The following is a 144179-nucleotide window of genomic DNA, read 5'->3' on the forward strand; positions in this document are numbered from 1 at the left end:
ATATATGCGTTTTTATCTCATTCTTCTGGCATAATTTCTTTAAATAATTTTTGTATATTTTACCTAAATCTAAAAAAAAAGTGTGTGTCCCCCACGAAAAAAAAAAGAAAATGTTCTTCAAAAGGGTATTTTTAGACAGAAATAAAAATTCACTTTTTTCTACAGTCCTTTCTTTACCAATGATTACTACATTCTAAGGGTTTTCAACTATCCACCTATCATTATTTCATCTAATCTTTCAACTTGGTTTACGTAATTAAATAAAAAACAGAATTCACAGTATTGTTGCTTCATAATTATTAAAAAATGTGAAAAACACAGAAGGGTGCTATTCAATAAATTACTAAAAAAGAGAGGTAGATTGTATAAAACACAGTAATCCGATGTTGTAAATTAGATTATCAAAAAATTATTTTATACAACATATATTTTTCAGAAATTTTTTAAAAAATAAAAAAAACTATGTATAATTTCAGTAGCATCATCAAAAAAGTAAGTATTATTGGCATAGATCAATAAATTAGTCATATTTCACAAAAATAATAAACTTCAATTATTCAACTTAGCAAATAAAACTTAGTTTTAAAAATTCAAAAATTTGTCTCTTTCAACAAAAATAAAGTTAGCTGAATAAACTTTTATTTGCAAGAATTTTTAACTGAGAACAATTTAATCAATAACATAGCTGTTAGTAGTATACAAGATATGACAAAACTAATGGTTTCAACTATAAAGGGTAAAAGAATTTACCAAAGCAAAAAACTTTCAACAAAAAATGTGGGGTCAAAAACCAAAGGGAAAATATAGTAAACAAAATTTTCTATTCCAGATTGTCAAGAAATTTTGGATTGGTAATGGTTAGGAATATTTACTGGCAAAAGCTTATTTTTTCCAGGACATTGAAAAAAAATGAATAAAACCGAAATAAATTGAATGAAATGGGTGATAGTAAAAATAGCCAAATAAAATTGTTTAGCAATCTGTTCCTACATAAACATATTTGAATTTAAATAAATTACAATTTAATATAATAACAGGAAATGTAGTTTTTTTACATTCCTTTTTTAAAATAACTATACTTGTATTATTAAAGTTTCATGCTTAATGTTCTTTAAAGGAATTCCCAAGAGAAGATAGATTTCTTAAATGAGGTCCATTCTTCATAGACTTATAAAAATAGAAAATTTTAAGCTCATTTCTCGAAGCTTATTGAAAAAACAAAAAATTAAATTTTCTGCCAAATTTGCATTCAGTTTGTTTTGATTACGACGTTTCTGACCTTCTATTTCTGTTACATGAGTTCTTTAATCTTAAATTTTACTAAAATGCCTAAAGCATCTAGCTCACCCGTTGTTTAACCTCAAGGGACATTCTCACTGTTTAAGAAAAATACGCGAATGGTAGACAGAGATTTGAAGCATAACCTGGTAAATGAAATCCTTTAACTAGAAAGGCTAAAATAAAAGACTTGGGTATAGAGAAGTACTAAAAACGGAAGAGAAAATATGTATTGAAAGTTTTTCAGACTTGCCATCACAGTTTGGACTTTTTGGAGAGGGGGTTAGATAGTTTCCATGACACTGGTTGGGATCATAGGTTCGCGTGCTTTCTGACAGCCCTGTCAAAATACGGTGGTTTGGAGTATAGTAACGAGACTTTGCTGAAGCTAGAAGCTAGATGATTAAAGAAAATGACATAAATTATTACTTTTTATTTTTTAATAATAAAAATTAATTTTTTGATAATGCAATTAAATTGTAATTTATCTTTTCTTTGAAGAGGGAAATACCTTTGAAGAGTCACTCCATGACTTGTTTAGAACATTAATACAAAAAAATTCGAAAAATATAATTATTACAAAAAATGTAGAAAAACTATTGAAACTCAAAATCTAAAAATTGTGAACAGGATTCTGCTCACAATTTTCCCTGCATTCGAATGCAGTGAAAGACTTTTCTAAAAATAATAAAAAAGAGTGGTTTTAAACTATTATTCTTTTATTTAACTTTCTTTTATTTAACGTACTTTTACAAGCGTATTTAAAACTTTTCTTGCAACTTTAAGTTTCCAAACACTTACACTTTCTCTAAGGAAAAGTCAAAAGGGGTGTTTTAACTAAAATTAAAATTTCTGAAGAAAAAGAAAATGCAAATTTTTTAAGTATTACTTGCTTGTTAAAATCTTTAACATTTTTGAATCATACTTCGCGCTCCCTTAATTTTGAAAACATCTCTTTATTTTCTAAAAATATATTTTGATTCGAAAACTGGTTTTTTCATACTCATTACATCAAACTAAAAATTTTCATAATTTTTTTTATATCTACCCTAAAGATTGGCATCACTACAGAAAAAAAAAGCAACTAAAGCTTAATTCAAGACAAAAAATTTAAAAAAATGCTTTTTAAATAACATTTTGCAATTTATAAATGTTCAGGTTCTATTGATCTGATTGCTTTAACTCATTTTCGGTTAAAGCAAGGTGCGTAAAAACACCATTTCAATAAACATTTTTTTTATTAACACTGTGATGTATATTTTTCACTAATTTTATTCAATTCGACTTTTTGAAAATGTATAATTATTCCCTTTAAGATTGATCCTATGTTTTCATGACGGAAAAGAGTTCAGCGTTCAGTAAATAAAATAAAAATATAACAAATTTCATGAAAAAATAGCTAATGTTCAACTAATGGTTTGTCCATTGCTTTGGCCAATGGTGCATGCACGCAACTTTTTATTTTTTAAATAAAATTTATTATTCATAAAAGAAATTTTTTTTGTGCCATAATGAATGTATCTTAAGCATATTTCAATCTAAAAAAATACCACTTGCCACTCAATAATTTTCTAAAATCTCAGATTATTATTTGTGAAATTAGATCCATTAAAAAAGCCTAGAAAGAACTAGTTTTTCATTAATCAGTTTAAATGGTTCTTTATGGTTTAATTAGGCATTTTTTTCCTGTTATAAATTTTTCAGGTGTGATAGTGCGATATTTAATTTTTGTAACTGAGAACATAAAATTGTACACAGTAACTGAACAGTCAGCTTTAAATTCATAAATTATTGATTTCTACACATAAGACTTGGTAGACTGTTTAATTCTTCAATCCTTCAATTCTTAAATTTGAAAATTTTCTTACTTGAGAAGAAATTTCCTTTTTTATTACTAATTAATTTGAATTTTAGCGTACTATTTTTGGTAATATTTAAATAGTATGTGTTCTAGAATGCACTTCGGGGCAAATGCTAAGGAGGGATGATAATAGCAACGATGCCAACCACAAAAATGAGGAAAATGAGATAAAGTGTGTAATAAAAGAAAATTAAATAAAAGAGAACTTTTCTTGGATTTGTATTTCAATTCAGGTAAAAAATTTAAAACGAAATAAAAACTTGTAATATAATTGTTAAAAACAACAGACAAGAGAAAAATATCTAAAAAGGAAAGAAAGTCATCAAAGGCCGCTGGATTAAAAATCAGCTATTTGGTTTCACCCTAAGCTCCAGAATTTTTCTTGGGATATTCATCCTCTTTTAGATGCACCTTGATAATTTTTTTAAAAAATTTTTTCCGCACATGCGCTGTATAAAGCAACTACTTCAATTACTTTTATTTGGCGCAGTTATTATTATTATTTTTTTTAATTTTAAAGCAATAATTTCGTTATCAGTTTAAAATTGATTCAAACGCTTTGTTTAATTTTTTTTAAAATAAGCTATAGCAAAAGTGGCACTAGACCTAGTATATATTTCGGACATTTATCAAAGATCTAGTCATACGAGGTCTGGATAAGTGCCATTGCCCGGTATACCCTACACTGATGTTTTTTTACGGTCAAGTGCCACTGATCGGTATACCCTACACTGATGTTTTTTTAAGGTCAAGAGCCATTGGCCGGTATACCCTACACCAGGGATGGCGAACCAATGGCACGCGTGCCATTTATGGCACGTGATTCAATATTTTGGGCACGCCACAGATCACAAAGTTCACTATGAAGCATATTAACAATTAAATTAAAATTCACAAAAAATTAACAAGTTAACAATAAATAACTAGCAAAAAAAAATTAACAGCTCTGCTTAAACTAACATCTTATATCCCTAATATAAGTTACTTGTTATCTAATCTGCAACAATGGAAGTCACACTGATGTCACTTTAAGTTGAATTACGCCTATCACTGAGACATTGCAAAATGTCCTTTTTTTTCCTCAGTAAAAAAAGAGTTTTGAGTTGATAGTATTTAATATTATTATTTACCCAATAATCACGAAGTCAAAACCTATTGTCGGCACGTCTATGACCTCATTAAAGAATTTTTTAGAAAAAATGGCACGTTGGTGCATAAAGGTTCGCCATCCCTGCCCTACACTGACGTTTTTAAAGCTAAATATTCGCGGCGCAGGCATATGAATCATGGCGCAGTTGGTAAAGTTGTGTGGCAAGTTAGATTTGTTGTCCCGGGGGCCAGGGGATCGAAACCCTGCGAGGGTCGATATTCAAATTTTTTCTTTATATTATTTTTTTAAATATATTTTTGGATATTTTAACCTGAATCAAGTGTTCTGTATATAAAAAAAACTATTTTTTCTTTGGGAAATAGCGAATAATGGCTAATAATCGGAAAAATTTCGGATAAATTTTATTTATTTATTTATTTTAATTTATATCATTTTTTTATCTTCTTTTCAATATTTTAAAGCGAATAAAGTCTTCTATATGAGAAAAGAAGTATTTTTCTTTGTTAAAGAGCGAATAGAGGCTGAAAACGGGACACAAGTCATATCAGGAGGCAAGCACGCATCACACCCCGTAACTCCCTATAATATTAACCTATAAATTTCAAACTCCTCCCAAAATTATAATTTAATGTATCGAACATTTGAAAAGAAGGAATTTTTTATATACCAATTAGTGGGCCCACAATCTGCCAAAATAAGTTTTGTTTACTAACCGGGAGGAGGTGTTTTAAGCTAAATATTCGCGGGCAGGCATGTGAATCATGGCGCAGTTGGTAAAGCTGTGTGGCAAGTTAGATTTGTTGTCCCGGGGGCCATTGGTTCGAAACCCTGTTGCGTTCGACGTTCAAATTTTTTCTTTTCTATATATTATTTTTTTAAATATATTTTGTGATATTTTAACGTGAATCAAGTGTTCTGTATATAAAAAAAAAAACTATTTTTTCTTTGGGAAATAGCGTATAATAGCTAATAAACGGATAAATTTCGGATAAATTTTATTTATTTATTTATTTTAATTTATATTATTTTTGTAACTTCTTTTCAATATTTTAAAGCAAATAAAGTGTTCTATATGAGAGAAGAAATATTTTTCTTTGCTAAAGAGTGAATAAGGGCTGAAAAAGGGACAGAAGTCATATCAGGAGGCGACGCACACATCACACCCCGTAACTCCCTATAATATTAACTTATAAATTTCAAACTCCGCCCAAAATTAGAATTTAATATATCGAACAATTTTACCGAAGGATTTTTTTATATACCAATTAGTGGGCACACAATCTGCCAAAATAAGTTTTGTTTACTAACCGGGAGGAGGTGCTTTAAACTAAATATTCGCGCGGTTGGCAAGAGAAGCATGGCGCAGTTGGTGAAGCTGTGTGGCAAGTTCGATTTGTTGTCCCGGGGGCCATTAGTTCGAAACCCTGTTGCGGTCGAAATTCAAACTTTTTCTTTTCTTATATATTATTTTTTAAATATATTTTGTGATATTTTAACGTGAATCAAGTGTTCTGTACATAATAAAAAAACTATTTTTTCTTTGGGAAATAGCGTATAATAGCTAATAAACGGATAAATTTCGGATAAATTTTACTTATTTATTTATTTTAATTTATATTATTTTTTTTAACTTCTTTTCAATATTTTAAAGCAAATAAAGTGTTCTATATGAGAGAAGAAATATTTTTCTTTGCAAAAGAGTGAATAATGGCTGAAAAAGGGACAAAAGTCATATCAGGAGGCGACGCACGCCTCACACCCCGTAACTCCCTATAATATTAACCTATAAATTTCAAACTCCGCCCAAAATTAGAATTTAATATATAGAACAATTTTACCGAAGGATTTTTTTATATACCAATTAGTGGGCCCACAATCTGCCAAAATAAGTTTTGTTTACTAACCGGGAGGAGGAGTTTTAAACTAAATATTCGCAGGGTTGGCAAGAGAAGCATGGCGCAGTTGTTAAAGCTGTGTGGCAATTTAGATTTGTTGTCCCGGGGGCCATTGGTTCGAAACCCTGTTGCGGTCGACATTCCAATTTTTTCTTTTCTTATATATTATTTTTTTAAATATATTTTGTGATATTTTAACGTGAATCAAGTGTTCTGTACATAATAAAAAAACTATTTTTTCTTTGGGAAATAGTGTATAGTAGCTAATAAACGAATAAATTTCGGATAAATTTTATTTATTTATTTATTTTAATTTATATCATTTTTTTAACTTCTTTTCAATATTTTAAAGCAAATAAAGTGTTCTATATGAGAGAAGAAATATTTTTCTTTGCTAAAGACTGAATAATGGCTGAAAAAAGGACAAAAGTCACATCAGGAGGCGACGCACACATCACTCCCCGTAACTCCCTATAATATTAACTTATAAATTTCAAACTCCGCCCAAAATTAGAATTTAATATATAGAACAATTTTACCGAAGGATTTTTTTATATACCAATTAGTGGGCCCACAATCTGCCAAAATAAGTTTTGTTTACTAACCGGGAGGAGGTGTTTTAAACAAAATATTCGCGGGATTGGCAAGAGAAGCATGGCGCAGTTGATAAAGCTGTGTGGCAAGTTAGATTTGTTGTCCCGGGGGCCATTGGTTCGAAACCCTGTTGCGGTCGACATTCAAATTTTTCCTTTTCTTATATATTATTTTTTTAAATATATTTTGTGATATTTTAACGTGAATCAAGTGTTCCGTACATAATAAAAAAACTATTTTTTCTTTGGAGAATGGCGTATAGTAGCTAATAAACGGATAAATTTCGGATAAATTTTATTTATTTATTTATTTATTTTAATTTATATTATTTTTTTAACTTCTTTTCAATATTTTAAAGCAAATAAAGTGTTCTATATGAGAGAAGAAATATTTTTCTTTGCAAAAGAGTGAATAATGGCTGAAAAAAGGACAGAAGTCATATCAGGAGGCGACGCACACATCACACCCCGTAACTCCCTATAATATTAACTTATAAATTTCAAACTGCGCCCAAAATTAGAATTTAATATATAGAACAATTTCACCGAAGGATTTTTTTATATACCAATTAGTGGGCCCACAATCTGCCAAAATAAGTTTTGTTTACTAACCGGGAGGAGGTGTTTTAAACTAAATATTCGCGGGGTTGGCAAGAGAAGCATGGCGCAGTTGGTAAAGCCGTGTGGCAAGATCGATTTGTTGTCCCGGGGGCCATTAGTTCGAAACCCTGTTGCGGTCGACATTCAAATTTTTTCTTTTCTTAAATATTATTTTTTTAAATATATTTTGTGATATGTTAACGTGAATCAAGTGTTCTGTACATAATAAAAAAACTATTTTTTCTTTGGGAAATAGCGTATAGTAGCTAATAAACGAATAAATTTCGGATAAATTTTATTTATTTATTTATTTTAATATATATCATTTTTTTAACTTCTATTCAATATTTTAAAGCAAATAAAGTGTTTTATATGAGAGAAGAAATATTTTTCTTTGCTAAAGAGGGAATAATGGCTGATAAAAAGGACAGAAGTCATATCAGGAGATGACGCACACATCACACCCCGAAACTCCCTATAATATTAACTTATAAATTTCCAACTCCGCCCAAAATTAGAATTTAATATATAGAACAATTTCACCGAAGGATTTTTTTATATACCAATTAGTGGGCCAACAATCTGCCAAAATAAGTTTTGTTTACTATCCGGGAGGAGGTGTTTTAAACTAAATATTCGCGGGGTTGGCAAGAGAAGCATGGCGCAGTTGTTAAAGCTGTGTGGCAAGTTAGATTTGTTGTCCGGGGGCCATTGGTTCGAAACCCTGTTGCGGTCGACATTCCAATTTTTTCTTTTCTTATATAATATTTTTTTAAATATATTTTGTGATATTTTAACGTGAATCAAGTGTTCTGTACATAATAAAAAAACTATTTTTTCTTTGGGAAATAGCGTATAATAGCTAATAAACGGATAAATTTCGGCTAAATTTTATTTATTTATTTATTTTAATTTATATTATTTTTTTAACTTCTTTTCAATATTTTAAAGCAAATAAAGTGTTCTATATGAGAGAAGAATTATTTTTCTTTGCAAAAGAGTGAATAAAGGCAGAAAAAGGGACAGAAGTCATAGCAGGAGGCGACGCACACCTCACACCCCGTAACTCCCTATAATATTAACTTATAAATTTCAAACTCCGCCCAAAATTAGAATTTAATATATAGAACAATTTCACCGAAGGATTTTTTTATATACCAATTAGTGGGCCAACAATCTGCCAAAATAAGTTTTGTTTACTATCCGGGAGGAGGTGTTTTAAACTAAATATTCGCGGGGTTGGCAAGAGAAGCATGGCGCAGTTGTTAAAGCTGTGTGGCAAGTTAGATTTGTTGTCCGGGGGCCATTGGTTCGAAACCCTGTTGCGGTCGACATTCCAATTTTTTCTTTTCTTATATAATATTTTTTTAAATATATTTTGTGATATTTTAACGTGAATCAAGTGTTCTGTACATAATAAAAAAACTATTTTTTCTTTGGGAAATAGCGTATAATAGCTAATAAACGGATAAATTTCGGCTAAATTTTATTTATTTATTTATTTTAATTTATATTATTTTTTTAACTTCTTTTCAATATTTTAAAGCAAATAAAGTGTTCTATATGAGAGAAGAATTATTTTTCTTTGCAAAAGAGTGAATAAAGGCAGAAAAAGGGACAGAAGTCATAGCAGGAGGCGACGCACACCTCACACCCCGTAACTCCCTATAATATTAACTTATAAATTTCAAACTCCGCCCAAAATTAGAATTTAATATATAGAACAATTTTACCGAAGGATTTTTTTCTATACCAATTAGTGGGCCCACAATCTGCCAAAATAAGTTTTGTTTACTAACCGGGAGGAAGTGTTTTAAACTAAATATTCGCGGGGTTGGCAAGAGAAGCATGGCGCACTTGGTAAAGCTGTGTGGCAAGTTAGATTTGTTGTCCCGGGGGCCATTGGTTCGAAACCCTGTTGCGGTCGACATTCAAATTTTTTCTTTTCCTATATATTATTTTTTTAAATATATTTTGTGATATTTTATCGTGAATCAAGTGTTCTGTACATAATAAAAAAAACTATTTTTTCTTTGGGAAATAGCGTATAATAGCTAATAAACGGATAAATTTCGGATAAATTTTATTTATTTATTTATTTTAATTTATATTATTTTTTTAACTTCTTTTCAATATTTTAAAGCAAATAAAGTGTTCTATATGAGAGAAGAATTATTTTTCTTTGCAAAAGAGTGAATAATGGCTGAAAAAGGGACAGAAGTCATATCAGGAGGCGACGCACACCTCACACCCCGTAACTCCCTATAATATTAACTTATAAATTTCAAACTCCGCCCAAAATTAGAATTTAATTTATAGAACAATTTCACCGAAGGAATTTTTTATATACCAATTTGTGGGTCCACAATCTGCCAAAATAGGTTTTGTTTACTAACCGGGAGGAGGTGTTTTAAACTAAATATTCGCGGGGTTGGCAAGAGAAGCATGGCGCAGTTGGTAAAGCTGTGTGGCAAGTTAGATTTGTTGTCCCGGGGGCCAATGGTTCGAAGCCCTGTTGCGGTCGACTTTCAAATTTTTTCTTTTCTTATATATTATTTTTTTAAATATATTTTGTGATATTTTAACGCAAATCAAGTGTTCTGTACATAATAAAAAAATTTTTTTTTTCTTTGGGAAATAGCCTATAATAGCTAATAAACGGATAAATTTCGGATAAATTTTATTTATTTATTTATTTTAATTTATATTATTTTTTAAACTTCTTTTCAATATTTTAAAGCAAATAAAGTGTTCTATATGAGAGAAGAAATATTTTTCTTTGCTAAAGAGTGAATAATGGCTGAAAAAGGGACAGAAGTCATATCAGGAGGCGACGCACACATCACACCCCGTAACTCCCTATAACATTAACTTATAAATTTCAAACTCCGCCCAAAATTAGAATTTAATATATAGAACAATTTCACCAAAGGATTTTTTTATATACCAATTAGTGGGCCCACAATCTGCCAAAATAAGTTTTGTTTACTAACCGGGAGGAGGTGTTTTAAACTAAATATTCGCGGGGTTGGCAAGAGAAGCATGGCGCAGTTGTTAAAGCTGTGTGGCAAGTTAAATTTGTTGTTCCGGGGGCCATTGGTTCGAAACCCTGTTGCGGTCGACATTCCAATTTTTTCTTTTCCTATATATTATTTTTTTAAATATATTTTGTGATATTTTAACGTGAATAAAGTGTTCTGTACATAATAAAAAAACTATTTTTTCTTTGGGAAATAGCGTATAGTAGCTAATAAACGAATAAATTTCGGATAAATTTTATTTATTTATTTATTTTAATTTATATCATTTTTTTAACTTCTTTTCAATATTTTAAAGCAAATAAAGTGTTCTATATGAGAGAAGAAATATTTTTCTTTGCTAAAGAGTGAATAATGGCTGAAAAAAGGACAGAAGTCATATCAGGAGATGACGCAAACATCACACCCTGTAACTCCCTATAATATTAACTTATAAATTTCCAACTCCGCCCAAAATTAGAATTTAATATATAGAACAATTTCACCGAAGGATTTTTTTATATACCAATTAGTGGGCCAACAATCTGCCAAAATAAGTTTTGTTTACTATCCGGGAGGAGGTGTTTTAAACTAAATAATCGCGGGGTTGCCAAGAGAAGCATGGCGCAGTTGTTAAAGCTGTGTGGCAAGTTAAATTTGTTGTTCCGGGGGCCATTGGTTCGAAACCCTGTTGCGGTCGACATTCCAATTTTTTCTTTTCCTATATATTATTTTTTTAAATATATTTTGTGATATTTTAACGTGAATCAAGTGTTCTGTACATAATAAAAAAACTATTTTTTCTTTGGGAAATAGCGTATAGTAGCTAATAAACGAATAAATTTCGGATAAATTTTATTTATTTATTTATTTTAATTTATATCATTTTTTTAACTTCTTTTCAATATTTTAAAGCAAATAAAGTGTTCTATATGAGAGAAGAAATATTTTTCTTTGCTAAAGAGTGAATAATGGCTGAAAAAAGGACAGAAGTCATATCAGGAGATGACGCAAACATCACACCCTGTAACTCCCTATAATATTAACTTATAAATTTCCAACTCCGCCCAAAATTAGAATTTAATATATAGAACAATTTCACCGAAGGATTTTTTTATATACCAATTAGTGGGCCAACAATCTGCCAAAATAAGTTTTGTTTACTATCCGGGAGGAGGTGTTTTAAACTAAATAATCGCGGGGTTGCCAAGAGAAGCATGGCGCAGTTGTTAAAGCTGTGTGGCAAGTTAAATTTGTTGTTCCGGGGGCCATTGGTTCGAAACCCTGTTGCGGTCGACATTCCAATTTTTTCTTTTCCTATATATTATTTTTTTAAATATATTTTGTGATATTTTAACGTGAATCAAGTGTTCTGTACATAATAAAAAAACTATTTTTTCTTTGGGAAATAGCGTATAATAGCTAATAAACGGATAAATTTCGGATAAATTTTATTTATTTATTTATTTTAATTTATATTATTTTTTTAACTTCTTTTCAATATTTTAAAGCAAATAAAGTGTTCTATATGAGAGAAGAAATATTTTTCTTTGCTAAAGAGTGAATAATGGCTGAAAAAAGGACAGAAGTCATATCAGGAGATGACGCAAACATCACACCCCGTAACTCCCTATAATATTAACTTATAAATTTCAAACTCCGCCCAAAATTAGAATTTAATATATAGAACAATTTCACAGAAGGAATTTTTTATATACCAATTAGTGGGCCCACAATCTGCCAAAATAAGTTTTGTTTACTAACCGGGAGGAGGTGTTTTAAACTAAATATTCGCGGGGTTGGCAAGAGAAGCATGGCGCAGTTGGTAAAGCTGTGTGGCAAGTTAGATTTGTTGTCCCGGGGGCCATTGGTTCGAAACCCTGTTGCGGTCGACATTCAAATTTTTCCTTTTCTTATATATTATTTTTTTAAAAAAATTTTGTAATATTTTAACGTGAATCAAGTGTTCTGTTCATAATAAAAAAACTATTTTTTCTTTGGAGAATAGCATATAGTAGCAAATAAACGGATAAATTTCGGATAAATTTTATTTATTTATTTATTTTAATTTATATTATATTTTTAACTTCTTTTCAAGATTTTAAAGCAAATAAAGAGTTCTATATGAGAGAAGAAATATTTTTCTTTGCTAAAGAGTGAATAATGGCTGAAAAAAGGACAGAAGTCATATCAGGAGGCGACGCACATATCACACCCCGTAACTCCCTATAATATTAACTTATAAATTTTAAACTCCGCCCAAAGTTAGAATTTAATATATCGAACAATTTAACCGAAGGATTTTTTTATATACCAATTAGTGGGTCCGCAATCTGCCAAAATAGGTTTTGTTTACTAACCGGGAGGAGGTGTTTTAAACTAAATATTCGTGGGGTTGGCAAGAGAAGCATGGCGCAGTTGGTAAAGCTGTGTGGCAAGACAGATTTGTTGTCCCGGGGGCCATTGGTTCGAAACCCTATTGCGGTCGACATTCAAATTTTTTCTTTTCTTATATATTATTTTTTTAAATATATTATGTGATAATTTAACGGGAATCAAGTGTTCTGTACATAATAAAAAAACTATTTTTTCTTTGGGAAATAGCGTACAATAGCTAATAAACGGATACATTTCGGATAAATTTTATTTATTTATTTATTTTAATTTATATTATTTTTTTAACTTCTTTTCAATATTTTAAAGCAAATAAAGTGTTCTATATGAGAGAGGAAATATTTTTCTTTGCTAAAGAGTGAATAATGGCTGAAAAACGAACTTAAGTCATATCAGGACTCGACGCACACATCACACCCCGTAACTCCCTATAATTTTAACTTATAAATTTCAAACTCCGCCCAATATTAGAATTTAATATATAGAACAATTTCACCGAAGGATTTTTTTATATACCAATTAGTGGGCCAACAATCTGCCAAAATAAGTTTTGTTTACTATCCGGGAGGAGGTGTTTTAAACTAAATATTCGCGGGGTTGGCAAGAGAAGCATGGCGCAGTTGTTAAAGCTGTGTGGCAAGTTAAATTTGTTGTTCCGGGGGCCATTGGTTCGAAACCCTGTTGCGGTCGACATTCCAATTTTTTCTTTTCTTACATATTATTTTTTTAAATATATTTTGTGATATTTTAACGTGAATCAAGTGTTCTGTACATAATAAAAAAAACTATTTTTTCTTTGGGAAATAGCGTATAATAGCTAATAAACGGATAAATTTCGGATAAATTTTATTTATTTATTTATTTTAATTTATATTATTTTTTTAACTTCTTTTCAATATTTTAAAGCAAATAAAGTGTTCTATATGAGAGAAGAATTATTTTTCTTTGCAAAAGAGTGAATAATGGCTGAAAAAGGGACAGAAGTCATATCAGGAGGCGACGCACACCTCACACCCCGTAACTCCCTATAATATTAACTTATAAATTTCAAACTCCGCCCAAAATTAGAATTTAATATATAGAACAATTTCACCGAAGGATTTTTTTATATACCAATTAGTGGGCCCACAATCTGCCAAAATAAGTTTTGTTTACTAACCGGGAGGAGGTGTTTTAAACTAAATATTCGCGGGGTTGGCAAGAGATGCATGGCGCAGTTGGTAAATCTGTGTGGCAAGTTCGATTTGTTGTCCCGGGGGCCATTAGTTCGAAACCCTGTTGCGGTCGACATTCAAATTTTTTCTTTTCTTATATATTATTTTTTTAAATATATTTTGTGATATTTTAACGTGAATCAAGTGTTCTGTACATAATAAAGAAACTATTTTTTCTTTGGGAAATAGCGTACAATAGCTAATAAACGGATAAATTTCGGATAAATTTTATTTATTTATTTATTTTAATTTATATTATTTTTTTAACTTCTTTTCAATATTTTAAAGCAAATAAAGTGTTCTATATGAGAGAGGAAATATTTTTCTTTGCTAAAGAGTGAATAATGGCTGAAAAACGGACAGAAGTCATATCAGGACTCGACGCACACATCACACCCCGTAACTCCCTATAATTTTAACTTATAAATTTCAAACTCCGCCCAAAATTAGAATTTAATATATCGAACAATTTTACCGAAGGATTTTTTTATATACCAATTAGTGGGCCCAAAATCTGCCAAAATAAGTTTTGTTTACTAACCGGGAGGAGGTGTTTTAAACTAAATATTCGCGGGGTTGGCAAGAGAAGCATGGCGCAGTTGGTAAAGCTGCGTGGCAAGTTAGATTTGTTGTCCCGGGGGCCATTGGTTCGAAACCCTGTTGCGGTCGTCATTCAAATTTTTTCTTTTCTTATATATTATTTTTTTAAATATATTTTGTGATATTTTAACGTGAATCAAGTGTTCTGTACATAGTAAAAAAACTATTTTTTCTTTGGAGAATAGCGTATAGTAGCTAATAAACGGATAAATTTCGGATAAATTTTATTTATTTATTTATTTAAATTTATATTATATTTTTAACTTCTTTTCAATATTTTAAAGCAAATAAAGAGTTCTATATGAGAGAAGAAATATTTTTCTTTGCTAAAGAGGGAATAATGGCTGAAAAAAGGACAGAAGTCATATCAGGAGGCGACGCACACATCACACCCCGTAACTCCCTATAATATTAACTTTTAAATTTCAAACTCCGCCCAAAATTAGAATTTAATATATAGAACAATTTCACCGAAGGATTTTTTTATATACCAATTAGTGGGCCCACAATCTGCCAAAATAAGTTTTGTTTACTAACCGGGAGGAGGTGTTTTAAACTAAATATTCGCGGGGATGGCAAGAGAAGCATGGCGCAGTTGGTAAAGCTGTGTGGCAAGTTCGATTTGTTGTCCCGGGGGCCATTAGTTCGAAACCCTGTTGCGGTCGACATTCAAATTTTTTCTTTTCTTATATATTATTTTTTTAAATATATTTTGTGATATTTTAACGTGAATCAAGTGTTCTGTACATAATAAAAAAACTATTTTTTCTTTGGGAAATAGCGTATAGTAGCTAATAAACGAATAAATTTCGGATAAATTTTATTTATTTATTTATTTTAATTTATATCATTTTTTTAACTTCTTTTCAATATTTTAAAGCAAATAAAGTGTTCTATATGAGAGAAGAAATATTTTTCTTTGCTAAAGAGTGAATAATGGCTGAAAAAAGGACAGAAGTCATATCAGGAGATGACGCACACATCACACCCCGTAACTCCCTATAATATTAACTTATAAATTTCCAACTCCGCCCAAAATTAGAATTTAATATATAGAACAATTTCACAGAAGGATTTTTTTATATACCAATTAGTGGGCCCAAAATCTGCCAAAATAAGTTTTGTTTACTAACCGGGAGGAGGTGTTTTAAACTAAATATTCGCGGGGTTGGCAAGAGAAGCATGGCGCAGTTGGTAAAGCTGCGTGGCAAGTTAGATTTGTTGTCCCGGGGGCCATTGGTTCGAAACCCTGTTGCGGTCGTCATTCAAATTTTTTCTTTTCTTATATATTATTTTTTTAAATTTATTTTGTGATATTTTAACGTGAATCAAGTGTTCTGTACATAATAAAAAAACTATTTTTTCTTTGGGAAATAGCGTTTAATAGCTAATAAACGGATAAATTTCGGATAAATTTTATTTATTTATTTTAATTTATATTATTTTTTTAACTTCTTTTCAATATTTTAAAGCAAATAAAGTGTTCTATATGAGAGAAGAAATATTTTTCTTTGCTAAAGAGTGAATAATGGCTGAAAAAAGGACAGAAGTCATATCAGGAGATGACGCACACATCACACCCTGTAACTCCCTATAATATTAACTTATAAATTTCCAACTCCGCCCAAAATTAGAATTTAATATATAGAACAATTTCACCGAAGGATTTTTTTATATACCAATTAGTGGGCCAACAATCTGCCAAAATAAGTTTTGTTTACTATCCGGGAGGAGGTGTTTTAAACTAAATATTCGCGGGGTTGGCAAGAGAAGCATGGCGCAGTTGTTAAAGCTGTGTGGCAAGTTAAATTTGTTGTTCCGGGGGCCATTGGTTCGAAACCCTGTTGCGGTCGACATTCCAATTTTTTCTTTTCCTATATATTATTTTTTTAAATATATTTTGTGATATTTTAACGTGAATCAAGTGTTCTGTACATAATAAAAAAACTATTTTTTCTTTGGGAAATAGCGTATAATAGCTAATAAACGGATAAATTTCGGATAAATTTTATTTATTTATTTATTTTAATTTATATTATTTTTTTAACTTCTTTTCAATATTTTAAAGCAAATAAAGTGTTCTATATGAGAGAAGAAATATTTTTCTTTGCTAAAGAGTGAATAATGGCTGAAAAACGGACAGAAGTCATATCAGGACTCGACGCACACATCACACCCCGTAACTCCCTATAATATTAACTTATAAATTTCAAACTCCGCCCAAAATTAGAATTTAATATATCGAACAATTTTAAAGAAGGATTTTTTTATATACCAATTAGTGGGACCACAATCTGCCAAAATAAGTTTTGTTTACTAACCGGGAGGAGGTGTTTTAAACTAAATATTCGCGGGGATGGCAAGAGAAGCATGGCGCAGTTGGTAAAGCTGTGTGGCAAGTTCGATTTGTTGTCCCGGGGGCCATTAGTTCGAAACCCTGTTGCGGTCGACATTCAAATTTTTTCTTTTCTTATATATTATTTTTTTAAACATATTTTGTGATATTTTAACGTGAATCAAGTGTTCTGTACATAATAAAAAAACTATTTTTTCTTTGGGAAATAGCGTACAATAGCTAATAAACGGAAAAATTTCGGATAAATTTTATTTATTTATTTATTTTAATTTATATTATTTTTTTAACTTCTTTTCAATATTTTAAAGCAAATAAAGTGTTCTATATGAGAGAGGAAATATTTTTCTTTGCTAAAGAGTGAATAATGGCTGAAAAACGAACAGAAGTCATATCAGGACTCGACGCACACATCACACCCCGTAACTCCCTATAATTTTAACTTATAAATTTCAAACTCCGCCCAAAATTAGAATTTAATATATAGAACAATTTCACCGAAGGATTTTTTTATATACCAATTAGTGGGCCAACAATCTGCCAAAATAAGTTTTGTTTACTATCCGGGAGGAGGTGTTTTAAACTAAATATTCGCGGGGTTGGCAAGAGAAGCATGGCGCAGTTGTTAAAGCTGTGTGGCAAGTTAAATTTGTTGTTCCGGGGGCCATTGGTTCGAAACCCTGTTGCGGTCGACATTCCAATTTTTTCTTTTCTTACATATTATTTTTTTAAATATATTTTGTGATATTTTAACGTGAATCAAGTGTTCTGTACATAATAAAAAAACTATTTTTTCTTTGGGAAATAGCGTATAATAGCTAATAAACGGATAAATTTCGGATAAATTTTATTTATTTATTTATTTTAATTTATATTATTTTTTTAACTTCTTTTCAATATTTTAAAGCAAATAAAGTGTTCTATATGAGAGAAGAATTATTTTTCTTTGCAAAAGAGTGAATAATGGCTGAAAAAGGGACAGAAGTCATATCAGGAGGCGACGCACACCTCACACCCCGTAACTCCCTATAATATTAACTTATAAATTTCAAACTCCGCCCAAAATTAGAACTTAATATATAGAACAATTTCACCGAAGGATTTTTTTATATACCAATTAGTGGGCCCACAATCTGCCAAAATAAGTTTTGTTTACTAACCGGGAGGAGGTGTTTTAAACTAAATATTCGCGGGGTTGGCAAGAGATGCATGGCGCAGTTGGTAAATCTGTGTGGCAAGTTCGATTTGTTGTCCCGGGGGCCATTAGTTCGAAACCCTGTTGCGGTCGACATTCAAATTTTTTCTTTTCTTATATATTATTTTTTTAAATATATTTTGTGATATTTTAACGTGAATCAAGTGTTCTGTACATAATAAAGAAACTATTTTTTCTTTGGGAAATAGCGTACAATAGCTAATAAACGGATAAATTTCGGATAAATTTTATTTATTTATTTATTTTAATTTATATTATTTTTTTAACTTCTTTTCAATATTTTAAAGCAAATAAAGTGTTCTATATGAGAGAGGAAATATTTTTCTTTGCTAAAGAGTGAATAATGGCTGAAAAACGGACAGAAGTCATATCAGGACTCGACGCACACATCACACCCCGTAACTCCCTATAATTTTAACTTATAAATTTCAAACTCCGCCCAAAATTAGAATTTAATATATCGAACAATTTTACCGAAGGATTTTTTTATATACCAATTAGTGGGCCCAAAATCTGCCAAAATAAGTTTTGTTTACTAACCGGGAGGAGGTGTTTTAAACTAAATATTCGCGGGGTTGGCAAGAGAAGCATGGCGCAGTTGGTAAAGCTGCGTGGCAAGTTAGATTTGTTGTCCCGGGGGCCATTGGTTCGAAACCCTGTTGCGGTCGTCATTCAAATTTTTTCTTTTCTTATATATTATTTTTTTAAATATATTTTGTGATATTTTAACGTGAATCAAGTGTTCTGTACATAGTAAAAAAACTATTTTTTCTTTGGAGAATAGCGTATAGTAGCTAATAAACGGATAAATTTCGGATAAATTTTATTTATTTATTTATTTAAATTTATATTATATTTTTAACTTCTTTTCAATATTTTAAAGCAAATAAAGAGTTCTATATGAGAGAAGAAATATTTTTCTTTGCTAAAGAGGGAATAATGGCTGAAAAAAGGACAGAAGTCATATCAGGAGGCGACGCACACATCACACCCCGTAACTCCCTATAATATTAACTTTTAAATTTCAAACTCCGCCCAAAATTAGAATTTAATATATAGAACAATTTCACCGAAGGATTTTTTTATATACCAATTAGTGGGCCCACAATCTGCCAAAATAAGTTTTGTTTACTAACCGGGAGGAGGTGTTTTAAACTAAATATTCGCGGGGATGGCAAGAGAAGCATGGCGCAGTTGGTAAAGCTGTGTGGCAAGTTCGATTTGTTGTCCCGGGGGCCATTAGTTCGAAACCCTGTTGCGGTCGACATTCAAATTTTTTCTTTTCTTATATATTATTTTTTTAAATATATTTTGTGATATTTTAACGTGAATCAAGTGTTCTGTACATAATAAAAAAACTATTTTTTCTTTGGGAAATAGCGTATAGTAGCTAATAAACGAATAAATTTCGGATAAATTTTATTTATTTATTTATTTTAATTTATATCATTTTTTTAACTTCTTTTCAATATTTTAAAGCAAATAAAGTGTTCTATATGAGAGAAGAAATATTTTTCTTTGCTAAAGAGTGAATAATGGCTGAAAAAAGGACAGAAGTCATATCAGGAGATGACGCACACATCACACCCCGTAACTCCCTATAATATTAACTTATAAATTTCCAACTCCGCCCAAAATTAGAATTTAATATATAGAACAATTTCACCGAAGGATTTTTTTATATACCAATTAGTGGGCCCAAAATCTGCCAAAATAAGTTTTGTTTACTAACCGGGAGGAGGTGTTTTAAACTAAATATTCGCGGGGTTGGCAAGAGAAGCATGGCGCAGTTGTTAAAGCTGTGTGGCAAGTTAAATTTGTTGTTCCGGGGGCCATTGGTTCGAAACCCTGTTGCGGTCGACATTCCAATTTTTTCTTTTCCTATATATTATTTTTTTAAATATATTTTGTGATATTTTAACGTGAATCAAGTGTTCTGTACATAATAAAAAAACTATTTTTTCTTTGGGAAATAGCGTATAATAGCTAATAAACGGATAAATTTCGGATAAATTTTATTTATTTATTTATTTTAATTTATATTATTTTTTTAACTTCTTTTCAATATTTTAAAGCAAATAAAGTGTTCTATATGAGAGAAGAATTATTTTTCTTTGCGAAAGAGTGAATAATGGCTGAAAAAGGGACAGAAGTCATATCAGGAGGCGACGCACACCTCCCACCCCGTAACTCCCTATAAAATTAACTTATAAATTTCAAACTCCGCCCAAAATTAGAATTTAATATATAGAACAATTTCACCGAAGGATTTTTTTATATACCAATTAGTGGGCCCACAATCTGCCAAAATAAGTTTTGTTTACTAACCGGGAGGAGGTGTTTTAAACTAAATATTCGCGGGGTTGGCAAGACATGCATGGCGCAGTTGGTAAAGCTGTGTGGCAAGTTAGATTTGTTGTCCCGGGGGCCATGGGTTCGAAACCCTGTTGTGGTCGACATTCAAATTTTTCCTTTTCTTATATATTATTTTTTTAAATATATTTTGTGATATTTTAACGTGAATCAAGTGTTCTGTACATAGTAAAAAAACTATTTTTTCTTTGGAGAATAGCGTATAGTAGCTAATAAACGGATAAATTTCGGATAAATTTTATTTATTTATTTATTTAAATTTATATTATATTTTTAACTTCTTTTCAATATTTTAAAGCAAATAAAGAGTTCTATATGAGAGAAGAAATATTTTTCTTTGCTAAAGAGGGAATAATGGCTGAAAAAAGGACAGAAGTCATATCAGGAGGCGACGCACACATCACACCCCGTAACTCCCTATAATATTAACTTATAAATTTCAAACTCCGCCCAAAATTAGAATTTAATATATAGAACAATTTCACCGAAGGATTTTTTTATATACCAATTACTGGGCCCACAATCTGCCAAAATAAGTTTTGTTTACGAACCGGGAGGAGGTGTTTTAAACTAAATATTCGCGGGGATGGCAAGAGAAGCATGGCGCAGTTGGTAAAGCTGTGTGGCAAGTTCGATTTGTTGTCCCGGGGGCCATTAGTTCGAAACCCTGTTGCGGTCGACATTCAAATTTTTTCTTTTCTTATATATTATTTTTTTAAATATATTTTGTGATATTTTAACGTGAATCAAGTGTTCTGTACATAATAAAAAAACTATTTTTTCTTTGGGAAATAGCGTATAGTAGCTAATAAACGAATAAATTTCGGATAAATTTTATTTATTTATTTATTTTAATTTATATCATTTTTTTAACTTCTTTTCAATATTTTAAAGCAAATAAAGTGTTCTATATGAGAGAAGAAATATTTTTCTTTGCTAAAGAGTGAATAATGGCTGAAAAAAGGATAGAAGTCATATCAGGAGATGACGCACACATCACACCCCGTAACTCCCTATAATATTAACTTATAAATTTCCAACTCCGCCCAAAATTAGAATTTAATATATAGAACAATTTCACAGAAGGATTTTTTTATATACCAATTAGTGGGCCCAAAATCTGCCAAAATAAGTTTTGTTTACTAACCGGGAGGAGGTGTTTTAAACTAAATATTCGCGGGGTTGGCAAGAGAAGCATGGCGCAGTTGGTAAAGCTGCGTGGCAAGTTAGATTTGTTGTCCCGGGGGCCATTGGTTCGAAACCCTGTTGCGGTCGTCATTCAAATTTTTTCTTTTCTTATATATTATTTTTTTAAATTTATTTTGTGATATTTTAACGTGAATCAAGTGTTCTGTACATAATAAAAAAACTATTTTTTCTTTGGGAAATAGCGTTTAATAGCTAATAAACGGATAAATTTCGGATAAATTTTATTTATTTATTTTAATTTATATTATTTTTTTAACTTCTTTTCAATATTTTAAAGCAAATAAAGTGTTCTATATGAGAGAAGAAATATTTTTCTTTGCTAAAGAGTGAATAATGGCTGAAAAAAGGACAGAAGTCATATCAGGAGATGACGCACACATCACACCCTGTAACTCCCTATAATATTAACTTATAAATTTCCAACTCCGCCCAAAATTAGAATTTAATATATAGAACAATTTCACCGAAGGATTTTTTTATATACCAATTAGTGGGCCAACAATCTGCCAAAATAAGTTTTGTTTACTATCCGGGAGGAGGTGTTTTAAACTAAATATTCGCGGGGTTGGCAAGAGAAGCATGGCGCAGTTGTTAAAGCTGTGTGGCAAGTTAAATTTGTTGTTCCGGGGGCCATTGGTTCGAAACCCTGTTGCGGTCGACATTCCAATTTTTTCTTTTCCTATATATTATTTTTTTAAATATATTTTGTGATATTTTAACGTGAATCAAGTGTTCTGTACATAATAAAAAAACTATTTTTTCTTTGGGAAATAGCGTATAATAGCTAATAAACGGATAAATTTCGGATAAATTTTATTTATTTATTTATTTTAATTTATATTATTTTTTTAACTTCTTTTCAATATTTTAAAGCAAATCAAGTGTTCTATATGAGAGAAGAATTATTTTTCTTTGCAAAAGAGTGAATAATGGCTGAAAAAGGGACAGAAGTCATATCAGGAGGCGACGCACACCTCACACCCCGTAACTCCCTATAAAATTAACTTATAAATTTCAAACTCCGCCCAAAATTAGAATTTAATATATAGAACAATTTCACCGAAGGATTTTTTTATATACCAATTAGTGGGCCCAAAATCTGCCAAAATAAGTTTTGTTTACTAACCGGGAGGAGGTGTTTTAAACTAAATATTCGCGGGGTTGGCAAGAGAAGCATGGCGCAGTTGGTAAAGCTGCGTGGCAAGTTAGATTTGTTGTCCCGGGGGCCATTGGTTCGAAACCCTGTTGCGGTGCGTCATTCAAATTTTTTCTTTTCTTATATATTATTTTTTTAAATTTATTTTGTGATATTTTAACGTGAATCAATTGTTCTGTACATAATAAAAAAACTATTTTTTCTTTGGGAAATAGCGTATAATAGCTAATAAACGGATAAATTTCGGATAAATTTTATTTATTTATTTATTTTAATTTATATTATTTTTTTTAACTTCTTTTCAATATTTTAAAGCAAATAAAGAGTTCTATATGAGAGAAGAAATATTTTTCTTTGCTAAAGAGGGAATAATGGCTGAAAAAAGGACAGAAGTCATATCAGGAGGCGACGCACACATCACACCCCGTAACTCCCTATAATATTAACTTATAAATTTCAAACTCCGCCCAAAATTAGAATTTAATATATAGAACAATTTCACCGAAGGATTTTTTTATATACCAATTAATGGGCCCACAATCTGCCAAAATAAGTTTTGTTTACTAACCGGGAGGAGGTGTTTTAAACTAAATATTCGCGGGGATGGCAAGAGAAGCATGGCGCAGTTGGTAAAGCTGTGTGGCAAGTTCGATTTGTTGTCCCGGGGGCCATTAGTTCGAAACCCTGTTGCGGTCGACATTCAAATTTTTTCTTTTCTTATATATTATTTTTTTAAATATATTTTGTGATATTTTAACGTGAATCAAGTGTTCTGTACATAATAAAAAAACTATTTTTTCTTTGGGAAATAGCGTATAGTAGCTAATAAACGAATAAATTTCGGATAAATTTTATTTATTTATTTATTTTAATTTATATGATTTTTTTAACTTCTTTTCAATATTTTAAAGCAAATAAAGTGTTCTATATGAGAGAAGAAATATTTTTCTTTGCTAAAGAGTGAATAATGGCTGAAAAAAGGACAGAAGTCATATCAGGAGATGACGCACACATCACACCCCGTAACTCCCTATAATATTAACTTATAAATTTCCAACTCCGCCCAAAATTAGAATTTAATATATAGAACAATTTCACCGAAGGATTTTTTTATATACCAATTAGTGGGCCAGCAATCTGCCAAAATAAGTTTTGTTTACTATCCGGGAGGAGGTGTTTTAAACTAAATATTCGCGGGGTTGGCAAGAGAAGCATGGCGCAGTTGTTAAAGCTGTGTGGCAAGTTAAATTTGTTGTTCCGGGGGCCATTGGTTCGAAACCCTGTTGCGGTCGACATTCCAATTTTTTCTTTTCCTATATATTATTTTTTTAAATATATTTTGTGATATTTTTACGTGAATCAAGTGTTCAGTACATAATAAAAAAACTATTTTTTCTTTGGGAAATAGCGTATAATAGCTAATAAACGGATAAATTTCGGATAAATTTTATTTATTTATTTATTTTAATTTATATTATTTTTTTAACTTCTTTTCAATATTTTAAAGCAAATAAAGTGTTCTATATGAGAGAAGAATTATTTTTCTTTGCAAAAGAGTGAATAATGGCTGAAAAAGGGACAGAAGTCATATCAGGAGGCGACGCACACCTCACACCCCGTAACTCCCTATAATATAAACTTATAAATTTCAAACTCCGCCCAAAATTAGAATTTAATATATAGAACAATTTCACCGAAGGAATTTTTTATATACCAATTAGTGGGCCCACAATCTGCCAAAATAAGATTTGTTTACTAACCGGGAGGAGGTGTTTTAAACTAAATATTCGCGGGGTTGGCTAGAGAAGCATGGCGCAGTTGGTAAAGCTGTGTGGCAAGTTAGATTTGTTGTCCCGGGGGCCATTGGTTCGAAACCCTGTTGCGGTCGACATTCAAATTTTCCTTTTCTTATATATTATTTTTTTAAATATATTTTGTGATATTTTAACGTGAATCAAGTGTTCAGTACATAATAAAAAAACTATTTTTTCTTTGGAGAATAGCGTATAGTAGCTAATAAACGGATAAATTTCGGATAAATTTTATTTATTTATTTATTTTAATTTATATTATATTTTTAACTTCTTTTCAATATTTTAAAGCAAATAAAGAGTTCTATATGAGAGAAGAAATATTTTTCTTTGCTAAAGAGTGAATAATGGCTGAAAAAAGGACAGAAGTCATATCAGGAGGCGACGCACACATCACACCCCGTAACTCCCTATAATATTAACTTATAAATTTCAAACTCCGCCCAAAATTAGAATTTAATATATAGAACAATTTCACCGAAGGATTTTTTTATATACCAATTAGTGGGCCCACAATCTGCCAAAATAAGTTTTGTTTACTAACCGGGAGGAGGTGTTTTAAACTAAATATTCGCGGGGATGGCAAGAGAAGCATGGCGCAGTTGGTAAAGCTGTGTGGCAAGTTCGATTTGTTGTCCCGGGGGCCATTAGTTCGAAACCCTGTTGCGGTCGACATTCAAATTTTTTTTTCTTATATATTATTTTTTTAAATATATTTTGTGATATTTTAACGTGAATCAAGTGTTCTGTACATAATAAAAAAACTATTTTTTCTTTGGGAAATAGCGTATAGTAGCTAATAAACGAATAAATTTCGGATAAATTTTATTTATTTATTTATTTTAATTTATATCATTTTTTTAACTTCTTTTCAATATTTTAAAGCAAATAAAGTGTTCTATATGAGAGAAGAAATATTTTTCTTTGCTAAAGAGTGAATAATGGCTGAAAAAAGGACAGAAGTCATATCAGGAGATGACGCACACATCACACCCCGTAACTCCCTATAATATTAACTTATAAATTTCCAACTCCGCCCAAAATTAGAATTTAATATATAGAACAATTTCACCGAAGGATTTTTTTATATACCAATTAGTGGGCCCAAAATCTGCCAAAATAAGTTTTGTTTACTAACCGGGAGGAGGTGTTTTAAACTAAATATTCGCGGGGTTGGCAAGAGAAGCATGGCGCAGTTGTTAAAGCTGTGTGGCAAGTTAAATTTGTTGTTCCGGGGGCCATTGGTTCGAAACCCTGTTGCGGTCGACATTCCAATTTTTTCTTTTCCTATATATTATTTTTTTAAATATATTTTGTGATATTTTAACGTAAATCAAGTGTTCTGTACATAATAAAAAAACTATTTTTTCTTTGGGAAATAGCGTATAATAGCTAATAAACGGATAAATTTCGGATAAATTTTATTTATTTATTTATTTTAATTTATATTATTTTTTTAACTTCTTTTCAATATTTTAAAGCAAATAAAGTGTTCTATATGAGAGAAGAATTATTTTTCTTTGCGAAAGAGTGAATAATGGCTGAAAAAGGGACAGAAGTCATATCAGGAGGCGACGCACACCTCACACCCCGTAACTCCCTATAATATTAACTTATAAATTTCAAACTCCGCCCAAAATTAGAATTTAATATATAGAACAATTTCACCGAAGGATTTTTTTATATACCAATTAGTGGGCCCACAATCTGCCAAAATAAGTTTTGTTTACTAACCGGGAGGAGGTGTTTTAAACTAAATATTCGCGGGGTTGGCAAGAGATGCATGGCGCAGTTGGTAAAGCTGTGTGGCAAGTTAGATTTGTTGTCCCGGGGGCCATGGGTTCGAAACCCTGTTGTGGTCGACATTCAAATTTTTCCTTTTCTTATATATTATTTTTTTAAATATATTTTGTGATATTTTAACGTGAATCAAGTGTTCTGTACATAGTAAAAAAACTATTTTTTCTTTGGAGAATAGCGTATAGTAGCTAATAAACGGATAAATTTCGGATAAATTTTATTTATTTATTTATTTAAATTTATATTATATTTTTAACTTCTTTTCAATATTTTAAAGCAAATAAAGAGTTCTATATGAGAGAAGAAATATTTTTCTTTGCTAAAGAGGGAAAAATGGCTGAAAAAAGGACAGAAGTCATATCAGGAGGCGACGCACACATCACACCCCGTAACTCCCTATAATATTAACTTATAAATTTCAAACTCCGCCCAAAATTAGAATTTAATATATAAAACAATTTCACCGAAGGATTTTTTTATATACCAATTAGTGGGCCCAAAATCTGCCAAAATAAGTTTTGTTTACTAACCGGGAGGAGGTGTTTTAAACTAAATATTCGCGGGGTTGGCAAGAGAAGCATGGCGCAGTTGGTAAAGCTGCGTGGCAAGTTAGATTTGTTGTCCCGGGGGCCATTGGTTCGAAACCCTGTTGCGGTGCGTCATTCAAATTTTTTCTTTTCTTATATATTATTTTTTTAAATTTATTTTGTGATATTTTAACGTGAATCAATTGTTCTGTACATAATAAAAAAACTATTTTTTCTTTGGGAAATAGCGTATAATAGCTAATAAACGGATAAATTTCGGATAAATTTTATTTATTTATTTATTTTAATTTATATTATTTTTTTAACTTCTTTTCAATATTTTAAAGCAAATAAAGAGTTCTATATGAGAGAAGAAATATTTTTCTTTGCTAAAGAGGGAATAATGGCTGAAAAAAGGACAGAAGTCATATCAGGAGGCGACGCACACATCACACCCCGTAACTCCCTATAATATTAACTTATAAATTTCAAACTCCGCCCAAAATTAGAATTTAATATATAGAACAATTTCACCGAAGGATTTTTTTATATACCAATTAGTGGGCCCACAATCTGCCAAAATAAGTTTTGTTTACTAACCGGGAGGAGGTGTTTTAAACTAAATATTCGCGGGGATGGCAAGAGAAGCATGGCGCAGTTGGTAAAGCTGTGTGGCAAGTTCGATTTGTTGTCCCGGGGGCCATTAGTTCGAAACCCTGTTGCGGTCGACATTCAAATTTTTTCTTTTCTTATATATTATTTTTTTAAATATATTTTGTGATATTTTAACGTGAATCAAGTGTTCTGTACATAATAAAAAAACTATTTTTTCTTTGGGAAATAGCGTATAGTAGCTAATAAACGAATAAATTTCGGATAAATTTTATTTATTTATTTATTTTAATTTATATCATTTTTTTAACTTCTTTTCAATATTTTAAAGCAAATAAAGTGTTCTATATGAGAGAAGAAATATTTTTCTTTGCTAAAGAGTGAATAATGGCTGAAAAAAGGACAGAAGTCATATCAGGAGATGACGCACACATCACACCCCGTAACTCCCTATAATATTAACTTATAAATTTCCAACTCCGCCCAAAATTAGAATTTAATATATAGAACAATTTCACCGAAGGATTTTTTTATATACCAATTAGTGGGCCAGCAATCTGCCAAAATAAGTTTTGTTTACTATCCGGGAGGAGGTGTTTTAAACTAAATATTCGCGGGGTTGGCAAGAGAAGCATGGCGCAGTTGTTAAAGCTGTGTGGCAAGTTAAATTTGTTGTTCCGGGGGCCATTGGTTCGAAACCCTGTTGCGGTCGACATTCCAATTTTTTCTTTTCCTATATATTATTTTTTTAAATATATTTTGTGATATTTTTACGTGAATCAAGTGTTCAGTACATAATAAAAAAACTATTTTTTCTTTGGGAAATAGCGTATAATAGCTAATAAACGGATAAATTTCGGATAAATTTTATTTATTTATTTATTTTAATTTATATTATTTTTTTAACTTCTTTTCAATATTTTAAAGCAAATAAAGTGTTCTATATGAGAGAAGAATTATTTTTCTTTGCAAAAGAGTGAATAATGGCTGAAAAAGGGACAGAAGTCATATCAGGAGGCGACGCACACCTCACACCCCGTAACTCCCTATAATATTAACTTATAAATTTCAAACTCCGCCCAAAATTAGAATTTAATATATAGAACAATTTCACCGAAGGAATTTTTTATATACCAATTAGTGGGCCCACAATCTGCCAAAATAAGATTTGTTTACTAACCGGGAGGAGGTGTTTTAAACTAAATATTCGCGGGGTTGGCAAGAGAAGCATGGCGCAGTTGGTAAAGCTGTGTGGCAAGTTAGATTTGTTGTCCCGGGGGCCATTGGTTCGAAACCCTGTTGCGGTCGACATTCAAATTTTTCCTTTTCTTATATATTATTTTTTTAAATATATTTTGTGATATTTTAACGTGAATCAAGTGTTCTGTACATAATAAAAAAACTATTTTTTCTTTGGAGAATAGCGTATAGTAGCTAATAAACGGATAAATTTCGGATAAATTTTATTTATTTATTTATTTTAATTTATATTATATTTTTAACTTCTTTTCAATATTTTAAAGCAAATAAAGAGTTCTATATGAGAGAAGAAATATTTTTCTTTGCTAAAGAGTGAATAATGGCTGAAAAAAGGACAGAAGTCATATCAGGAGGCGACGCACATATCACACCCCGTAACTCCCTATAATATTAACTTATAAATTTCAAACTCCGCCCAAAGTTAGAATTTAATATATAGAACAATTTCACCGAAGGATTTTTTTATATACCAATTAGTGGGCCCACAATCTGCCAAAATAAGTTTTGTTTACTAACCGGGAGGAGGTGTTTTAAACTAAATATTCGCGGGGTTGGCAAGAGAAGCATGGCGCAGTTGGTAATGCTGTGTGGCAAGTTCGATTTGCTGTCCCGGGGGCCATTAGTTCGAAACCCTGTTGCGGTCGACATTCAAATTTTTTCTTTTCTTATATATTATTTCTTTAAATATATTTTGTGATATTTTAACGTGAATCCAGTGTTCTGTACATAATAAAAAAACTATTTTTTCTTTGGGAAATAGCGTATAGTAGCTAATAAACGGATAAATTTCGGATAAATTTTATTTATTTATTTATTTTAATTTATATTATTTTTTCTAACTTCTTTTCAATATTTTAAAGCAAATAAAGTGTTCTATATGAGAGAAGAAATATTTTTCTTTGCTAAAGAGTGAATAATGGCTGAAAAAGGGACAAAAGTCATATCAGGAGGCGACGCACACATCACACCCCGTAACTCCCTATAATATTAACTTATAAATTTCAAACTCCGCCCAAAATTAGAATTTAATATATAGAACAATTTTACCGAAGGATTTTTTTATATACCAATTAGTGGGTCCACAATCTGCCAAAATAGGTTTTGTTTACTAACCGGGAGGAGGTGTTTTAAACTAAATATTCGCGGGGTTGGCAAGAGAAGCATGGCGCAGTTGGTAAAGCTGTGTGGCAAGTTAGATTTGTTGCCCCGGGGGCCATTGGTTCGAAACCCTGTTGCGGTCGACATTCAAATTTTTTCTTTTCTTATATATTATTTTTTTAAATATATTTTGTGATATTTTAACGCGAATCAAGTGTTCTGTACATAATAAAAAATTTTTTTTTTCTTTGGGAAATAGCGTATAATAGCTAATAAACTTATAAATTTCGGATAAATTTTATTTATTTATTTATTTTAATTTATATTATTTTTTTAACTTCTTTTCAATATTTTAAAGCAAATAAAGTGTTCTATATGAGAGAAGAAATATTTTTCTTTGCTAAAGAGTGAATAATGGCTGAAAAAGGGACAGAAGTCATATCAGGAGGCGACGCACACATCACACCCCGTAACTCCCTATAATATTAACTTATAAATTTCACACTCCGCCCAAAATTAGAATTTAATATATAGAACAATTTTACCGAAGGATTTTTTTATATACCAATTTGTGGGTCCACAATCTGCCAAAATAGGTTTTGTTTACTAACCGGGAGGAGGTGTTTTAAACTAAATATTCGCGGGGTTGGCAAGAGAAGCATGGCGCAGTTGGTAAAGCTGTGTGGCAAGTTAGATTTATTGTCCCGGGGGCCAATGGTTCGAATCCCTGTTGCGGTCGACATTCAAATTTTTTCTTTTCTTATATATTATTTTTTTAAATATATTTTGTGATATTTTAACGCAAATCAAGGGTTCTGTACATAATAAAAAAATTTTTTTCCTTTGGGAAATAGCGTATAATAGCTAATAAACGGATAAATTTCGGATAAATTTTATTTATTTATTTATTTTAATTTATATTATTTTTTTAACTTCTTTTCAATATTTTAAAGCAAATAAAGTGTTCTATATGAGAGAAGAAATATTTTTCTTTGCTAAAGAGTGAATAATGGCTGAAAAAGGTACAGAAGTCATATCAGGAGGCGACGCACACCTCACACCCCGTAACTCCCTATAATATTAACTTATAAATTTCAAACTCCGCCCAAAATTAGAATTTAATATATAGAACAATTTCACCGAAGGAATTTTTTATAACCAATTAGTGGGCCCACAATCTGCCAAAATAAGTTTTGTTTACTAACCGGGAGGAGGTGTTTTAAACTAAATATTCGCGGGGTTGGCAAGAGAAGCATGGCGCAGTTGGTAAAGCTGTGTGGCAAGTTAGATTTGTTGTCCCGGGGGCCATTGGTTCGAAACCCTGTTGCGGTCGACATTCAAATTTTTCCTTTTCTTATATATTATTTTTTTAAATATATTTTGTGATATTTTAACGTGAATCAAGTGTTCTGTACATAATAAAAAAACTATTTTTTCTTTGGAGAATAGCGTATAGTAGCTAATAAACGGATAAATTTCGGATAAATTTTATTTATATATTTATTTTAATTTATATTTTATTTTTAACTTCTTTTCAATATTTTAAAGCAAATAAAGAGTTCTATATGAGAGAAGAAATATTTTTCTTTGCTAAAGAGTGAATAATGGCTGAAAAAAGGACAGAAGTCATATCAGGAGGCGACGCACATATCACACCCCGTAACTCCCTATAATATTAACTTATAAATTTCAAACTCCGCCCAAAGTTAGAATTTAATATATAGAACAATTTCACCGAAGGATTTTTTTATATACCAATTAGTGGGCCCACAATCTGCCAAAATAAGTTTTGTTTACTAACCGGGAGGAGGTGTTTTAAACTAAATATTCGCGGGGTTGGCAAGAGAAGCATGGCGCAGTTGGTAAAGCTGTGTGGCAAGTTCGATTTGTTGTCCCGGGGGTCATTGGTTCGAAACCCTGTTGCGGTCGTCATTCCAATTTTTTCTTTTCTTATATATTATTTTTTTAAATATATTTTGTGATATTTTAACGTGAATCAAGTGTTCTGTACATAATAAAAAAACTATTTTTTCTTTGGGAAATAGCGTATAATAGCTAATAAACGGATAAATTTCGGATAAATTTTATTTATTTATTTATTTTAATTTATATTATTTTTTTAACTTCTTTTCAATATTTTAAAGCAAATAAAGTGTTCTATATGAGAGAAGAAATATTTTTCTTTGCTAAAGAGTGAATAATGACTGAAAAAGGGACAGAAGTCATATCAGGAGGCGACGCACACCACTCCCCGTAACTCCCTATAATATTAACTTATAAATTTCAAACTCCGCCAAAAATTAGAATTTAATATATAGAACAATTTTACCGAAGGATTTTTTTATATACCAATTAGTGGGCCCACAATCTGCCAAAATAAGTTTTGTTTACTAACCGGGAGGAGGTGTTTTAAACTAAATATTCGCGGGGTTGGCAAGAGAAGAATGGCGCAGTTGGTAAAGCTGTGTGGCAAGTTAGATTTGTTATCCCGGGGGCCATTGGTTCGAACCCTGTTGCGGTCGACATTCAAATTTTTTCTTTTCTTATATATTATTTTTTTAAATATATTATGTGATATTTTAACGTGAATCAAGTGTTCTGTACATAATAAAAAAACTATTTTTTCTTTGGGAAATAGCGTATAGTAGCTAATAAACGAATAAATTTCGGATAAATTTTATTTATTTATTTATTTTAATTTATATCATTTTTTTAACTTCTATTCAATATTTTAAAGCAAATAAAGTGTTCTATATGAGAGAAGAAATATTTTTCTTTGTTAAAGAGCGAATACAGGCAGAAAACGGGACAAAAGTCATATCAGGAGGCACGCACACATCACACCCCATAACTCCCTATAATATTAACCTATAAATTTCAAACTCTGCCCAAATTTAGAATTTAATGTATCGAAGAATTGTACCGAAGGATTTTTTCATAGACCAATTAGTGGGCCCTCAATGGCCCAAAATAAGTTTTTTTCTACTTACCGGGAGGAGGTAAAGCTGTGTGGCAAGTTAGATTTGTTGTTCCGTGGGCCATGGGTTCGAAACCCTGCGTCGGTCGACATTCAAATTTGTTCTTTTTTTTTTTATATATTACTTTTTTAAATTTATTTTTTGAAATTTTATCGTGAATCAAGTGTTCTGTATAGATAAAAAAAACTATTTTTTCTATGGGAAATGGCGAATAATAGCTATTAAACGGAAAAATTTCGGATAATATTTATTTATTTATTTATTTAAATTTATATTATTTTTTTAACTTCTTTTCAATATTTTAAAGCGAATAAAGTCTTCTATAAAGTGTAATAATATAATTTAAAATAAACAAAAAAAAAGAAAGAAAATTTATTGAAAAAATTGTCCGTCCTTGGGATTCGAACCCAGGACCCCTCCCTCCAGCAGCGAACTTGCTGGTCCGGTGGCCTACCATCCAGTCCTCCGTGATACGTGAAGCCTATCACAGTTTCGAGTCAAAAGCTCTCTTCTCTCATCTTTGCAATATACCTTTAGGGACCCACTGTGACCTATAAAAACTCTCTTCGGGGAATATTCAGGGCCCTCCTGAATATTGAAAAACACATTATAAAAGTAATATAATTTAAAAAAAACTTTAAAAAATAAGAAAATTTTTTGAATTTTTTTTGTCTTTATCGAAGAGCAAACATAGGGTATCTAATATATGTGAATCGCACTTCAGATGTGGCACACTGCGCAGTTAAAGCTCCAACGGATCAGTCTGCGTAGGGACCGACGGTGTGCAGGGGTGTTTCCTAGACCGTCGCCAATATCCCATCGTTCAGCTCTAGTGCGACGTAAATTAACTACAACAACTCCCGGCGTGAGTTCTAACACTATTAATTACATGTGGAAAGATTGAACACATATAGCGTTATTGTTAATAATGGTGAAATTATTAAATATATAAACAATAGTGCTTGTTTGAGTTATTTGCAAACATTTTTAACTCCAAAATGGCTGTGAAAAAAAGCAAAGTTGATTCAGAGTGCTGTGAGTTCAATGATGAGTGAACTTGGAAATATTTTTCTACAGTTGCAAAAGATAAACCAGTATCTCTTATCTGCAATGAAGATGTAGCAGTTTTAACGAATACAACATTGACCGGCATATTACAGTCAAGCAGAAGAATGCCAATTACGAAGCAATATCTGAATGTGAAAGACGACAAAATACGGAAAGTCTTCTTAGAGAATTATCAGGCGGACAAAATTTTTTCGAAGATAAACTCTGTCCAAGAAGCAGCTACGCATGCAAGTTGTATTGTAACATACAATGTTGCTAAAAATAATAAATCTCTAGGTGATGGGGAGTTTGTTAAATAATGTATGCTCCAAGCTAGTGATGTTTTATGTCCAGATATGAAAAATAATTTTGAGGCTGTAAGCTTATCGCGAAAAACTGTGACTTCTAGAATTGAAGCCAACGATAAAAGTTTGACATCACAACCCAAGTAGCACCTAATATTAGATAATATCAGAAAAATCGGTAAAATCTAACGTTATCTTGTACAACTTCTAATCTTAGAAAGATACAAGAGGTCGCTGTTTGCTCTGCCTTATAATATTAGATTCTATGCGAACTAATATTATCTAGCATTCGCCATAATATTATTTTTCATTAGTTTTGATGCTATATAATATTAGAATATATATTTTCTGATATTATCTTGCGTCGTTTTTTATTTTTTGGAGTAAGTAAGAGGTAGTGGCAAGGAATCCGGCAGAATAATATAAAAGGGGATGCAATCCTCTTACAAACTATCAACCCCAAAACCCAAAAAAATTAAAATATTCTGTTATTACATTTTGTTTTGTTATTACATATACTTTAATCTGTTAATTTTTTTCAAGATACATTTCTTCATTGTTAACAAGATATTTAAAATAAAAGTACGAATTTCCTGTACTTGCAAATTTTGCCGCGAAAAACTGTATTGATGGCGCTGGCATAGCTACTGAGTTTGAAACACAAATAACTACAAACAGTAGTTTCGTATACTAACGTGTTTGTGCACGCTTAACATTGGTATTTATTGTGTTGATGAAGTTTTACAGTTGTGATAAGTCAGTTTGTGTTATACACCTTTGTTAAACTAAATAACCAAGAAAATATAATATTATTTATATTTCATAAAATGAAATTTAAAATTATAGCTTAGATATCTGCCAAGTTTGTGCATGTTCAGTGTGCATTAGAAAAGAATCAAAGATGACTCAGAATTCATTGAAAAAGTAATAAACAGGTTTGGACAGCAAACAAGACGATTTCAATTCTTGTTTGATTAAAAAAATTTTTAACTGTTACGTATCAATAATTACTTAATTATTTGCTTTTCAATAAAAATATTTTTAATAAAACATTTTTATAACAAAATTGTTTTTCTGTATCTCTTTAAGTACTTAAAAAAAAAAAAAAAAGAAGCTAGGGGGTGCAAGCGCACCCTCTTGCACCCCGCTGCCGGCGCCCTTGGGTAGTAGAATAATTGGGATATATAATTTTACTTAATTTTCTGTATTGCTGTGAAGCATAGAACAATAGTTTTATAATGTCATTCCATGAATTATTTTCTTAGCGATACAGAAATAATAAATAAAATAATTGTAGCGAATTCTGCTAACCATCTATTTTCCTCCTTCTTACTCCAAAGTATATCTTATGTTCAGCTGATTTTTTTAAATATTTCAAATTTAATTAAGAAATACTATATTGCAACTTTTATAGCTATTTTTTTTCTTTTCTTCATACAATGGGTCTTTTAATGAATTTTGTATCATTAATAATTTTAAAATCATTAATTTAAAAATGTATTCTTAATTTTTTTTTTTTAGAAATGAGCCTTTCTTATCAAAATTTTAATTGAATTTGTTAGTTTGTAAAACTTGTTTATAAAAGCTGTAACTTAAGCCAATTTTAATCTCACAATTAACATTAATTATTTATATTCTGAAATTATGTAATGAAAACCACACTACATAATTATAAAGTTATATATTTACATTTGAACTGAGTGGAAATTTAAACTTAAAATTTTTTTCTTCTCATAATATTAAAATAAAATTGTTCAATTTTTAAGTGGTCATTTCTTGTAATAATTGACACAATAAAGAACAAAATTTAAAAATATTCAAATTACTTACTTCAACAAATTTACACATTTTCTGCCCCTTCTTCTTTTACAGAAATTAAATGTAGAAATACTTACGTAGCTTTATTCTTTCAGTATCGGAAATTTTATTTAACAAAACACCTGAAACAAAACCCAAAAGCAACCTAGAAATTTTTCCACGAAGAGAAACCAGGAAAGCAACTAATACTATGAAAATTGGAATTATTTTTCCTATAATGTAAAATTAACTTTTATGGGCACTTCAGAAATTTTCATCAATTTGATAATTATTTAAAGGTGTTATGTACTAAACCAACAATTTTTGCAAAAAATTTACATAGCAATTTAATTTCAAAACTGTCAGTAAATATTATGTTTCATCTAAATTAAATTTGCACTAACATATACTTGCATACAAGAATGAGACGAAAATATAATAACATTTTTTACATTATTTTTTAAAAGTTGCTTTCAGCATGAATGATCAAAATTTGACTACACAATCCATTACTCTTTTGAGAACGTTGCTATAAAAAAATTCAGATTTTTGTTTGAAAATTCAAATTAAAAAAAATTCAGATTTTTGTTTGAAACAATTCCATTGCTTTTATTTTGCTGATTATAGATTATGCGTTATGACATAAATAGGTTTAGAAAAAAGCAGGTGTACTATGTAAACATTTTAAACAGAGCTTTTCAGAAAATAAATTTAAAAAAATTAAGCAGATGTTAGAGTCAATTTTCTGGTATTGATCAATTAGCCATAAAAAAAAACTATATTATGCATTTAAAAACTTGCTTTGCAAAGAACCTTACTGATGAAAACTTAAACAAACAAGATTCTACTCTACGTTGGTTTAAATTTTTTGCTTTAACAATAATGTAAATAAATGTTCAGCTAAATTTTAAATATTAAACCAAAGAAATTTTTACTATTATCATTATTTTAAACATCATAAAAATATTCACTTCTTATCTTAAATTTGAACTAAATAATTCAAAATTAAGTGAAAAATACAATGCTAGTAGTATAAATGCTCATAAGCTGGAGTTAATGTTTAACAATGATGTTAAAATTAAATTGTTTCCGATATGTTGCAAATTTTAAAGAAACCGAATTTTAACTTCATCTAATTTCAAAATACTTAAACATTACTATCATGACTATAAAAAAATTTCCAACATTATATCTTATTAAGTTTTATTAATGAACACATATCTGCCTACCCCATTTTCTAAAATTTTGAAGATTTATTATAAAGTTGCTGTATAAATTACCCAATGCAGTAGTTAAGAATAAAAAAAATTAATCAAACCAAATCATGACAAACATTATTTCACAATTTAATTATTTTATTTTAAAACAAAACACAATATAAACTTTACTCAACTATAAAAGCAATATATTCTTACCGTCATTGTTTAATATAAACATATAATCCTTAAGAACATCTATTTGTCATTAAATAAAATAATTTTTATTGCAAAAAGCAACAGTTGGACTATGTGTTATCATTTTTATTATTATTTTCTAATAAAAAGAATTCCAAAACTTTACAGTAATTTATTTCATGCAGTTCTTTTCTCTTCAATTGCAATTTTTTGTTTATGTGCAACTATATATCAGAGCAATAAACTGATGAATCTGCTTTATTGAAAGATTTTATAAAATTGTCAGCAACAGTAACCACACAAACACACAGCAGGGATGAATCACACAGAGATACGCCTTTCTTCAAACTTCTGCACAACAACAAGAGGACTTTCAGCTCCGGCAGATTTAAAGAGAATCTAACAGCATATACACATCAGTTGTTTTGTTTTCTGTCAGGATTGAACTTATGGGCCCTCGTATTCTACCAGAATGTCATTTTCCATTTGCATTATCCAGCAGCCCAGACGAAGCTAAAATTATAAGAGAGAAAAAGTTAAACTTTACATTGAAAACACTAAATTTAAAACTATTAGCATTGAATATTTCTTTAAGACTTAAATCATTTAAAAAAATTTTAATAGGTCTAAAGTTTAATAGGTAGATTTCTGTAACAATACCTAAACCAAAAAATCTCAGTATCACTGCGCAAGAGTCGAAAAATATTTCATTTATAACCACTCTCAAGTAATAATTTTATTCTTTCCTAATTATTTTTTATTAAAAAGAAATTATAGTTCAAAATCCTTAAGCCCTTCTGAATCACTGGAGTTTAAAAGATAATTCCTTCTAGAAATGTTGTTCTTTCTTTCATTTTTTCAAAGAACACCATAATTTAATAAAGAACATTTTATATCTTATTGAAACCTGACTGTGAGTGGGGATTTTGTTAGGAGAATAGGAAATCTGTGAAATTGGGGAAGGGGGATTCCGTTTTAAAAAATACGATTTTTTGGCCACCTAAATCTATGAACTTTCCATGATTTTTTTCTTTTAAATAGTTAAAATCATGACATTTCATGACTAATTTTGTTCAATATGTAAATGCCAGACTTTCCTTTATGTAAATTGACAGAGAGCTAGTCTAGAATGACCGGACACAAGATATCAGGGCAGTACTATGAAAAGTTTTAACTGAGTACAAATACTTTAGGATCTCAGCTCAAGTTATCCATAACCAAAATTGTTCACAGTCAATCATTTGAAATAAATAAATAAATAAAATAAAATAAAAATGAATATTTTCATGTACAAGGGTGGCTATTGTACAAGTGAGATATCTTTGTTTCGATTCAAGATGAAAGTTATTTTAATTAATTAATATTATTTAATAACATAATTATGGCTCATTCTTAATGATACAATTCATGGATTCAGTTGGCTGGAGTTCAATTAAAATATCTTAAAATAGATTAAAAATAGTTTGCAAATTCAAATATATATATATGGATCACACTCTAGAACAACGGTTTCCAAATGATGTTAGGGGTTCCGTGAAAGAGTTCTGACAGTTGAGACTTTTTGAACAGTTTTTGAAATCCGTAATTATATTTAAAGTAATATGCCAAAAAATGGGAAATGAAAATTTTAAAAAAAATATATAATTTTTCTAACAACAATTTTACAAAAGTATGAAAAAAAACATGCATTTATAAGAATTCGCAATAGTATTTAACATTGCGCTTTTCAAATCAAACTAAAATAACAGAATTTTTTTTAATAAAGAAATATGTTTCCCTAATAACTATTTTCAATATTTAAAAACAGTTTTTAATAGCAATATAAAAACAAATCTTCAATTAGACTAGATTCATCTCTAAGACAGTGTATATTCAACTGTTAAACATACGAGTAAAACCTAAATTAAGATTATTAAATATAAAACGATGAAAAATATTTATTTCTCCTTTTAAATATTAAAAGTTCAAAATAAAAATAAAGTTTTTACCCTAATTATTAGCGGACTATTTAATCATTTAGGGCTTCATAGCCAAAAAAAAAATTGGGAACGGCTTTTCTGGAATTGTGCTATTTAATGTCCTGTTAACAGAAGACACAGAAGAAAGTATTATAATCTAATTTTTGTTTGTATTTATTCGTCATTTGCATGCACTTTACAGAGCTACATGCTACCTTCCTTTAATCAGGATAAATATAAATACTAAAAGGTCTTTCATGCTCTATCCATTCTTTAAATAAAAATTAAAATTGATCATGAAGGAAAAAAAAAACTATGATTACCACAAATATTAAAAATTTTAAGTCTTTTTCTTATGTTTCACTGCATTTTAAAAATATTTTTGCACTGAGTTTGACTTCCTAGCCTCTTCAACAGTTTCATGGCTACTAGTAACTCATATAACACTTATTCTCAGTAGCAGCTGATTTAGAACGAAAAAAGAATATTTGTATGGAAATATTTAGCAATCTTGCTTAGGTATATTGAATAAAGTAAGTTAAACTATTTTTATTGCTGTCATTACCATCCTGACCCTTGGTGAGTTGATTTTAACATTATTGAAAATTTTTGTTCTTGATTAGTTTATATTAGATAAGTCTTTGTACAAAATATATAATAGTTTTTAAAACAGTAACAATATTTTGTTTCCTGCAGAACAGCAATCAAGATGGATAAGAAATATTATAAATTTCACGGTAACTGCTGCATAATATACTAAATATTTTACATATAGAGAATTTTAGGGATTTTTATTGTCATCAAAATACAAAAACTTTATTACCATAATGTCTATAAATGGTATGCAATATTTTTTCTTTATGATTGGCATTAAATGAATTCGAAATTTTTTTATGTTAACTCATAATTTTAAATAGTAGTAGACAAGTAAATAATTATTGATAGTTAAAAGATTTAATTTAAAAAGGGAGTTCTGAAAAAAAGAAACAAATTTTTAGAGCACAGAAAAAGAAAAGCCTTAAACTGATTCCTGCGAGGTCCATTTCATTACGTATTAGTAATACTTTTTAAAATATTCAAACCAGCAAAAAATTGAGCAAAATCTCTATTTTAACGGGCGATTTTTTGAAAACTCAATTATAGATCTAAAATGTACAAAAATCAGGAGAAAAGCCAGAAGAAAATGGCAAAATCCAGTAGTCTGCTGATAGATCCAGTAGAGTTGGCAGCTATGCTGCAGGGTAAAATAAAAAAAATGTCCATGCATCTTAAACTATACTATTACCATTCATCTTAAAATTTGTAAACATATGAAAATACATCTTAAGCGCATACATCTTAAAATTTGTATAACAATTGTAATGACAGCTTGAGATTCCTAATGACAGAAATGAAAATAGAATAATACAATGTAATTTTTATTTATTTCACAATCTTAATTTAAATTTAGCACATCGAATTGTATACACAATTTTAGATGCTAAAATTTTGGCCGTTTTTTGTGTAATAATTTTGGATTTTAATATTTTATTTAATGTTAAATGGAAATTCATTAAAAATGTACTGAAGTACTTTTAATACCTTTGCATTTTGTATCATTTTATTTTTTAAAATCGCTACAATAATTTGTAACCATCAGGAATAAATAACTTTTTGTATTCATCTTAAATAGTCATTGACGACAGGGGTAATTGTGAGCCCATGTCAAAATTCCGAAAAAATTCTCGAGTAAAAAAAAAAAATTTTAAATCGAAACATTAGAAAAAAATTTAAACAAGGTGTTTTTGTACTTAGTTTACTTAAGTTATACTTAATTTAGTTTACATAAAATATATTTAAAATTTTACACATACCTATGAAGTAATTGAAATTTACAAATATGTCTTTCTTTCTTCAGTTTATGATTATAATAACTATTTACTGATAAAAAATGAATATTAATCTTGAATATAAGCTTATAAAGTAGCTCTCCTTACAAACAAATAAAAGTAAACTGTGTTTTGAAGTTCCACCATTGAAAATTTGATTTCCGAAAACTTTTGTGATCAATGATTTTTTGAAACATCTAAACCTTCGATCTCCGGAAACTTCCGAATCGTGATTAGAGAAATATCCGGAAATCCGGATTTTTCCGGAGCAGAATCAGCCCTGATTAAGTTTTAGGGTATTTTTAAAAGACTCTGTTGTCAAATGAAATAAAGCTCTTTTTTTCTGAATAACAAGCTATTTTTATAACTGCTGTGAGTTTGCAACAACTGTTAGGACATCCTAGTTCCCACTGAATTTCATAAAAAATTCCCTGACTTTTCCAGGTATATTAGGTAAATTTCAATGGAAATTCATCTCATATTTTATTTATACCATGCGATTTTTTATCAGAAAACTTAGTTTTTTTATTTTTTGTTTTTGCTACGTCAAAAATTAAATTTTGTGAGCAAAAACATTGAATGAGAATGGAAACATAGAAAAGTTTCACTTAAAAGTAGAATTTTATAAAATAACTGTAATAGGCCCATGGGAGCCCCGGTCATGTTTGACCTATCTTTAGCCAATATTATTATCCATGCTAGTTCTGAAAAGGATGTAAAACATCAATAAGAAGTAAAGACACATTTTTGTGAAAACGGTTTTATATTTTAATATTTGAACAATGCTACATTATCTGAGCTAAGAATAAGTCTTTGATTCAAATAATTTTCATTCATAAAAATCTCACTAAGATTTAGAAAAGCTGAATAACTTTTAAAATATTCAAATTTTTCTCTCATTCTAAGTCAGGATAACTCACTAGAGCAAGATAGTGTTGTGAGGCCACAATGGGCATCACATATTTCATAACTTTTAAAATTTCTTTAATTTCTTAAACTTGTTTTTTTACTCATTCTTAATCAAATTATAATTAAATCAATCAGTTAATTTTTATAATGGCGAATATAAAATATTTTATTCTTTTCTCATTGATCAATGTAACGACTAATTTTTTATTTCAATACTAATGTAGATTCATTAATTCACCGTTGCGCCTAATAAATTTTTTTAAAAATTATTTATAACTCTTCATTCCTAAATTTCTTACTACAAATATGTTTAAATTACGCGGTTATACTAATTCTCACAGTCCCAACAAGACTGCGATTTGGGATTGCCAAGGTATTTTTCAAACCTAATATAGATCATGGGGGGTTGGCTTTATTTTCGGCTATGTTATTTTTTGATAAACCACCAACTTTGGATCTCTTCTCATGATTCTAACTGTCTGTGGGGAACAATTCAATTACTTTTTAATTTGGCTTTTGATTAGGTAGGTCATGGGAGATTTATCCCCTATAGCCTGCCCTTATTAATATTATATTATGCAAAATTTATTTAGCTTAAAGTCTTATTGATAGAATATAAATTTTGTATCTTGAGCTCTACAAATAACTACTAAATACAAGTTTTATTATAATTTATGATCCAGTTTACATCTTCAACTTTCATTATCCTGTTTCTCATCACTATCTTCAATTAGTCAATTATACCATACTTTAAAAAACTTTAGCTTTAAAAAACACTGTTAATGTAACAAAACCAAATTCCTTGCCTTGGACTAAGAAAAAAAAAAGTATGCCAAGAGGCATTTTAACTGTTAAGCATGTTTTTATTTTACAAAGCATTACTTGATCAAATTTAAAATGAAAGAAAATTGCTTCAGTGCCAAATTACCAAAGAGAGTTACTTTATCATGTACTTCTATGCAAATAAAGTATATATATTTTTGCAAGATCATAAAAAATTTACATTGACTTATGAAAAAAGAGAGTATAAAATGCAAAGTAGGGGGGGGGGGGAAGACATACCTAGCAGATAGGGTAAAAATTTCACATAGGAAATTAATTTCTAATGGTTTCTTCTGTGCATCATAGTCAACATTTTATCAAGCAAATACCTTCAGGGTTTTTAAGCAAAATATATCAGTAAAGGATGCATGTGTAAAAAAACATGCACATTTCAATGTTAAACTTAAAATACATTCTGGCATTTTTTTTGTCCTTTATTCCTTAGTATATTTAAGATGTTAGATTTCTAACATGAATCCATCATTACCATTTTCTCGCAATAATTATCATCCATGATACTAAATTGTTTGTTTTCAAACTATTTATGCCCGAAGTTACTTATTTTAAGTTTTTTAAATGCCTAATTTTAACAGTATGTTATGACCTAAACATTATTTGCGAATTAAGACACTGAAATACTAAATAAAAATAAAATAATAATTCTAAATCTGAAAAATTGAAATAAATTCAAACTTTGTTCACATTTATAGGAAAAAAATTTACAACATTTTATTTTTTTCTGATTTTCTAGAAGCACGTCATTATTAACTTTAAAACAACTCACAAAAACTATATTTTTCAAAATTATACATGATTTATGACAAAGAATGATGAGGACAGTTTTTGACAAATTTATAAAATTTAAAATAAATGTAATCTTTTATGAACTTTTGTAATTTCCCAAAGTTTGCCTCTATAAAAAATGAAAAACTGAACCTGTAGCAAAAATGTAAAGCATTTAGGAATGAAAAATCACACATTACAATATGTATGTTAGCTGAATAACTATTTTCATACAAGGTGAATAAAAAGAAAATATTCAATGAATCAGTACTGGATAAATTCTATACTTTTTGAAGTAACAAACTTTTTATATTCTTTATTGTTTTATGACACATTTTCAGTTAATTTTTACATTAAAGATTTTAATTAAGTTGCCTTATGTATGGGGGACAAAATAAAAAGGAACGACCTGGAATATTTTTTGATTTAATGTGATCGGATCTTCACCTTCTAGGACTCACTCTTAATGGCTGGAGGGGGTGACCTCAAATATGCTGATTAATTAATGTAGACAATATTTTAAGTCTAATTAATACATTACATATTAACAATATTTAATACATTAATACATATTAACAATATTTAATACATTAATACATATTAACAATATTTAATCATATACATACATATACAGTCAATTCGCTATAACTCGAAGTACCATAACTCGAATATTACTATAACTCGATTTTTTTATGAGGTCCCGACCCTTTTATCTTCAATTTCATGATAATTATTCTCGATTACTCGAATTTTACTCCCTTTAACTCGATTTTTTTTGGATCTTTTGAAACAGGAAAAAAAAACCTAGGAGCTGATATCTTGTCCCTTCCTTTGCAACACACACACATTGTCTTTCGCACTCTTCATGGAGAAGCTAAAGCTGTCCCTCTTGAAGTATGTGAACAGTGGTTAAATGAAACGTTACCAAATTTACTTCAAGGATACAGTTAAAATGATGTTTCAATATTGATGAAATGGGTTTATTTTTCAAATGTCTTCCAAATAAGACTATGATGTTCAAGGATAAAAACTGCTCAGGGGGTAAAATGAGCAAGGAACGTTTGACTGTCCTAGTTGGAGGAAATGCGCCTGGGACATAGAAATTGCCCTTACTTGCTATCGGAAAATACCGAAATCCCCGATGTTTCAAGAATGTAAAAACGTATCCTTTGGATTACAAGTCCAACAAAAAGTTTTGGATGACATCAGTATTATTTTTAGACTATGTAAGAAAATTGGATCGGAAATTCTTCGCTAAGAAAAGAAAACTGATACTCTTTATGGATAAATGCACAGCGCATAGTGATCTAGCTAATTTGAAAGCAGTAAACTTGCAGTTTCTCCCACCAAACACAGCAGCAAAGTTGCAGCCGATGGACCAGGGTATCATAAAGTGCTTCAAACAGTCTTATCGTAAATGGCTTGTCAGAAAAATGATCTTAAATATTGTAAGCATTTAGAAGATTTGTAATTAATAAGCATCAATTAAATAATCCGACAATATTTTGAAAGTCCAAAACCGAAACTAACGGTAAGTCGAACTTCCGATATGTCGAAGTTTTTCATCAGTCCTATCAGATTCGAGTTATCGCGAATTCACTGTACAATATTATATACATTAACATACTTTATCTGAATAACTAACATGAATATATCACTGAATAACTACATTTTGACTATCATGAGTTCTTTCCTGTACAAAAATCTTAAATACTTGAAACATTTTTGCTTAATATAAATTAGTGAAATCAGCAGCTTATGACATAGATGGTATATACCAGATGGAGACAAATATAAAAAAAAATTATAAAACGATTTTTGACTTAAGTAATAATAGCAATATTGTTGAAAAACTTATTCGTTTAGAATTGAGGGTGCTGAATCTAGCTCATTTAAAAAAAAATCACAAAGCTTAAAACTTTGTAAAGACAAATTTTGGTCTTAATTTATATTTAGTTGAAAGAGGTTATATTGCTCTGCATCATCTTAAAAGTAATATTCACTCATTCATGATTAGTATTTTTGCACTTTTGTTAAAATTCCAAGAAACAGATCTTCTTAAATTGGTAAGAATTATTTTTTATTTTAAATGAAATAATTATGTATTACTACATTAATATTTATTGCACTGTTCATTGGTTTCATGTTGAGTGAAACAAGAAATTTCAAATTTCTTAAATAAGTCTCATAATGTTCATTTTGAATACAAAGTAAGAAAGTCAATAAATTTACTTGCATTTTGATCACTCAAAAAATAAATTTTGATGTCTAAAAATTTTTTTGTATAATCAAGTAATCATCTATACATAATAATAAAAGCGGCTGTGTGTGTGTGTGTGTGTCTGTAATCACAATATATCGCCCCAGAAGCCTCGCCCAGGCACGAAACTCGGCACATAATTGTGTTTTGACATAATGAAGAAGTATTTTTTTTCTTTTTTAAAAATTTGGATTAGTTATTTAGTTATCAGTCATTTTGTAAGTCTATGCTTTTCGTCTGCTTTTTCGTCTTCAAAGAGCCATATTCAAAAAACTATTAAAAAATGCATATACTTTTCCCCACTCTTATAAATGTATGCTAATGCGAACCTTACAATTGAAATATTAATTTTCGACAACTTAAACCAATGATATACGAAGGAATTAATAATTTAATTGTAAAGTTTGCATTAGTTTACATTTATTAAAGTGGAGAAAAGTTTAACTTTTGTATTAAAAATGTGGCAACATATTCGATACGTAAATAGAATGCTTCGCTTTGATATATTTGTCGCTGTTCATAATTGTTATAATAAGTTTTTCTTCTTCTTTCCACGCTCTATTTTTTTTTTCTTAAGCGAAGACGATAATTTTTGTAGCGATATTGTAGTACTTTGTACAACTAAAAATTCTTTTCACAACACTTTAAAAATATTTACTTTGTTTTCTTTATATATACAGAGAACAGTCGGCAAAGAATTCGATTAGGTTGAAAAACATTTTGCTAAAAAGGAACGAATTCCAAAAGAAAAAATAAGCAACTTAAAGAATAAAAATGCTGATGCCAGCCAATTTTTTGAAAGTTAACTTAGAAATAACAAACCATACGATGTTAAATAACAAACCAAACGATGTTAACAAAATGACGTAGAAAGCGCAACTAGATCAAAATTATACAAGCACAACTAGATCAAATTATAATACCTGAGTGCTTGACGTAACAGATATAGAAATAGAATTTGATACCATAAAAAATTATATAGAAATAGAAATTGATACCATAAAACATTTATTCGTTTTCGTGTTCTTTTCATGTATTTAGCATTTTAGTTTTTTTTTTCTTAAGCGTTGTAGCTATATAATTTCAAACATCCTCAAGAGCTATAACACATCTGCAGCAGAACTGGATATGAAGACAAAATTGCAGGACAGGAACACTTTAATTGTCCACTAATCTTCAGATTTCCTGCTACGTTTTAAAAAACTTTATTTGTGAAAACCTTCAGCGTGGCGGACAGCTGGCCGCTTTAGGCGGCTAGTATGAAATAAATAACGAACAAAAATGCTTTCTTAAGAGTTTAAAAAATAAAAATAATTAATCAATGAGGTGAATTTTACATTTATTTGAATCTATTTCGAAAAAAATAGATCTTTAAAGTTTCTTCCTAATTCTGAGAAAATATAAACTATTAGTTAAGTTTTTCGGTTATACAAATTAACAACATTATAAGTTAAGGCTTTTCTGCATTAGTAACTTTTAGCAAAAAACGTTGACTTACAAGAGGAACTGGTAGAAGACAGAAGAGAAGATGAAGGGCTGGGATTCAAATGCTGGAAGCGAATCAGTGCCGCTCACCTGCCGAGAAACATAAGATAATGAATGACATATACATAAAAATACAAATTTAAACAAAAATATAAATATAACCTTATATTTCTCGAGAATCCCACTATCTTATGTTTTTTGAGTTTTATTACCAGCCAGTCAAACATTTATGACGGTAATTTCTCCAGCGTCTGGCAAGACTAATTTTGATAAAAATTTAATTACAAAATTTTAACCATTTGCCGGCCTTTTATCAGAAACCAAAGCTTTATCCAATGCTCCCCACAGCACTCAAACCGAGAAAGAACTGTTTACAGGCCTTGGAGATAAAATTTAACATAAATTTGTATTTAAATGTATAGTGTTTTTTCTACCTTAAAAAAAGAAACTTAACTAATATCAAGAAACAATAAAATTGGGATAGTTATCCAGTTGTAAAATAAAAAATAAATAAAATGCTACCATTAATGTTCATTGAATTTATCTGACAAAGCAATTAAAAAAAATAATTAAATATTAATGTACTAGCGAGAGAGCAATAAATTTTTTTTTAAACTATTAAACCTATAGGCTAACAAATATCACTGACGATGTCATCTTTAAAATATTTGAAAAATTGAATTATCAAAAGTTAAATTTAAAATAATGGGTAACGCTTAACCAATCAGAAAATTCCATTTTTCTTCTTTTCTGCTCATTCTGCTTGAACAGTTTATGTGAACTTTTAATTTTAATAATGTAATTGCATATGTTGTTTCTATTTTGTCACATTTCAAACAATATTGGAATAAGAATGCTATTGTTTAACAATAAGAACATAGTCAGTAACTATAAGAGAACAAAATTTTAAAATGAAAGAACAAATTTATTACTGTTAATTTGTTTTGCGTCAAACAGATAATTTTGCTTTAAAAAAAAACTATAAAAACTAAAAAAAAAAATTTTTTTTTTCAAAGCTTAAATGTACATTTGTTTGCATAATTTTTATTGGAAGTTAGATCAATATATTTTGTTTCCCCTTTTGTATTCAAACTACTTTAAGATCTAAATGTTGTAATTTCAACTAGGATCTTTTAATTAGTTTTATTTAAAAAAATTATTTTCTCATATATTTCTTTATTTGTAATAAAAAGATATTTGGTTCCTTGAAAAAAAGAAAAACAGTCTCCACATAATGCAAAAGTTAGCGATTTGAGTTTTAGTTATTTGTCGATATTTTTTAACTATATAGCAAACTTCTGATTATTTGAGGATCCAGTGGCACACGAAGTGTGAAATTGCCAATTCGTGCATAATCCACAAAGCACTTAATGACACACATCATCAATTTTTTAAAACATAAATGATACATTTTTACAGGTTCACTGGTTGTAGGCAGAAAATATATGAAAATTTTTAGAAAATGAAATTAAGTGTCGCTTACATATTTTCCATGCGATGCAATCTATTTTCTTTAAAATAGTAAATAACTTTCCAATAAAATATCACTTAAAATATTCTCTATGCTATTTTAATTAATTATTTATTCATAAGAAAAAAGTTTATGATCTTTGTGTGTTTTTAAAGCAGTCAAGTGAGGAAACAGTAATTATATTATCTCATGTAAAGGCAATTTAAAACTGTAACTAAATTTTTGTCTTAAAAGCTTCTTCATTGCTAGTCATTGATTTGTAAACTTCACTCTGTTATCAACATTAAGTTGATTGACTTTTTCATATAAGGTACACGGATATAATGATATGTAAAGAGAGAACCCAAATTAATTTGCAAATAAGAAAACATTTGCGAAAGTAAATTAGCACAAAATTGTGTTCTTGAATGAAGAATTCTATATAGTCATTTCTAAAAATTGTTTTGTACATGCATGATATTAAATGGAGCATTTACTGGGCAGAAAAAAGCAACTAGTGTCACACTACATGGAATTTACTATATGAAGTTTTTGTATGAAATTTTGTAAGTACAATTTTACAAAAGCAATTGAATAAATTTAAAAAAATACTACTGAAGCATATTTAATAAGGAGGTTACTCAACATAATCTGCACATCATCTTTGCAACAATTGATTTCTAAAGTGTACATGTGATACAGAAATTTACAAATTTTATATTATTTAGAACTTACTGCACAAGCATTCAAAGCATTCTCTCCCAAGTTGTTGCATGATTACTCAAGTTGATAAAGTTTTTCCAGCAAAAATTTTATTATAGTTGAATTATTGCAAGAAGCAGCACAGTGAAGATGAGTCCTACAAATAATTAATATCACAATAAAAAGATTGATAAGTATAAGAGAGATTTTTAAAAAAATCAAAATTAATTTAAATAATGCACAAGCTTAAAAGCTACAATGGAGCATACATAATTAGGTTGATTTGAATATTTCACACTATTTCTAATGTATGTTTTTTGTAATTAAAGATGTTTTAATGTAAATGAATACAATTGTGTACTCCCAATAAAACTTGTATACAATTTGTAATACGTATTTTTAATTTTCTTCATGTTCCGTATTTTACTTAGTTATATCATTTACTAGCATTTTTCACAGCAAGTTTACAAGGTTAATGAAAAATTTTACAGGAAAATAAACATGATATTAAATAACTAAATATTCAAACAAATGTAACACAATTAAAAAATGTCATTGAGCTTTTTGTTTGCAACGTTCACACCCCTCTCCTCAAAGTATTAAGAGAAATAATAAAAATAAAATTTAAAAAAACAAACAATTTTAAATGTTTCTTTGAATAATAGACTACAGATTTACATTTCTTTCGATATGAGTTTAAAAATTTACCGGTTATTTAAAATGTAATTAAAATTTACTGTAAACATAGAAAATGAGAAACTTTAACGCTGTATAGAATTTTTTTTTTCTTCAAATATTGGAGTGTTGTCAATAAAAAAGAAAGAAAACACTTAGTGAATAGAAAAATGAATAGCAAATCCTAAAACATTATCAGAAATCAATCCTTTTAAGTTTTTATATTAACAATCTTGTGAAAATTACTTATATCAAAAACTATGGTTCCATAATCATCTAAATACTATATAATTTTTTAAAACCATATTAAGAACAATATATTAACTTTCAAACTAAGAAATATCAAATGAATAACCACTTCAAAAACTAAAGGATAAATATAAGTCTTCAAAACACACATCAGTAACTCTTGTTTAATTACTTTGGAAACAAATTCGAAAAAATATTTCATTTGATTGAAATATTTATTATGAACAAATTATTGCAAAATAATGAAAGTGTAAAAGATTTAAATAAATAAGTTTACATACAATATAAAATAAAAACTTTCAGCAAGATCTAAAGAATAAATGAATTTTCAAAATAAAATTAAAAACTTTTATCAACACAAACTGTAAGCATTTAAAAAAAAAAATCCAAATGATAAAAGAAAAAAAAGTAACGTAAACAGCAGTATTGAATTATTAATTCAATGTATTAATACACAAAAAAAAAAACATACTTATAAAATGAAACAGCCAAAATCTAAAAATATTCAATTAATTAGACCAAAAAAATAATAATAATAACATCTTATAACAAAAACACTTCTCGAATTTTCAAAAAGCCATGTGATGGTTCAAGAATATCTTTTTAAGAAAAACAGTGCTTTTTTTTATTCATAATTCATTTTTGAGAAAATTAAATGATAATTACACAGTGGTAAAGTTATCTGAGATCACAGATTTCATTTCATAAGTATCTTTTTTTCCTAAGGGGGTGTATTAATAAATTTAAGTGATTCTAAATTTAATTTTCTGTTAAAATTATAGAAAAAAGCTTTTAAGCTGCTTATTGAAAAAATTTTATTTTACTTTTTATTTTTAAAATATATATATGGAGAGATTGTCTTTTAGAATGCCTTTCATAAACTACACTTTTCTCTTATTTTGACAATGAATGAGTAATATACACATAAAATAGTATAAGGGAGCAATTTAAAAGTAACGAAAATAAAACAAAAAATATTATTTTTCTTAAAGAAAAAAACAATGTGAAAAGGGTTAACAATAAATGAAATCTTTTTACAAATCATTTATTCATAATTCTTCCCCTTAAAACTGAAGGGAAACTAATGCCAATTTATTTTTCTTTTTTTGATTTATTTCAACAAAAAGTAATCAAGACAGAGAGTGCACCGGAATAGGTCTCAGTATCCCAGTCCATTGCTGTATGAACTTTTTAAATTCTTAATCTATCAGATATTATTTTAAAGTTATATAAGTTAGGAATAAAATATATTTTCAAATAAAATTCAGTTAAGATAAATTATGTATATTTGTGTGCTTTTGCTATCAATCTCACTTGCTATGTCCTAATTAGACTTAAAATCAGGTCTTATTAAATAATTAATCATTCAATTTATTAAAAACATCTTTTTCCAAATCAATTTTATGTATTTAAATAACAAAAAAAATTTTTTTTTCATTCCTGGAAGTATAAATAAGTTTCAGTTCTCTAAAGCATTAGGCATAGTAAAAGTTATATATTTTATTTATTTATTATATTTCATGTAATAAATAATATATACATAGCTGTAAACATGGATATGAAAAAATCCAGTAGATTTTACGAAATAATATAAATTTCATGGTAATTGTTGCATAATGTACTAAATATTTTACCCATAGGGAATTTTAGCAATTTTTATTATCACCAAAATAAAAAAAACTGCTATAATTTCCAGTTACGATTGACATTAAACATACTTTAAATGTTATAGATTATGTTTATTCATAATTTCAAATATTATTGGCATTTAATTCCTCAAAGATAGTTAAAAGATGTTTTTAATTAATTTAAAAAGAGTGTTCTAAATAAAAATAAATGGAACCTTTTAAAACAAAAACAGTTTTGAATTGATTTCTATAAGTGAGATTCACTTTATTATGTATTAGTAATACTTATTTAAATATTCAAGTAATAACCTGCGCAAAAATATAGTTCAATTGGGATTTTTTTTTTTAGGAAACTTGCTCAATTTTAGCAAATCAAGAGAATTTTAATTAAACCAGGAGAAACTGCCAGTAGAGTTAGCAGTTATGTATACGTAAATCTCTGTTTAGAGTTAAGCAATTAATAAAACATCCTTTAAATGTAGAAAAAAATAGCAGTTCCAAAGTAGTTTTTTTAATAGGGAAGAAGTGCAACAACATATCAAGCACGTTAAAATATTGAAACATGCAAGCTAGCATTAGCATATATTTTTTACTCTATTGAAAATCTATTTAATATTAAGCTCTATACTTTTCAATCAATTACTAATGATTATATAAAAACTCAAAAATTTACAGCCAATTTTAAATTAACACATTAAGCACTATTATTCAGATATCATCACATCACAACTAAATATAGATCCGAGAAGGATTGAATAATATTCATAAGCAGCGAAAGTTTTATATGATAAATTTTCCAAAATTACTTAAATCTGAAAAAAATTTTCCAATTCGAAAATATATTTCTGGCAAAAGATTTCTACATTAGAAACCAAAAATATTGAACCAAAATGTAAACTTCAGGATGATTAAACCATAGCCACTCTCAAATAAAAACAAACATTCAATGATTTCAATAATTAATATGTTCAGTTGAATGAGTTTTTCTTCAAAATTAATAATGAATAAACTAATAACAATGTAATTAAAACTTAATTGTACCTTAAATATATATAATTTATTAATACCCAAAAGAACATGATCGTTAAGTTTTCAATAAAATTTATAAATACTCGGGTATTTATGAAACTGGGGTATTAACCCGGGTAATTAGCAAGTTTTAAAATCTAAATATATGAGATAGTAAAATAGAAGATAAAATAAATGAATGAGAAATAAGGATTGAAAAATACAGTACGCAGATCCAGCTTGAAATTACTTAATTACTTAAGGTAGTTGATAAATATTCATTTTATACATACTAACTATTTATGTTTTTAAAAAAATATAAAATCTAAGTTACATAAGAAAATATCACTTATAAGCAACTAATCTTGAAACACAAATTTTACAGTATCTTATCAGCTGTATCATATTTTACAGATATGGCTTGAAATTCTATTAAATTATTTAAGCTAGTTGATAAATATGCATTTCACAGTGCCGACACCTTACTTACAACAATTCCGATAGTACATTTTTTATTCCTGTTATAAGAAATAGGGTAGAAGAATTTAATAAAAAGTAAAATTAATGATAGGATAATTTTAAACAAGGGATAAATGTGTAACTAATACTATTTAAAAAGTGTTTACATAAGAGGATCTTAAAAATATAAAATGTATATATGGTAGTTACAGGTAAGTAGTAAATGAAACATTTATGTGACCTTATTCTTTATTAATTGATAAATTTAGAGTTTGATTTCAGTAGTTATCCTAAATTTTGAAACATACAAGAGAGGGAATATTGGAAGTTGTTTTTCAATTATTCTTTGCAATTTAAATGCTTTTAACAGCCTACTGTAAATTCTGGTGAGTAGTTTTTTCCTTCTAAGCATTCTCCTCAAGTAGGAAAAAAAAGTGTAGTAACAGGAAAAATTGAAAAATAACTTTAGAAAATCAGAAAGAATCTGGCACAAATAATTAAAAAAAATAATATCTTCACATACAAATATCTAAAAACTATTATATTGAAAAATAACTTTAGAAAATCAGAAAGAATTTGGTACAAATATTTTAATTTAAAAATAATAATAAATAAATAAATAAATAACTTCACATACAAATATCTAAAAACTATGTTATTTTATAACCAATAAAAATAAATGTAACATTGTTCCGATGTCCATTCATAAGAGCATAGTCACGGAATGTAATTAATTTTATTGAAATAAAAAAGTTGTACAAACTTTCAGTGTTATGCTAATGTCATATAGTTGCTTATTTGCCTTTAGTTAATATTTATGTTCTCTCATAATAGAAAAAAATAATTAGTAGTAAGTAATTTCAAAAACTGAGAGATTTATATTAACATGTTAATGTCTAGGATGCATTTTTTCTTACATTGATCAAATGCTACAATGTAAAGTAGAAAGCTAAAAGCCCTGCCTGATGATTTCCTTTTAAATTTGTTTGAAACATTTCTGAAATTTATCAATTTATAACAGGGTTAAACTTTTATAAATAACATACCTTGCATCCAAAACACTATTTTTGCACATTCATGATGTTCTCTAGCTTGGATCTTGCTTACTTAGCTTACCCTTACAAAAGTTATGTTACATATAAAGAAATTTTTTTTTCTTTAACATGAAAATAAGGTAGGGGTGCCCAACCTTTTTAAGTGAAGGGCCACTTGCACGGCAGGTAGATAATAAAGGGCCGCAAGCATATTTAGTCATGTCAGTTGCAAATATAATGATTTTAATCTAAGCATTATGAAGCACTAAATAGTTTTATCAGTAAACTTAATAACATATTTGCAGAAAATTAAATACTTTTAACGATTTTAATTTATTTAAAACTAAAAAAAAAGAAAAATAATACTTTTTTAAAAAAAAAACTTTTTCCATTTTTCACAATAATTAATTTATCAAATATATATGCATACATAAATATTGGAGGGGGAGATACAAATTCTAACCAAAAAGAAGCTTAAAGAATGAAAGATCAAAAAATATATGCATTTTATAAGGTAATATAAATTTGAATTAAATATTTTAATTAAAGAAAATTCATAATGTTTAAGCAAAAACCAAATTAAAAGAAACTTTTTATTGCATTCAGAAGCTCCTGCAGGCCGCACATCAACAGTCAGTGACCCACCCCAATAATTAGACTAAAGAAAAAAAATTCTACAAATACACATTTTACATACCACAAGAAGAATTCTGTTGTAGAGTCTTAGACCAATATGGAGCAAGCACTGAATGAGCAGAACCTGAAAAGTAATTTAATTTTAATAAAAGGCCAAAACATTTGATTAAAACATGAAAATATGATTAATTTATTTCTAATTTTTAATTAAAACAATTAATACCATAGAATTTAAATTAATCTGAACTTGAACTGGAGACAACATATACATAGAAGCAACAGAGTTTCCAAATATACAAGGCAAAAATCTTTAACATTCTAAGTTATTGTCAACAATTTAAGATTAACAGAAAGATATATTTAATTGAAAAAGTTACAACCAGGGCTCAAAACTAATGATGGCCCGAGACCATCATCATAAATCCAACCATCATAAAATAAATAATCCATGGCCTCCCTGACCAGCAATCATTGTTAACAAATGGTAAGCTGTTTTAGTTATATGATTTGAAATAATAAAAAATAGCATATAGTGCAAAATAGAATATTTCTTCATTGTTAGGAATGAAGTTCCATTTAACAATTCCATATTCTATTATTGTCCATATTCTACATTATATCATTACAGTGTTTCCACTACAAAGCGAGAATCTCGCATATTTTTTTCTTTTCTCGCATTAAAAAATTATTACCATGAGAAATTCACGCATTCTATACTTCAATTTCAAAATTCGCGAATTTCTCGCATTTTGGAAAAAGCTCAGAATTACGCCATTTAGAATAAAATCCGTTTAACTTTTCTTCCTGGATCTTTCATTATTTTCAACATCTGCCCCGTTATCTAGCTTCCCTATTTACCAGTATTGTTCAGAACCTTTTCAAACAACAGAACACAACCACAGAACTCCTTTCAGAACACATTTCTCTGCAACCACGTGTTTACCGTAGGTTAGGTTTCCTCACGTAATATTCAAATATTCAATGCTTTATCAAAAATATTCAATGCTTTAAAAAATAGAAGACGTTAAAAATTTATTATAATTAAAGAAATGATTTTTTTTCAAGAGTTTTTGTGTTTTTTTAGTTTTTAGAAATCTCACCCTGTTTTTGAGAAAGGGTGAGAAATTCTCACCCATTTTTTTTCTATGAAGAAAACACTATATTATCCTATCTATGAAGAAAACACTATTTAACATTCACACTATTAATTTAAAATAAAAATTCAAATAGAGACAAGCAAGTAGACCATTGAAACTGCGTATGAATTAGGTAGTAATATATTTTACAGGGATGAGAGTAGTCAGAAAGTAAAAAAGAGGAAATCCAAGAATGAATATATATATATATATATATATATATATATATATATATATATATATATATATATATATATATATATATATATATATATATATATATATATATATATATATATATATATATATATATATATATATATATACAAAAATTTGACACAAAGAATGAGATCTTTAAACTTGTAAACCATGTGATTATAAATCATGTGAATAAATACCGTGTGATTATTAATTTTAAAATTATATGAATATATAAATATTAATCACATGCCTTATTTTTAAATTGAGACAATGTGAATCCCGATATGAGGCTTTTAAATCACGTGAATATGAAACTCTATATAGAATTTTAAAGTATGCAGAAATACAATCATGATGCGTAATTTTTAGAGCACATAAACACGAATCACGATGCATAATTTTCAAACTGCGCAAATACAAATCACAATGTCTAATTTTTAAAGCACGTTTAAGCACGAAAATCGATGTTTGATTTTACAACCGCAAAAACGTATCACGACATAGAATTTTAAGCTCGCATGAATACCAATCGCTACATAGGGTTTTAAAAAGCGTAAATACAAATTACTTTATTGGATTGGATTTCGTATAAATACGAAATTCGATGTTTGATATTACAACCGCAAAAATGAGTCACGACATAGGATTTTAAGCTCACGTGAATACGAATAGCTACATAGGGTTTTAAAACCGCGTAAATACAAATCGCTATATTAGATTTTTAAATCTCGTAAATAAGAATCGCAATGTACGATATTTAAATCGCCTGAATAAGACTCGCAACGTTCAACTTTTAAATCAGGCAAATACGAAAATCGATGTTTGATAATAAAATAGCGACTTTAAAAATGCATAAATGCAAAACGCGATATTGGATTTTTAAATCTCGTAACTAAGAATCATAATGTGCGATGTTTGAATAGCGTAAATAAGAATCGCATAGCGCAACTTTAAAATCAGGTAAATACGAAATCGATGATTGATATTAAAATTGGAGAGACTGGACTTGGGATTTCTAAAAGGCTTGTTTGTATTGTTTTTGTTTAGACATAATAAATGAAAATTTACAAGATTAAGTGAATGAACAAATAAATATTTTCACCCCAAATCCACCTCTATATTTTCTTTTTCGTTTGCTTTCACGCCAGACAACAGGGTCATGACGTCTGAATTGCAAAAATACGAGCTATTCAGCGGACAAATAAAAATACGGAAAATCTTATTTTCTGAGAAGAGAAAATAGCTAAAATAAGTAAAAATACGGAAGGGTTAGCAGCTAGGATGTAGTTTGAATTTTTTGTTTATCTTTGAAAATCGTAAATAAATATGATTATTTTATTTTAACAATTGAATTTTCAAAAAAAAAAAAAAAAAAAAAGCGGGATATTTATTTAAAAAAAAAAACGAAACTTTTAGAGAATCCGAGTTTTTGATAAAAAGGCTGAAATTCGAAAGGCAAAAGCGAAAAAATATCATCTCTGTATAAAGGTCAACCAGTTTTATCCCAAGGAAATGATTTTTTGAGAAACTTCAGAGGGAAGAATGAGGATTTCAATGCTTTCGCTCCGCGGAAAATTAAATTCCTCATAAAATATTTTAACTTGTTCAAAAAAATTTCCGCGGAAATTAGCGGGAAAAATGGAAAAATCTAAAAAAAAGCGGAAATCCGCGAATTCGCGCTAGAATCTCATCCCTGATTTTAGTTATTTGTTCATTGTACCAGTGATTATATTTCCTTAATTTCTAACCATGATTGCAATAAAGTATCAATCAGAACAAGTTGGAACTGGAGCCAACTCTAGAACAATGGATAAAGTGAATAAAAGTAAAAATGATTATGATTCTAAAAGAAAGTAAAACTTCAGGGTTAAAAAAAAAGAAAAAGAATTAACGAAACTAAAATCATGCATCTTTTTTAAAAGAAAACTAATTATTATTTGCCTTTTAGTTAATATTATTTTTCTAGCAACATCATCTTAATTCTTTAGTAATAAAACATATCAAAGATGCAAAATAGAAGTATGTATTCATATTTCACAAAAAATATCTCAAAATTTTTTAAGCAAGCTGTAATGGCTCAGGGGATAGAGCGTTCGCCTTCCAATGAGGTACACCAGGATCGAATCCTGGCAATGGCTGGTTGATTCAAATTCTGCATTCGGCTTGCACCGACCACAATGCTGATGCGAAATATACTGAGTGGCAGATGAATCATGGGATATAGTCCCCTTGCCGTCAGGTTAAACGTGGGAGGTTTTACGCTCCATGTAACGCAAATATGGGTTAGCTCCATCAAAGAGTCCTCCAGAAAAGCAAATCTTTCCCAATATTTGATCCAGTAGTTCCCTTGTCTTCTGGGTTGGGTTCAAAATTACAAGGCTACGGAGTTGAACATTAGTAGTCCTAAACCCAAAATTGAGTAGGCTGTTCAACAAGGGTTAAAAAAAAATCAGGAAAAAAATAGGACTCTTAAATTTATGATGAAAAGATAAATTCTCTTATAAAAAGATCAAGCAAATAAATAAAATATTAAAAATTATTATCTTTAAATAACCAGATTCTTCACTTCAAAAAGAATTCTTTTTAATCCTTCAGCACCCAAACTGTTCTAAAAATTACCCATTTCCATTACCCATAATATGTTTCTCTAGATAAAATTCCTATGCTTCCATCTTTATGACAACCAACATTTAACAAAACCGTCCCCTTTGTTAGTTTGTGGTTGCAAATCATTATACAGATAGTAAATACAAAATACAGTAAATGCAACCAATACTTGTCATCTGCATATTTTCAACATTTACAGTTGTATTATTTCAAAAAAGGAATTTGGAAAAATCAACTGCACTGGGTAAAGCTTAAACAGCATTGCATACTATACAAAAACGGAACAAACAAACAAAAGACATAAAAAAGGAAATGAAAAAACTTTAATAGCTTCTGTGACAACTCATTTTATAATAAATCCAAGTAGTAATAGAAGCAATAATATATGTTATACAACTAAAAATAACAATGTCCGGAAATGAAAACAATGGCCCTCAGCAGCCAAAATTAGTGAAAAATTGAATAATTTACACTATTACAGAAAAAACCAACCTTATATGTCGGCCTCTCATCTACTCTCTTACTTTCTCAAACATTTAATTCAGTGTGTTGTGACTAACTCATAACACAATTAAAAATTGTTAAAGTATTAAAAGTGACATGTTTTGAGCACTTAAAACATAGCCACCCATTCTCAAGACCCACCAGACTAAATGAGGAAACCAAAAAAAATTTTTTAAAGGAATAAATGTCCAAAAAAGAAATTCATAAATAAAAGTGAAAGACAAAAAAAAATTACGGTCGACAAGAGACAAAACAGATAGATATGGGTCTTTATCTGATTTATCTAAAGGCTGGTAACAAGAGTACTAAAATAATTTCAACTTTTCTTATTTTATATTTAAAGGTAATAAAGTTTTTTGTTGTTCATTATGAAATATATTTTCTAGCTTCTGTTTCTTGAGATTATTTATTTTAAAAGAAAAATAGATCAACTGAGGCCTGGCTATATATCATCAAAAAAGCAAAAATTTCAAAATCTCAACTTTTTATTTCATTTTGCATAATTGTAAATTTAACGTCAAATAATTAAGATAAGATAAATACCAGTAACTGGGTCCTCAGTTACTCCCAACCAGGGTGCAAAGTAACGGAATATAAAGTCATACTGATTCCCAGCATCATCTTTGCAATTGAATTTGTCTCTTGCTAGTCACTATCACACCAACAACCTCTGAAGATGTAGATAATAATTGATTTTCATTGCTTTTGAATGATTCAAACTCATGCCTGAAAATTTAGGTACAACATTAGTTTGTAACAGAATCATAAAAACTTACAAAGAATATCAAAATAAGTATTTTCAGAATGTTTTTTCTGAATTTAGAACATTAGTAAATTGTAATTGTTCTTAAGATTCTATGAAAATTGCTTAAATAAAACTACTATTTAAAAATATTGATATCAAAACTTTTACTTTAATAATTTGATCTATATTTTATTTTTCTTGAAAAAAAAATAGATTAATATGGTATAAAAAAATTTTCATCTACAATTAAATAAGAAAAATAATAAATTATTAAAATTTTTTTTTTGCGTGAAATTATGTTTGAGTAAACAGGTTTTATGAGTGGGTGCAATTTTTTAAAAAATTTCCTTAGTATTTTTGAAAATTGATTAAAAACACAAAAAGTGAAATTAACATTAAGGGGTCCAAACTTTGGAGCGCTCTCCTGGCCAAACTATGGGGACCCTATTTTCCAGACAGGGTTGCCACTCAAATCTGGAAGGGAAAAAAAATTCCCCATGTTTTCCCTGTACATATACGCAATATATTAAGAGGAAACAACAATTACTGCACTCTTGTGTGAGCTACATTAGGCAAACTATATTTATTAGTTTTAATTGCTGGCAAAACAGCTGAGCATACATAAATAATGCTATAGTATATGAAATAGTTTAGTACAGCTGAAATATCATGGTTAAATATCCCATAGATTACACTTTGAGTGGTCACCATTTTTAAAAGATAAAAATAAGAAAAAAATTCCCTGTTTATAAAGAAAAAATAAAAATTCCCTGTTATTTTAGGTGATTTTTAAATTTCCTGTGTTTTCCAGGTTTTCCCTGTGGAGTGGCAACCCTGCCAGATTCCGGTTACCTCCTATATTTGAAAGGTTAAGAATCCAAAGATGCAAAAAAACAGATATGTTAATGCAGAGAAAATACATTTTTGTGTTTGATTCATAACTTAATTAATGGTTAGCACTTAATAATTAGCATGTTTGAGGTTACCCCTAGAAACCATTTAGATTGACACTAAAAAAATGAAAATTTGATCATTAGAACAAAAGTTATTTATCGTGATATCTTTTTTTTTGCGCACCTGTACATAGAAGATATTTAAAAGATGGTAATTTTAATGCACAAAAGTAACATTTACAAAATTAAAAGAGATAAAATTTTTTATACAATATTTTTTTCTTATCAACACAGTAAAAAATATAGATATTGAAAAAATTATATAATTACTCCTTTTTCATACTTTATGAGTCTTCATGGCATTAAAAAAAAGAGGATTTTAAAAACCGTGAAATTTAAGGAAGTAACTGAGATTGATGGTATAGCCATTAATTTGTATTTACTACAAAATCATGTGAACCGATTCCCTTTAAGAAGGGGTTAATTAAATGTATGCAGTGTGATTCAAGTATTGTAATAAATAATATTAATGGGTGCCACTCTAAAAAACTTTCAAGATAGAACTTATTTTTTGACCAATTAACACAGTCTGTTAAACAGAATATTTCAAAAAATTATTGCAGCTCACTTATCATGAGGGTGGTCAATTTATTATATCATTGAGTATATCAGCGTATATTTCATTGCCAACTTTTTTAAAAATTTCTTCAACAAATAAGGAGAAATTTGAGAATATACTTGTAAACAGGAGACAGTTGTAAAATATAGGAGTCTTTGTTAAAAAACAGAAGACTTGGAACGTATGTAATTTTACATTCCTTTTTAATTTTATTTCCCTTTTTTTAATAATTTTAAATAATTATTAATAAATTAATTTAATTATTAATTTTATATCCCATATTTTAATTAAAACTAAAAAACGTGATATTAACATACATATAAAAAGTTTAAAACTATAACGAAATATACTGCAGTTTTAGTAGAAATCATAGTAAATATGGAATATATAGAATAGAGAATAGAATTGAATAGTTAGAATTGAGGTACAATTTACTGTAGTGCTTTTTTTGTAGCCAGAGGAAACATTTCCATGCATTTCACATTCCATTCAAAGTTAAATTTACACAGTAATGCAACATTTTCCAAAATTACTACACAGTAATTTTTTGAAAATGTTGAATTTTTTTCTCGTTTAATTAAACAAGTTTCAAAATTAACAAAATAATTGAAAATAATTTTTAAAAATTTAACCAAAGTCATTAGGCTTTAAAATAATTATTAATGAAATCTAGCAGGCTTACCAGGAAAAAAAGTTAGAATAAATATAATAAATAAAATAATAAAAAATAAATATAATAAATAAATGAAGTAAAATATTTCAGTTACTATTTTTAGACTATGTAATATTTTAAACTTAGGTGATCAAGTAACAAGTTTAACAAGATATATGATTGCTAGAAGAAATTATCTTAAATTTTTTATTCGCAATGTATATTTTTTTTTTGTATTTAAATTCTTTTTATCCTTTTGTACAAGGATAAAAAGGAAAATCATTATTGATACATAAAAAAAGTATATGTATTGAGAAAAACGACATAATACTCAATTTTCGCACTTTGAAATCGTCAACGCATGAAAAAAAAAACTTTAAATTTCCAGGAATAACTGAAAAAAGAATTATTAACCCGAGTGTATTTATAACTAATCGAGAGCGACAAAAAGGGGTTAATTAAATTTATGTTTTGAGATTCAGACATTATCTCGATATTTTTGATATATTTAAAAACGTATTAAAATAAAAGAAATTTTAAAAAAATATAAAAAAATAAATAGTGATAAATGCCAAATAACTAGTGGAAAAATTATACAATTATAAATAAAAATACTTAAATGTGCGATTTAAATTTCTCATACTACAATAATGTAGTGATTTAAAAAAAAAACGTGAAAATCAACAGCATTGATTTAAAAAAAGAAAAAAATATTAAAAGGTTGCTTGGTTTTAGTGATGATCAAATGCGTTTGAAACTAATTACTCAAATGCGCATTCTAAATAATATTGCATGTAAAATTATATGGTATTGCATGTAAATTTCATAATATGAATTAAAAGCACAAGAAATCAGTAGCAATAACTATGACAAAATCAGCAAAAAAAATTGTATAAGGGACTAATAAATGCACCAATAGAATTTTGCATATCATAACAATGTATAAACAATAAAGGGATTAAAAAAAAAAGCATTGAGAAAATTTGCAGCATTAATAGCCGATAAAAATGATCGAAGTACCACATGGATGTTATAGTATCACAGTATTTATGATAGTATTCACACAAATCAAACATATCAAAAAGTGATTACTGAAATGTGTGATTTAAATTTTGCGTGTCGTAATAATATTGGAGTTTCAAAAACTATGAGGAAATAACTTTCATGAATTGCAAAAGAAGGGAAAAAAAAAGAAGATCGAAACACAGATTTATTGGGGGATCGCTCACATTGAATGTCAATTGGAAATTTCCATGTTGCGTGATCATATTAAAAATTTATTCAATCTGATTGTAGGCGAATAAATACCATTGAATAGATTAATTCTTCTGTTACAAATCGGAATTCACAACATAACTGGTACTCGTTAAAATATAAGTTTTAAAAACAATGAGAAAGAACTTTTGAATGTTTGCTATTTTGGAATTACTTTTTAGAATATCAATTTCATATTTCAATGCTTGCCTCACTAGCTCACCAATTTGAAACTAAGTTATTATGGAATTTTTTTTTATTACACTCGTGTTCTTCTAAAGAAAAACAAAAGAGGATACTGATAAAGACAGAATAATTTTACTTAAAGCATACCTGTCAATATTGGAGAAATAAAATAACAGAGATTTTACTAGTGACATTTTTTAGGGTAAGAGTAAAGTTTTGATACATCATACATAATCATGTAAGTCAAAAAGAGAAATTCAAAATTGGAAATAATATAAGCACTTACATTTATCTCAGTAAAAAATATGTATATAAATCTTAATCTAAAGAAAATTTTTTTTAAAACCATTAATAATAATTAAAACTATAAATACTCAACATACTGCAGAACAGGCAATAGCACTATTTGTTCAGGAATAAGAAAAGTATTTTCACCATCAGCGGATATTTTATGACCGAAGTTTCATTTTTTAATTTCTTCAACAAATAAGGAAAAATTTTGAGAATATACAGGTAAACAGGAGGTAGTTGTAAAATACAGGACCCTTTGCTAAAAAACTGACTTGGCATGTATGCGCAAGTAACGAAATGTAAATTTTAGATTAGCAGTACTACCATTTTGCCAGAATATAAATTATGGATTCACAGAATTCCGTGAATTAGCAAAAGAATCACATGCCTGGCTCTAAGGATTGATTCTCATGACTCAGCATGGTGCCAAAAACAAAATTTCCGATTTTTAGCATTTCATTAATTGCCTTCAAGACTCAAAGATTTTATTTGTCTTACAGAAAATGTAAGTAAAACTTTGCATTTAAATTAACATTATTTCAGTGTCTGAAACACGGTTTTTAATTTAAAAATTTAGTCTATTTTGAGTAAAATAAATTTACGATTTACAGCAGTCAATATTACAAAATAAAAAGATATTCTTTTAATTAAAAAATGACAAGAGACCCAGTTTCAGCTGTTTTAGGTGTTCAACTTATATTTTGTTTTCTTGTACAAAATCTATAAGATTTAGAAAATTGAATTTGCAGAGGTGTGTAAAAAATGTACAAGGTTAACAAGGAATTTTACATTTGATGCTTAGTTTGAAAATCAATTATAGCTATATTTGAGTAAAAAGATACCCTTCAAGTTTCTTTGCAACCCTCAGGTATGCAACTAAAGAATTGAATTTTGACATGCTGAAAGAGGCAATTTATTTATGAACTTGAGTTTTTTTCATGAGTCGAGTTTTGAGTAGTTTCTTTTCTTCAAAATTCCAATTTGTTAAAAAATTATAGCAATTTTAAATGCTTTTCTAAAGAAGTTTTCGTTAAAAAACAGGAGACTTGACAGATATGAATAAGCAATGAAGACGCTAAAAAACTTTCTGTTCGTAATAATGTATTATACAAAATTATAATAGTTTGTCACCATGAATAAAGGAAATTCAGAAACAAAAGTGGATTTTAAAAAAATATTTCTAAGACAGAAATTTTAAGTTCCCTAACTCAGACATCCATTTGACAACATTCCGTTTTTCAAATCGCGTTTTCCCGATATTCCCAGTACGTACAAACTCTGATATTTCTATAAGAAAGAGTGCATTTAAAACACACACACATACATATATAAATTTGCAATTACATAAATTATACGCATGAACAATTTAATAATTTGTCTTCAAATTTGACCAACATAAATACATTTAGCAATCCACAGCTCATGGTTAGTAACTGATATCAGGTTATAATGAAGTTAAACTAGCACACTATATATAAAAAAAGAAATAATTAAACAAATAATAAATAAATATTATTTTAAAAAATATATTTATTGCTAATTAGAAGGAAAAAAAATTTAAACTTTTATGTAAAAAACACAAAAAATGAAATTGACATACTTAAAGCAAAGAATAAAATGGCTGAAGAGTTGCATGCCCACAAAGGTTAACTTCACAGGTTGGAATAAACCATTCCAGACCACACTCATTGCCCAAAAATAAAAAAAATAAAAAAATTCTAGAAGAATAAATAACATGAATTTAACACTTTTTAAAATTTAAATATCATTATAAATTATCATTCAGCATAGGTACTTCCATTAATATGTCAAGAAATAAGATCTATTTATGCAAGGAATAAGGTGCACTACAGTGATTTATAACCCGGCGTTGAACAGCTGACCCAATTTTTTGGGTTTATGACTACTAATGTTCAACTCCGAAGCCTTGTAATTTTGAACCCAATCCAGAAGACAAGGGAATTCCAGGATCAAGTTTTGGGAGAAATTTGTCTTTGTGGAGAGCTTTTTGGTGGAACTCACCAGCATTTGCTTTCACGGAGAGGAAAACCACCAACGGTTAACCTGAGGGCAAGTGGACACTCAACCCTTTGCTGTCTACCACAGAGGATACTTTACGTTGGTACTGTGGTCAGTGCAAGCCATATGCGGAATTTGTATTGACCAGCTGATGCTGGAAGGCAAACACTAACCCCTGAGCCATCACGGCTCACACAACATTGATTAAACATGTATAGAAAATCGTTTTAATGAACGACTTAGTACTATTGTACCTTCATATTTATTTTATCAGTTCATTATATATTATTTTATTTTGACTTTATTCTGTAATCAGGGCTTAAAATTAAAGGTGGTCGATTACTCTAGTATTATACTCATTAGTTTAACTTAGACCCTTGAAAGTCTGAGCCTGCCTCACGATGGTTAATCATTAATAACGGCTCTGGATTTTAAAGCTTCCAATTTTTAATTTTTTAACATCCTCCTCAATATCTTCCAACCATCTTTTCCTTAACTAATGGCCAAATCCTAAAAATTAAAAAGATAATCAAATTTAAGCTTTATCTAAGTTTCTTAAAAATAAAAACAGCTTCAAATTTATCAGTTTATAACAGTAAAAATTTTTAAAAAAAGTATACAAGCATTAAAAAATAAATTTGCATAAATAATAAAAAAGAAAGAATAAATGTAATAAGCCACTGCACTACGTTTAAATACAAATTACTGTCATTAAATTATACTGCTCAAAATAAAGAATATAGGGGGGAAAAATTTCTCATATAAAACTAAAATTAATTCATTAATTTAATTAATGAATATTTGAAAAAAACTGTATAAAAATCAAGTGCCATTCACTACAAGTTTAAAAAAATGTATTTGAAATTGAATGGAGGAATAAAAAGTATTTTAGTAACGATTGAAAATTTGAACAAGTGTAAATATTGTAAGTATTGTAAATATCTGGAGTAAAAAAATATTTTTTTACCAAGGAGCACGAAAGAAATAGAATTTTTTAAAAAACCACAAAATCTACCAACAGTTTTGATCAAGCAATAAACAAAACAAAAAAATCATGTTGCACAAATAATTATTTACCATTATCAAAAGTATCTTCTCCTAATCCTGTAAGAAATGCAGCTTCAGAAAAGTTCATTTCAGCAGCAATTTCTTGTTTAGCTTTTTTTTTTGATACTGCCTCTAGCAAATTCAAAAACATTAAAAACATAGCTTCAATAGATATAGTAATCAGAAATAAAAAGATAGGAATAATAAAATTCAAATGTCAAACAATTCATATCTAAACTGGGCTACGAGTTTAAAAGTACAAAATCCTTTAAGAGGATGGTAGTTGGCTGGGTTCACAACCCAGTCTATGTGGCTTTTTTTACATGAAAAAACCTTATTATGTTTGGGGCTAATTGGTTTTTTTCTTTTTTACAGGTTTTTTCATAAATGATCTAATTTTGCCCAAAGATGAGTGCATTTTTTAAATATATTCTACATGCATTCTTATAAGTACGAAACAAAAAATATGGTTTAAACGTAAAAAAATATTGCTCGATTATTATCAAAGGTATTAATAAATTAAATGATTATGATGAGAATAACTATTTTAGTCATATTTCTGCCATTTAAATGCACAATAGCATAATTATGAAATTGCTAAAATAACTCTTTGTAAAATGCAAAGCATAATAAACAATATAATTTGCTTTATAGTTAATGAATGGAATTTCTAGATGCAATGTATACATTCATAATTAAATATACATATCTGTTGAAGCATGTGGTATGTTCATTTCTATTTATTAATGTGTGAGTTTCTTATATGTTTTAGAAAGTACAAAAAAAAACTTTAATCTTTATTAAACCATTATAATGCTTTTAAAATGAAGAAAAAACATAATAAATTTTAAATGTTTGTTTCGAAGCATTTTAAGTAAATAGTTAAAGATTTTAATGAACATGCAGAGATGTTCATTATAACTAATAATTATGTATGAATTAAGATATCATGTACTATCAATATCTACAATATATATTTTCATTCCATTAATAATAATTCCATTATATATTCACTATATAATTCAGGGTTCCCACTCATTTAACAAAGCAAAAATTAAGCACTTTTTAAGGACTTCTTTTTTAAAAAATTAAGGACTTTTCTGAAAAATTAAGAACCTTAAAAATAGTATTGTTTATTATTGAATATTCATATACCACCAGTGACGAGGCGAATCATTTAACTTTCTTAAAAACAAAATTCAATAAATGGAAGGAAATAAAACAGAAAACAATTTTACTATGATGTAAGTAATGAAATAATTGTATTAATTAACATGGCTTGCCAAAGTAGGAGTAAGCAATTTTTGCAAACTCGGGTAATTTTTTTTTCCTTTTTTAAATTTTTTTTTCCCGATTGAAGAGATCTATTGAATATTCGTAATACAATTTTAATAACTTCATTAAATTGAATTGTAAAATTAAGTGTCAAAATTAAGATTTGCAATTCTTTTCATATATTAAAAAGAAAAGAGTAAATAAAAAAATTTAGGAGAAAAAATGAAAATATTATTACAACAATACTTTGCTACTAGATAGGCATTACATATTCAGTTGTGGGCCAAGTTTGCTAAATATTCAGTTATGCCCAAAAATATTCTTTCTTTTCTATTAGTAAAATGTTTCATTTATACAGGAATTAAAACAAAAAGTTGAATTAGAGTTATGCATGAGAGTAGTTTTCTTACAATGTCATGTTTAATTAAGTCCTATTTCAAGTAAAAACAGGCCATACTAACATTCAAGCACCTTAAATTATTCCACTTTTGTTCATTAGGCTTAATTTAATATATTTTTAAAAAAAAATCATTTAAATAAATATTTTTATGAAAGTTTTTATAAAATAAAAATATAATTACGTTTGAAAAAATTTTCACTTTTCAAACCAATGAGTTTTATTAGTTCTCAGTGAAACACATAAATGAAAGGGTCTAGAACGACTTTTCAAAGGTATCAATACATTTTTATGGTCAGAAAATTGGTAAGGTTCCTTAAGTAACAAATACTGATAAGTTATTTATTTTTTTATCCTTCATAGGTATTTACTAGTAATATTTCTTTATAATCCGCTATGATTCTTAATATTATTCTCTACTATTATTATGATTTAATATTTAATTTTTAACGCAAATTAACAGTTTAAAACTGAAAGCGGTGTACTTTTATTATAAAGTAAGCCTGTAATATCACCTTTATCAGGTAAAGTTTTGTAAAAAAAAATTTTAAAATATTATCAAAAACATATGTTTTTTTTTTAAATGGTGGGCACTTGAGGGTTGTCCCATTGGCCACAGAAATGCCGGAACTGCTACTCTCTTCTCGTTACCCAGTGGGCACCTGTGGCGAAGATTTTTGCAAAAGTTTGAAAATTAAAAATTTTCCTTTCGAATTTTCAAATAATTTGAACATTGGAAAGAAAACTGACTTTCTCAAGTTAAATGTATGCATTAATTTTAGTATTTTCACTTTAAAAAAAATCTTAGTTTAGCATAAGAAACTTTAAATTAGGCTCAAAATTATGTATGTATGTATATATATATAGACAACAAAATAAATATATACAAAAAAACACAAAGAAAATTAAGAAAAACAATAAGTTTCATTTATTGCGCATAAGCTGCAAGTAAACAGAACTCATTAGATAAGTTCAAAATGAAGATAAAACAAAGGAAAATTACAGACATATGAAAAAAGGGGGGAATAGAAAAATAATAATAAAAAAAAAATAACAAACAACTGGGGGAAAAAAAAAGGATAAAATTTGTTTTAAAAATACGGAAAATAAAAGATATAATCGTTTCATCAGCCCACACGATTATATCCGCAAAAAAGAGTGCTTTCTGATATTGTATCAATATAGCCAAAGCAAAATATATTAATACAATAGTGTGAGGAGCACTCAAAAATTTTTTTTACAAAAATTACAACAAATAAAATAGAACACAATAAGTAAAGTAACATGTAAAAACAGAAAAGAAAAAGAAAAAACAGAATAAAACAAAATCTATAAAGCGAGTAGCGAATTCAAATATACTTACATGAACGGGAAATTTTTCAAGAATGATTTAAAAAATATTTTCGTAACAAGATTGCCAGACTGCAAAATATGAAAACAAAAGTGCAAATTAAGCGTAACTAGAGGAGTTTTGTTTTAAAGTGCCGTTCTTACAGCATTGCTGAAGTGCGTTTGATTTGTTAGTTACCGAGGATGGGCCCGAAATGGATGCGTGCAAGGTAATATTATACTGGATATTTTAAAGAAGTTGACCATAAATAATTTTAGAAAATAAATATTTATTTAAGAAAAAAATATGAAATAGAAAAGAGAAACATGAATTGCCTGTTTTATACATTATTTTAGCCACGGATTTGCCGGAAATGGATTTGCACATAGAAAAATTATATAAATTAACAAAGAAAATTTTTTTAGTAGATAATTTTAGCCACGGATTCGCCCGAAATGGATTTGCGCATGGAAAATTGTATAAATTAAAAAAGAAATTTTTAGTAAATAATTTTGACCACGGATTTGCCCGAAATGGATTTGCACATGGAAAAATTATACAAATTAACAAAGAAATTATTTAGTAAATAATTTTGGCAACGGATTTCCCCGAAATGGAAATGCACATGGGAAAATTATATAAATTAACAAAGAAAATTTTTAGTAAATATCTACACAAAAATATATGATTAATTCAATGATTTTATATAGAATTTAATTACTTAAGTTAGGTATCCATTGTTTTTTTTATCAAATTTTAAAAGAGTTTATCGATTTGTTTTTTGGATAAATAAATATTACTACATATTCTTTTAATTCTATTCATTTCATTAAAAGTGGTATTACTTGGAATTCTAATGCTTCTAGGAGCATCTATTTAAATACCACTTCTAATGAAATGAATAGAATTAAAAAAATATGTATTTATTTTCAGGATTTTTTAAAAAAATTTTATCCTTTTTTTTCCCAGTTTGTAATTTTTTTTATTATTATTTTTCTTTTCCCCTCTTTTTTCATGTGTCTGTAATTTTCCTTTGTTTTATCTTCATTTTGAACTTTTATATATATATATATATATATATATATATATATATATATATATATATATATATATATATATATATATATTTCATTTTTTGCTATTCCATTTTAAAGGTAATAAGTTAACTTTTATAATCGGTTCTATTGTTTTGAAAAAATCAAAATCAAATTTGATTATAAACTTTCAAAACTTCAGATAATTCAAAAATGTTAACCAGTTTGTTATATATATATATACAGTCAGACCTTGATATAAGGTCACCCCCCATATAAGGTCTCTTTTCCAAAGTCCCGGCTCACTGAATAGGAATTCTTTGTTACAGATTATCGGATATATGGTCAAGTTTTAAAAATCGTTATTGCTTATAAGGTCATTAATATCTGAGGCGAGGGGAGCTCTTTTCTAACAAAAGCCTATTTAACTTCTTTACAAGGCAAATAAACCTCTCGAGTTCTAGGAAAATGTTGCAACCTACGAACAAGCTACAATTTCTGTAATTGTTTCACATGTTGTGGACAGTGAGGACAATGACAGAATTAAAAAATCTAGAAAACATTGTTCGAAAAATGAAACGAAAAGCGAGACAGACCTGCATAAATGATTATTTTAAATAAGATAAGATGTAATGTATGTATGTACACTTTGAATAAATTTGTAAACAGCTTTATTTTAAGTTAAAAAAAATTTCTTAATTCTTTACTAATTTTATTAAAATTTATTGACATAAATATTTAATTTATGGCCGATCGTTTTTGTTTGTTCGTTACCATTTAAAAAAAATCATAATGTGAACTATTTACCTGCTTAGTTACGAACTGCTAATGAATCGGTTAAAAGGTCACCCCGCTTATAAGGTCACTTTTGCGATGTCCCTTAGGGTGACCTTATATCGAGGTCTGACTGTATATATATATTTATAAACTTAGAGTTAAGTTAAAAATATTACATTTCTATAAATACTTTAAAAAAATCAACAAACATTTTAGTATCAAAGGCTACTAAACTTTCATTTGTAGAAACTTACTTTATCATTTCTTTCACACAGGAATTTCAGCTTTTGAGTTTTCTTATGCAGAAACACGCCATCCAAATAACCAGTTTCTAAATTACATATTTCTATCGTTCTATGGCAAATGTACGCTACAAGGAAGAAAAAAATATTTAAACAAATGGAAGATTAAAAATAAATCACACACAAACTTAAAACTACTAATTTTAAGCTACAACCTGAAGTTGTACTTTTTAGATGATAGTAAATGAAAGATCAATAACATAATTTTTAAGAGCAAAAATTTGCAATTAATTATCATTTTAAAGGTTTATTTATTGTAAATAAATTCCTTCAAATATTTAGCTTTAACTCAGTTAAAGATGCCAATTTTTTAAAAAAATGCTTCAAAATCTTCATAATGTATGTGTATGTTTTATCATTCTATAATGCTAAATGCAAAAACTATTAGTAAAAGAGATGTCATGTTGTGTTCATTTAACTAACTTTTATGTAAATGACCATACTTAATATGAATAGTAAAAAAATTTTAAAAAAAATAAATTCATCCAGTAAGGATTTCATTAATGTTAAAAAAAGACTACAGATGCTAAATTGACTTGATCTGTAAACTTTTCAACTAAATTTAGTTGAAGCTCTGAGGAGCTGCATATTTTAAGCATAATCTAATAAAACGCAATTTTTTAAACTTCACACTCAGAAACTGTAGCTACTACTCTTGTTTGGTAGTTAAGAACATCGTAAAAGCATAATCTAAATAAAAAGCAAGCATATCTTTGATTATAATAGTTTCATTCCTTTTTCGTCTGTATTATCATGTAAAAATATTTCCTTCAATTGATTAAGAATTCATTTAATCATCCTCTTTATAAATCATTAATATGTTTTTCTTAATAACTTAGGCATTTGTGCAGAAATCAAATTATTTAAATAGATTATTTGTCTACAATTGCCTAAAACATTAACATAAAACTCAAGAACAGTTCAAGTTTTATTACAATGTTTTTACCTTTATAAAATAGCCATTAACTTCCCACTGCTAAAACTGTTCTGCAGATAATACAATACAATTGAAAGAATGTTTTTAAAATAGCTTTCAAGATTGAAATTTGGAAATATAATTATACAGGATAATATGTAACTGTTCCTATCATAACTGAATAAAATGTTACATTTAAATCCATTATTCTTTCAATTTACAATAATAATATGTATTGTAAATAAACATTTATAATAATATTGTAAATAAACTGTTACACATTTCAAACTTGATAATTATTTCAAACAGAATAGATAAATGACGGTAAAATCAAAAAGAAAAAAATATTTCTTACCAACAGATGTTGGCATCTCTCCCCACTGAAGAACAACATTTTTATTAACTTTCCCACAAGAATTTACATAAACTCCTTCATCTAGAAATAAAAATAAACAATTTATTTTAAATCATAATAAATAATTTCAGTACCTAAACAGAACTACTCAAAAAGTAGGATGGAAAAATTCTACTAAAAATCATTATCTTAAAAGTTATTTCAAAATACAGTAAAAGATAAGAGAAAGAAAAATACATAGTAAATTTTTAAAAAAATGGAGATGCCTTAAGTTTTAAAAGATAAGTATGTTGAGTTCCTTAAATATAACAAAAACGTTAAAGTGAGAACAAGCACTGATCTCGTGACAATTACTAAATATAGTTAATACCACTTTAAAATATAATTATTTAAAAAAAATTGTAAAACATTAAAAATTATCAACACCTTCTTGAATGTTCTGAGTAAATTTTCCATTCCAACTGTTATGCTGCAAACAATTTTTTAAACATCTTAAAACATTTAAGAATCAAACTAATTTATGTAATACTTTGTATTTGCATGTTTTTATTGCTAGAAAGCAAAGAAGATGTTTAATTATAAACTACTAACATTTTTAAGGATGTTTGGAAAAGAAAGCTCTTTTTCTGTTCAACTCTTAACAAAGTTGTAATTCTTAAATAAAGAGAAGGATCTTGAGAAATCTTATTTTTCGTGATCAACAGTCAGGTTGTATTTTTCTAGCAAAGAAAATAAAGCTCGAAATGGATATTTAAAAAAAAAATGGACAAAATATTTCAAGGAAGATAGGCATTTAAACAACTTAATGTGAGTGTCGAAGAAAACAAGCATTTAATTCAGATTTTTATACTACTGTTATAATTATTTTTCAAAAGAATTACCTGGAACTAAAATAATTTCATAATGCATGCATCTCTGCATATGCAATTTTAATTATAAGTAGTTCTTCAGACTTTCACAAATTCTGAAAATAGTTAAATAATTTTCTGAACCTCAGACTTTTAGCTTTGAGAAATGAAAAGGTTTTCGAAGAATATATTTGTTTTTATTTTTTAACTCATCATCTGAGATCATATGAAAAGTTACAATTGCAACTTTTCAAACTATCCTAGTCAACTTAACCTAGCAGTCCAAAATCTTAATCCATAAGGATTATTCCTAGTGCAGTGATAGGACATGTGCCTATAATACAAAAATATGATGGAAACTTAAAGCATTAGCATAGAAGCAAAAGAATCATTGTGCTGAGACAATTCTTATAAATATACACTTTAAGCTTTATTTACTTTTTTAAACACCCATTTGTAAAACTTTTAACCCCTTATTTTGAGCTATATCCAATTTTGTAAAACATATATATCAAACTATGTTCATTTTCCTACATATGTTTTTTAGCTGTATCCAAAACAAACAGCTCAACAACAATTTAATCTTCTTAATATATTGCAGATTAAAAATAGTTTTATTTTAATTTTATCAGTTCATTAAATTTTTTATGAAATTTATTATTTTAATTAAATATTTAAGAAAGAGTATGTTAATAATCATCTTTTAATAAAAATTGACCTTTTTTAAAAAATAGTCTGAACATAAAAATTGTCACTTTAAAAACAAGAATAAGAACATTTACATATATTTGTAAGAAGTATATTTGTATAAGTACATTTAATGTTAATATTAATGGCTCAATATGTATAGATATATATAACATTGTTAAAAAAATAAAATCTTTCATAATTCATCACAAACAACTTATTCTATACAGGTTGTCCGAAATACAACAAATGTGGCATGCATACAGAATTTAATGGTGGGATCTTTCCCAAGTTTTCCTAAAGTGCCTTGCATTTCTTCGGTTTCAGCTGAAACTGTGCTGACAGCAGATTCAATACATTCAAAGGAATGAAACTGCAAATCTCAAAAAGTTCTGATTTTATAATAATGAAGACTCCACAGAATAATTTAATGTACAACGAAATATTTGAAAGAAATACTAAACTTTAATATGTGTGATGTAAAATGCACAGATTAAACTCAAACACATATTAAATATTCAGTTACTTTTTAGTATCTGCTCAACATAGCACATTTTGTCGCATTGTGTGAAAAATTATCAAAATTAAGAAAACCATCATTTTTAACCAAATTAACCTACACAAAAATTATAGAAAACAGAAAGTCTTCTTAATAATGTTCGGGTACATTTTTAAACTGATAATGCAACATATGATTAGCAATAATTACAATAAAACTATAATCAGTAATTTTTAATCTCTAACAATAACAGTTTATACAGTTAGAAAATACTTTTTTCTTAAAAAAATTTGATAAATTCTTAAAATGAGCAGTAAATAGCTGGAATCAAATGTAAAAGAATTTATGTTCAGTTATAAATTTTAAGTATTGAAATTATACTCACTATCATAACAAAGAAGAAGTTGCAAGCCTTTGGAATTGGGAAGAGTGACTATAGTGTGAGGTGTAATGGAGCCCTGAGACTAAAAGAAATATAAACATGAACATTAAAAACTTTTGAAATGCTTTGGAAAATGATTAAAATAAACTAAACAAAGGAGCAGAATATATATATATATATATATAAAGGTACTTAAAACAAGAGAAATTCTGACATAAAATTACAAAACAATTAATTATATCTATAAAAAATCATACACATAAAAAAAAAAGATTCTGCACAATCTAGCAGAAAATATATTGTGTAAAAAAAGGCCCAACAGCAAAAAATAAATAAATAATATAAAATAAAACAATAATACAATTCCAATGTGTAAGATGCAGCAAGCATATAAAAATAGAATAATAATAATAAAAAAAAATACTTGTATAAATGCCTTTCTAATTTAGGTCCCAATAAATGTTTCAATGATACTAACAATTCTTTTTAATTGTCACACACATTTAAAAAACCAAATTAATTCATTTTAATATATATTTCATATGAAAAATCACATGTATTCCAAATTAGTTTCAATTTCCTGTTAAAAAAAGTTCTTTGTTACCACTACAGCAGAATGCTTTAAAATTTAGTGTTTAATGTTAGTATTTTAAGGCTTTTAAAGACAATTTTTGAAGAAAAAACATAATGAATGCAATTTTTGATTATAAAACAGATTTTAATTATATTTTATAAAGTTTGATAAAACCTTAAATAACCCAAGAATACAGGGATTAAATATAGGAACTTTGTATATTAAAACCAGAATTTTAAAAAGTATTTATTAACTGACATTTATTATTCTCTATGCATACATGCACACTAGCAAACATTTCAGATTATTTAACATAATTGCAATGAAATACAAATCATGAAAACATTTAATCAGGGAGCTACTTCAATTCCAAACTTCCTTATGATTTTTGTGTATTGTTTATTACAACATTAACTGCTTATCATATCATACTTATTTATTAACCTTTTCAAGAGGGATCGACAAGACAGCTAGGTCTGTAGGGGTATCTTTCTGCGACTTGGGGTGGAAATTGTAAAATGTAGTCTCTGTTCGTAAAAAAATGGTGACGAGAATGAAACAATTTTATACTCCCACTGTTTTTCTTAAACACGGTTCACTACTTCTTTGACTATCGTATTTAGGGATAATACAAGGGCCACCAGAGAGGGACTCTTGTGCTTTTGTATCACTTCATAAGTGCAGAAATCCTTTTTCAGTGGTTTTATTAGATTCAGCATAAAAAATTAAACAAATAACACTTCACATATCGTTTTCTATGATAAATTATCAGCCTGTCCTATGTTATTATAACTTATGCACCTTCAAGCATTCATTCATTTGCACCATGTAACACTTTGTCAATCTTTTTGTTTTGAAGTTTATCAATGCAGAATCTCAATAAATAATATTTCAATGCCTATAGGTACATTTATGTTTAAAAAATTAATGAATGGAAAAAATAATAGAAACAGCTTTTTCTTTTTTGCTGTTATATCAATCCCTCATTCACAACAATTTCTGCAAAAGCAAAATTTAAAGAATCAAGTCTTAGTTTACAATAACATACAAAAGTTTTAATAGCTATAATTATCAGTACCTATAATAATAACTATTTAATACATTACAATTAATATTTGCAATTTTAGTACGTTAAGCATTTAACGTTTAATTTCTATCAAAAAAATTTTACAAGCTGTTTTTTAATATATTTATATTAAAACAAATTTTAAACAATTTGTCTCTGTTCTACAATAAGTCTGAGTAAAAATAGAAGAAATTTAAATAATTTCTGATGCACGTAAAGACAATTTAAATACAAATATAACTATTTGAATATATTTTTCATCTTTAGAATTGTTAAATCTTTTCAACTTATGAAAATACGTCACTTCAATCAATGATAAATAGTTTTTACCACTTTATTTGCCGGTTTTACGTTTTCACTATTAATGATAATAACAATAAAAACAAGAGGGGGAAACGAAGACAATTCTACTATAATTCCTGGCTAATTTGATTGATCTGTTCTTTTCAGTAAGAATGGTCGTTACTATTGAAATTATTTAATCAAATAAATTGCCCTAATCTTATTTACAATATTATATTAAATAAATTGTGTGATACATAAAAAAACTACTAACTACAATAACTTGGTTAATCATTGACAAAAATTAATACAACATTTTTAATTTAATTTTATTTTCTAAATAGCATATATCGTAATTTAAATCACTAACTCAAAAAATGCTTTAGCCAGTTTCTAAATTTATTTATAACATATCACTCAGAGCCTTATTCCTCTAATTTCTTAGTTCGAATCAAATATGTGCTTTGATTTCCAAAGAATTTTCTTTTAAAATAGCTCCCCAACAAGTAATACATGAATATTTCAATTATTGTGCTTCAGTTGCAAATGATTCATATAAAATATTCATATTCAAAACATCATGTCATTTTCTTTTTGTACCAAATTTCATAAATGAATGCATCTTACAGAAACTATGTAGAAACTATAATAGAAATTTTTTTTTTTAAATTCAGGTAATAGATTTATAAAATTTTAATGTTCTTAAAAATTTAGTTCGATCTTATGAAGATAAACCAACGAGATATTATTAGACTTCATAAAAAGTAACTTAAAATTAAATTGTATCTAGCATAATGAGAGGGGAGGAACACGAAAATTGTCACAAAAGAAAAAAGATTAGGAAGGAAAAAAAAATACCATTTATGATTTCATTACAAATAAAGCATAAAAAATACAGTATTACAAATTACAATTTCAAAATCCGCAATCTTTGAAATCCTTATATAGCCAAAATCATGAATGAAGTTACAGCTAAAAAATGTAAATATATATATGAATTTTTCATACAAAATAAATATCTTTATTAAAATTCATAGTAAAATATTTTCTTCTTGTCTGCAACAATTACAATCAAAAGTTTAAAAAACCGATAAGCACCACATTTATACCAAAAATAGAATAGAAACCCAAAAAATATTATTTATTTGAGTTTATTTAAAATATTTTACTTCAATATTTATTTCAATTTGAGATAATTTACTTTGACGGCTATGATTACTTGATATTTTTTATGTATAATCAAAATTGCTATTCGTTAAATTAAAATAGCAATAAAGAAATTATCGTTGAAAAATAACTTTAAAACATTTTTTTAAACAAAAATATTTTTTACAAAATTTAAATTAACTACAAAAAAAAGCAAGAAAGAAAACAGTAGATGTATACCCAAACTTATAATTGATATTTGAAAGTAGGTGGGAAATGTAGAAAACATTCTCTACCCTTATGAGAAAGTGTTGCATAAAACAATAAAACACATCCCACAGGCACCCCTTCCCCCAGAAAAAGGTTAAAGCTGAACTATCTATATTAGAGGTTTATACTTAAAGAGTTTTACAACAAATAGCTTCACAATTGTATAGATTAGGGTTGTAGTAGAAAAATGTGGCAAAATAAATTGCAACACTTAATAAAGTTTCCATTCTTATTCTGCTTCAAAATCCACATTTCATTACTTTTCAGTCAAAAGATACATATTTACACCCCAAGTTGCTTAAGTTATTGAATAACTGAGTCAGCTCTTTAAATATAAGAACTAAAGCTTATTTTTAGCTAATTCACAAAGTTCTCTATCAAGAATAACTTTTTGAAAAGAAAACTAGCATTTGATCAGAAAATTATCAGTTTATTTAGGGGAAGTCATAAGATTACAGGGTGGTTCATAACTATACGTCAAAAATGTGAAGGCAGCTAAAGGTGACATAAATAAACTGATTTTGTACAGGAATGTACAATATATGCTCAAATGCTGTGTTAAAAGTTCTAGCATGTAATGCAGTATTACTCCCAAGTAATTGAAAAACAAGTTAGATAAAAGATTTATTAACAGTTCCTAATATTAACAGATTTATTAACAGTTCCTAATATTAACAGATTTATTAACGGTTCCTAATAGCTTGCAACCAGTTTAGAATCAAATTATAGAATTACTTGATAGAGCGAGTATCAACAAGATTCAAAGAAGTGGCGCATGAATTGGTGTACATGAGCAAAAACAGTCAGCACATTTTCAGTGGCAACCAGATCTTTAGATGCTTCAAGACTATTGATTATACAGGTTACTTGTTTTATATTTGACCCCACATGAAGAAATACAAGCATGTCAAATGTGGAGAATGCGGTGGCCAGTTCAGGAACGTGAGAAGAAGTATATTAAAAGCAAGCAGCAATGATATTTTTATCTGCATCAAAAATTAGGATTAGAGCGCATGAAGCCTACTAAAAGCTAAATAATGTATTCATATTTAAAACATACCCAATTGCGAAACTATCCAAAAGGAGCGCAAGAAAAATTCAGTGACCTGCATACAACTCTGCATTAAATGCAAAGGTCTTCACTTTGAAAATTTGTTATTATATTACAGGCAATAAACTTTTCAAACTCATTTGAAAGTCTGGTACTGATATTTTGCTAAGCATTAAAGTTGTAGAGCATGTGTGTCAGCTTATCTCTTATAACTCTGTAATTATAAACTATGCACAAATTTTCAAATAAATCATGGAGTGAGGGATATTTGTGTTGCAGCATGCCACTTATTGTAAGTTTTTAAGACTAATTTTGTATAATTTATAATAAATATCTTCCACGTTATTATGTACATCATGACAATCAGCCACAAAATGTCAAGATATGAACTAAAGTGATCTTCAAGAACACAGAAACAGATTCCTGTGGCTAAATATTATATTAAAACTATTAGTCTAGTAAAAATAGCATGTAGTCTAGTACTCTAACAAAAAGAGTACAAACTTTACTCACTTAACTATACTTTTACTCTAGTTACATCAGAAAAAGAATAAGGTAAACTACTAAGAAAACAAAGACAAAAAACACATAATTCAATGATGTCTTGATAACTACATGCTTGAGAACTAAATTTAACATCAATAAAACAAGTCCTAAATAAAGCAAAGAGAAAACTTTCGTTACTTTTAAATCTATTATATGTTATTAACTCAGAAAAAAAACTTCTTTTTATTTAACCAACATATTAGTCATTGTGTTTCTTTGGATTATTATTTTCTTAAGTTTACTAAAGTTGCAATTTTTAAAATACCATATTTATTGCAATATAAGCCACCCTTTCCTTTTCAGTGTTACTGAAAATCGAATGCAGCTTAGAGTCGAAGGTGTAAAAATTTGTTGAATGGGAGAAATTTAGTTTTTACCCCTTTCAAATGGAAAAATGTAACGATCCATTCTGGTCACTGCACTAGTCACGTTCCATAGGTATATCTTTAGTGTTCAATCTATCCTGAACATGATTGTCTGCATAACAAATGCATAAGATTTCATAATAGACAACTCTTTGTAGGAAAACAGCGACACCAGCACCAATTCCAAAGTCAGTTGTGACAGTGGGAGTGACCAATCATTTTCGGAGCATGATACAGTTAGAACAATTATAGTTTCATGTGTGTATTTAATCTATTTAAAAGTTTTTAATTGTGAAAATTTAAGAAGTGAACAATTAATTTAATCAATCATTCACTTATTATTACTTCCTATTATTAATTTTATAAATATCTGTTATCAATAAACCTTTTTACGCTACTTTTTATTTTTCACAAATCTGTGTTCAAAATTTGGAGTACAGCTTCAATTCAAATAAATACCATATGATCATATTAAACGGTAGCGAGTCTGATATGAAGATCTGTCACCAGATCATAGTTTAGAGACCCACAGAAAACTCAAACATCAGTTACAAAAAAATTCATTAAAACTCAGAAAGATATCAAAATAATTTACTCACATGAGCGGGTATATAAATATCGTAGACAGTCCCAGAATCCAAATCTAGAGAATGAAAACCTTCAGTAGAACCGTACACTACTTTGAGCCAAACACCCTCTTCAATCATCATATCTATTAGAGCAGGCCAGTCAGCTAAGTCTGCGAAAGACTTGAAGGCCATGAATTTGTGATACGGTATTGGTGCCCATTAATAAATTTCTATGCTTTCTTTCAAGGCGATCAAAAGGAGGTTTATTCTTTCAAATTCGACTGGGAAAAAATTATAAAAACAGTCACTCTTTGGTATAGTAGTGATACATTACTCATAAAGTTCTTAAAATTATAAAATAAAGAAATCAAATTCTGGTAAGAACTGTACTCTTAATTAGAATTAATCATCATTACAATGCTGTGATAAGTAGTCTAATGAAAAACCTACAAACAGGTTTATAAATAATATTTGTTATGCTTTGAAATGGATTTACGTTTAAGGTTATACATATTAGAATTGATGTAAATATAAAATTCAAAATGAAATTTTAAATATTAACATCACTTTTGTCAAAAGTAGACACTTTACAAGAATTCATCACTGTTTGAGTCATTAAAATGAATAATCTAAATATAAACACTGCAAGCTGTTTTTTTTAAAGAAAAAACACACTTATAAATACACAGTGGTACCTCGTTAACGTGAACATGCTTAACATAATTTTTTTTAACAGGGTGTTTAGCCAGATTTTTCAACAAAAAATAAGTACCTTTTATATACTTTTTAAGCACTCTAATTAGGATCTGTGCAGTAATAAACACATTTTTTTCCTATTGTTTAAAGTTCTTACTTTATAAACATAATAAAATTCAAAAGAAACAAAATTAATTTATAAAATTCACAATCAATAAAATTCAAGAACATTTTTAAAAAAATTACACAATCATGATAAAGTAACTAGTTTCTGATAAATATTGCACAGAAAAATGTGAAAATCGTGCCCTTTTTTGTAATTTAGAACGAGAATCGACAAGGCAAAGAAAAGAAAAATCTCATTTTAAAATATAGAAAATTATGCACTTTTTACAAACCCGAATTAAAAAACCACCACCTTTAAGGGCGTTTAAAAAGCGCAAATAAAAAATAAGCACTTTTTAAAAATGTTACGCACCCTGTTTAACATGAACTAATTTTTTATTCCCTGCCAAATTGAATACGTACATAATACTTTAAAGTACTTTTAACATGAAATATCTTTTAAGGTGTACTTGAATTTCATTGCCCTTGGATTAAAATGTACTTTAAATGTGAAAAAAAAATTCAGTTCCCCTTGAACAGGTAAGAAAACTTATCATTCACAGTTCTACAGTTCTAAGAGTTTTTTAAATGCTTTGTTATCGAGTTATTAATTATAGCAATTAAATTAATGAGTTGTATGAATTAAATCTGTTGAGAGAGCACTGTTGTTGAGAATTACAGGAAACAAGCCTTTTGTACTCTGATGTGAAAAGAGTTTTCTTCTACCTCATGAGTGTGAAAGTAAAGAAGCATGCTTTCTTTAAAAACCCATATTGATCCTTTGTTCAATATGAATAGTTATTTCTCCACCACTCTCGTTCCAAGAAATTGATATTACTGAACTGCATTTCTAGAGATAAATATGTGTGGAGCAAAGATTTTTCTTAAATTTCACTAACGAATACTTTCATTTCATAACAAATACTTTCATTTTTTTTTGTAATGAAAAACGAAAGCTTGAATCTTTTTTTTTTTTTTTTTTGGATACAGTTGATAAGTTAGAAGACTTTTGGAAAGCGTGCGTCAATAAGAAACCAAAACAAGATATTACCAATTATCTTGTTAGTAATCCTCTTTAATTTGTGCAATGAATAAATTTTTCTCAAATAGTTACTTTTAACCCACTGATGGCTCTGCACAAGAAAAGTTGGCTTTGAACCTGCAGTCTTCTCCACATAGCAAAACGGGTTTTTTCCAAGCTAATAGATAGGAGAATAGTGCACAGGTGAGAAACATTCTTCTAATTTTACCTATTTGCTAAACAGCCAGTAGCATTAGTAATCTTTTATTTGCTTCAACAGATTTAAAAAAAAAAGATAGAGCACCTGAAGTAAGAACATTTTTTAATTAAATTCATTTGAACTAAAATATTTTTAGCTTCCTTTATAACTTTATTCTATTTTTTGAAGTAATTGGTTGTATTTATTATGAGATTTAAAGAAATTATTTAATATAAAGCTGAAATAAAAACTAGATATATATTATAGTACAATTATAATTATATGTTTCACACATAAATAAATATGAAATCAAATATATATTAACTTACATATTTATTATGGGGATATAACAAAAAGCTTTTTGTACTACAAAAGACTAGTTTTACAGACGCTTTTATTATGACAAGGCAATTAGGAGGGTTTATACTAGACTTTAATCTTCACTTTTCTTGAAAGTACAGTAATTGGAAAACTGAAATGTTAAGCATTAAAACTTTCTTTCAAAAATTACGATAAATTTTCAGTTCTTCTATTCTGCTTTTGTGTATAATCTTTGTTTTTTATATGCGTTTTTATAATAGCGCTGCATTCTTTAAGAAGTTTCTGATAGACATTACCTCTTTCAATGTTTCATGCATAATTTTTTTTGCAGAAAATATTATTTTTAACATTAAAGTTTTGTTTTAAGAATTAAGAGAATATTCTTTTTTATTCACCTTTACAACTTTAGCTTTTTTTTTTCAATAGCAGTTAGTTTTTTCTTTATCTTAAATATTTCTAATTATCTTAGTATCTAATTATCTTTGCTAACTTAAACATTTCTATTAAAACTTTTTCCCCTTTACCCCATATCAATTATACAGCTAAGTTTCGATTATTTTTCAATAATGACTAAACTTATTCCAATATAAAAAATATTTATTCATGTTTTTTAATTAAAAAAAAAAGTGTTGCTATTCGGTCAATTTTCTTTGGCCAAATATTTGGCTTTTTGACTATTGGATACATTTCTAATTCATAATAGAGATTTAAGACAAGAAAATGCAAATTAATAACAGATATAGATGTTAGAAAACATGTATTGTAAGATTTTCTTAAAAATAATTTCTGAATTGATAATGTGAACTACTTTCATCATGAACAAATTTTCTGTCTCCCTTCGAGGTGACATTAAACAAGGTTTGACTGTATGTACATAAAATTAGAGAATAGAAGAAAATAGAGCTACAAGTATGCTACGAAGCATAGTAAATAACAGTTTTCTTCTTTCTTTTTTTAAAATTTGTGATAAGTTAATTCATACTGAGAAGCAGTGCATAGCTGAATAAAATTTTGATACAGTGTTAACTTTGACGTGCGCCAAATAAATATTTATTTAGTATTTCTTTTGAATTGTAAGCATAAACACTACACATAAATTTATGGACATAAATACAAAATTTAGATAACATAACACTTATGCATTAAATTCTTGTTTACCTATTTTAAAATGGATAGCACATTGAAGATCTCCTACATTTATCCAACCACTTCTTTTTTCAATCTAAAATATGATCACAGTTTTGTTAAGTAAATTGTTTTCATTAACTATAAAAAAAAGAATGGATAAAAAATTAACTTCTTAAAATATTAACTTAAATAAAAAAAAACTCATTTTAGTAATTTTTTTTTTTTGTGTGTGGCTTTAATGCTTTTGTAATGAATTTGGGGCTTTTCATTAAGCATAACAATAACTTTTCAATAATTTACCACTAATATAGCAACCACTAGTAAAAATGGTCTAAAATACATTTTTTTAGACCTAAATAAATCTAAATAATAAAAAAAAAAAAACAATTTAGGTATAGGTGTAAAATAAATAATTATAGCTTGTTAACTTAGTCCTAACTCTATACTATAGACAAACAGCATGTAGTGAGCATTTATGCAAAATTTCAGTAAGATAAGGCAAACAAATATTTAAAATATCACACTTACCAATAGAGAAAATAACAAAACAGGTTTTTAGCTGCAGTAACTGCACTTATATTTAAAAAAGAATGAAACGGGGAAGAGAAGTGTAAAGGAATGTAAACAAAAACTGCTGATGAGTTAAGAAAAAGTATTGAATACAGTTATCATTCAATATCAGTTTAAATCACTGACTCATTAACCTTTACTATTGAGAAAATAGCTGAAGCAAAATTTAAAAGAATAAACTAAAAAATAAATTAAATTCCTAAAATGTTTAATGAGATAAACACATTTAAAAAATATTCATCATTTATTAAATCAAACAAAAAAGTGGTGCTAAAATATTGAAAAAACGAGTAAAATAAAAACCAGTCTGTGCTCTTTTTTTATTTTATTTAGACACAATAAAAATAGTGGGTACATTTAATTAAATTTGTTAACTAGCTATATTCTCAAGATCTGAATGTCAAAGATAAATTTGACATCAATTCCAATTTAACTCTCAATGAAATAATAAAAGTTATAAAAACTTTTACAAGCCTTAAAAGAGCTTAATCTTTAAAATGCTGCTTATAAAATAACAAAATCGTTTAAAAAAAATTGAAGCTATTTTTTTAATAATATATGACATTTAAATTAAAACCATTAAAATTAAACAAAAATACAGAAATTAATTTAGCCACTGTAGTATTTGTAAAGTTTAATAATGAAACCTTTTTTTATTTATTTAAATGTAGAATACCAGTTAATAAAATTAGCCACTTAATACAATCAAACTTCCTAAGAACGAATGATGCTTTATTAAGTGACAGGCACTGTATATTATTAAAAGACAAGTTTTGCTGCAGCTCCCTATAAGAAAATGGGTTTTTAAACTTTTATAACTTCTTCTCTAACTAGGACAAAAAAAAAGTTTGGGAGAGATGAAGACGAATTTGTATTTAATATTGAAATCTGAAATTTAATGATTTACTCATAATAAGCTTAAAAGTATATTTGGTTACCGTTAATAATAAAAAATAAATGAAATCAAATAAAAATTAATTACATTGTCTAAAATCAAAAGCCGAATCATAAAACATGCATTAAAAGCTATTTCAGTTTCCCTATAAGCTAATAAAAAATAATTCATTAATAACTAAAATATAACTGTAAGGAATATATAAAAAACAATCCTGAACTTGAATATGTGTTAAACTGATAATACACTAACTAATACTCACTCCATCAGTTCTTAATATTTTGCTCCTCAGCCATGAGAAGTAATATACGCATACTCTACATTTTTCGCCAGACACTGTGACAAGAATATTTTGGCCATCTAGGACTTCAATTTGCCGAAATTTTCTCCTCAATATTAACTGGTACCCCTTACCTTGACCACTACGGTCAAGAAGCATGAGTCCATTCTCTGTACCAATCAGCAGATTTACTCCTAAGTAACAACAGTTTATATTAAAAAAACAATAAAGTAAATTTTAGCTACAAAATTAAGTTCAAAAAGAAATTTATATAAAAAATGATAATTCCAAGCAACAGTGTGATAAAATATTGCTATCAGCAATGTAAAAATTCCACCTAATGCTTAAGTCACAGTTAGTAGCACAAACAAATAAATAAGTAAATTACACAATGCAATGAATTTAAACTAGCTTTTAATCTATTTTAATAAATGTTAACCTGCTTTAATTCCAATTAATATCAGCAAATTACTAATTAATTTTTTTCTACAAAATAATTTATAATTTTATTATGCCATATTAAAAATTTAATGTCCTTGTTCGTTACCCACGAGAAAACTTAGAAGGATACACAATAAAACATTTAAACATCGTGTTGCAATAATAATGAGTGATAATTTATTAATAAATTAATAACGTAAGGTTTACTGTTTACTTTTCACACTAAAAATAAACACCATCAAAGACTTTAGAATTATTAAAAAAATATTTCACTATTGAATGCTTGACTTTCAAACAAATGGCATGTTTTTACAGTTTTTTATTTATTTATTTTGATTTCTTTTGCGAGCAGCAGAAACGATCATCGCCTGGTAAATTACCTTGAAAAGGCAAGATCCGCTGCTTGAAGTGAAATTATTTAGTTGTAAGTGAACTCATTTATTTAAGAAGGTTGAAATAACAATCATATTTTAAAATAAAACAATTTAATTTGATAACTATTAATGAAAATAATAATGAAATTATTAACGAAGTTAAACTCATAAAATCTATATGAAAAATATCAATGGTTAAAAGCCTAGTTTTTAAAATATACAAAACAATGCCATCCAAAAATTTTTAAAACAATTATAGTCTTTTTCTTTGTAAGAAAGCCAGCAGTTAAAATATGCAAGTACATACAAACGTAAGTCAATATAAAGGGCTATAATGTATTCAGTCTTGTTCTAAATGTATCACGGTTTTTTTTAAAAAACTCACACCTAATTTTATCACTAATCTAGCACTAAAACTAAATCAGGTAATTTGGATATAAACTTTTGATGTTTGAGAAAAAGGATTTTGTTTTCAAAAGGAAATGAACACATTATGAGGAGTGAAATAAGAACTAATAAGCACTTTATAGGAACCCTGTAACAGAATTTAGGTTTCAGGAATAATATTTACATAATTTACTTTGCTAAATAATCGTGTATCAAAAAAGAGACGGAGAAAATATTTTTAAAAAAGTGCTCGATTCTCACTCCATAAGGCAGCACATAGAATATCAGAGTTGAATCGTACTTTCTTATTTCTGGAGTGTCATCAGATGACTAGTGCAATGTTGGTGTAACATTGACACTAACATGGCTCTCTCTCCTTGGAGATGGAAAGGGACCAGTACCATGACCAAACCCAAATGTGAGAAAAGAGCGCTGTTTGTGTTGTAGTTGAGGAGGGGCCTTTCCAACAGCTTGCCTATACTGTTACATAAAAGAATAAAGTTATTCAATTAGAAAAATAAAACTAAGAGGTAAACAGACAATAAAGCAATATAAAAAGCAAGCATCAAGAAACTATAAATATTAATTTATGCTGTATTATTTAAAATTAGCACAAAAACAAAGCCAATACTTATTTTTAAAAAAGTGGTGATTTTATTTTAACATTTAGTGCAATTGCAATAGCACATAAATTTTTTTTTAACACTTACCTCCTGATATATCTGCAATGAAAATTAAGATACTTTTATTATACTGATTTCTTTAGAATATTTAAAGCGAAAGTCAAATTTATACATAAGTAATATTACTTTTCATTTCAGTTAAAATAAAAACTAAATATTTTAAGCAAAAGTTATGTAATGAATGTATATGTAGTTACATATGTTATAGTGAATGCTAAAAACTTGGTAATTTCTCTTTCCAATAACCTAACTAATTACTATTAAAAAAGATAACCATACACAAAAATTTTAATGAGACTTAAAACTGGAATATTATATTATGTTGTTCCATTTAAAATATGTTATTTATAAATTCTAAAAACAAACAAAAAAAATTATCATAATTCCTACTTAAAAAGCATAACTCTCTCAAATAGAAACACATAAAATTTAAGCGAATATTTTATTTAAAAAAAAAATCACATATTAATAGCACATGTGGGTATATTTTCTGATAATTAACTTTAAAAATTATTAATGTTTCAGTCACCAGAATATCTTACTTAAAATATATATTGAATGAGCCAGTTATACAAGTCACAATAGGAAAAAACGAATTTCTTAATTCTAACTAATATTTTGCAGGGGTGACATTAAAGAAATGGGGAAACAGAAGGGAAAAAAATATTATGCTTTAAAAACAAATAAGAATATTTTAAGTGCAATAAATGTATCAAGTAACAAATCAACTAGATGTTTCCAAAGGTCTGTCCAGACATTTTGTGAAAGGTCCGTTTTTGTAAAATTGTGAAAAAATTAATCGTAATTTGTGAATAAAAAATAAATGTTAAGTCACATTCTTTCAACCAGGGTCCTGCTTTTGTGAATTTGTGCAAATAGGGTCCTGTTATTGCAAAAATCCTTTACAATGAGTTTTTAAATTGTAAATGGATACAAGATTATGCTCAACACTGTAAAATAATAATAAAAACAAATTAAATTTTCAAAAATAAACAGCTATTGCTGCCACTAAATTAGAAATGCAACACACAAATATTTGGTTAGTCTATACTTAGTTCCTTTGCATTTGTCTTTCTCCCCCCCCCCCCCGCTTCCTGGGAAAGGTTCATTCGATTAGCTAAACAATAGTGAATATAATCAAATCTGTGAAGGGTCCACTTTTAAGTTAAAATATTTTGTTAAGGGTTTGTTAATAGACCCAAATTTCTTCTAAATAGATCTTAATTTTTGAAACCAATGCCATACAGTATGCTTATTCACAGCACTACCCCCTGACACTTGACATATTCGGAGTTCTCATGCAGCTAGTGATAAGCAGTGTATGGTGTACCTGCTTTTATAACAACTAATATTCCTACTCTGAACCGACAGGATTTTTGTCCACTTTACACACTAATTTACTTTTCACTCAATAGCAAAGCAAAGACAGCAAGAACTTTATTAGTTACCATATATATATTATATTAAATATTAACTCATGCATGCATTTTAAAGTTCAAAATATATACACACTTAAATATAGTAATATAGTTAACAATTATGTTTAAATTGAGATTATAGTTCAAAATTAACTCTTACTTTAATTTAAAACATCTGTGCTAAAATATAAATTTTGGTCAATAATTTTATAAAAAGAGTTTTCAGAAGAACTTTTGTTTATACTATGGTCAATACTTAAAGTTTATTTATATACACTGGTTATTTTAGATAATAGTGCATAATAATGGTAAAAATTTTGTTTGATATAATTTGAATTCTTAACTGTAACAAAAGAGGAATTTTTCAATACACTTTTTCTCATAAGTTTAGCTACTTAAAATATCAATATTAATGTTATACCAATACATAAAAGCAATTCTTAAGGTTTTTGGTAGCTTTCACTGTGATGGTTTCACACACAGTTATCTTAAAAAAGCTAAAAGTGCAAAAAAAAAAAAAAAAAAAAAAAAAAAAAAAAAAAAAAACTCGTTCACAATAATTAAGTCTTACTACAATTTTAGTAACACAACAGTTATAAAAATCACAAGTAATACCTCATCTGATATTGTTGAGTCTTGAAGCCCATGCTGTGGTGAAGACTGATGATCAGATGTGTTCGAAGCATGTTTCTGCAAGAGGTCAGGTACAACACCCATAGAACGTGCTAGCGGTCATCCCTATATTACCAGGAGAGCTTCGAGTCCAGGACCTCGATCACAGCCACCGCTTGATGAACTCCGATCTGTTCGCTCCCTATCACTGCAAATAACAAAAGAGCTTTAGTTTTCAGAACTAAACACAATTAAAAAGGAGAGAAAATTTAAAATCTCTGGAATTTAAAGTATAGCAGATATGCTTCTAGTCAGCTACACATTTATGCAGATTTTATTGCTATTACAAGAGTAATACTGTTTTACTACAGTGTGTTCCATAATTCAAGCAGGAAATAATTTTGATTGAAAACACAAGTTTTAAACCAAAAATTGTGATTTAAAAAAAAAACCAACAAAAAAACAACCTAGAATTGCATGTGTGATAGCGCGTTTGAAATTTTAATAGTCTAAACCCAGAACTTCCAGAAATCCACAACACTGGCATTTTATTTTCAATATCCGCATTTTATTAATCAAATGACATAAAACTCAAAGATTGGGTGACTTTTAGAACACTCTTTATTGCAAACAAATAGCATTTTTTCAGCTAGGAATACAAGTAATATTATGTAATTTTTTTAAAATTGTTAATACATGAATTAGAGTAACAAACCATGCCACAAAAATTTGACATCCAACAACTGACAGTAACAAAAATGACTACTAAAACTGTTCCCTAAGAGCTATCTGCTACTCTATTTAAGTGCTACTCTATTAAACAAGATTTGTCTTACTTATAGTTCTGAGGATAATATTATTTTTAATTTTCACAAATAAGCTTGAAACTTATATATCAGTTTCAAAATTAATACTTTAAATAACTATAAATACATGAAACAATACTGCATTAAAATGATAAACAATTCATAAAATTAATGTTAAATAAAGTGATACATTATTGCATTAAAAAAGAAATGGAAAAAGGTTAGCAATGTGTAATAAAGTAGACATTATATTAAATCATTTAAGTTTGTGTATTTTGAAGAAAAAATAATTTTTTTAAATGCAATGCAAAGATAGAAAATTTTAAAAATAGAAAGGTAGTTAAAGTAATAACTAACCATCAAATCAGATAATCTGTTTTGTTTTTGACTACCAGTGATACCACCATCAATTTTTTTATATTTGTAATCTCAACCTCCAAAAAGTTGTTCAATATTTTTGTCATCTGGAAAGAAAAAACATTTTAAATTAAGTGCATAAATAGGCACAGTTACCAACATGAAAATAACAATCCGAGGATTTTTTAAAAATGTAAATTTCATACCAATTCTCAAGTCATTTATATAACATTCTAGAAAAAGGAAATTTTAGAGATTTTATAATCATTTAGAAGAAACTGGTATTTCAAATTTGCTGCACTGCTTTTAGTTAGCAGTTGTCTTTAAATTAATTTGAATACTACTTGTATTTATTATTTTAGAAATAATGACTGGAGACAAAAGAACTGTTGCTGTCATGTGGACTCCAGACGGAAAACAAACTAGAGTAGTTTTGAGGTCTAGAACAGGGTTTCTTAACCTGTGGTTCATGGACCCCCTAGGGGTCCATGAGTCATATTTTGGGGGTACGCCAACTACTTTTAAGACGATGGGATTAATAATATTTAAATAACATTGATCTTTTTTTTTCTAAAAGATGAAAATACATACATATTTGAAACTAGGTGATTGAGATACCCCAAATTCAGTGCGGACCCTCTAATATCCTTGTCATATTTTTAACATTCTGCACCAACCGGCTTCCCGTTTGAACCATCCGGGGCAATCCCCTGTTTACATCCGATTTGCTATTTTTATAATCCTCTATCGACCCCTCATTTTTTATGAGCCGTCCCTTTGCTCTTTTCTCTTAGATATGCCAGATATCCTCCACAATATGAGGAGCCACATTCGTAAACCATATAAAAGTTTAACATTTTTAAAAACACAAAATAGCCTTCGAATTTTATTTCAATTGAAAATAAAGTAAAGTAAAAATAATTGATGGTTTTTGCAATAATTTTTTTTACAGGGGTTGGTCTGTGACTTCTTAAAAAATTTCAAAAAGGGTCCATTATACCAAAAAGGTTAAGAAACATTGGTCTAGAATGAACATTGCAAACTTGATATCTTAGCATAAAAGTTACAAAACAAAGAATTAAAGATAAAATTTCAATTAAAAATAGCAATCGGAATTCTGAGAAATGACAATGCTCAGAACATTTCAGATTAACAAAATTTAAGTATCACACAATAAACGCAAATTTATTAAGAAAATAAATAAACAAAAGATCAAGGTCCTTAAATATTAAACACTGTCTTAAGCTACTAAATGAATTATTTAAATTTTTATCTCTTATAATAATAATTTCTACCTTAGAAAATTTCTTGTTTACTTTGTTACAGAATAACAAATTACTTATTTATCACTTCAAAAGAAAGGAGAACATTTATAATAAATTTGAAACTAAAACTAGCTCAAAAATAACAAGTGCAGAATCCACCAAAAAAAAAACAAAAATCCATAAATTTTTCAATCTGATGATATCCATATACAATTTTTGTACACATACCTTTTACTACAGACTCCTCCTTAAAAGTAATCAAACAGTAAGTATGACGTTTTAAATTAAAACGGCTACTCGAAATAATAATATATTAAATTTAATAATAAATTGAAAACGCTTAAAACTAATTTCGTTGGATTTAATTGACGTGTTTACATAATTGCATAAACAAGCAAATAAATTCATTGGGGTAATAATAATTCAACTTCAACAATTCATCTGCAAGGAACATCGAGCAGAACAGGCACAAGGGCTTTCACACCAGTTACGATTCATTCAAAAGGCACATTCAACAGAACAAACAACAGAACTTCCACACAAATTAACATTAACAGGGCAATTACAATTCAGTTAAATGTATTCATTCACAAGGCACATTCAACAGATCAAGCAAAAGAGGCAGCCAAATAATATGTAACTAAGTCAACTCATGTGAAGAATTTAGTGCCAAAAACAATATTATTTATATAAAAATTACAATAAATGTCGTCAACATGCCTAAATACTCGAGCATGCGAACTTTCATTAGTTAACCAGAAATACAAGTAGCCGTGAATTTAAAAATGATTGTGCACCCTGAAATAGGTAGATACTATTAAAAAACATGCATTTCTATTTTAATTGAATTCTTTAATTTAAAAATCCAAACTGAAAACAAATTTATATGGTAAAAATAAATTATTGGTTTAAAATCAATTTCCAAAGATTGTACGAAAATATTTTTACACTTTTAGCTTACTTGTCTTCTATGACCGTTTTAGTTTTCTTTGGAATTCAAATTTTATAAGAGGTAAGATAAAAGCGCTCAGCAAACTGTTAAGTAAACACCTTAAAAGGGAGCAGAAATAAGAATAAATAGCTTTAGTGTAAAGGTTCCTGGTCGAATCCTTTTACCCTGGACTTTATTCCAAATATTCCTATTTCCTGGTATATATAAGTCCCGCAGTGGACTAATCGTTAAGACACGGTTCCCAGGCAGATCACTGAAGTCAAATGTTCGAATATAACACCAATTTTCGTAAACAATTTTGACTGAAAAAAAATAAATACCGATTCCCTGAAAAATATTAGTTGCTAAAAAATTACCTTCGATTATCTTCCTGGATCAAGTATTGAGAGAAATTTGCTTTCGTAGAGAACTCTTTGGTGCAACTATCCCACATTTGCGTAACATGGAGAGGAAAACCACGAAAACTTATTTCGGTTAGCCTGACGTCAAGGGGACTTTAACCCATGATCCGTCTACCGCTGAGGATATTTTACATCAGCACTGTGGACGGTGAGAGCCGGGTGCGGAATTCGTATCGACCAGCCATTGTATCCTACCAGGTTTACCTGATCGGGAGGCGAGCTCTCTATCCCCTGAGCCACCACGGCTCAATACTATCATTTTTATTTTATGATCGTCGTTGAACAGCTGACCTAATTCTGGGTTTCGATTACCAATGTTCAATTCTGTATTCTTGTAATTTTGATCACAATCCAGAAGACAAGGGAGCTCCTGGATCAGAGTTTTTGATTTGTTATGGGAACATGGAGGACTTTGTGACCTGACAGATTTAACGGGCATCAGTCACTATTTACTACACGGGGAGTCATCGGCCGGCGATCTCTTCGACATGGGCCCAGTATCCTACGAACTAGGCTATCCTAGCCCTCTCTTGTAATTTTATTTTATATCCGATTTTGGGTCCTCTCTTATAGTTAAAATTGGGGATTCAAGGTCACAGTCACTTCCTTCGTCGCTATGGTAACAATGTGACTGCCAACAATGCCACTATTTTTATTCAAGCCGCAATTAATGAATATCTATAACTCATAACTGTATATTATTATAATTACGGGGGTGGGGGAAAGTGAGATATGCGGATACTGTGGTGACACAGTGGGGTGAAGTGTACATTCACCGCATTTCTGCGTTATGTGGTTCGGGCAGAATGTCGAAAATACGATATTTCATTTATGAAAACCAATGTTATCATTTGGGATGTGAGCAAAAACTCTTATCTGGATGAACTGCATAACTGTCACTACATTAAAAAAAATGAAATAATTAAAGTTTGTACAGACGAACCTCGCTATAGTGAGCGTTCAAAGGACAGAAATTTCGGTTCACTATAACCGGGGTTTCTCTATAACCATTCCGCAAACGATTTTAACTTATGGTTCCAAACTCCCCCCCCCCCCTTTTATTACGCATTATTTAAATTATTGACCCATAGAACGAAATACAAAAATGACTGAAAAATAATTCGTAGTAACAAAATATGTTCACTTTTATTTTTTATTACTCTTCGTCTAGTGTACAAAATTTTTTTTAGTTATCTTTAGTTGATGAGCAATTCTCAACATCGCGAATATTGAAACACTTCCCGACTCTCCGATAATTTTTCTAGAATTTATGTTATTCCGCTTTTTATTAAACCTGTCTAACCAGCCATTCGAGCACTTAAAAGTAATCTCACCCAATCGCTTAGCAAATTCAATTTGACTTGAATCACTTGTGGCCAGACCAGGGGCCCCCATCAGGGGGGAAGGTGGGCGCACGATGCGCCCACTTAAAGCCTGGGGGGGGGGGGAATTTTTACACTAAATAAAACGAATAGTTTGGGGGGAATTTAGAATTTGCCCAAGAGCTTGGGGGGGATGGGGGCCACTGGGCCAGACATTGGAAGAGGGCGGCTTCTTTGAATGCTGAACATATTCAATAATGAAGCACACAAGAAAAAATGCTTATTGCTACATTCCATGCTGTAGATGGTTTTTAAAAATCGGTATATGTATTTGTTTTGAAGTAGACATTTCAAAATTATTGCAAAAAAATGAAGAAAATAAGATGAAAAAAAGTGCATACTATCCAAATTCGCTTCTTTCTTTGGTTCACTATATCCACAAAAAATAACATTATACGTGTGCAGCAAGGCAGGGGAGCGAACATTTCGTTCACTTTATCCGGGAATTCACTATAAACCGTGTTCACTATAGCGAGGTTTGACTGTATTCTCAACTTGGTGGTCCATGATATTAATGAATTCACGAACGCTGATTTAGATAATAGCAATTCTTCATTTTTTCTTTTTAAATATAATCTCCAGCTTGCATGATTGCTTCTCATTATGTTTTTATTTAAATATTGTTTTTTGAAAAAAAGGAAATAAATTTTTTTTTTTTTGAAAAATAAAACTTATACTTAAGAACTATAGCATTTTGTGAATTTGCATTTATAATTGTTAATAAAAATTTATTAATAATTTTAGCGTAGAAAAATAAACGTGTAACACTAATTCGTATCTCTGAAGCAATAAATTTGTGAATCAATCATGGATACAATGAATGAGCAAATTTATGAAACAGAGAATTAATAAAGTCGTCAATCAATGATTATCAGCGATTCAATAAATTAGCAAATATTTGACTTAATGAATTGATAAATAAGAGAATGCATGTATCAACAATCGATTCATCAGAGACTTAATCATCGAATGCGTGATTTAACAGGTGAGTGATTTATTGAATCGATAAATATGTAAACGAAAATGAAAAAGAATCAACACATTACGGAATCAATAAAATAGTGCGACTAAGAGTTCAATCGACTAAAAGTTCAAAGAATCACTGATTACTGATTCGCTTCTCATTGATTAATTTTTTCTTTAATACTCTAATTCGCTGTTTCATTTTCCTACTAATAATTTAATTCATCTTTTCTTGCTTTCATCCCCTGACTGATAATCAGATGCATTCAATTTTTGTTTATTTCACTTGATCCGTTTTTTAATATGGTAATTTATTTTTGATATATCAATTCACTGTTTTTTTTTCTTCAATTTAATGATTCATTATCCACTGACTCGTTCATTTATTAATTTGCTCATTTCATGGATTTGAAGATTCTTGAATTTCATTCTTAGCCTTATTCTATACTTATTTGGACATTTTATTATACTTATTTCATTTTTTACTGTTATGTGTGCACTAAATGCGAAATTACGGATAACTATTACAATCTAATAAGTAACTACGAGTATATAAATAAATTTCAGTTGTTTATGGTAAAGATAAATAATCAAATTAAAAAAAAAAAAGAAACTCTGGTTAGTAAGCTTGTTTAACTGAAATTCTGTAGTTTCATATTACATTCAGAAAATATTTCTGACTCTTACTAAAATAAGTAAACCGTTTCTAAGTTTGATTTCTCTTTGTTTCTAATAAGTATAGAAGTAAATCAATGAAAGAAAAAATAACAACTAATTTAAGCCAATCCAACACTAAAATTCCACAATATAATTGTATTTTTCACCATATATGAGAGTCGTTCAAATGAAACCTGGTCAATGCGTCTAACTATGCATTAGACGTAATGGGGCGCCACGTAACTGCGTGTATGGCTGCACCATCTATTGCTAGAGAGACTGACGTATGAGCAACGTTTGAGGTTGCATAGCGACAGTGTGGTTGCACTTCGAAGAGAAGGTGGTCATGCAAGTTATCGTCCACTACGGAACATGCAGGCGAGTAAAGCAGGAGCAACGAGTTTCGGTGGGAAACGCTGGAACATGCACCGTACTGTCCAGACCTTTCACCGTGCGTCTTTCATGTTTTTGGACCTCTAAAACAAGCTATTCAAGTATATATTTTCAAAATGGACGACGAGGTGTGTGACTGGGTCCAGGCCTGGATCCGACAGCAGCCTACTAGCTTCTTCAAAGATGTAATAGACCAGCTAGTGTCGCAATGGGATGAATGTGTGCTAACAGTTTTGGCGACTATTTTTGAGTATGCGTACTGTGTATAAGTGCATTTGTGAGTTAATAAAATCGTTACTTTACACTAGTGATCGGGTTTCATTTGAATGTCCCTTATATACATAACATAACCAAATGCCGGGATAGCCTGGTCGGTAGGGAGCTGGGCCCATATCCAAGAGGTCGTGGGTTCGATCCTCGCCGGCCGAAGATTCCCCGTGTAGTAAATAGTGGCTGAAGCACGTTAAATCTGTCGAGTCTCAAAGTCCTCCATGTTCCCACAACAAATCAATACCTCTGGGGGTACTGATCCAGGAGTTTCCTTGTCTTCTGGATTGGTTCAAAATTACAAGGCTACGGAGTTGAACGTTAGTAGTCGTAAACCCATGAAATTGGGTCGGCTGTTCAACGACGGTTATAAAATAAAATAACATAACCAAGAACATAAACCAACATTGAAAGGAAAATGATTTAAAAAAATATTCAGTAAAACGTCATCACATAAAAAAAAAATAATTTTAATACATTTTTACAACTCTTTTTACAAGAACTTTGACTTTATCCTCATCGTGATGCCGCAAATTGCCTCATCTTTAAATACTCTTCATATTATTTTATGTATTACACACAGAAAGAATTGTCCTTTGTTATCATCTATGAAAAATATATATTCTTATCTGAAAAATAATATACTAGCTTCTTAAATGCTTTATAAAGGTTTGTAGAAATTAAATTTCTTCCCTTCTAAATCCTCCTTCGTAGAGCTACTTTCTTTTACTGCATTCCATTTGTATGAATACATTTATTGAAGAATTTAATGAACAATAAATAAATAAATTTATAATCGAACATTTACCTGATTCCTGACAGACAGGAAGCAGCCATCTTCTTCATGAAATTCATTTCTACAAATATTATAGATAATGCATTATAATAACTATAAATACAACTTTATTATGATTAAATAAACTAAAACGGAAAGATATTTGACTAAAAAAACTTCATTCTCTTCAGAAAATATACAGACTGAAAATAACAGTCGACATGTTTCAGAAATAGGCTTCTATTTTCAAGGCTTGTTACTTAACCCTACGAAGTTTGTTACTTTACAGAATTTACTTCGCCGTTTTTTTTACAGTTTGTTATAAAATTGCTTCGATCCTCTCCAGTTTTGGTTCATTTTGAGGTCTCTAAAACATTCCATAAGTTTTGATAATAGTTGAAGGCACATTCCTTGCCGTATAAACGCTTTAAAACTTGGTTGAAAGTACTCGACAGACATTATCAAGAATATAAGAAATCATCAATTGCTGCCTCATGGACCCGATGCGTCGTCGTTTTCCAATGAAGTAAAACGAGTTCGAATCCAAGCGATATCGGATCGATACGAATTCTTCACCCAGCTGGCACCGACCACAGTGCTAACTTAGAGTATCTTCAGTGAAAGACGGTTCGTGGGTTAGAGTCCCTTTGTCATCGGGCTAACCGTGGTAGTTTTTCTAAAGTAAATTTGGAATTAGTTCCTTCAATGAGTCCTACATTAAAGCGAATTCCTCCCAATATTTTATCCCGCAGTTCCCGTGTCTTCGAGACGAGGTATAAAATTACAAGTCTATGGAGTTGAAAATTAGTTGTCGTAAATCAAAATTGGGTCGGCTGTTCAACGATGATTATAAAACAAAATTGCCGCACATAAGCCGTGAGGGCTGAGAGGATAGAGTGCTCGACTCAAAATGAGGTGATTCGAATACCAGCGAGGGCTAGTCGATACGCATCCGGCTCACACAAACCACAGCGCTGAAGTGAAATACCCTCAGTGGTAGACGGATCATGGGTTAGAGTCCCCTAGCAGTCAGGCTAATCGTGAGAGGTTTTCGTGGTTTTCCACTCTGTAACTCAAATGTGAGTTAATTTCAACAAAACGTCCCCCACGAAGGATCCAGGAGTTTCCTTTCTTTCTGGATTGGGTTCAAAAGTACAAGGCTACTTATATATTAGAAGTACACCTTAAGAATGGTTTTCCCTTAAAATAATAAAAGCCAATTTTGTGAATTGAAGGCATAAATTTGAATAGTAGTAAAATCATCGTTAATGATACTGCTTCCTAGAGGTATATTACTTACTTATCATCGAAACACTGAGTTTAATTCAAGAAGATTTTCACTATAATTCTTTTTTTTCTTTTCTGGTTTATCCATTCAATAATTATTTTTTCTGTATACAATATTATGAATTCCTATTTATCATTATTTTTTAATATTACTTATTGCTTGAATTACCCGATTTTTTTAAAAATTTCTTTTGTAAAAACAATTTTAGTTTACAAATAGTACTAACTTAAATAGGAATTTGATTTACTGCATTTTTATTGTATTTTTTTAGTTACTGGATATAACTTAATTAACTTATTCGTTATTTAGTTTATTTAGCTAATAGCTTTGACAATGGAATTTATTAGTGATGATTATAAATATTAAACAGTTAGACTTATAATGAATTATCCATAAAGCATTAGTTTTGTACAACTCTACGAAGTTTATTATATAGAGGTTAAATATCTTCAGAAATTTATAAAATTCTCAATTCCAGAACTCTTTGTTTGATCAAATTAAAACAAAACTATTTTCATCGATTTGAGAGAAAAAATTATCATAAAAATATTATCATTTCTCTGAAAAATAATAAAGTTTCTTTAAAAAAAAATATTAAAAACATGTTATTTTAATTTTTTTTCTAGAATAGAAAAATTAAGCAAAAGATATGAATATTGAACTTTGTGAAATAATTGAAACTTTATTTCCTATTTTTCCTTAGCGAACGGAGAAAGAAGAAGCACTTTGCCTAAACGCGAAAAATATACTTGACAAATGTAGTTTTTGTTTCTTTTTAAACGTTAAACCTAATTTCATTTAAAAATTCATCTGGAATCATCTACTGTATTAAAATGTTCGCAAAAGAACGAAAACGAAACTGCCATACTGACCCAAAACATGCAAAATACTACTTTTATAACTGTCGTTAAACAGCCGATCCAATTTTATGGGTTTACGACTACTGATGTGCAACTCCGTAGCCTTGTCCTTTTAAACCCAATCCAGAAGACAAGGGAACTCCTGGATCAAGTTTTGGGAGAAATATGCCTTCCTAGAGGAGATTTTGGTGGAGCTAACCCGCATTTGTGGTACATGGAGAGGAAGACCATGAGAACCTCCCAAGGTTAGCCTGACGGAAAGGGGACTCTAACCCATGATCCATCTACCACTGAGGATATTTTACGTAAGCACTGTGGTCGGTGCAATCCGGATGCGGAATTCGTATCGACTGGGATTCGAACTCAAAATACTACTTAGCAAATCCCAAATCTACACCCCAAAAAGCAATAAGCATCCCATTCTTTTCCATTCCATCAAAATACATAAGCAAAACCCCAGAGCTCAGTTATTCATCAGCGATATTCTGTCAAAAAAGCCAAAAACGTGCAGATATTTTCATGCTTAAGTAACCTGGATAGAATAATAATAAATCAGAACATTGAATGTCAACGCCTGTGAGACATTAAACGAAACTTCAACAGCCATTATGAAAATTTAAATAAAACTTTCCAAATTGAAATCACGTGCGCTTGACTATGGGCTACTGGATTTAAAAAGGCTCGTCTCATGTTGTTCACTTCATTGATCTGAAGATTTCATAGAAATAAAAACTAAAATCAAATTTATAGAAATTATATTTATAGTCATGATTTGATTTTTATACTTTAATCGAAATTTCCGAGCAAGGTGCTTTAGAGATTATTTTACTTAAATTACGAAAAACCGTTGCAGAAAAAGAGTAAATTTAAACTTCTTGTATGAATTTACCTAAACATATTATATACCTAAATATTCAGAGGAATTCATTGGTGAATATATTGGAATTAAGAAAATTATTACAAATGAAACTTTTTATTCATTTTCATTATCTTTTTTAAATTAACTTAGGGGAATGAATTTGGTTGCGTTGAAGCAAACCACTGAAATCAAACATTACGATGAAAAAAATTCTACAAACTTTTTTCCTGTAAGAAGTGATAAAAATGCGAGGTCAGTTTAAAAGTTTGCTTTTCCGCAATTCCATTTTTCCACTTCTTTGAGAAACGTATTCATTGGAGTCTCTTTTAAGCCTTCCTATTATTTCATCTGTTTTCAATCCTGGAATTTCACAATTTAAGTGAAAATTCACGATTTAAATGCAATCTCATTTAAGGCTTTTATTAAAATTTTTTGTAGCGCATGTCAACTATCCTAGTTTAAATGTTAAAAAAAAAAAACTTTATTCAGTTGCTTCACAATGGCCAACATTCTAGGAAAAATAACTACAATTTTGATCCTATTCAGAAAAGACGACTCTCTTTTTGATAGCCTATATTTGAAGTCAAGCACTTTAGGGTAGAACAGTGCGCCCTCTGTTCCTTCGCAAGCTGATCTACTGAATCGCGTCTCTAAGAAGCTTATGAAAAGGCGAAATTTACCTTCACTTTTTTAACGTAAAAAATTAGATACTTACTTCGAGATCTTTTTCTTCTTCGAGGAAAAGTGGATCTCAGAGTACTAATAAAAAAGTGGACCTCAAATATTTCATAGCTTCTAATATAAATTTGATTCAACTAAAATTCCTAGGTTATTTCTTTTCGATTCTTCAACGTCTAAATATATTAATATCTAAATTTCGGATTTTATAAATATTGCGAAAATTCCAAACAGAAAATAAGAGGGGCTTAAAAAAAACTAAATTTAGGAAACTGTAAGAAAGATATGTTAAGTTTTGATACTACACTGATAGAAAAAAAGCTTAAACTAAGATTTAATTACTTATTAATTAAACAGATAGAAATATGATTTTCGGATGCCTTCTAATTACCGAACAAGAAAACAATAAAAGGTCATTATATGAACAGGGCTACTATCTTCCTACGCTTTTTGGAAAAATTTATTCTAGTGGTAGTTTTATTTATGTTTGAATGCATTATTTTTTATTTATTTTTTTAATCTTATTTTCCGCAAAAATAAATGTAAATGAGAAATTCATATGCAGCGCTTAAAATGTTTATTTTATGTTGATTAAATGTTGAAAAATGTGGTTTTTAGATTTTCACCGCTCTATAAAATATTTTGTAAAAAGCGTAATAGTTGGCATGAGTAGATATCTTTTTTTTTTATAGAACTAAATTATTGAGGAATATTCTTACAGATTTGCTTAGATTAGAAGATCAGTTTGTATAAACTTGTATTAATTTTGCAAAAATTCTAAACAGATACACAGTAACTATTAACTTGCCGGAAATTACATGAAAGATAAATTTTTGAACTCAAATTTCTGCTTAGTTCTTAACGATAACTACAAATTTTAACTACAATTTTCACAAAAGTTTTAAATTATAAACTTCAAAAAAGATCAAAATAAGGATCAAATAAAGTTATCATTTGAACAGAAAAAGCATTTGCTAACAGAGCATTTCATTTAAGATTTAATGCATATTGGATTAAAAAAAATTCAGCTCTAGTAAAATGTTAAATGTACTTACTCACTTTAAAAAATAATTTAAAGTTTCGAAAATTTTAGAAAATAATCAATTTAAATAGTTATATTGTTGTTGCTGTTAATTTACGTCACACTAGAGCTGCACAATGGGCTATTGGCGACGGGCTGGGAAACATCCCGGAGGATGATCCGAAGACATGCCATCACAATTTTGATCCTCTGTGGAGGGAATGGCACCCCCGCTTCGGTAGCCCGACGACCCCAAATTTTATAAAGGTTAGATAGACCTGCGCACGAAGTCGAGCACTTTACGGTAGCACAGTTTAACGAGCACCAATGCCGCACACCCTCGGTCCCTACGCAGACTGATCCAAGTGGTCACCCACCCGCACACTGACCGTAGCCAGTGATGCTTGACTTCGGTGATCTGCTGGGAACCGTGTCTTAACGATCAGTCCACTGCGAGACTGAAATAGTTATAACAATAATAACTATGCAGATCTACAATTAATTTTGAAGTTTAATTTCAATAATAATAGTTATAATTTATCAAAAAAGATGGAATTTTAAAGTCGCTTTATTGACGATATATAAGTCACGTGACGAATTTAAACAATTAGGGATTTTCAGAATAAGAATAAGAAATCCTTAAAAGTAGCCAAAAATGGGTTAATTGGCGCAAACAATAATCACGCAAAGTACAACATAAAATATAGCTGTCAAACTATACTTCTGTCCCAGTATCCAGGGTAGAGATAAAATGTATCTACGAAATGTAAATATATTGATTTCATTTTTAGAATTTTACCAAACAATTACTCGTAATCACCTTATCATATTTTTGATTACAGATGTAATCGTGATTACAATGGTAGATCACAGCAATAAATTACTTGAAATCTAGATTACAATTCCCCATAATTTTAGTTACAACAGTTATTGTGCGACCGAAGAATAACAATAAAAGAATGATTGCGTGTAATTAACATTACAAAGGATCAAAATATGTGATTCCAGGTAATCGAAACAAGTAATTTTGATTATTGTAATCAAAGTATACGACCACAAATAATTACGATTCTATACCTTATGCAAATACAGTAAATGTGTGCGTACATATTTTTATTCAAAATCAGCAATAAAGAAATGATTTTGAAAATTTTTGAAGGGTGGCTGTATTGTCATTCTGCAAAGTGTTATGGCAATAACTCAAAAAAATCTTTTAAATTGTATACAACAGTTAACTGTAATCATCGTTGCTTATTTTGATGAAAAAATGCGCATTTTCTGATAAAAATATCATTTGCATTCGATTTTAGTGTTCAAAAACTACCCCTCAAATAAAATTTCATAAAATTCTGATTATTAAAGTGGGGTCCACAGAGATAAATGAAGATATGCATAAAAAATGGAATGTTGCCAATGTTTGCGTTGGTAGAAACATTTGGCAGTCGTACTGCCTTTAATTTCGTGCGTTAACTTGCGATTAAGTACAGAGAAGTAAACCTGACTTCAAATTTCAAAAATAAATAATTTTTTTTTTAATTTATTTATTGCTAAAACGTGTCATACCACTCTACTAAGTAAATCTACCCCAAATTATCAAGATAAATAAAAAGGTAGTGGCAAGATTTTTTTTTGCTTAAAAATTTAAAAAAAATAAAATTAAAAAAAAGAAAAGAAATAAAGCTTTCTAAAAAGTTTTCTTCGTTCTTCTTAGAGTTCAAGTGAGTAGACTAAATTATGACTTTTGCACTCTATTCACAAAATGGTTTTTTTTTTAATTCGCAAACGGTTCCCAGCAGATCACCGAAGTCAAGCATCACTAGCTGCGGTCAGTGTGAGAGTGGGTGACCACTTGGATCAGTCTGCGTAAGGACCGAGGGTGTGCGGTATTGGTCCTCGTTAAACTGTGTTACCGTAAAGTGCTCGACTTCGCACGTAGGTCGTCGGGCTACCGAAGCGGGGATGCCATCCCTTCCGCAGAGGATCAAAATTGTGATGGCATGTCTTCGAATCATCCTCCGGGATGTTTCCCAGACCGTCGCCAATAGCCCATTGTGCAGCTCTAGTGCGACGTAAATTAGCAACAACATTATATATATATATATATATAATCTTTTTATGTTATTCCTTTATCTAAATCTTTTTCCTAATTTATTATTCTAAACTAAACACTCTTCTTCATCATACTTTAATATTCACATCCAATCTTTTACTTAGTTTATACATAAATATATAATTACGACGTTGTAATGGGAGAATGTTTAGGTGACTTCTTCAGTTTTAAAATTCGTACTCTATTGTCTGAAATACAATAAGAATTTTTTTACCCATTGGCAAAATGAGTGTTGTTCTGGGTTTGATGATGTGAGTCCCTTATTTGGACGTCATCACGCTTTTCAACTGTGTTCAAGAGTAATAGTAAACAGTTCGCATGTGTCGTCGTTGCATGCGTTAACATAACGATTAATTCTTTTTTTTTCACTTTTAATTTTGATATGCATTAAGGTGGTAAGTTTATTTTTAAGATATGGGACCAGAGAGATCCCATAAATATTTCTTGAGTTGTGAATAAAAGAGAATTTAATCATTTGAGAGATATTTTTGTTTCAATTAGGAATCATAAATTCTAATCTACAGTTCAACCTGAAAAAAAATTTGACAACTACCATTTTGTCCATGGGTAACCTGTGATTACTTTTACTTCATTTAATTATTATTTTCTTTTGTAAATTATTTATTATTATTTTAACTTCATATTTTGAATATAAAACATCATAAGTGCTAACTTCTTTGACCTTTATACTGGGGAAATATGTTTATTAATGTGAATTTAGTCTTTATGGGTACCATTAAGGTCAGGGCTTTTGACGTCAAAAATTTATTTTTGAAATAGCATATCAAAAACCTGTCATTAACTTTCGAAATTTGACAAAATCTGTCGAAAACCCGGACTCAATAACTGTCAAAAAGCTTTTTTGTCATTGGGGACATTTTATTCAAAGTTAAATGAAGCACAATATTTTATTTATTACTATATTGATGATTTATATTTTATAACATCAATAAAAGTATATTAAGAATTATTGAAACTATTAGTTTATTTTGCTAAAAATATGGTACCATTAATATTTTAAGATCAATATTAGTTGCTATATTACAACTATCCAGTTCCTGATATAAGTAAAGAGTTTTTTATTGTTATCAATCTAATTATTTATTTTAAGACAGAATGAAAGAAGATTTTTTAGCTTAAATTAAAAAAAGGTTTGCCAATAATCGTCTGATCGCACCTTGCGATTTTTTTTTTGAATTTTAATATCTGTTGTTAATTTTTATATGTGCAGTCCGCAAAAAAAATCGAATCACCCTGAATAACTTTCGTTCTAATGATCGGATTTTCACGAACTAAGCGTCAATCTTAATGGTTCCTGGGGGTGACCTCAAATATGCTAATTAATTAGTGCTAACTAGTAATTAAGTTACGAAATCGGACACAAAAACATACTTTCTCTGAATAAACATACATTTTTTTACATATTTGGATTTTTAACCTTCAAAATATAGGGGGTAGCAGCAATCTGGGAAATATGGTCCCCATAGTTTGGTCAGGAGAGCGATCCAAAGTTCGTACCCCTTAATGTTAATTTCACTTTTTACGTTTTTAGTCATATTTTCAAAACTAATAAAGCAATTTAAAGAAAATTGCACCCGCTCATTAAACTCATTTACCCAAAGATAATTTCATAAAAAAAAATTTTTTTTAAATAATTATTAATTATTTTTTATTATTTAATTAAATTGAGGATGAAAACATTTTGAATTATAAGCTATGAATTTTTTTATACTATATTAATCTACATATTTTTCAATTGACAAATCTAAAGTTTCAACTGTTTTTATTTATTAGAAGCTGAAAAAAATTAAAATTAATTATTTTTAAAAAAATAATTTGGCGACAATAAAGAAATGATTAAATGGGGCGATTAATATTAAAATGTGATAAACTTGCGAGGAACTTGACTTCGCGCGCGTAGTGTAAAATTTCATTCATATTTTTTTCGCTAATAATCGTTTGCCAATCTTTTCATTTTTATTTCTTTCTAACTATAAAATACAATGCTTCCTTTTTAGTCGCTTAATAATTTATTTGCAATTTAGTAAAGAAATTTGAATAAAACATTTTGAATAAAAAACGCTTTATTCAAGGAATGTCTAGTTTTATAAAATAGGATATGATATGATCTTCTGATATAATATGATTATACACCAGATTGTGCTTATTTAATGTGATTATTTTTAATTTTTTGATTTTGTTTTTCAATAACTGATACAATTTCAATAATATACATACGTATGCATAGATTTGGAATAATATATTTATCAATTTCTTGAATATATATTTTATAAATATTAATAGAAATACGTAGTCAACATTTTTAAGCATCTCTTACAACATCGCAAATTTCTCAACATCTTATAAGGTAAATTAACGAATGAAGGAACACTTAAGCTTAGCTTGCCTTTAAGAGAAAGTCATAAAAATTTCAAAATTTGTAATTTTAACTAAATGATGGTGGCGACATATTTGTTATTAAATACAAATTATGTAAAAAAAATTTAGATAACTTACATAATATTGTTTTAAGCTTTTGGTGGTTTAAATAATAAGTAGTAAGATAACCAAGTGAAGGAACAGTTCTTACCAGTGAATGAACACTAAATTTTCCAGAGAATGAACACTTAATTTAGAGAATGTTTAATGCTCGTTAGGAATCCATAGGCCACACAAATGTGTAAAAACAAGATTTTTTTTGGAAATACAACTTATAATCACAGTTAACGTGGAAAATGTTACTTTTTTTTCAGTCATGGAATGGAAAGTAAAATATATTTGAATACATAATTCAAAAAAAAAAATAAATGTTTTTCATTTTTTTTTCTCACAGTTTAATAGTCCGTTCTAAATTATGAATGTTTATCTATGCTTGAATGTTTATTTATCACTTTCTAAAAGGATACCAGAGCTACTTCCCCCCTAAAGATTCATCTAAAGTTCTTAAAACTTGTATTTCGAATATTATTCTCTAAGGGAAGTTTTGCCTTTTGAAATTATCTTCGCATTGCACTGAATTATCGGTGGATGTCACCTTAAAAAAAACTTCACCCATTTTTCACCTGGATGATTGTTTTTAAATGGATTTTTACTACCAGTTCCCGTCTGGACGTTAAAGATCGCAATAAGATAATAACTTAGCTAATTATTAGCACAAATGCCTGCGAAGAAATTTTCGATTCAAGCTTTTATTATTATATTTATTCAGTAAACATAGCTTATTAAGGTGTCTAAGGTATGATGTAATAACAAATCACTACATTTATAACGATAAATAATTAATAAATTATTATTATAATTCTGTAAATAAATTTAGCAATTAAATTTGCATTTTGAAATGAAATTGTTATAGGAACTATCTATACAACATTTAACTGAATTTTAGGTGTCCTCTATATCGTAGAACTACTAATTATCTATGTAAAATCATATTTCACACACTGTTCATTCACACATACTGTTCATTCAAATCATTCAAAATCAATGATTTTCATTTCTTAATTTGTTAACTATTTTGAATGTATCTTGTTTTTCCTGGACCTCTATACAAAACCATCGGGGTACTGAGGGAGATTTTTTAAGCATTTGCTTCTCCCTCAAATAGAAATGGTTTTGCTTTTAATGGCTACCGAGGCCAGTACCCCCTGAAGACGTCGGCTTTGGTGGTCATATTTTTATTTTTATTTCATTCATTTCTTGTAGCTTGAATAATTTATTTTAAGCAAATTATTTAATAATTTTAAGCAAATATGGGTGTAAAAATAAACTCGATCAAAATACTCCGAAAGCATACCCTAAAATATGTGTAGAATAAACTTTGGCATCGATACATAAAAAATACCTTTTCAAAACTTATTTTAATATATCGAGTGAAATAATTTAATATGTTGTGTAACTAAATGGATAATCCCAAGAAACTGAATCAAAAATATAAAAACTTCATTGATTTAAAAAAAATAATACATGATAATAAAAGTATACATGTCTTGAGCGTCCAATAATGAAAGTCACAAGTTATTCAAGCCTGACAAGTCTTGAGAATGGGCGATTATATTTGAACGCTCGAAGCATGTCGACTTTTACTTCCCTCTTCATATGTTTTGAAGCCAGTTGAGTTTTTATCGTCAATTATACTGTTTTACATTTGGGTTTTGATCATTATTTTGATAAGGAATTTACACTCGTTAAAGTAAACATATGCATTTTAATATTTTAACAGGATTCATGTGGTCTTTAAAAACGTAAGAGCATCAATATTGTAAAAGTTATATTTAACTTAAAAATTAAAATTTTGAGACCGAATATTTTGAGTTACTAAAATTAAATATTTTATCTTTTGAGTTTTTGGGCCCCATTTCAGTATCTTAAGGATCTTACTAGCTCTGTTTAAAAGGAGAGTATCAGATATATATAAGAAAACATAAATAATCATAGTAGCAGTATTTGGTGGTAAATGAAGCTTATCGTAATTGAAGAATATGCTGTGCGACATTGTATGGTGAAATTGCGAACGTAAGTTTCAGAATGCATCGAAACATGAGGATGCTATTTGCTAATCATCTTTAACCAAAGAAAACCATGTAACCTAAATATCTAGCAGAATGAAGCGATTTTATAAACAACGAATCATACAATATGCAGCATATTATTTCAATATCTTATTCTTAAACATAACATATTTCAATGTCTTTAAAATGCCACTAAACATTCAGCAATTCCTTGAGTTATAGAAAAAAGAAATATCGTAAATTACAGAAAACCTTGTGAATGTGCATTAGAATTACTATACAATCTACATTTTATTTTTCAAGCACTTTTTTCCCCTCAAACTTTCTTGCCTAGAAGACTCGATTAACCCTTTCGTGCCGACTGTCACAAATACGTGACAGCATAAAACAGTATCAACCAGGGTGAAAAGATAAAACTGGTAATCAAAGTAATTCTTTAGCAGTTTATTTGTGGGCTGGGTTATAATTGTTTGATTTATTTAATTCACCATTACTTAGTTCAAAATAAAATTATTTAGTTATACTTTGAACTAACATTGATTATATATATGTTTAAACTAATAATAATTAAGTTCAAGGCAAAGTAAGTCTGTGAAATTAGCAACGCCTGCATTTAAGCTATCGTTTTTTATTTATTTACATCCTGATTCTGATTCTGTACGAATGCTTTCGTGAATCACCCGTCCCCAAGGGGTGAAAGCTGTAAAAATGATCTTTCCTAAAATATTGTATATAGCTGTAATAAGTTATGTTAATTTGATTTTAGTATGAAATCCTCGAATAAATTTAGCGAAAACAGCATAATCTAAACAATATCAGATAAAAAGTTAATGTATTTAAATTCTAAAAACTTAGAAAATCATAAATAATTTATAAATCGATTCAAATTTTCTTTTCAAAGGACATTAAAAAAATTTTTTTTTTGCTTTTTAGACTGAAATCAGCTTAAAAATTGTCTATTGCCTAGAAACGTTGAGATATTTTCTATTTACAATGAATTAAACCTCTCTGAGCAATCACAAAAAATTATTTCAACTTTTTTACAGTTATGGCATGGTTGCCTAGCAACCTAGTAAAATTAAGCATTCCTCTTTTGAATTAGTCAATGGGTTATCTTAAAATATTCATTTGCGCAGGCGACTTTTTTTGGCGGTTTTCTGGACTATCGCCAAATATATAAACCTTTATTGTGACCCAATTTACGATCCAATTTTTTTAAAATTTTGTCTACCCGCCCCCTAATTTAAGTGTCTAGATTCCAAATATGTAAAAAAAATTATATGTTTATTCAGTGAAAGTACGTTTTTGTGTCTGATTTCATATATTAATAGTTAGCACTAATTAATTAGCATATTTGAGGTCACCCCCAGAAACCATTAAGATTGACACTTAGTTCGTGAAAATCCGATCATTAGAACGAAAGTTATTCAGGGTGATTAGTTTTTTTTTTTTGCGGACTGTACCTGAATCTAAGAAGAATCCATAAATATATTCAATCGTTCGTTATTTCTAAAAGAAGGAGTCCTTGTACAATGTTTTATTTCAAGTTATAAAGGAGCTTTTAATAATTTATACATTTTTAATAAGAATAGCACGATATTCTATAATTGTAGTGTTATAAATAATGGATTCATTCACTATTGTATCTCAGTTTCATAAAGTTTCGAAGGGTTAAAAATATTAAAACTGATAGAGGATACCCATTAAATTCTCTTTACAAAGGTATATAGCTATAAAAAGTATAAATTATATTTTATTAAATCACAGCACAGTATAATTATGGAAGCTTTGAATCATTTTAGAACTGCCCAAGTGTCCTCATTTTACTAAATAATATGAAGTTGTGAAAACTTATTTCCTAATTTTTTTTTAATCGGAATATGTTGCAAAATCTTGGGAAGTTTTATTTTCCAGAAAGGTTTTAGAAAAAAATGTGCTCAATTATAAAGATTTTTATTTTAAAAACTAATAAAAATGAACGAGAGCTGAAGATTCCAATGATTTTAACGTGAAAAGGTATTTGTTGTACAAAGGAAGTGATAAATAAATTATGAAATTTTTTTTCAGTAAGTGACTAAAAAATTGTCCTAACAGGATTTCAAAAACGTGGCGAACTGAAATTGATCTTTTTTTTCTTTTTTTTGAAAAAGAGAAGGAAAAGAGGGGGGTGAGACAAAACTTAAGATTACGTTATTCTTAGTGAAAAGAAAATTGTTTGGAAAAGTTTCTGGACAAATAGTTTTAAAAGGACCATCTGTGCACAGGCCACTTGATTTTTCTGACATTGAAAGATTCGCCGTGAAAAATACTAAAGTTGTCGTCGCAATTCCCAGATTAGCATATGAGCTTTACTCATTTATTTTCTTCCCAGCTATTGATGGGTTTTCAACGGGTCACATTCCCTCAGTGATTTGATCAAGACGCGAAAGTGGATAAACATAGGTCCAATTTTATTTCCAACTTGATGAGAAATTTAGCTTTAATTTATACTATATGATATGGAGATAACATTTAACATAATTTATACCATATACAATATTAAACATTAATAATTTATACTAGACTAATTTATATTCCAATAGCTGCCTAGAACTTTCGTTACTTTTAATAGTTTATATTCAATATATTTCAGACAGCGTTAGATTTTTTATTTATTAAATTTTTGAAAATAGGGCACCTAAACTTCCTTCGTTATTTTCAATAATTCGAAGTAAATGCAATAAGTGAATAAAAACAAATGCGGCACGTAAACATATCTTTATAGAAATTTTAGGACATTTTATACATTTAAATTCACGATTAACATCAGTTTTAAAGGATATTGAAATTAACTTTAAAAATTATTTTGATTTTATAGTAAATTTACTGCGATCTAAACCAAAGATAAACCTTAAAAATATTCCATAAATTTACAGGATTTGCAAACTCAAAACACTTATAATTTTTGAAATTTTATTTTTCTGAGAGATTAGGTCTATTTCAGCATGTTATAAGCAATTTCGATAAACCCGTTCTTAAAACACTAGGGTTATTCGAGCGTATAATAAAGCAAACTACATTCTCTTAGTATCTATCGAATATTATGTATTCGACAAAAGTCATCCACAAAGTTATTTGCATATAAAACTTATTTGCAAAAAGTTATGCAAAATCCTTGATTCTTCCAAATAATATTCAAACTAAAATAGTAAAATCTACGTGAAAAATTTAAAAACCCAATATTTTCATAAGTTAAAAGAAATTAGATTCTATAAAGTGAAATACCAAGAAATCATTTCCATTTAATGGTTTTTAAACACTATTTTCGTATTCTTTAAAAACATAAACTATTCTCGAAGAAGTTAAAGATTTAGCGTTAGAACAATACTAAAAAGAGTATAAAATTATTAAAAGCTTTGTTTCACACAAAATCTACGAAATTACAGTTAAGACTGCTTCATTTAATTTAGCATAATTTTTAGCACTATGGAATAGTTAAATATACTCCAAAAAAACACGAGATAGTTCCAAAGGCCATTTTTAAAAATATGATCCAGAAATTTAAATTCAGATTCGTAAAAATTCAAAAATGATTTTTTGTGTTAAAACATCGAATTTTCAAAAATCAGAAAATTTTTCAAAATCCTAAATTCAAAGTGTAATAGCATTTTTCACGAAAGAAAAATTTCTAACCTCTGTTTGCATTTGTAACGTTTAATATTTTTATCAAACAATTAGGTTTTGCTGCTAAAATAAATAAATTTTTAAATCTTTACATTTGAATTAATAATGCAATGTTAAAGACACTTAGTATATTTAAAAAGTGATTAGTTTTTTTACAATATAATTGGAATTAACGTATGCTGATATACTTTGCTTTTCAATATAAAGAACATTTTGCATTTGTAAACCAGATCATTTTAAGTGCCATAAAACTTTTGTTTTCTACCATGGCGAGTAAACTGGTTTTGAGTGGATTTTAAGTAAATTTTTGTAATTTTTCTTCTAAATTTAGCACGAACTCTTATTTCCGGAAGAAACCTAAAGTATGTATAAAAAGAGCATTGGTTATAGTCATCCTACAACGTAACCCAACAAAAACTTGTTCTTATTTAATAAAAGACTAAAAGTAAACTAAAGGTAAATTTTATTTCTGTCCAAGACAAATTACAAACTTTTACAAATTTAGCATTTTAAAGTATCAAAGCAATAATTCAATACAAAATACTGAAAACATTCGCCACTAAATCTATTTCATAAAAAAATTTAAACCAATATTACATTTACTATTTTGTTTCTACACAGCTGGAGATTTATAAATGGCTAATTATATAAGTTAACGTTATTGTTTATTTAACTATTTTATCTGAAACTATTGTAATAAAATTTTTGAACATGTGATTGCAACATTCTTATATAACGATACTTAAAAATTTATGAAACTTCACTTTTAAAATTTTGTTCAGTTAAGTTTAGCTAAAAGTTTAAATTTTATGTCGCAGTTTTGAATTTTTATCTGATCTCATTTAATTAAAGCCAAAATTGAAGGAATCATTTTGAAAAAGGGGTTTCTTCAATGGATCCAAATTGAAGAAGACCCTTTTACAAAATGACAGATTCAATCTTAGGTTTAAGCTACAATAAAATTTAGAATTTTAAACTGAAATAAATTTAAGAAAAATATAAATTAACGTAGTGAGTATAATTTTTAAGAGTGTTTTACTATTACTATTAAAAAAAGGTCTAGTTTTCAAATGTAGAAAGTTACAGAACAAATAAAACTGCATTGTATTACACAATTTTAAATTTATAATTAAGATATCGGAAAATTTAGTAATCCAGAAAACAAAATGATTAATTTAGAAAATTATGTTTATAATATTTTGATAACTGGTTTAAAATTTAGTATCTTTGAAAATTCTAAAAAGATTATAAACTTGTTCAGCGACCTTTAGTTTAATATGAAACAAACTACAGGATAAGCCAGTATTAATCTTTTAAAATAAATTTATACTAGGAGCATTTTTAGTGGCGAAATGTGTACAAAAAGAGTGCTTTAAAACTAATATTCAGGACACATTACTCACCAAATACTTATATATATGCACAATATTATCGTTGACATCAACATTAAATATAAATTGAATTTCATACTATTGTAATTCAATACATTTGTTATTAAATTCACATTGTTTTAAAATAAAACTAATTTAAGAATACAGTTTGAGTCATGTCATCTAACTGATACAAGATATTTAAGAAAAACATTTAGCTTTAGGGTAATAAGAATTAAGATTTCGAAACAAAATTTCAATTCAAATTTCGTTACTTTTAACACAAGTTTAAAGCGAATAAGAAACTAAAATTATTGGTAAATTGTACTTTTAATACATGGAAAAAGGTAAATTTAGTTGTAAACATTTCAATTAAATTTTTGCTCATAAAAAGTTCGCATAAAATTTGCTTATTACACTTAAACCTTTTATTTATTTGAAAGACTTATGTAGAATTGAAAGTTTAGAAAACTATTAAATGCAAATACTGTTAAATTACTCCATATTTAGAAAAGTTTTGCCCTAAGACACTCCGGAAATTTGTTTATCGATTATTAGCACTTAAAGATTAATAAAAGTCTGAGTCGAAACTTATCTGCATCGAAATAAATGTTGAAAATGGCAACTAAAAATATATAAACTGCAGAAGCGAACATTTAAAGACTTGGAAAGTTAGAGTTGCATTATAAATATTGGTATAAAATTTTCATCGATCGCAAATCTAAGAATTCTAAGTTTCAAATTCAGAACGATACAAAGTTTTCAGCGTTTAGTTTAAGATCTTCCATCAAAGGCAGCCCTCATCAACATAACGCTTAGATCACTTCTTTTAAAAGATTTTTAAGAGATTCTATCACTGTCTTAATGAGTTGTCTAGTTCTAATAAGCACTTTTAAAGCGCTGGGGGATTTTTCAGGGCACGAACCTGCGAAACTTAAATTCCAGTCCAGGACCTTACTGTACTCCACCCAACCCTTTAAAATTTTATTCATGACCTAGTTTAAAAGCTTCTATGTTGTTCGGCTGTAAGTGCTAGAGTTCCTCGGAGATTTCAGGTCACGAACATTCGAATTAGCGTCAATTCTACCAATTCGACCTCCACACTTGTAGAGTGGTTTTGGAATTTTTCGTTTCACACATGTTTACCTGTGTTGTAAAGCTATGTCCCTAGATAGAGTTTCCGATAGATCTGACTTATGGGGCGTAAACAGTTGAATTATTCTAAATGAGCTTAACTTCTCGAAGAAAAAAAAAAAACAAGGAGTAATTACTGAACTAGGCCAATTGGAGTTCATTATCAAATATAATACATCGGACTGATCGTTTTCTAGAGTTTTCTTTTAAAAGCTGGTCTATACAAGTTAGTTTTTTGCAAAGTTTTAAAAATTAAGAAATTTTAAACTGTCTCTGTCAAAGTTCATGTTTAATAGTAATATTAAAGTAAAAGATTATTTTTCCTTCAATGTAACTTCAACTCTAAATCAAATTATCAATAGTTTTATTATAAACTTGGGAGTCTTACCTTTATTAAAAATCGCAACACACATTTGCCCTCTTATCATAACTATAAAAACACTTCAGGCATCCAGATTTCCCCTCTAGAGTTGTTTTAATATGTGTACGAACAAATAATTTCTGAAAATTTTCATATTTGAAATTTTTTTAATTTAAACACTTCGGTTTTATAAAATGCTCCGTCTAATCAAGTTAAAATTTCTTAAACTGGAAAATTTAAAAAGGGTTTAGTTAATAATCGAATTCTTTTTAAACTTTTGGTTTAAAAGTATTGCGCATATTGACTGGAGCTTTGATTTCGTTACAAATAGGCTTTTTATTGGCTCGAAAGATCGTATAATGAGATTTGAGGGGCAGCAGATGCAAAACTATATGTTAATTGAGCAACTTTTTGCATGACTTCTGCCTTAAAGTTTATGTAATTTTAGACAAATCTGGGGCTGTCATTGAAAACAAATCTCTTCATATTTAATTTCTATTTAAAGTATTTATCAAAAGAGTTTCTTTTACATTTCAGATTCTATAAAATATTCATGTCAAAAAGAAAACTAGAAGAAAATTAAGTCTGGCTGGAACTAAATGGAAACCTGGTTTTCTAGGTAAAATGGACTTAATGGTTTGAATGAAGCAATAGTTATAAAGTTCTCTCAAATGTAATAAGCGCAATTCGTAAGTTTTAAATTTATAATAATTGCCATTAAAATGACCTTTTTACAGTGTTTGAAAGTTGGTTTTTACTTTAAAGAACTTGCTGCGACCTTTGAAACAAAAATTCTTTAAAAATTTAGTAATTCAAAAATTTGATTTTTATTAAAAAATAAAATTTCCGGTTAAGTTATGAATTTTTCAGCTCAATTTCTATTCAGTCCAGTCCCAATTATAATTTTACTTTGATTCCAAAAGATGTTTAGTCTTGTATTCTATTCTTATTCTACTACTGAAGCAGCGAATTAGTGTTATGGTTAATGTTAAGGTATGTTACGTGATTATTGAACAGTTAGTCATTATCTGGCTACTCCAGCAGCAAATAAGAATCATTAAAACTCACAAATTTGTGACACTTTAAATGTAATTTATCTATTTACTATTAGTAATTTGACTGGACTAAATAGAGTGTTACTTTTACAATATTAGCTACTTGCTAGAATAAAATTTTGATATTAGCTTTCAACTACGTTGAAAATTGAGATAAGTAAGCATTTTTATGGAAAAAAAAACTTATTAAATTTTTCAACTGCAATTACACCAATATTATAAAAATCTTTAAATTTAAGCTAAATCACGCAGGAACAATTCTTTAGAAGTACATTTTTGAATTTGTTTTCTCAACTCATTTTAATTAGAGCACGTAGACTATTAAAAGCTTTTAATTATATAATTAAGCTTAAAAGTAAAAATCCTATTTAGGTTTTTACATTCATATAGTCCCCCCCCCCTCACTTCCGCCTTAGGGTTTTTAGAATTTAGTAAAATAAAGAGTCCTAAGTCCATTTTTTTTCCTAACTGAAAAGCAGGTTTACTGTGAAAGCAGAAAAATTTTATGTTTTATAAATGCCCTAAAACTGTTCAATTAAAAATTCGTTCTATAAACTTGGTACCGAAGGACGTAAATATAAGTCCAGTTTCTGATATTCAAAATCAGATACTTCTGAATTATTAAATATAACTTTAAAAGTATTTTTAGTCTGTTTTGTGCATCTATAAAAATACCAAAATTTCCAGCAAAAACTTTGAGAATTGCTTGACATTTTAAATTTAATTATTAATTGAATTAATTGTTTTCTGAATCACACCCTTTAACTTAAAATTGAATCTCATGAAGAAAAAAAACGCTAATAAAGAATTACAATGAATGTTTTTATTTGAAAGCACTCATATTTATTACTTTCACAATAAGAATGCTAGTTTCTTCTAATTTTTGTGTCAACAATCTAAATTTGGATAAGTTTGGCGAAATTAACACTTAATTAAGCAATTCGGAAGATTGAGTGATCGTCCGATGTTTTAAATTATAATAGCGCAAAGGATAACTTGAAAGACAAAATATCTGAGCAGAGTTAAAATCTTACATTCTTCTCGATAACTTCATAAAACGTCTCACAACATCTTAAATCAGAATTTAAAAATCGGGTAAGGAAAGAAGTTCTTCACAAATTTTGCTATTTGATGAGGAAATTAGCGTACTTAGAGATTGTCTTTATATGCCCTATATTTTTATTATAAAATGATATTTTTGCATCTAACAGTATTTGCTTTTACCAATATTTATTGGAATCTTGTAATTTGACACATTAAAGAAAATGTTTAAAAATAAAAAGTTAAAATTTATGAACATCTGTTTGCTCTTTGACTTTCTATAGAGTTTAGGAATATTGGTCAAAATTTAACTGAAATGCTTTTAATTATATCTTGCTTAAAGAGAATTCTTAAGGCTATTTATAAGAAAAGTAAGATTGAAACTAATATCAACGATCTAAAATTTCTGCATAAGTCAAGATTAACATGTGTAGGCAATTAATGCGTAAAGTGTTCAAATTAGGAACATTCCACTTAATATAAAAAGAGTTCTTGACCTGTATAGAGTTCTATTTCAATTTCATCAGGCATCCGATGAGCAATAGTAAGGCTGCTCTTTCATTCCATGCTGTGAAATTCAGGCATCCGATGAGCAATAGTCAGGCTGCTCTTTCATTCCATGCTGTAAAATTCAGGCATCCGATGAGCAATAGTCAGGCTGCAATTAAATATTAACTATAATTACTGGGCCGTAAACCACTTATATTAGTAAACGGATACATTGAAAGTGATTTTTAAAAAAATTGAAATTTTCAGTTTAAAATGTTACGGTAAGCATTGTACGGATTTTCAACAGCCCACTAAATTAAACCATTTTGATTGGAAGAAAAAGGAAGCTGCTTAAAAAATATTTTTTCAAGCAGATTGTTTTTAAATTTCAGATTAATTTTATTTTACACGAAAAAAACGACCCAGTTAAAAGGTATTTTGTTTGACGATTCAGTTGCTTAGCAACCAGGAGGCACTCGTCCATTACTTAGCATTGGAGAGGAATTTTATAAATTTTGCCACTTAACAAATTAAAAAAGCTTTCCTTAAACACCGCCGAAAATCTTAATTCACAGTAGCTTTTCTAATGATACAAATTTTAAGCGAAGAATTAATCAGATCATAAAATTCACGAAACCCAACCCATTTTCTGATCTCATAAGTTGCTCTTTATTACACAATGTTCTAAAAACGTCACATTGTCTGCTTATTCTTACTAGCCAGAAAAATCACATGGTTTCTCAAGATTAAGATTTCTTTAGTTATCAAGATCATAATTAAAAAATTTTTGCAAATTCCATGTTATTCTGTTTCTATATATGTATAATCCTTTCTTAATAGTGTTTCAAAATGCTATGCGCTTAAACATTTCGTCAAAGTTATGATCCTTTATGAAGTAATTTTATATTAATATACTAAACATTTTATGAAAATATTTATAAATATCAGTTTTACAATTTTTAAAGTCAATTACGATATTTACGTTATAGAAAGTTATTTAAAACTTTCAAAACATGCTGTTAAAATAGTGAGACATTCTTGACTAGCAGCACTACGAGTACTTAGTACCAAATAATCAACCCGAAAATTTAATAGGAATTTAAAAAGTCTTGCATGTTGCAAGAGTAACAGAGCTAAAAGACTGATTTAAGTTGTATCCCAAATAGAATCAGGAACTAAATCAAAGGATACATTAAAAACCTTTGATCTTTTAATTTTAATAAATTAAAATTCTCCTGTTAATAACGGGTGTTTGGGAGACGAAGGCTGCAAATGGATGTTTTGCTAAAGGTGCAAGACAAATCCGTACAAGGTTCTAAAATGTTCTCAGTCAAATAAAGAGTATTCACGTTTATTTAAAGAGCTTTAAAAAGTTGATAACACATTAAAAATATCGATTTTTTAATACACCATACAGCCTATAAAAATGTAAAAGTTTTACGATAGAAGAATCAAAGTTTAATAAAATAAGGAATACGATTAGTAATTAATCTCTATGTATAAAGCTTCAAACAAAGCTCTTGTCGAGAAATACTTTTAGTCAAGCCTGAGATCTGATTCCACATTTGTAGGATAATTTGTATAAATTAAAGGGTTTTGACGTGTATGCATGTCGGACCAAATTATTGAAGTGCGCATGACTTAATCTGCCTTGCAAAAGAAAAACCGATGTAAATTAAAAAGAAATTCAAAATTTAGACTTATACATTTGGCATTTTTGTACGATAAGCTACTTATTGCAAATGATTCTCCTTGAAATTAAATTTAGTTTTATCAGTTCTTCAAATTCTATTTTAGGGTTCAAAGCATTAGCAATAGAAGATAGTTTTCAAGCGAATTTTATCGAAATCTACAAAAGATACTGGCTTTTACATTCGAACCGTAGTCCTCTCGTTCAAAATTAAAAAATTACTTTTAAACCATCAGAACTCAGTATTTCTAAAAATTTCATTTATAGTAGATAGGACTGCTAGTATTGAGGATTGGGGGGCCGCAATAAAAGTCGCGGCCCGAAACCAATTACATAAAAAAGCCGTGACTCTGAAGACTTGATTTGTTGAGAAATAGCGCAAATAATTAGCACGGCCAGTACCACCCCTGCTAATTGCTATCCTATTGTATCTTATTTGACTAATTTCTAAACAACCTTTACTAAACATTTAATTTTTTTAATTAAAAATTAGTTCATTTTCGTAATATATAGGACCAATAGTATATTTACGTATGCATTTATCCTGACTTATTTTAAAAAAATCATTGCTTTAAATCTGATTCCTGTGGAAGATTTGTAAAATGAAATGCCGCATTTAATGGCACGGCAAAAAGTTTGCGTGTAACCCCAAAAACGGCTTTAGTGACATCAAGTTCGGCGAGTTAGTACACCAGTTTTCAGCGTGGTTGAAAGATCTGGTGGAAATTCAAGTTAAAAATCTACCAAACAGTAGAAACCCTTAATGATAATATCTGAGAATTTCAAAGAAATATTGGTGGAAAAATAGTTTGCAGAAAAACACTATCATAAAACAGAAGGTGGATACATTAAAAATATCGTATTCTAACTTAAAATCCTAGATTGCGAACTAGAAAACAATGAATCTTCAAGTAATTTAAAATTCAGCGAGTCTGACAAAAGCAAGAATGAAACTTAGACATCAGCCGAAATCTAAAACTTGAAATGAAAAAAAATTTAGCTTTTATTGAAGAGGTTTTAATTTCTTTTTTTTTATGTACTTAATAAATGCGGTTTAATAAATTGCTTTTTAAATGCGTTTTTCTTCCCAATTGTACTAAATCTCAGTTTTAATTCATTGGCAATTCTGTTTGTTTAGACCCAGACCACTCTGTTGTTCACTCCGATTAAATCATTTGTAGACAATGTTATTGAACCAAGAGTATGACAATACAGATAGGAGTTTGTTGGGCGAACATAATACACAGAATAATTTTACATTTTAAATCATGTTACTTTCAATGACAAATCTGTAGAATCAATTTGAATAAAAGTTCTTTGACGTTCCACTTCTGACTAACTATTTGAACGCGGTTGCTTAGGTTTTATATGTTTTGGGCGTTACTTTCTCTTACAATTCTAAATTTTAGACTACAAAATAAAAAGTTTGCTTGAACTATCTTCGGTAAAATAAGTTTCCTCAATAAGTGAGTCACGATTTTTGAATGGATCGACAGATGCATTAAAAAAATTAATAACTTAAAAATTTTGTTTCTGGTCTGAAGTCTCAAAACAAACAAAAACACGAATCCTGATTTTACAACTAAAAATACTTTTTAGCAGCGAATATTAGTTTCCATATAAATTCATAGCAGTGTTGAAGACAACCCAACATGCTACCTATAGTTTTAATCCAAAGTGTATCGACGTTCGAAAACAAGAATATTTAATGTATGGTGCGAATAACCGAGAGAGAATGGTGTCTACCATTATAAAAATTTCAGATTTATAGACATTTAGATTATTGGACCCTATAAATTTCTGAAAGCTATAGATTCGATATTATTGTGAAAAACGTTTCTTTATAAGATTGTTTATGCTTTACACATCTAATTTAGAGAAATAGTACATCAGTTTTTACACTGTACGCTGATTTCTTTTAGTTCTCCACCAAAACAAATTGCGTTTTTGCGAAGAAATTCTTAAAGTTTAACGTTTACAAAATGCTTAGTTTCGAAGAGTAAAAAATATTTAAAGATTAAAACAAATCTTCATTAATAGAAACACAAGAAAATAAAAATTCTCACTTTTGCTTTCTTAGAGATTCCACAAACATCAGCAGTTTTATAGGCAGGAAAAAAGAAGAAATTCCATTCTTGATTACACAAATCCAGTCAGAAATCAGCACCTGAATGAAGCAACAAAGAGTAACGTTACTTTTAAAGAAACTAGTCGCCAATATATATAAGACATTGATTAAAAAATATATTGGAGAATCGTAAAGGAGAATAGCAGGTGAACTTTGCATCAAGTTTAGAAAAATTTAAGTAGATTGCAAATTCAATATGGATATATAATTTGTGGGCAGTAAATTTTATTCATAGTGGTCAGGAAACTAAAATAGATGCTGCTTTTTAAACCCACTGGAACCAGAAAGCAGGGAAGGCCGCGGTTAAGATGGACCGACTCCAGTGGAGTGATTTTCTTACAATTAATGAAAAGAATGCAGATCCAAGATAAATCGGAAGTCATTATGGAGAAATCCTCAGAGGAAGGCATTGGCCCACATTGGGCTGTCTGGCCAATTATGATGATTATGGTTAGGAAAATAGGGAAATTTCTTCCAAGTCAAAGTTTTAATTATTATTTGAGTACACTAGCAAATTTGAAAGTGTCCAAAATTTCGAAACAAGACACATTTTTTTGGGTTATATAATAACTATATATTTTGCTTATATCATCGAGAAAAACATAAAACGATGATAGCCGGAGAGCACAAATTTGAAAATTTAATTTAAAAATTTGAATAGGAATCAGAAAGCGGTCGGAATTTACAACAAACTATCGCTTAGCCATTATATTTGAGATAGTTATAACCAGGAAACTATTGAATAAACTGATGAGTAGGTCTGAAATGGTTCGTAGGGGGAGTTCCTGTTAAGGTAGGAGTGTTCACAATACGTACGGGTCACCAATGTGGAGAGTAAGTAGTTAACAACAATGTCAACTGTCAGGTACGAAAAGGTACCACAACATAGAGTAAACATGTCTTGTATACTAGTGAATTGGATTTATATTTTTTTAGTGGTAGATACACTACAAGTTTCAATTGTAAGATTCCAAATAAGAAGGAAAATTACTAGAAGCCAAATGATATGCGATCTCTAACAAAGATCTACTTTGTATTAATTTATATTTTAATTAGAACAATTCCAACATTTCTAAACATTTTGCATGTAAAATAAGGAATCAAAACTCTGCAGCATGAAAGAAAATGCAACATAAGAGTTTAATAAGTCGAATTTTCAATAATAGGAACAATTTTAGTTCACTACAAAAACTCTGGCGTAAATTCAGAGTTCGATCTAATAACAAGAATTCGAATGCATTTATTTAAATTATCTTTCAATTCAAAATGGCAGATTTTGGACGCTTATCATGTTTACCTTTTACCGAACAACAAATTTTGGTTGAAAATTTCGAATCAAACATTATACATGAAGCAAGAAATTAGCTAATGAAACATTAGACAAAACTTTTTAAATGATACTTTATACACTTATTGTTTAAGGAGTAGTGGTTACTTAATGTTTACAAGCAATTAGTTTTACATTTGAAGAAGGCATGTAAAATGTGTTACATTAGTTTTACTAGACTTAACGCTACACCGGAAAAGGTTATCCAAGCAAATATTACGTACACATTTTATACAACGTGTCTGGATGCTTTAAGCATCTAAATGCTATTTAAAAATCCTTGTTTAAAAGAATTAAAAATTTAGTGAAATTTGTTTCATTTGAAATTAAAATTATTTATTTTAGAGTTACTGAGACTTTTTCAACGACTATGAAGTTGATATGAATATGAACTTTTTATTTTAAAAGAATTTCATACAAAAAATATTGCTGATTATGTAAGAATGAAAATAAACTTACCTGTTAATATTGAACCAACAACAGAAGGTATATCCCACAATTTCAACTTTCTACGAGCGTAAATACGTGACTAAAGAACGATTCGTTCGGTGTTGTAGAACTGGTCATCTGAGACCTAAATATCCCATGACGGGAACACACATATGAAAGATTGGGTAAAGAACGAGAGCGAGTGTTGCTCTTTTTATATAAGAGAGTGGATGCTTGGGATCGCATCCGACTGTTCATTTTTGTCACAAAAACCATTTTTCTCTTCAGCTGCCTCTTTGACCGGAAAGGACTTTTCTATTTCTGATGGGTTCTCACAGTGGACTGATCATTAAGACACGATTCCCAGCATATCACCGAAGTCAAGCATCACTGGCTGCGGTCAGTGTGTGGGTGAGTGACCACTTGGATCAGTTTGTGCTGTATGGGTCCTCAGTAAACTGTTCCGCCGTAGCGTGCGTCGAGCTGCCCAAGCGGGGTCGCCATTCCCTCTGCAAAAGATTAAAATAGTGATAGCATATCTTCGGATCATCGTCAAGGATGTTTCTCAGACCGTCGCCAATAACCCATTGTGCAGCTCAAATGCAACGTAGATGAACAACAACAGTATTAAGATAGAGATACGTTCAAAATTGATACATCACTGTATAAATTGATACATCACTGTATAGTATAAAAAAATTTCTATCGTTTTGAATGAAGTAATTTTAGATGACAAAACTCGAAATTGCAAGCAATATTTTTTGAAAAATTAAAATTCAAATATTCGAATATATTTTTTGAAAAATTAAAATTTAAAATTAAGGTTTTCTTTAAATATTCTACCACAATTCGGCTGTTTGAACATTATTCCATCTATAGAATATTTTTCCAACCAACTTCCTTTTGCTTTCAATATTCGAACCCACTCTCTTTTTTATCAGTACTCGAATCGGATATCATTTGAAGAGCTTTCAAGCCCTCACTCTTTTGAATAATTCTCCAATCCGCAATCCTTTTTATCGGTACTTGAACCCTCTATCATTTAATCAGTACTCGAACTCATTTTTTTTTAATCGGTACTAGAATCCACTGATTTTCACCAGTTCTCGAACTCGCTATCATTGGTTCAATACTGGTTTCTGCTATGATTTGATCATTACTTGAATCCACTATCTCTTATCGGTACAACGGAGGAGGTGGCACACCCTCTGAAGGTCGGTGAACACAACTCCAACAGGGTGCCGTGTGATGCATATAAGGAAATAAAAATACATAGAAATAAAAAAATTGGAAAAATGAATTTTAAAACACTAAAATTTTTTAAATGTTAGATTGTAATTTTTTTTCAAAGCATTTAAAATACTTAAAAAAAATTTTTTATTGCCTTATTACAATTTATTCATTTATATATATATTTTAAGAAACGAAGGCAAAAAAATTGTCCTGCAGTGGACTAATCTTTGAGAACACGGCTCCCAGTAGATCACCGAAGTCATGCATCACTGGCTGCGGTCAGTTTGCGGGTGGGTGACCACTTGGATCAGTCTGCGTAGGGACTGAGGGTGTGCGGTATGGGTGCTCGTTAAACTGTTCTATCGTAAAGTGCTTGACTTCGCGTGCAGGTTGTCGGGATACCGAAGCGGAGGTGCCATCCCCTCTGCAGATGGTCAAAATGGTTCTCCATACAGTCGCCAATAGCCCATTGTGCAACTCCAGTGCGACGTAAATGAATTACAAAAAAATTTAATATACTGTTTCCCCAAAAGAAAGTAAGGTTACATGAGGTCGCAAGTTAACTGGACACATCGGGATCTGTTCTGAGTCTATCTCTGCATGTTTTATTTGTTGTTGTTGTTGTTGTAGTTCATTTACGTCGCACTGGAGCTGCACAATGGGCTATTGGCGACGGTCTGGGAAACATCCCTGAGGATGATCTGAAGACACGCCATCACAATTTTGATCGTAAGACACGGTTCCCAGTAGATCACCGAAGTCTTGCATTTCTGGCAGCGGTTAGTGAGAGGGGGAGGTGACAATTTTAATCAGCCCGTGGAGGGACCGAGGGTGTGCCGTATCGGTTCTTGTTGAACTGTTCTACTGTAGAGTGCTCGATTGCAACAAGTCAAAAGATATTTTGCCAAACTTGTGGATAACTTAAGTATTTTGTTAACAACCCCATTACATGTTTTGCACCTTTCTTTTAGCAAAGTAAAAGCTACGAAAACCTATTTAAGATCTACAAAGGCACAAGAGAGTTCCTAAGTAATAATTTCTATCAGAAAAACAATTGACTATTTGCGTCTGCTAAAGTACGAAAAAATACATTTTAATGTTCATACTTGTATGTATTTATGTCATAAAAGATTACGTTCATTAAAAATATTACTTTTAATAGATATTTATAATTGAGTATTTGAGGAGATAATCTTCATTCATTAAACTGACAGATTTCTTTTTTTTTAAAACCTTGAAATCGTTCATCGTTATTCATTTTCATCATGTGTTTCTTAAATCACCATTCAGGGTTGATTTCAATTTTCTAATTCTCTGGTAGTAATATTGTAATTTAAAATATAAAAAGCAATTTTATACAGCGTTATGACGACAACTTATTTACTAAAAACAAAAGCAAATTTTCTACTAAAAAGCCGAGTAAAAAAAGCTCTTAAAATCTGGTATTTAATAAAATTTCAGTAGTTTTTGTTATTATTTTTGTGGATTCTGTATGGAATAAATTCTGAATCCGATAAATGATTTTTCTTTAAATACTTACAACTGTGGTAATAATATTTTATAAATACTTTTATCAGTTTTTTTAAACTTATTCAATCCTAACTATGCAAACCGTTAACAATTTGAAAAACTAAATTAGATTTATTGTTCATTCTATTGATATATATTTATTTATAAACCAGTTTTTTGTACATAAATTATTTGTATCCGTCAAATTGTTACGTAAGCTGATTTCTCAAAAGACGGAGTACTCTGTAATTACTTTTAAGTAAACATAGTTTTAAGCAGTATATAAAAATTTCTCAAAAATTTCATTGAAAAATTTGCTAATATTTTCAGAGGCATTTATATAGCATCAGATATATTTAACATAGATTCCCAAATATTGTGTATTAATATTTCTAAGCATTTATTTCATACTGCGATGATTATTTTTCAGGTTATTTTATATATTGTACATTCATTGTTTCACTCACTATTTTACAGGTATTTATATTGAATGTTTATCAAAGTGAGACTCAAAATTAATGACTGATGATTGTGTTATCAGGGCCTGATCTAGAAATCAGGGAATCTCTACTTGTTGTAACTTTAAACCATATTTACTTGTTGTTTATTTACAAAATGCCTTTAAGTTATGTATGGCATAAGTTAATAGTAAATATTAGTAAATTTGCGGTTATATTTCCTTTATTTTTGCTGACTCATAATTTTAATAACAATAAAAATTCTTTAAAAAAATATCTCTATCATTTAGATTGTTGTAGTTCATTTACGTCGCACTAGAGCTGCACAATGGGCTATTGGCGACGGTCCATCATTTAGAGATAAGGGTCCTGATGAGTGTTGTCAGAAAAGTGCGTCAATATTCCCCCCAAAGTAAATTACTTCAAAAGAGAGTAATCTAATTTTTCTTTTAATTACAGCGATAATTTTGTCATCAGTCATTTTTATTTTCGGTTCCACTTTGCACACCTCATAAATATTCAAATGTACATCAAAATAAATATATATATATAAGACATTTGGAACATAATGAAAAAATATTTGATATGTATTAAAGAAATATTTGTAAAATATTGTGAGCATTAAGTGTCAAACACTGATGGAACATCAGTGGAAGATTTTAATAATGACATTCGTGTGATGTTTAAAAACGTCGGCCGAAACATAATATTAAAAAATATGGGAAAATATTATCTTGGAAATATTAATGAAGATATCCGTTTTCACGATATTTATATGATATTTCAAAATATCAGACGCTGTTAAAGACTGTGTTTAATGAACTGATGAATATCAAACTTATGTGCTTTCACAAAAGATATTTTCGGAATCAACAATGTTGATGCATTTTATATATTTTCGAGTTGTCAGCTACAGTATAGGACGTTAAAATCTAAGTAGAGTTGCATAAATAATAATTATATTTCAATTTTTAAACTCTTATGAGCTGTATTAACTAATTTTATAATTTCTAGACGTTCAGTTTCCAATAAGTCTCAATATTCACTGTTTGTCAGACATCATTAACAAACTAAATTGAATCAATGATTGTATAGTAAAAATAAGTCTTAGAGGTAATTATAAATTTTAGTGTTACTGAATACACCACCAACAATTTTTTACTACACTAGAAACACTAAAACCAATTTTTGGGTTAAGATAATGTTTGTTGTTGTTGTTGACCGTATGCCTATTTATGCAGAAGGGTGCTATCTATGGCCCAGAATTCGACTTCTGCCACACCCATATGTCACACCAGTTTACGGGACGGACCCATTCATACATCCATTCATTCATCCACAGATCGTAATTTTGACCTGAATCAGAGAACGATCGATCTCTAATACAGTACCCCCAGAGGTATTGATTTGTTATGGGAACATGGAAGACTTTACGACTCGACAGATTTAACGTGCACCAGTCACCATTTACTATACACGGGCCATTTAGTTTTCGACCGGCTGGGCTCGAACCCACGAACTCTCAGACATGAGCCCAGCCCCCTATTTACCAGGCTATCCCGGCAAGATAATGTTTTGAGAGCAGAATAATCGAAGAACTCGACTCTTTGCATATTGATAGTCGAGATACTTTTTGCATCTACCTTTACATCTGTGAGTAGTTCCATGAGCAGGTGTAAAAACTCATAAATGTAAAGTGCGAAAAAAATCAGAACACGACGAATAACTTTTGATCTATTCTTCTGATTTTCTCATACTAGGATTCAATTTGAATAGTTTGTTATGTTAATTAATTAGCGCGGATGATATTTTAAGTCGCGAAATTAGACACAAAAGCATACTTTCTCCTAAATAAACCTTTTTTTTCGACAGATTTGGATTTTCGGCCCTCAAAACATGGGGAACAATCTCAATCTGAAAAAATAGGGGTCTCAATAGTTTGGTAAGAAAAGCGGTCAAAGGTTTGAACCTATTAATGTTAATTTTACTTTTTGAGCATTTCGCCATAACTTTTTAAGCGAACGGAACAATTTTTGCACACAATTATAAAACTTGTTTTTTTAAGGATAGATTCTTGCAATGAATAATTTTTACTAATTATATATTTTTTTTATATTAATTTTTGTCAATAGTCATAAAATTTTGAATAGTAAGGTACACAAATATGTACATCACTTAAAAAGTTTGTCATTTTATATGGCAAAATAAAATTTCGACGAAATAGGTCCATTAGTTCCTGAAAAATTAAATTTTAAATGCACAACTTTTCTAAAAAGTTTCAAAAACTGCTTTTAAGATACTAGCCATCTTAGATTTTAGGTTAAATTTTTGAATTTTCTCATTGTTTTTTGTTTTAAAAATACTTTTGACTATCGATTATGATTCTTTATCATATATCAGAAATAATGAAAGCTTTTTAGGTGAAGAGAATCTTTACAACATCTATAGATTTTTCTTTTCCAAAAAAATAATGTGGTTTTTAATAATTTAATTTAAACTATAAATTTTTGACCGTTTTTATACTCTTTTAAAACTATTGTTAGAGCAGTTTTAAAGTAATGAAAGCAATTTCTAAAAAAAAAAAATTAATATTAAGATAACGCGAAAACTATTTATCAAAAACCTAAAAAAACGGAGAGAAACCATGTTTCAAAAAATACTGTGGAATTGTATTATTTATAAGAAGAAATGAATCCAAAATATTTCTTCTAAAATAAATGAAAAAAGAATGAATCCAAAATATTTCTTCTAAAATAAATGAAAAAAAAAATAAATCCAAAATACTTTGCTTTATGGTGTAACTACCAATACAAATATTAAATACCAATTCACTAGTATATAAGACATGTTAACATGATTCCATCAAGAGGTACCTTTTGACACATGAAGGTTGAGATAGTCGATAATTAAATCCCTTCAGTCTAAAATAAATCAAAAATAGAAAAAAAAATCCAAAATACTTCGTCTTAAATAAAACAAAATTAGAAAAAAAATGAATCCGAAATACTTCGTCTAAAATAAATTAAAAAAAGTCGAAGAAAAAAAATGAATCTAAAATCTTCCAATCACAATTTAATTGCGATTGGATGGTATGCACCTGAAGATATTACCAAATAGAGTAACGAACTCAGATTATGAGATAAAATTTAATAAAAAGGTTGAATATTGAGAATTTTCAAACCCCTTCGACAGTAGAGCTCGTTCAGGAGATAAAGGTACTTTTTGTACTAAAGTAGTACTTTATTTACGTCGCAACTGATGTTATTGGTCAGGGAAACATCCCTGAGGAAGACGTGTATTTGAATATTAAAACTCTATAGAGGGGATGGTAGTACCATCGTGCAAAGTCGGGCACTCTATGGTTTTACGGGAATCGATTCCTTGCACCCTCAGTCCTTTCGCAGTCTTATCAAATGGGTCACCTACGCGCGCAGTGATGCTTGACTTACTGAACGTGTCTTGACCCATTGTAGGAAAAAAGGCACTCATACTATTTGTTTATCCATTAAGATTTGTCCCGCAGTGGGCTGATCGTTAAGACACGGTTCCCAACAGATCACCGAAGTCAAGCAATCACTGGATCAATCTGCGTAGGGACAGAGGGTGTGCGGTATGGGTCCTCGCTGAACTGTTCTACTGTTAAGTGCTCGACTTCGCTTGCAGGTCGTCGGGCTACCGAAGTGGGGGTGCCATCCCCCCTGCAGAGGATCAAAAATTGTGCTGGTATGTCTTCGGGGATGTCTTCTCCTCAGGGATGTTTCCCTGACCGTCGCCATTGTGCAGCTCTAGTGCGACGTAAATTAACAACAACAACAATATAAGATTTCTTTTCTTCCCCTTTAGGGACAATGAAGGAGGTTCCAGAGGAAGAGGAGGAAGGAGAGGTATGGAGTTCCCGGACTACTCCACCCCCAAAGCTTCCAGGCACCCTGATCCTGGGTGGGGATCCTGAAGACTGGAGTGCTCCAGAACCTCCTGATGGTGGATGGGGTTGGGTGATTGTGTTCGCCTCATTCTTCTGCAATGTTGTGGTGGACGGTATAGCCTATAGTTTTGGAGTCTTCCTCATCCACTTTGTGGACTACTATGGCACTTCAAAAGGGAAGACAGCCTGGGTTGGATCACTACTCACTGGATGCTATCTACTCGCAGGTTCATTTCATTCTAAAGTATTCAGGAAATTTAAAAATATAAAAATGTATAAAAATTATGTCAAGACAATTTAGGATGACACTGTTTGCAATAATTTGTTTGCATTTCGATATTTTGCAAAATTCTTTTTAGCTTCTTCTTAAAATTCATCGTTTATTTTGTTATTATTCGGAAATTTTGTTAACTTCAAATTTTAAATATACCAAAGAAGGTGAAATGAAATTTGCCGTTAAAGGTCTCCCCCCCCCGTTTTGAAGCGTGTTCTTTAAATGCAGCTTCCATTGCTTCAGAATGATTTGGAGAATCGATATCACAAGTATTCTGATGAGAATTATTCATTATTAAAATACAGCATTCCGAATGACTAAGCGAGTCAATCTCCTCCCACGAGAAATACTCATTATTAAAATACAGTTTCGGACATGATAGGGTTGGCCATTAAACTACAGCTTTCTTTAGTTTAGAACCAAGCTACCTGATACGGAACCAACTGCCAATCGTTATAGCGATTACAATAGTTTGCGATTACAATATTTTGCGATTGCGATATAGCGGTTACAATAGTATTACAATAGCGCTACCAACTGGGCCACGCTTCACATGGCAGCCTCGCGAATATTTCGCTTAATGCACCTACTCCCGGTTAGTCAACAAAGCTTATTTTGGCTCTTTGTGGGCCCACTAATTAGTCTATAAAAAAATCCTTCGGTAAAATTGTTTGTTACATTAAACTCTAATTTCAGGCCGAGTTTGAAATTTGTAGGTTAATATTATAGGGAGTTACGGGGTGTTATGTGTGCGTGCCTCCTGATATGACTTCTGTCCCTTTTTCAGCCATAATTCACTCTTTAACAAAGAAAAATAATTCTTTTCATATATAGAACACTTTATTCACTTAAAAATATTGAAAAAGAAATTAAAAAAATAACGTAAATAAAATAAATGAATAAATAAAAATTATCCAAAATTTATTCGTTTATTAGCTATTATTCACGATTTCCCAAAGAAAAAATAGTTATTTTGATATGAAGAACACTTGATTCGCGATAAAATATCGAAAAGTATTTTTAAAAAATTAATATAAAATAAATAAAAAAAATTTAAAATCGACCCTCACAGGGTTTCGAACTTAGGACCTCCGGGACTACACGCAGTGCGTCAAAAAAGAACGAATCACCCTAAATTACCTTCGATCTAATGATTGGAACTTCACGTTCTAGGACTCAATGGTTCTAGGGGGTGACCTCAAATATGCTAATGAATCCGTGCAGACGAAATTAGACACAACAGCATACTTTCTCTGAATAAACGTAATATTTTCTTACAACGGATTCAAATTTCGGACCTCCAAAGTATAACCGCAATCTGGGAAATAGGGTCCTGATAGTTTGGTCAGGATCTAACCGGTAGCCTTGTAGTATTGAAATCAACCCAGAAGACGGGGGAACTCCGGTACCAAGGATTGCGGCAAACTAACCTTCGCGGAGGACTGTTTGATGGAATAAACCAGCACTTGCGTTACGCGCAGAGTAAAAACCTCCCGTGGTTAACATGACAGTGAGGGGATACTTATCCATATTCCGTGAATCACTGAGAATATTTTACGTCAGCGGCGCAAGCCGGCTGTGGATTGGAACCCGGGTTACCTCATTGGGAGGCAAGCTATATTCCCTAATCCAAAACGGCTCTTTGTTGATGTATTTTATTTATAACTGTCGTTGAACTGCCGATCCTATTTTTGAGTTTACGACTACTAATGTTCAACACCGTAGCCTCGTAAGTGGGAACCAAATCCAAAAGATAGTAGAACTCCTGGAATAAGCATCAGGGGAAATTTACCTTCGTGGAACTCTTTTTGATGGAAGTAATCCACTTTTAGTTACATGGAGAAGAGAACCATGGAAACTTCTCACGGTTAGCCTGATGGCAAGCGCACTCTAACCTATGATTCGTCTACCACTGAGAATATTTTCCGTTAGTACTGCGTTCGGTACGAGTTGATGCAGAATTCATTTCAGCCACCTCTGATATTCGAACCCAGTTCACCTCATTGGGAAGTTAGCGCTCTATCCCCTGCGCAACCACTACTCTTCATTGATGTGTTGTATAGATAAAATCTTTTAAATGGAAATTTGATTTAAATAATTTCTCTGGGGTTCATACTCAAGTTTACCGATATAACGCCCTCTAATCGATATAACCCTGTCTTGCCGATGCCCTCTAAAATATCAAAATTTATTTTTAAAAAATCTACTAACGAGAAAGAGTTTTTGTAATTCTGATGAAGCAGGAAGTAAATTAAAAGAACAAGGACTAAAAGAAAAACGTCAAACGAAATTTGAACAGATTATATTTCATTCAATAAGAAGGTTTTAAAATTTGGAAATAAAGAACAATATTTAGAAAAATCGTGATCATCTGTTTCTAAAAAATGCTTTATGTTTTCAACAATACAATAAAAAAGTGTTGTAAAATAAATCTTTATTGTATAAAGTTCTGATTTAGGTCAGTATTTTTTAAAATGGTAAAGCGTTTCGCTACTTATTGTAATATCCTTCAAGAAAATCTAGATTTTAAAATATGTTTTGTAATATTTAGTTCTAACTTTTCTAGTTGGCGAATTTTGAATTGGCGAGTTTCGTCCGGAAAATTAGAAATAACTATGATTAGGCGAAAATGATATTAGATTATAACAACCCTAGGAAAACAAATTATTATTCTCTCTCGTCTAGTTGAGTATTAAATTGTAAACGCTTCGATAGTTTCTAGTTAGCAAGGGGGATAAAAGCGAGTAGCAGAGATCCCCCCCACATCATCATCAACAGTCAACAGTTTCTAGTTTAACGATATTAAATCTCAGTTATTTCACTTGATAATTAAGTGATTTAGTAAAGATAATACTGAATTTCATAAAAATTTGATATAATCAGTAATCATATATATATGTTATATCCCAAAAATATAGGCTTTTTTAAAAATTCCATTTCCAAGGTTGGCTTTAAAGTTTTGTTAAAACTGGCGTTGTACTAGTAAGTTAGTTTTCATTTTCGTTGATACAATTATCATAGATTTTTATAATTGTTTATATATCTAAAATTTGTATTTATTTTATAACTGTTTAAGTTGATAATTGTCTATGTTTATATCAATAGTTTTGATTGAAATTATAGTTCAAAATTAAATTACTATTCCTATTATTAAATTAAATGTTAAAAAATAATAAATATCGACTAAAGTTTATTTTTAGCACGGAAACGAAGTTTATAATAGTGAGCAAAAAATTTTCAATTAGCTTAAAAACTTCTCGAGATATGACGAAATACGCAGAAAATAAAATTTACATTGAAATTCAAACTTTGGATCGCTCTCTTGATTAAACTATGGGAATAATATTTCCCAAATTGTGACTATCCCTTACATTTGAGCTATGGTGGCTCAGGGGATAGAGCGCTTGTTTCCTAATGAGGGGATTCTGGTTCGATACCAACGAAAGCTGGTCGGTTTGAATTCTGCACCCGGCTCGCACTGACCACAGTGTTGACCTAAAATGTCCTCAGTGGTAGACGGATCATGGGTGAAAGTCCCCTTGCTGTCAGGCTGGAATATTTTGTGGTTTTTCTCTCCCCATAACGTAAATGCGGGTTAGTTTTTTCAAAAAGTATCCCGCGAAGGCAAATTTTTCTCTATACTTGATCCAGGAGATCCCTTGTCTTCCAGATTGGGTTCAAAATTACAAGGTTACGGAGTTGAACATTAGTAGTCGTAAAACCTAAATTGGGTCGGCAGTTCAACGACGTTATGTATAAAAAAAAATATCCCCAAAAATATCGGGATCAAATATCCGAATTTGCGGAAAAATTTGTTTATCCTAAGATATGTCCTAAGATGTCTAATATCCTAAGATGTCCACCTCTTTTTTTCTAAGATGCAAAAAATAAATGTTAGTAAAGATATAATATTTTTTATTATTTTATTTAATAATAGTTAAAAAATATTTTGAAGAGAAAAGTATACATATTTTACATTATTTTTAAAAATATAATTTTTCATAGCAGAATACAAAAATTATAGCGATATCGGTCGAGTAGATCCTGAAAAACTAAATTTTAAAAAACGTCGTATTTTTAAATTAGTTTTTCTAGAAACAATTCGACCGATTTTGTTCAGCTTATTTAATTTTACCCATCGCATCGCATGTTTATTTAGAGAAAGTATGTTATTTGTGTCTGGTTTCGTAACAAAAAACATCGTCTGCACGAATTAATTTGCATATTTAGGATTGAGATCCGAATTCATAAGTGACTAATAGTACGTTGAAATTCGATTATTGGATCAAAAGTTATTCAGGATGTTCGCTTTTTTTGCCTTCGGTACATACTTTTCATATCATTTTTCAATTTTATGGAGCTAATCAATGTGTGCAATTATTTGCTCATACAGTCTCGGGCCAAATTATCAGACGCACTGTAAGATTCTATGTAAAATCTTAAATATCAGGTGATACACTATACAGCTTTATTGTTTTCAAGCGACTGAAACCGGTTTGCACTTGCTTACGTTCGTGTAACAGTTGTAATGCAATACGTTAAAAACAAATACAAATAGGAAGTATGTAAAAAAAATCTCATGAATAAAACTCATTGCATGTATGTTTAAATATAAAAGTATTGCCTATACTACACTCGTGCAAAACATGTCATTATTAAAAAACTACAGCGTGTCTCATGATTTGGTCGAATTATTATTAATACTTCAATATAATACCTGATATAATATTCTTTATTTATATGATATATCGTCTAGTTTATCTAATCGTCTAATTTATATGATATATCGTCTAATTTAACCAATACGATACAGGGACGTAAATAAGTGAAAACCGGTTTCAGTCACGTAAAAACAATAAAGCTGTATATAATATCACTTGATAATTAAGATTTTATATAGAATCTTACAGTGCGTCTGATAATTTGGCCAGGGACTGTAAATAAAGTATCTGGAATTTTTAATTTCTTCATTGAATAAAAATGAGTTTTTTTTTTTTGAGGGGTTGAGAAAAGATATGGAAAAAGTTTGGTAAATAGTTAGGAGGAACTTGCTCTTAACCAATGTCCCCCACTCCCATGCTTATGCTTCAGCGACAACTTAGTTTAATTATTTCTATGCTAATTTTATTAAATTTAGGAGAATGTTTCGTCTTTAATCCCTCTCTCCTGGATTTATTTATAAAAAATTTGTAAAAACAAATTTGTTTTATAAGTAATCGTCGTAAAAAATAATTATTTTTCAGAAAATCGTTGTAAAAACAAATTAATAGAACCGAGCCAAAAAGGATACGAATATTACATTACTGTTAATCTACAGTTTGTTTCAATATAGTTAAACACGCCGTATGTTTTGAATAACTGGCATATGGAATATCCCTGATCATGTTATAATATCTAATATTCGAAACTATTCTTTGAAAATATTAAATCTATCAGGAAAGCCTTTTTGTTTTGTTACCATTTTGTTCTGAAACCTGATGGGACAAAAAACTAAACATAATATAACTACAGTCGGACCTCTATGTATCGAAGTCTCTTAATCCCGATAATTAGTTCGTTACATGGAAAATTAGTTCCATAGAAAATCACCTGTTGAAATACTTAAACAACACAAAACAGGTTTTAAATTCATAAACACTAGGCATAATTGAGATAACAATGGTTACATCTTTATCTTTAGTAACTACTATTTATTATTTAAATCATAACCATAAAGGAAATCTGCATAGAAAGCAAGAATAGAACAAAACATTATTCAGTACATGCTTCATACATTTCCAACAAAAAAAGCTAAATTTATGTACAAAATTATAGCTGCATTTTATGCGAAAGTAATCTTAAACATTCATTACAACATGCGTTCCTAAGTTTAATTATTACTGTTAAAATCCGTTAGTTTTGTCTGTTTTTATCGTTTGAAATGCAAACAAAGATTGAAAAAGATTTTACTAATCTCTCTATAAGTCAAATGGCTACGAGAAACAATTCAAGGTCATTTCCCCCATAAAATCCGTTAACAAGTTTAAAATGTTTTGAAATATTTCGGGGAATAGGGAAAGTTCATATCAAAGAAAAGTTCGTTAGTCACTTCGTAATTTGGAAGTTTTTTTTAGAATAAATTTCTATAAAGTTCTTTGCTCCTCCAAAAGAAAAAAAAATAGCATAATAGAGAAATTTGCAAAATGGAAGTTCGTTAAATAGAAGTCCGATTGTATATTAAGAAGAGAAAGAAACAATTTAACCAGTCCCTTTAAAGTAAAGAAACAATTTACTTTTATTGCTATCTACATTTAACTACATTTGAATAATAAAAATGAATTATATACATTTTTTACTTGAAAAAAAAGTTGTGTGTACAACTGTTAATTTAAAAAAGTAGCTAGTGTTGTATAAGATAGGTTTCTTCATAAAATTTATTAAAACATTGGTCTAAATAAATGTTAATTTCTAGCACAAAACGCGTCTATTTTTGAAAATTGTAATCTATAATTCTATGATAGAAAGAAAAAATAAATAAGTTAAGCATTTAATAAATGAACTCTATTTTTATTTTAAAAAAACTTTAATGAAACACACGTTGAGTAAAAGTTCTTAAACAGTATGTAAATTTTGCTATATTGCGTCACTAACTCTCAGCGAATCGAAAACCCGCAAAGATCTTAATTTGCATTTTCTCTCTTAAATCTTTCGGATGTTCCGTGTTCTGAAAAAAAAAATATTTTTTCTTTTCAGTTTCTGCTAGAGTAATCCAAAGGAGTCTAGATTCGTAGTTTCGTGGGAATAGTTTATCCGTAGTTTTGTGCGAGTAGTTTATCCGTAGTTTATCTTCCATTCGCAAGTAAGTAATCTTTTATTTTTCTCATATTTCCTGACTTTGTTGAATTTAAATGCTTAAATATTTTTTCAGTTGAAGATTTATTTTTATTTGGGATTTTAATAGCGAGAGTAATTAGGATATACCTGAACATTTACTCAAGCTGAATTAGGATATTTTTTGGAAGTGTATATAGTGTGTGTGTATTATAGCAGTCGTTGAACAGCCGATTCAATTTTGAGTTTACTGCTTACAGTTAACTGTAAAACTAAGACGAAAATAGAACGAATTTTTAAAAAAATGCAAACAATTACTGTTTTTGTTGACATCTAAATTTAATGCTGAAAATTCAATATTTTTTAGCTGTTTTAACTATGGAATCTAAAGGCAGTTTATATTTTTTTAGACAAGTATGCGATTTTGTAAGTTGAAATCTAAAGTTTTACTAGGCCGTATACTGGGAAAGAGAAATCCATACTTTTAAATTTATTTATTAATTTTTTTTTTTCGATATTAGGGTTTTTTCCTTTAATAAAGTCTTTCATTTAATAACGACAATATAATAAAGTCTTTATAATCTTTATCATAAAATCTTTATAATATTCTTTATAATAAAAAAATATCAACTAAATTTTGGAGATAAAGTTGATTTGGCGAGTTTTGCAGTCATAGGGAAAATCAAATGTGCCAACACTGGCAACCCTACAATTCGAAGAGATGAAAAAACATTTGTTTTATTTTTCATTTAAAATATTTATTTACTATGTATATTTTTCTATTTTAATTTTTCAATTAAAAATACATCATTGATATGCCAAACTATATTTGTGTCATGCTACCTTTTATTTATTATTATCGAGGATTAAGGGTCTGGATTGACCCAGGAGCCTCACTAAACCTAGGCTGAGTAAGCCACCGTGACTTAAAATATATAGTTGATCATCGACTAATCGTTCCCAGTAAAAAAAATTTCTTAAGTTACATTGGAAGAGTGAAATCGGCGTTTGTGAGTGAGAAATTTTTTTGTTATTTTTCGTTCTTGATAAACAAATATTATTTCATTTACATCAGTTTTAATTACCGCCGGCCAGGTGGCCGAGCGGTTAGCGTGCTTGACTGCAAAGCCAATGGCTGCGGGTTCGAATCCCGCTCTGGGCATGGATGCTTCTCTCTGTGCTGTCCAATGTTGTGTGTGATGTGTGAATGTGGCCCACCCTATGAACGGGTTTGTGGCAGTGTGGCGTGGGTAATGTTGCTTGCCTCCGTGACTTAGGTTCACAGGTGCCCACTGGGTAACGCTAAATGAGCAACACTTCCGGCATCTTCTGAGGCGAAGAACGAGAGTTCAAGTGCCTGCCGTTATTTAAAAAAAAAAAAAAAAAAGTTTTAATTACCGCTCACGATTTTCCTGTTTTACATCATAATAACATTTATTTCTCATATAAAATATTTAGTTGAACATCGACTAACCGTTCTTGGCAATTTTTTTTTTTTTTAGTCACGCTGGAAAATTGAGATCAATATTTTGATTGTGAAAATTTTGTTTTTCTTTGTCGATAAACATATATTTTTTTTATTATTTTTTATTTATTGTGTCAGTTTTCATTTCAGTACCGTTCAGTTTTTTCATTTAAATCATTAATCATATTTAATTCTCATTCACACTTCATATTTATTGAATGTTTTACATCATAATAACACATTCGAAAAGAATTAATGAATTTAAAATTTCGAGAAAATGGGATCATTAATATTAAGGAACATTAAGAAGCTATATTTTTTTGCGATAGTCCAAAATAAAATGCAAACGATACGCTGCAGCAGAAGGAGAAATTAAAGATAGCAAAAGAACAATTTAATTTTCGTTGCTACGGAGACCAAGTTTGTTGCTAAGCGACCAATTTTGTTGCTAAGCTATGAAGTTGACACAATAAAAAAGAACGAAATAAAAACTGAAGAATTTTTTTTTCATTTAACATTTTGTGTGTTTGCTCGGAATAGCGTATTTATTAACACGATGATATTAAGCAACAGACAATTTTTAGCAAATTTCTGTCCGAAAAACAAATATTTTCTCTTTACTCTCCTTTGAAAATAAAATTTGAATCGATTATTAAATTATTTCCGAATTTTCACGGTTTTGGAATTTGAACGCCCGAACTTTTTACGTCATTATTTGTGTTTTACGTTGTTTTAACTTGATTATGTGAAAATCTTACACCAAACTCAATTTTACATAAATTCATATAATTATATTCAGAGTAGTATGGTTAATCTTTTGTAAGCTTTGAATCGAATATTCCAGGTAGGGAATTTTAACGACAAAACCGTCCCAGGAATAAAAATGTCAAGGGTCTGGAAGAGATAATTCTAATGCATATTCACAAGGTTTTATATGATTTACGATTTTTTTTCTACAACTGAAGAAAATGGTTAATGTTTTGTGGTAGTTTAAAAACATTGAAATGTGTATATTTAAGAGTATTCAGTGACCTATTGTTTAAACAAATCGCTTCATTCAGACAAATGTTTACGTTATATGGTTTTCTTTTGATAAAAATGATTTTCGAATAGCATCCTGATGTTTCTATTCATTTTGAGGTTAGTCCTTTTGCCGTCAGGCTAACCGTGGGAGGTTCTCGTTGTTTTCCTCTCCATGTAACGCAAATACGAGTTAGTTCCATCAAAAGGTCCTCCACGAAGGCTTATTTCGCCCAATTCTTGATCGAAGAGTTCCCTTGTCTTCTGAATTGGGTTCAGAATCGCAAGGCTATGAATGTTAAATACGATGATCTCGAGGTTTTAAATCATTACAAACGCCTTTAACATAATATATTTAATAACAAAATCATAGAAGATGTTCACGATACAGTGCCATGGTGGAAACTGATTACAATTAATAATTTTACGTTACTGACCAGAGCGACATCTGTTGACATTGAGAAATATTAATAACAACGGAGTTGAACATTAATAGTCGTAAACTAATCTTTATTAGTATTCGTAACGAAACGTGAAAAAAACAAAACTAGAAAATACGCAGAAGGTGTGGGGCGCAAATCAGAGAGAAATGCATTTCCACGCGATATGGAAGAGAGAACGAGGCATTTATGCCGTTAAGAAAGGAATCGGCATTCGTATAAAATAAAACAAGATTCAAGGGTTACAGGTTGTGACAGGGGTAGGAAGAATTATGGAATTTGTACCCAAGATTATAAAATTGTACGGGAATGGCTGATTTACCGCTTTCTTATCATAACGGGCACATCTGTGGTGTTTTAGTGTAAATTTTAATGCATGTTTGGTTTGTTCGATGTTGCTAAGGTTACACTGGCAAGGTATTCTTTTTTTTCTCCCTCGGCTACCGGGTATATTTTAGGCAATAAAGCGTTAGTTTATTTTTTTTCATAATTTATTTGTTTTCTTATTCATTTATAATTATTCAAGCTATGACATTTAGTGAATGTGTAACTTGACATACGAAAACGTCTGGGACACGTCATTTGTTTCGTATGTCAAAACAATAATTGACGTGTCTCAGACGTCTTCAGAGCAGAGATGCCAACTTGTTCCGGACAGCAAATAAATACTTTAAAGTGGCAATTTATCAATGGTGATTCTTGGTTTAATAAATTCAATTTAGTAGATTTTTATTCAACACTGTTTCTGAATAATTCGTAGGCTTATATAATTCACCACTTTATAGTAATGTCAAGCTATACCTTTTAAAAAGTAAGCAAAAATAGTCGAATATTTGCAAAATTCAGCTTGTAGTTATTTACCGTTTTTTTTTTTTTTTTTTTTTTTAACATTCCGTTGCGAGTTGGTAGTTTTCAGTGCAATCAAAGATCATTTTTATATCAAGAAATTAATAATTCCGCACAGTTTAGAGTTTTAATGTTAATGTCAAGGGGGTGAACAAAGCAAAGAAATGAGTTTAAGTAATAGTTAAATTGTTTCTCGTTTTAGTTTCAAGTAATAAAATGTTTCTTCAAACAAATTTCAATTCTAGGATTAACGAAAGACTGTTCAATGGAGCATTCTTGAATCCTTATTATGAAATATAAGAAGAAGAAAAATGTGTTTAGAACTTACGTTAAAAAATATATTAACCCGCTCGCTGGATATTTCCTTTCTTTTTTTTATCAAAATTTCAAATATTCAATTATATAGAAAAAACTTTGTATGGGAGTTTTTTTGTTTTGCAATATAGAAATTGTAATCGTAAAAAACATTTGTCAGAAAATTTGAAGTGAATAATTATAATAAAAAAGCAAAAATTTCAATTTATTTCATGAATTTTATTTTATGAATTTTTTTAATGATTTATTTTAATTTATGAATTATTTCATGAATA

At 29.0% G+C, this 144179-nt stretch overlaps 1 long non-coding RNA gene and 1 pseudogene across 2 annotated transcripts; both read right to left on the reverse strand.

Annotated features, from left to right (window-relative positions):
- Positions 1 to 37442: 37442 nt before the first annotated feature.
- Positions 37443 to 99678, reverse strand: LOC147806734 (serine/threonine-protein kinase mig-15-like; annotated as a pseudogene). The gene is made up of 14 exons (XR_015435686.1): positions 99632 to 99678; positions 91384 to 91588; positions 88929 to 89147; positions 87448 to 87659; positions 85751 to 85814; positions 82281 to 82531; positions 76385 to 76463; positions 73966 to 74046; positions 72647 to 72762; positions 67610 to 67711; positions 66114 to 66231; positions 60417 to 60599; positions 55487 to 55549; positions 37443 to 38012 (listed from the first exon to the last, which is right to left on the reverse strand). The product of XR_015435686.1 is annotated as a serine/threonine-protein kinase mig-15-like (transcript).
- Positions 99679 to 118981: 19303 nt separating this feature from the next.
- On the reverse strand, positions 118982 to 125956 carry LOC147806735 (uncharacterized). The gene is made up of 3 exons (XR_015435092.1): positions 125640 to 125956; positions 123792 to 123892; positions 118982 to 120204 (listed from the first exon to the last, which is right to left on the reverse strand). It is a non-coding gene; the product is annotated as an uncharacterized LOC147806735 (long non-coding RNA).
- Positions 125957 to 144179: the final 18223 nt, after the last annotated feature.

This window comes from Parasteatoda tepidariorum, chromosome 7, assembly GCF_982258835.1.
Source record: "Parasteatoda tepidariorum strain Cologne lab strain chromosome 7, Ptep-v5.0, whole genome shotgun sequence".
NCBI lineage: Eukaryota > Metazoa > Arthropoda > Arachnida > Araneae > Theridiidae > Parasteatoda > Parasteatoda tepidariorum.